The following is a 144,179-nucleotide window of genomic DNA, read 5'->3' on the forward strand; positions in this document are numbered from 1 at the left end:
AATGTTTGACCAGTTGTAAAAATTGGATTTGAATTTTTATGGCTTTGTGATGGGTTTTAGTGGCTTTAATCATTTTGCTCATCTGCTAGTAGTAAAAGTCTTTTGAATATAACAAAAAAAAAAGAAAAAAGAATTTGTTGTAGAGTTCTTTAAATTTTTAATATAAAAGTTTTTAGAAAGGATTTGAGAACCCTTACAAACTTACCATCAAATTTTCATCATTTAAAAGACAGTGAGAATAATGAAAAATTACCTTTTTGAATATCTTATCATAAAGCACATTGGACTTTTCACATGTTGCTGAAGAGAAATCCAAAGGCTGTCAGTACAGCCATCAAGACTGAGTCTCCTCTTTCAACAGAAGCTGGTTGATTTGAGTTGGAGGCAGGCTGACCTTCTCTATACGTTATATTTGCACACTGCCATCTAGTGAGGGAAGAAAAGAATTTTCTGTGAAGACATCTTACAGGGAAACCAGCAGGGTGTTATTATCTGCAGAGGTAATTGGGTTGGGTGCAGAGGAAAAATGCTATGACATTACAATGTGCATCTGTCATCAAAACAATTGTGCATCTGAAGCACAATAAATCTGCTGAAGTTATAACAAAGATGATGATTAATACAGTGCACATCGACTATAAGAGTTATTAGTCTTGGGACTAATGACTTGCTTCTTACTGCAGCAATAATTCAAGCCAGTTATTCTAAGTATGAATTTGGTATTTCAAATATGCAGAATTATTAAAGACTATAGAAATATCAAAACATGAAGCAATTATAAACTTAAAAAGGTGTTAAAATGTTGTACAGTGATGTTTTTCCTTTGGGAAATTATTGTACATTAATGCAAAAAACTTTCAACAATGCTTGTAACACAACAGCAGGGTTTGCTTATGGAGATGATCGGTCTTTGTTGTTTTGCCAAGATAATTATCTGTAGTCTACCTGTGATATAATACCACAGATGTAATCGGAAAAGAAATGATCAATTGATCAGAGGGTAAACTGTGACTATGGAGAGTTGAAACAAGGTGCAAATGTTTTCTTAAACTGATAAATATACAGTTGTGTTCAAAAGTTTAGCAACCTCCTGGCAAATCACATATTTGGTTAATGTTTGAAGCTTGTGTTTCTGCAAGTATTTCACGGTGGATTTTGAAGTCTGCTTTGTATCATAGTCCTGTTAGGAGCCAGCCTCCTCTCAGTTTCATTTCTCTGACTACATGGCATCTGCATCCAGATATTTAATGGCATCCATTCTTCCCTCTATCTGTGCAATATTCCCCGTACCACTGGCTGCCATCCAGAGCAGAATATCTCCACCCCCACGCTTAACAGTTGGCGAAGTGCTCTTTTCATCAAGTGCTGCTCCATCTTTCTTCAAACACACCACACCTTTGGGTGGGTTTGGTGTTCAATTCCAGCGCTCAGGGGTAGATTCTGGGGGAAGTGAAGTCTGTTTCCTTGTTGAAATGTATTTCACCTGAACCTGATGCTAACCAGTTAACTTCATCTGTCCACAGCACTTTCCAAAACGACTCTGGTTTATGCAGATGTTACTTTGCAGACTTCAGAGCTTTCAGGTGAGGTCACCTACTGATGACTCATCCATGTGGACCCTGTTTGTGCATCAAGGCTGCACAGTGAAACAATGATCCACCACTGCTGTATCAGCTCAGCCTTCCTGCAGCTTCTCTCCAGTCATATGGGGGCTCAGCTTTGCCTCTCTCCCAGCACATGTGCAGCGTTATCTGACAGTTTTCTTGTTCCAGATCTTGTCTTGACTTCCACAGGTCTCCTTAACTGTCATTCTTAATGACGCTTCGGACAGTGGAAACCTCAAGCTAGGAGCGCTTTGATATCTTTTTATAGGCTCCACTGATTTTTAAGCATCAATTAGTTTCATTTTCAGATCCTGTCAGTTGCTTAGAGATTGTTGAGAGTCACCGCAAGTTCTGAAGAGTCAGAGAATTTATCAGGCTCGGAACTGAGATCAGCTGACATTTCCAAATGATAAGTCTTGACCTGCCTTACAATTCCTAACAAGTCAATTAAGGCCTAACGAGTTAATGTCCCGAGTGAGTGTTTAACAGGTAGAAGGGTGCTGAAACCTTTTGTAATTACTATTTTTTTATGTTTAAAATTATGAAATAAAAAGTAACAGTGCATGAACATTTGAAGAATCATTTTCAGTATCTCTTTGCTTCATCGGTTGTTTTTACCTCTTTTCACCTCAGAAATCATCAGAATATGTAATTTGCTGGGGATGCCAAAACTTTTGCATACAATTCAATCCGACAAAAGTATTTAGTTATTTCCACATCAGGGCCTGAAGGACTGCATCCTCTGTGCATCGGCCTGCTCCAGTATATTTGCTGTAATACTGATTTATTGTGTACAACAGCTGAATAAACACAGATCAGAGGACGGTTCCCCTAATAAGACTGGTGCTGCCAAGTTATTTTAGGCTTTGAAATGAAAATCCTTTAAATAACTTGAAGCTCTTACAGAGTGAAAGGGAGAAAACACATTTTGAATACTAGATGCTGGAACGGCCTGAAAACAAACAAACAAACATAAAACAGTTTGGGAGGTCCTGGTTGTACCAGACACACTAAAGAAACAAACACATTTAAATCAGGGGTCATGACTATATTATAGTGGGGGATCAGCCTTCCTTACTTTTTATGTCTTGTTCTTGGTGTTAGCCAGTTGCTTCTTTCTTAAAACAAAACAAAACAAAACATCAATCATCACTTCATTCAAACTAATTTTCAACATTTTAAATGGGCTATTTGTACGTTTTGCTATTGGTACACAGGCCTAGCCAGCGTTAGCATTAACAGCTGTTTACTTACCAGTCTTGGCATGAGCTTCAGCCACAGGAGGTTTAACACTCCTTCAGGTCTGCTGCTTCTTCAGGGTAGAGTGGATACTAAAGTGGCAGGGAAAGACTGACGAAAGGAGTAACAAGACAGTCAGACTGGACCAGAGCTAGCTGGTTAGCATGCTAACTTCAGTAGAAGCAAGTAATAGAAATAGAAGCTAAATAGGAAGGTTTGTTTCCACCTCTGGAGACAGCTGTTGGTGAGTAAAGGAAGAAGTTTGATGCTGAACTCACAACGTTTTTTCAAGACTGGTGAGTAAACAACTGCTAATGCTAACGTTAGCTACGTAGCAATAGCAAAACTTACAAACAGCTCCTTTACTACTAACAAGCAATCATTTTGCAGTTAGCCCCGTTAGCTTTTTGTAATGTACATCCCACTCAACACACATTGTTTCCAGCGGCAGCAGGTGGTAGTTTAACAAAAACAGTCGGCTATCCTGTCTGTGTGCTACCAAACTGCAAATCCACAAAGGTAGCAGCCAAGCTAGCTAGCTAGCTAGCTGGTGAAACGAGTCGAACACAGCAGCTGAGTGTATCGTCAGGACATGGTGGAGACCAAACCTGAGCTAAAAGGTATGTTATTATTGGACCTACGTTCAACAGGTGGCTAGACACATGATTCAGAATTAAAGTTGCTCTGCTCTGTGCATCTACTTATGTACCTGCTCAGCCAAACAGATAATGAGTTAGTCAAAACAAAGTTAAACTGGCTTGTAGAGTCTATCTACTTATTCTCCTGCCCCCAAGTGGCCAAAATATTATATTACAACTTCAATATCAGATCTGACCATGTGACAAAACTGAAGAACAGTAATAGAAAATCATTTGTTTAAGAATGTCTTTTAATGTTTTCCAGTTCAGATACACAACATACAGTGTGTAATAGCCTCTATTTGAAATAGAAATATTAACTTTAATTCTTTCAACCCCTTCTGGTCATTTATGCTCTCTCACAGTATCTTGAGCTTCAAGCAGGTTACTGAATCAGACTAAATGAAACAGACAAACAGGTGCAAGCCTTCGCGTTACCATTCCAGCGTTTAATGTCGTAATAAGAAGATATCTGGATTCTTGTAATGCTTTTTTTCCTCTTCTGTCCCTTTCTTTAAGCCAACATCAAAACTGTAGTGTAAACATGTAAACTTGGTGAGTGTGCTTCCATTATCTGTTGGCTGTCCAAAACCTTTATTTCCAAAAAAGAAAAAAAAATTGTATTTGTAATACTGCTTTTGTAAGTGAGGGCAAGTCAAACTCATATAATAGCTCAAATCGCTGGGTCAATATTCCCATAAACAGAATGTGCAGAAAGAAGAGCTAAACAAGGCAGCAAAACGACCACCATGATTAGAGTCTGAAATAAGACCAAAAGAGTACAAAGGATTTCACAACCTCCCAGTCACAGGTTATACTGCATGACGATGGTCAAGACGATGTGAGACACTAACAATTAAATCCAACATCATCACAATTAAAATTTCTTGATTTATGGTTTGTTTGCAGCACATTTCAACATCTGCCCTGTCTTGTTTTTCTGCCTCATTCCTTGAATAAGCCCTACTCCCTCTTCCTTCATCTGTTCTCTGAAGCTGTTCTCTGCCTTTTTAACCAATAAAAGGACTCATTTCCCTCCAAAGCTTCCATCATGATTGATGGAATAGTGCCAGGTGTGTACGGTATGCTTTAGACAGCCACATATGCAGTAAGAGCATTATTTTAATCACAACAATATCTAGGCTAACCTGAGCCGTAAGCATTCCTTTTCGTGTTTATGTTGACCTCAACCATGCTGTGGTTTTTAAAATTTTTTTTATTATTCATGTATGATAACAGATGTATTCATGTGCCCACAACCTATTGGAATTTGCCCCTCGAATATCTAGGAAATAAAGGAGAATCAAACATACGCATGAGTGCTAAAATCATGTAAGTCATCTAAACTTGCACCTGTTGTCACAAAGAAAAGATCCGGCCAATCACTCAAACCAAACGACAAACATAATATTTACAAATTCCAGTTTGTTCTCTTACACTTAAAAAATGTACAGTTAGTTTCATGTGTTGGTTTTTGTTCTTTTGTCCTCGCAGCTCGCTCCAGTCCAGTGTGAGGGATGGCAGTCTGGCTCCAGAGTGTCGTTATCCTAAGCAGACAGGATACAGAACATTACAAGGAGGGGGAATTAATCCCGCTTGCTTTTGTGGTATATGGTGTATGAGTAATGTCTGTCATTAAAGATTTTTTTCTTTTTAAATCAGGTTTTTAGAATGCATCCTGTGTGCATTGACAGATCATACTGTAGCTGACGAGCTATTTCGTTGTCACCATTGAATCACGGTCGGCATTTGTCCAGTGTTGTCCTAATGTCACCAGGGTTTTTTTTTCAGAATTGTCCAGAGTGTGACCCGTCTCTTTGTTCAATTGTGCGAAAGATGTGAAACGCGCATACAAGGCTTTCTCACCTTTTGACCATCATAAATATATCTCATCCTTTCTCCCGCCTTGCAGAGGGGAGAATCATAAAACAACAAAAGAGCAGACGAAAAGATAACTGTCAGGCAGTCTTCAAACACTTGAAGCATGTGGTTTATGTCAGTCACAGACAAAAACCTTATTTAGACTATTCATGTAAAGTTTCTTTTTTTCGTAACTTAAAAAAGTGCTATCTTCAGGTGAGATTGAGAGACAGTGACTGTGCAAACTTGACAGAGAAACAGAGCAAAAAAAGGGGGAGGGAAAGAAAAAAGGCTTTCATCAGTCTTTCTGGTAGAGTTGCAGCACAGCCTCAGTGTTAGGAAATGAAAAAAATAAAGAGGAAATATTTACTCTTTTTGTTATAATCATAGTTTTACACAATATTCATCTCTTAATACTTTAATACCTTTTGAAGTGCCACAAAGTGCAGTTGATATTAAAATAGAAAATGAAAATGATTTTCAAAAAAAAAAAAAAAAAAAAAAATCAATGAAGAACAAGGCAAATCATCAAAATGACAAACAAACTTCTCTGTCCACACTTTTAGGAGAAAAAAAAACATCATGCAAATATCCCAGACAGCAAAGTAGTTAATAAAACTTTATATTCTTCTTTTTTAAACGAGGATATATTGATTTGATCTGATTTCCCTTTAAAGAAGAGACCAGCCACAGTGCAACATTGAGTGTAATTAAAAAACCAAAAAAAAAGTGTGTGGATCAAAAAGAAAGATGAAGGGGGTTGGCACTTTTTATGATGGTAATTCCTTTTTGTAAGATACAGTCAGGATGGACCTCTCCAGGCGGTCCACTGGACGCCAGTGAAAGAGGAATTTTATCACAGTACTTGGCACCAAGAATGCTGGTAAAAACGAGATATCAGAATATCTTTTTTTTTTCATTCATATCCTTACAATTTATTAATAATACATCATTTACATTTGTGTTTTTGTATAAAAGACTCCAAAAGGAAAAAAGAGTCTAGAAGTGATTGTGAGAAAGAGGAAAGAAGTGGAGATGGAAATGGATTATGTCAATGGTTTAATAAAAACAGCTACAAGGGAGGATGCAGAGAGAGAGAGGGAGAGAGGGAGAGGGAGGGTGAGGCAGCGAAAAGAGAGGAGCAGTTAAATGAGCTGAGATGGGGATACAGACAGAGAGATAATGAGTGAGAAACAAATAAAGTAATGGACATGATTAGAGCCTGTGTGGCGGAGATGCAGCGAGTTCTAATGGGCAGCCTGGATTCCAGGTTGCGTCCCACAGACTGAGTATGATTCAGTTATTTCCTGTACCGCCCATCAGTTGAAGCCCCAATCTGGAAATTCTTTCAAAAGCATCAGTTCTGAGTATACAGATTTTTAAAAAGCAGAACTTTTGATGGCGTCTAGGCCGCATCATAACTGAAAACAGGTACATACATTTGTAAATAGAAGTAAATTAGGTTTTGAAATAAATGAAAAACTCATGCTCAGCTGTCAAATAGTGTTCATCCTTGTTCTCCTGGCCCTGTCAATACATTTCACTCTAAACAAAATTCTCCAAAATCAGAACGCGGAGACAGCTGTTGGGACATAGTGTTCAACACAGTGTGCCAAACGTCACTTCCAGATTGGGCCTTTAAAGCTGCAATTTGTAAGTTTCAAGAAATCACCGCTTTATGACAGACAGCTTGTGGAGCATATGTCGCCTCACACAAAGCTGCTCGCTACTGTAATATCTTTTCACTAAATGAACGAAAATGGATATTTGTATTCTATGTTAAACTTAGTTTTACACTGACACAACACATGCGCAAAACAACCAAGCTACACATAAGATGCCTGACTGATTGTGATTAGCTCGATACCTCTGTGAGAGAGAGCTACAAGCTTACAGCTGCATTTTTTGGCGGCTCACCTAAGCACCAGATATCGAGAGAGCTTTAACGGGGCAGAAGAGTATGAAGCCACGATGACAGGCTTTTGGCAAAGGAGCTTCTTTAATCAACTCCTTGATTTATGATTACGTTTTAGAGGTATTTCACTGCTTAAAATCTTACAAACTGCAGCTTTATTTGAGGGCTTTAATGAGAAAAGACAGATATAGTAAAGAAGAATAGAGGGCGGTGAGAGTGAAGGTTGTATGGAGCAGTTTGTGTGGTGTGTCTCTGTGAGCCCAGAGTGGGGTAGCAGAGGTTGTGCCTGGTCCTATACACGGGTGGTGGAGTGTTGGTGTGGCAGGGCATTGTTGCTGTGGCTGGGGACAGGTGTGGTGGAGGGGGCCGGGACGGGGGGATAAGTGTTGAAGGGGTGGAGGGGCTGCATGCTGCTGATGGTGCTGGGGATCATGGTGATGGTATTGGCTGTCATCAGTGGCACGTCCTCCGGTGCTCGCCGCAGGGCCAACGTGTAGTCAGGCGGGCACACGGGAGGCCGCAGAGGCTCCAGGTCGCCATGGACGCCGCGGGACGGGAGGGGTGTGCCGTGCTCCAGCTCCACTCTCTGCTGCTTCATCTGCAGCGACATTAGCTCCTCCTCCTGGCTCAGTGCCAGGTCATTGTGCGGCGGGGCCCCTACGACTCCCATGCCTACACCCATGCCCATCGTCGTGCCTCGTTGCGGGGAGAGTCGGCGGTGGCGTCTCTGCATGAGTTCGTGGCGCTTATCCCGTTTGTAGTAAAGCGCAGCAAAGGCCAGCACATTCAGGAAGAGAAGCGAGGCGCCCACGGCTACCGTCACACTCAGCTCGGTGGAGTAGTCCCGCGTCTCATCGGGGAAGGGAGAGTAGCGGGGTCTCTCTGAACCGTCAGGCTCAGGATCAGGAGGATAGGTGGAGATTACAGGGTGTCGTGTGGAGCGGGTACCGGGGTTGTGGGGGCCCTTCCAGCGGTTGGGGCCTCCGGGCGGCAGTCGAGTTGTGAAGGAGCTAATGATTTCCTCGTGGAGGCTGTGGAGGTGTGGCACCAGCTCCAGCCAGAAGGCCACCTTGTTGGCCCGGTAGTTGTCTCTGACTCGAGGCTTCAGGCCGATGTGCAGGTACTGCTTGTCTTTGGAGCTGAACTTGGTCCAGATCACCTCCTCAAAGCGGTTGGGCTTGGTGTGGATGAAGGTGGTGTCCTGAGGAACTGGTAGGTTCGGATCCCTGGAGGAGAGAAACCATTTGTTTTTTATGTTAACAACGATGAATCACTGCTAAGTTAGTAATTTAGCATTAGTATTAGCATTAGCATAATCTATGTTACTACAATAATCTAATAAACCAAAACACAGGGGCTGGTGCAGTATCAGAGGTGAAAAGAAATCAGCTGCGGTGTTTAGAAGGAACAGGTTCTGTGTGTCACTGTTTGTTCCCTGTCCGACTTCACTCATGGGCTAAAGTGCTAAAGGGATAATGGAAAATCACCTGAACGCACTAGATTTTTGAATAAGATAAATCCACACATCTGAAAGTAACTTATATATTTGGTATTAACTAACCCAGTCTTGGCAAAGTTGGTCCAGTAGGTCATGACTACAGCGCTGAGCATCACATCGTTCTTGGAGAAGTTACAGGGGAACAGGTCGGTGGCTCCCACCATGGGAATCCCAAACACATAGGGTATCTCATCTCCGTGTGCTGCGTCTGCCCAGTCTGGCCTGGCCTCGGTCTGACAGTGGTGGTGGAAGGTGTAGAAGTAGACAGGCGACTGGAACTCGGCGTGCAGCTTGGCAGTGGCGACGGCCGGGGCCACCCACTGGTGGTCCGTAAACAGAGCCAGGAGGGTCTTCCTACGCATGTCACTGTTGTCCCTGTCAGCCCAGTCTGTGTACATGAACTTTATGGTTTCCCTCAGGATGTCTTTTCCTGGGAAGAAACAAAAAAGAGATGTGAGTATGTCCCGTACGCAGTGCTGGAGTGTGTGGTTATCTGCAACATTATCTTCACGGTGGTGTGTTGGTAGATGGTTTTTATACTTCCTGTCTCTGTACTGCCAGTCAGCGTCACTGTTTGGACTGCACCAATAAAATCAGACCAGAGCCACTGCACAGGAAGCATCGTAAACAGATTTTACTGGGAACACAGTAAACTTTATGGCAAAATCCATGTTATCCTTTGTCCCTTTAGTGTGTGGCTTCATCACAGCAAATAAATGATCAAAGAAGTTACTTGATCAATCCATCACTTCCGCTAAAGCTGTTCACAGAGATGAAACAATGTCACAGCAGGAGACACGGGGGACTGCTACGAGACCAGCAGGCTAGATCAGCCTGTTAGCATGTCTCCACTTACAGCAGTGACGACGTCTGTCCCTAAAAAATAAACCTACTCCGTGTCAAAGGGAAAAATGCAGCAAAGCGAACTAATCAACCCGCCACATTTCTTTATTCAGTCACCTCTATTTATTTTTGACAAAGCGGTTTAACTGTAATCAGTGGAAAAATGTTGAGAAGGTCTCTGGTTTGCTACAGACCAAAGACTTGGAGAAAGCCAACCTTGTTCCAGAATACATAGCCTTCATGAATATTTATGCAAATGAAACTTTTAATTAATCAGAATTTCAAAGCTTTTCTTTATTACAGCTCAATTATCACAGAATCTTCCCTCAGATTCTTTAATTCTTTTGTTCAGATTCTTTGGATGAAGAAGCATCAGACGGTGAAGAGGAAACACTTGTATTGTAGCAGAAAGACAAAAAAATCCTACAGACATTCTTTACCAGATAAAAAGTTCAGTATAGAGTGGGCTGTGCTACCCTGACCCTCGCCTCGCAGGTCGCAGGGACTCATAGAGACTCTTCTTGATTTTAATGACTTCTCGGAGCCAGAGGTCAACAACAGGTGGAAAATGACAGATTTCAGCTTTAAATGAGTGAATAACTTTAAAGGAAAAATCAGATCTGACCATCAGGGTATCCATACAGATTGTCCACAAAGTTGGAGATGGTGTAGTCAAACGAAGCTGCTGATATTCCATCTTCTCCTTCACTGTCATCCACAAACTTCAGGCCCTCTCCCTGGTTGACCCCCAGCAGTATGTCGTAGTTGAGGAACTCGCCCTGGTGTCATGGCAAACACACACAGCATGACGAAGCAGAATGCTACAGTGATCAGCTCTAATTAGTAATTGTTAACAAAGTACTGTATTCACATACAAAGGAAGGGAAATGATTAACAGACAAAAGGCAGTTATTCACTGGATGACGCCCAGAGAAAGCAGCTCTGACCTGCTGCATGAGGATCTCAGGGTCGTCCGGCACCACGTCCCCGTCCACCACCGGTCCGAAGGCGATGTGATAGCGCGCAGGCTGGATGTCTTGGTCCACCAGCTCCCGGAAACTCTTTCTCCGCAGGCAGTCCACCAACTCAGCCATGTCCCCCAGAGTGCAACCGACCTTCCGCGCCAGGATCTTGGTGTACATGAGCGGTCGGTAGTTGACCGACCAGCTGGAGATGGCTGAGCCACTCTGAGCGATGGCCCTCTGGAACAGGCCTACGCAGAGCACAAGCAGCACATACACAGCAGATAGAGCTTCAACAGGAAACATACAGTCACTTGTTCTCTCTCAGTTGAGCTCTGCTTTCTTCCCTCTGACACACTTTTGCTAGCAGCTGATGGGGCCTTCAAGGCTTTACAATGTGAGTGCTTTCAATAATGCATATGTTGGAGGAGGAGCAATTGTGGAGTATTACATACGAGGCAAGATGAAGCAGATATCCTGCTGCTTTTCATAGCTGGAGAAAATCTTTATGAACATTAGCGTAGGAAAATGAAGTGTTTCCATTACAGAGACAGCAGCAAGAAAAATGGTGACAACTCAGCACAGAGCAGCGGGTCTGACGGCCGCCGTGGAAACAGTCAGAAAGACAGAAAGAGCGACAGAGAGAGAAAGAAAACTGCTCGCACTGTTGCACCGCTGCACTGTTATGTAAAGTGGCTTGCTGTCCCTCTGTTTTATCTGCAGATTCTGTCATTAATAATTAAGCCCCCCCATATTCTGCATGTGCCCCACCCCCGCTCCTCTCCCTGTGAAATCAATTAAGAAGCCTCTCAGCTGCAGCTCCAGCTCTACTGCTCATCTCATCTCTCCTCTGAGCGCGCGCACACACACACACACACACACACACTCACACGCTCACACGCACACACACACTCACACGCTCACACACACACACACACACACACAGTACCTTTAAAAACTCTTCACCCTCCAACTTTTTCTGCGCTTTGCGGTGTTACAGCCTGCCTTCAAAATGGAGCAGAGGAGGATTTTTTGCCATAAATCTATGCAGAACAACCCGTCATGATAATGTGGATGTTGAGTTTTCAGTTTTTAACATGAGAAAAAACTTACCATGATTTTCACCAGAATAACATTAACCAAAAAAAAAAAACTGAAGCGAACTAGAGCTGCACAATTAATGGCAACATGGCCAAGTGCAATATCCTCATCCCAGGAGCTGCTTCTTTTGATTAATAAAATGTGTCACATTGTGGCGCATCGTTAGCAACATTAGCGTTGTGGTGCTACGGAGACGTCTCCGACTACAAATCATATTCCCCAGACATGAAGGAACATGTTTGTTTGGTACAAGACCAACAAAAATCACATGAAAATCAAATTCAAAAATGACCGTTGCAACTGAAATTAAAAATTGCATATTGCAATATGATTTTTTTTTGCATATTGTGCGGCTGTAAACCAAACCCACCAAATTCTTGTTAAAGGAACTTTGAAGTAACACAACTAATTAGCAAACGAGTACATTTTGATATAATATATAAAATGTGTTTTTAATATAATGCTATATAAAGCAGCACAGCAGTGTGGACCACAGCGCTGACGTAATGTATTTGAATATGAATGTGATAGTTTATTGTGTGGTACTGTTTTATGTACGAGCTCATGTGGAAGGTTTAGGTGTGAGTGTTCGACCTAGTCTGTGGACAGCATGTAATCTAGCCAACACCTACAACCTGGTCACTACTCAATGAAAAGTAACTATTGAAATTCTGTTCCATGTCGTCCTGAATATTTTATGATTCATGACAAAAAGACACATTTCCTCAGCACGCTGAGAATCTGCTTCATACAGCGCAGATAGAAGATGTTATTTCATCTGTCCAAGGTCAGTCTGTCAGTGTGAAGGTTAACAGTTCAGTAATAACATAATCTGAGCTCTTGGTAAAGTATAACGTGCCATTCGCCTTCTGAGCGCAGGAATCACAGGATTAGAGATCAAACATCTGCTGCGTATTTTAGATTTCTGTTCCTCAAAAACAAACGAATCAGTAAATACACTCCTTAATCAGAAGTATCGGCGACTGTTCTGGTTCCCACAGTGACGCCTCAAGGACAGACCAATGATACTGCCGGATTTGTTTTACTGTACTGTACTGTAAATAACATGTCCTTAAAAATAAAATGATGAGACATTTACATTAAGTACATTTCAAATTATGCTTTACAATGTATGGAAATGGAGGGATAAACATCTAAATCACTGTAAAAAAAAAAAAAAAAAAAAAAAACCTGTTAAATGTGCTGGTATGACACAGCTGTTGGGTCATCTCACAGTTGCCAGCTGTCATAGTAACACAACATGTTTTCCATCTGTACGTGCAGATGCACAGCGTCACAGCGGTGACTAAAAGATGTAAACTCACGCTGTGTGGTTGGCTCACTGCGCTCACAGCTACTGGTGGGTTGGGGGAAACTAGTAGTCTCACACCTGAATCCTTTCTCTGCAGTTACAAACTGGTGCCAATGGACAAACAGACAAACAGACAAACAGACTAAACCCTCTCTTCATCAGCTACAGATACAGAAACATCAATGGAGAGACGGACAAGAGACACAGACTCAGTGGATGATTTCACAGGTGTTCTTCTTTTTTACATCCGAACAGAATGAAAGAAATTAATCTAACCAACCAGCATATTTAATTTGATTATTCATTATTTAGTTTAAGCTCAATATTTACCACAAATCTGCACAGAAACACTTTATTTGGAGTGACTGTGAATATTAAATCAGTCGTGAAGTAATTATTAATTTCTCATTTTAACCTTTATTTTGGATGGAAGATTTAGAGGGAAAAAATATTAGGTAATACTATGGTGGTTGGGAACCACTGGCAGCTCACTCCTTAGTTTTGTGATGGTGAGTGTTTTCAAAAAACGAACTAATTTGACAGCAGTGGCGCCTGCTGGTGACATTAGTGAAACATCCGACGTGAACTGAAGACTGTAATTTAGCTTTTGGGCCAAATTGCAAGATTACTGAGTAAAAGAGGCGTTTTTAACCGTCCATCAATTAAAGGGATGGAATGATTTTAAAACACGACCTCAGCCCTCACTGAGAGGACTCACTGTATTTTCCTCAGGGCCTGTTCAGACAGGCTTAGTTTCATTGGAGAAATGCAACTGTCAGTGATCTTTGTCCCATGTAGGGTGACGTTATTTGGGATTATTACAGAGCTTGTGTCCCGAGGTGAGTGATGGTTTTATTGCAAGTAACCTACTGTTTTCACCCATCTGTCCACTAGATTGACAATCTGGTTTCCTTTCAGATTACTGAAAAAAATACTACATTCTTTCATATAGTAGATGACTCATTTCTGAATATTGAATCCCATCCCTCAATATTACCACACATCTTTTATCTGATTTAGGCTGTTCATTGAAATTATGAACAAGCTCCGTGCAGAAACACACAGAGCATGTTAATTCCCTTTGCGCGGGGTATATGACTTGTGAAGTGACAATGACAGGGGCAGAACCTCACCCTCAGAGTGGTGGGAGAGGATGAGAAGGTTCACACAGGCGGCACCGGCTCCGGAGCCAAAGATGGTGATTCTCTCTGGGTCTCCTCCAAAGTGGCCAATGTTTTCATTGAGCCAGCGCAGGGCTTGGATCTGGTCCAACAAGCCATAGTTCCCTTTAGCAGACTGGTCCCCTGTGCTCAGAAACCCTGCAGGGTAAATTAGAACAAACACAGAGAGGAAGAGAGAGAGGAAATACAGATTCATGTGTGAATGGAGGAGCGGGGCAGAAATTCAGGGGCACAGGAATAACAATCCTGTGCTTTTAAATGCCTTTTTAAAAGTATCCCACATAAACAGAAGATGGCATCCTGTCATTGTCAGGAACTTCTCAGCCTCCAACTCTTTGCAAGTCTGAGGAGATTTCACACAGAGAGCTTGCCAAATTACTCATTTTTAATACCCACGCTAGAAATACAACACAGTTAAGAGAACTTGTCAGCAGAGAGAGGAGGAGAGCAACAGAAGGCATGTTTCACCTACTTCCAGGACACACATTTACACAGTAGGTGCACACCCACAACAAGATAAAATAAACTGAACAAAATGTCACACAAACACACACACACACACACAAAGAATGCTTTGTTCTTATGAGAGTGAATTACAGTAAATTACTATTTCAACCTGCAACACACATAGCTGTTTAAATGTTGACTGGATGACTTTAATTCCCAAGAAAGATATAAAATGATTTCAGTAAATTACACTCTCACAGATCAGTGGCTGCAGGGAGGAGGATGTGATGAAGAACATGTGTCTTTGTGTACCAGAGTCACACAAAGACACACTTTGACTATAGCTTAGATGTAACTAATAGACTTCAGATAGATGTCTAAATTTATCTGTTGCACAAAGCTGTCTACTTCTTGACGATATTAAGTGGGACTAATTTGCTGTGAATTCTGGGAAAGAGAAGAGTTTTTATTCAAACTAAAAAGCATGGCTGACCAAGGATAGTTTCCTTGGACACGTCTCGCGGCTCTATACTTCCTGCTGGACACTGCGCTCTCTATAAACTCTTTTCTTTCTCACTGTTTGCTGCACAACAAACCACAAAGTATGAGCCATGTTTCCTTGTTTTTGTCATTTGTTGCCACTGAGTGTTACCATGGAAACGTGGCTCTTACTTTAGAATTAGCATAGGGGCGAGGTGAATAACTTTTTAGGCTTAAAATAAGTCTGTACCTATTTTTGTAAAAGTGTGTAATTTGTATTCGCAAAATTAAAACAGACCTGACACACCGGCCTGAACTATCTCACCCATTACTTCACTTCGTCTCAGTTACACTGGCAACAGCTGATTTTCATGTCATGGAAAACAACAGCTGTAACCAACATTGACATATAATCACCTGTTAAGTTTACATGATGAATCTAACAAACATGTCATGTATTTACACTTCACTTACATTTCTTCTGCGCACACGTCTAGTCAGTGTGTCTGGCGCTCGGTGCGGGGACGGTGGCGTCAGCGGCGTACAGTGGGTTTATCAGAGCTCTTTCAGTGTAAACACATTTCTGATGCTGATGATTGAGACTGTGAAGCTCTGTAGAGCTGACAGGAAGAGCAAAGTTGAGGGAAAATTCTCTGTGGGTTCATCACAACAAGTGAACTCTGTCACATACAAGTCCCCATGTATTCCATTGGAAATATGAAAGTATTGACTGTAGCAGCTTTAAGGAAGATGGAGCTGTCTCGTTATCTCCAGCCATAATTTGTTCCTTCCGTGGACAAGATGGCTGGATAATATTTTCATCTTTTCTTGTGCAGATTTAGCGGCTACCACACAATGTTTGTCATGCCAGCAAACCCATCCAATGACCTGTCAGATAGCTGCTTTCTATGCTGCAACAGAAACGGAATATTTTCATATTCAGTAATAATTCAAAACATGGACCGCAGACACACAGCTCGACACAATGCAACCATGCTCACCATGTCACACACATGAGCTGAGCTGATGAATAGTAGATGTTTTCCTTTGCAGGGACATGTACAGCAAAACTGAGAATATACAGTGTACACAACTATACACGAGGTCCTGGTGTCATGGTCAGTGCGTCTGCATAATCTTTGTTAGTTACGGTGTGACTCTATACGGCATAAACACACATTAATGCTTTTGGTGAATGAAGTGATCGTCGTTCACAGTTTGTTTCCTTGCGTGGGAATAGAAAAAGAAATAGGAATAATCAAGCAGTGTATTCTAAAGGACGGCCCGTAAGTACAGTATAGGGGGTACACAGAGACAGATGGTTGCCGACAGCAGTCAGCGCGTTTCCAAGCAAATGAAGTTTTATTGTTAATGATTAGAATGTGACAGTGGCGATGATGATGGTAGCAGCAGTGGCGATGATGACAACCTGCCAAATTGACCTTTCTACAACCATCAGGGTGACACACACACACACACACACACACACACAAGTCTCATGCCGCACTCTTCACTGTGCTTCAACGACTGTTAACAGCCTGAAGTCTTTTTGTTGGGGTGACCTGGATCAATCATGATTCATATGACAGAGTGTCCAAATGCTTTGCTGAATGTATTATATCATAGTGATATTAGATTTTCATATAACTTCTAATTATTTAGTTTACATTGTATTTAATTGTATTTATTTATGATTTGTATTTACTTTGACTCATCATGGGGGTGCAGTAAGGTGCCAGGTGTCTTATTGAGATTATTTTGGATAGGCTCACCCCTGGCCAATACTTTTAGCCAAGTAAATTTTTTAAAATATTTAATTTTCTAATCATTTCTCATATTTAATGAACACATTAAGGATAAAAGGGAAGCTTATTGGCTGTCAAAAAAAAAAAAAAAAAAGAAAGTAACATTAATGCTATGAGCTTTGGTTCTGAGCCTAGTTTCCATAGAAATCTTGTTAGTTTAAATCACATCAATGTTGCAGCAGAAATTACCTTAAAAGGATTACTCCCAGTAATCAAGACACAGTTTGCATGTTACTGTGTAATTGTACTATCCTTGGATCATCCCAGCAATGACCGGCTCTTAGCCTGATGTGACTCTGACCTGGTAATGTATCAGCGCTGACCTCTTATCAAAACCATAGGCATGTGGAAGTGTCTGCTCCGTGGCTGCCCAGCCAGTGCTGAGCTGCCTGCCACAGTTGCCTGGCAACTGTCCAGAGCTTCAGGCAAAATGATATGGACAGACACTCACAAAAGCACTTCCATACACACATTCAAGCACTTCCATATTCAAGTACACAAACAGCTGCATGCACGCGCACAGCAACACAAAAAAAAAACAAAACAAACGCAGATGAGCGCGTGAACTAGCATGCTAGCTCGAGCTAGCACCTCCCTTCGCTGCCTTTACAAGGGCAACATGAAGAGATGAAATTTATCTTCCACCATTGAAGATAAGTCAAACAACTTCCCTCTTCTCCTCTCTTTCTCTTTCAGTAAGTTTTCTTTCTGATTCCCCCCATCTGCTGAGTTGGGCTTCCTACTGACTTTAGCGCTGAGAGCAGCAGTTTATGAGGCTGAACTCATGCATATTCAACACTTGCTTTAGGTAACGGCCAAGGAACTGTGAGGAGAGTCATCAACCTCTGAGTAAAGACACAGGCTGGAGACAGGGGAAGGAATGGCTGGGATACAACAGAGAGCAACTGATGGAGGGAAATTTAAAACTTACAGAATATTGTGTCACGCTAAAAAAAAAAAACATCTGATAATAACTGCAACCTTCGATGTCATGATTCAAGAACATCTTTCAAAAAGAAATCATGAAAGCTTAATATTACCACTGAATGGAAAAAAAGGAGGGGCAGCACTTAGTCTTTCTCTATTATACACTGATGAGATGAGTTATGGTAAGAGCCCATTATCTCTTATTGATATGGTACTCCATCCATAACAAGGACTTATATTAGTATAGAGATGTGTCAGAAGGATTTTCACTTCATAAGAGATGCATTATACATAAAGGGACAACAGCCCAACACTAAATGGACGTTTTCAGTTTTTAGAAGAGGATATTTAGTGCACTATAATGAGCAGCTTTATTCACTAGCTCTTCTGCTGTCAACCATCTCTGCCAGAGACTGCACTATTCACAAATCCACAGTCCAGAACTGAAGTGTGGTCAGTCATCTGACTGTTTGACTACTGAGACGGGAACACGCATCTGCAGAGTAATTTTTAGGACTGAACAGAATGACTGCAGTGGGTCACTGAACATGTTTCTGTGAACAGAGAAGAGCCAGGGGAGGGGGAGGCGTGTGTGTGTGTGTGTGTGTGTGTGGGGGGGGGGGGGGGTGAAAGGAGTGAAAGGGATAAAAAAAAAAAAAAATCCAGAGACATAAAACAGGTATTAAACTGAATATTGCCCAAAGCTACTGTCAGATCCTAAATGACAAGAGAGGTGAAAGGAATATACTGCAGGACATATTATATAATTTCACTGTGACATCACACAAGAGATGATGAGAGATGTCAAAAATCAGAGGGAAGATATTTCCTTTTTAATACACACAGAACATGTGACTGAGTCACTGTTAAAAAAAGGAAAGAAAAAACTTAGCAGATGGTGACTGTCTCCTGCACACTGAAGACTAAAGAATATGTTTTGATGATTGGAATAAAGTGGATTTGATCATTCAGTGTTATGCAGCAACCCTGGGGATTATCTGCAGTGTATGAATATAACGGTGGATAAATATGACGTGATCTTTCACTGTATCGTGTGAAAGTTCTTTCATTAAGAAGCTCTGAGGTGCAGTATACAGCTCACTTGTTCCTCTGAATCTATTTGAAGAAGCATGTAGTTTCATTATAAAGACTTTATAAAGTGATAGCAACATTGTTTTGGTAACATTTTTCTGTCTAGCTTGAGACTTGAAGTCTACGGCGCTGCGGGCGCCCCCTAGAGGCTGCTGTTTCCATGGTGTTACAGTGTTGTATGATCTTTTTTATTCTCTTATTCAAAGAACTTGCTCCTTCCTGTTGGAATATCACGTTTTTTACAGGAATCTGTTGAGTCTCCTCGTTGGCAGTGGAAGTTCAATCTTAAGACCTGCTGCTCAGTCTAAATCGCTCTTTATATCAAGTATGCCCAGAAATGAAATTACATTGTAATTGGGCTCCCTCCCATGGAACTACTGTGATTTCAGCACACCGTCCACATGCCTCCAATGTCACTGTATTCATTACCTCACTTATCTCGTTCAGTTTCCAGCCTCACACGTCCGTTCAAATGGTCCCACGCTGGGCGATAAAACCGGGCTGTCGAGCAAATCTGAAACGCTTTGCTGAACGCTTCAAATGTCACTGACACAAAGATGTTTCAAAGCTCTTTGAAAGAAAAAGTTCCATTTCAGAAACATCTGATGAAAATCAAATCAATTAAAAACTGATCAAATTAACAGATCTATCGTCACATGTATCCTTTGGTTATTATGTAACTGTCCACTGATTGCACTACGTTAAAATGTGGATATTACATCAGAGTTCCCTATTGACTGGCTACACTAAAGGTTATTGTTGAGTCACCCTGAGGTATCTGCAGTGTGGGGCTTTGTCTACTCAATGTTAGCCTGAATGATGGAACAGTATGTTAGTATTTATAGTATTCGAGTGAACCTCCCTCTCCTTCAGTCACTGGGCTGGTTATGTGGAAGTAGAAATCAAATCACAGTTTTACAGAATAAATGGTGCTAATTAATGCCATGAGGACGGTTTACACATCTTTATAAATCAGTGTCATCAACCGAGAAATCATCAACTGTGCCTCAACTCCCCATGTTGCCATGGAGACACTGGTGAACTGTGGGCTACAACTTGAAGTGTTTTGTTGCCTCTTAGTTTATATTTTAGCAAATCGGATCATTAAAAACCTGTCAAATTAGCATTTCCTGTAACGTACCCATGGATGTACGGACACTGGATTACTGTGATATAATTTGACTATGACGATGATTCCTGGTGGATTCAAACTCAGCAGAAGTTGCAAGGACACAATCTATACATGCATATAGGTGAGGAAAGTAATACTGATGTTTTCTAGACACTTTGATCATTTGAGTTTGATGTGACACTTTATGTGGTGGATAAGATGTCGAGCAGAAGTGCGACTAGCTGCATTAATTATCTTCCTTGTATCTGCCTGGTCCAGCTGTGCATCTGGCTGCCAGCCTGGCGTGCAGACTGGTGTCAGCTCCAGTCAATATACCTATAAGTCATTAGTGTTCAGTGTGAACTTTGCCTGTAAGAGAGAAGCTGTCCTTGGATCTGTTTTTTTTTTTTGTCAAGAACCTGAAACCTCAAACACAATCACAATAAGAGCCAGATCGCAGATTAAGTATTAAACATACTGTAGCCAAAGGGAAGAAATCGTGTCTAATATTTTAATATTTCATTTTTAAGCTCAACATCTTGATTTGCACATGAATCTAGTCACAATCGTAACATAACTGCAGAGAAATGACTTTAGTTTTCTCTACCGTCATGGCAGTCAGTGCACTATAGGAGAAATATGGGGAGAGAAGTGTTCATGATCGCTCGCAGAGTGGGAAGATTGTGGCTCTGTGCAGGGAGTGGGAGGTGTGTGTCATTTGTATTTAGGGACATCTGAGTTGTGAGAAGGCAGCAGGCTGAAATTAATTGAGAGCAAAATCTGTGCTGGCTAAAAATACTGTTTATGTCACATTTAAAGGGATGTTTTTGAGAACAACGGGTCGTACAATTTGAACTGATTCCCGAGGCTAACTGAGCTCAGTAGTATTCATGGATGCACTAACATTGTTTGACTGGACTTATGCTCAAAATGTTTTCATGTTCATGTTGTTCGTGTTCATGGGCTTCTACCTATGAAGAAACATTTTGACCAGTCCGTAATAATAATAATAATAATAATAATAATAATGATAAAATAATTGTGATGTTTTCAAGAATAAACGCCAGTAATTGGCTTTAAAATAAAGTATTGAGTGAATGTGAAGAATATTAATCGTGGTTAAATTTTGTCAGGTTTAATAAAAACTTAATATAAAACTGTTGAAGATAACAGATGATAAGAGGTGACGTTGACTTCATCAAATCAATTATTTGGTCATTTATTCTATGTGGCATATCTGATAGCTTGAGATGTAACATGATCTCACGGTGTCTCGACTCATTTCAAACAAGGACATGTGAATTAGACATTTCTCTTTGACTGCGCCTCTTGTAATTTTAGTTGCTTACACTTATAGTGTGGTGTAAAAGTGTTGGACTACATGTTCTCTGACACCAGTTTGGTGGTAAAGCTACATAATGAAGCCAATACACAAAGCTTCAAGCTGCTCTAATCTGAAAATGACTGTGTAACTCCCGAAGAAATACCACCTGACTCTTCTACAGAGCCATTTCAGCTCAGTGTTTCGACTCTGCAACTTTAATGTTTCTGTTCATCCTTTCTGCTCTCATCAACCTTGCTCCAGCTGTGGCGTGCAGATGTTTTCAACAAAGCTGTTCTGATGAATTCCCTGCACCCTTGCTGCCCTGCACCAAGTGGCAGACAAACAAAGTTACTAGCTGGTGAACATGGAGGCGCATTTAGCAGCTAAAGAGCCAGATATTTCCTTCAGGAGTTGGTGGAGACCAAACACTGAGATGAAAAGAGACTAAAGCCGTAATCCTGCACGCACTGTGTGTACATTTGTTTTTAAATGGTTCTGTTTGTTTCGCTAAGTAAGGCTGTGACAGCAGGAGATCCTGTCTTATTTTATAGCTGCATCCACTCACTAACACTGTGAGATTCAGGAGGAGAAATGGAGATTAAGTATGATGGTGCTTTGATGCCCAGTGTTGACACTGCAGATGTGGAGCACTGATGAACATCCATCACGAAATTGGAATTGATGCAGAGGTCGTTCTGCAAGAGTCTGATGTAACGTTCAGACGCAGAATGAACTTCAAACCGGCAGGAATACCATTTGTTTTATTGTCTCGTGGCTTTTTGACTGTTTATTGTAGCAGCTTGGTTTGATCTTGATGTTGTGTATTATTATTACTATCTTTAGTAGTTAGTTAGGCAACTAATCTGTCGCTTCCTGTGACTTTTACAGCACGTTTCTGTGGGATATTCAACATGTTATAGAACAGCATATTGTAGCCTGTTACTCAGCTGCTGCTGTTGGTTGCACAGTCGGCTAATCAGACTTTTATGGTGTTGTGTCACAACTTCAGCACTAAAAAACATGAATCAATCTCTCTCTCTCTCTTGCTCGCTAACTCGTTCGATGAGTAGACGTGTGTGTGTGTGTGTGTGTGTGTGTGTGTGTGTGTGGGTGGGAATCTTGAAGGTAGCGGAGAGCCGGTTCTTGTTCGTACTATGAAATATAATCCTGTCGGTGCCACTGTGTCATAAACACGACCCTAAATAAATGCTAGTGCTGCTCTGTATCTGCTGGATATGAATATAGGAAAGTGCTAACAGGTTAGCTAAAACAAGTTCAAAAGGTGCTGGGGATGCTGCTAATGTTGCTTGGTGAATGAATGCTAGTGTTACTGTGTAAACAGGCAGCTGTTTGCTAACACGTTCACCACATCAACTTTGTAAGGTGTTAATATGTCAATGTTTTGTTTACAGCTTGTAAAAATGATGATTTTTTACATACATTACATCTCACATCTCTGAGACAAAACTTATGAGTAACTGAGTTATGTTAAAACACAGAGGATCACCCAGAACAACAGTCAATATGAAAAGTAGATTTTGGTAGGAAAATAACAAACAAATATTACATGTATAACAAATTGATAACTCCTTTTATTCAGTGTAGAGGTTGTGGTTATTAAATGTGGTGTATTGCTGCCAAGTAGGCTGCTCTTACTGAACTTACCAGTTAAAGCTGAGATTGGGTAGAAAGTGCAGAGAAACGTTTCCAGAAGAAGCGTTTCATCTCTCTTCCTGAGGTGAAAAATGTTCTCACTCTTAGAGCCCACGATGGTGGGCCTTTCCCCAGAGTTCATTAATTAGTTAATTAGTTAATTAGTCTGAACAGATGGCAATGCTACACAAATCAGAAGGCTCTGTGGGCCTGGAGCAGGAGGAAGGTAGGAGAAGGTGAGCAGAGCAGCAATCTGAAATCTCAACTGTCACCAAACCTCTGAACCGAGCCGTGTGCAGCAGACATTTTCTCCTCATTCACCCATTTTATTGCGCGACAGAGCACATCATAAATTAGTAAGAAAATTGCAGAGAGTATATCATTCGCTGGGAAATGACATGTGTATGTGTCGCACCGGAATCAAAGCGTACGGTGTTGGGCCATATGCGGGGTGCAGTGGTCACAGTGCAGGAGCGTTTATCTGAATGAATACTTTGCATCGCTGCAGATTTTAAAAAGCATTTCTGATGGTTTATTTTTAGACTGTTCCCATCTCCCCCCTTCTGTTTCCTTTTCCCTCTGTCTCTCTATGATTCTCCCTCGCTCATCTGTCTCTATTTCCTGCTCTCTCTCTTCTTCCCTTATTCCTGACTCCCTATCACTCTCTTAAAGGCGCAGGCACTGTATGAAATGAGGTTGGCATGTGTAAGCTCCTGTGTGTGTAAGTACAGGATAATACTAAAGATTAGACATAAAACTATTAAAATACGGTATGCTTTAGTTTCTCACTTTGACTGAAATGCACAGTGTCAGAGTGGAATGCTATTAAAAATTCAGATGGATGGTGCATTATTCATATATATATTTTACGCACGGCACACAACCAAGTGCTGCACACACACACACGCACACACACACTGTCACATGCACCAGAAGATATTGGTGTGCGCGAAGGCAAACATGCATGCTTATGCTACACAAACATACAATCTCTCTCTCTCTCTCACACACACACACACACACACACACACATACAAACAGAGAGAGAGAGAGAGAGAGAGAGAGAGAGAGAGAGAGAGAGAGGGAGAGAGAGAGAGAAGAGAGAGAGAGAGAGAGAGAGAGAGAGAGGGAGAGAGAGAGAGAGAGAGAGAGAGAGAGAGAGAGAGAGAGAGAGAGGGATAATCGCCTTAGTACAGTAACCCATTTAAAGCATATCTGGGAGAGAGAGACAGAGAGAGCACACATTCGCCCACATACCAAAATTTTCAACAATGTTAAAGGAATCGAGGACACTGCGTCATCCCTCATAATCACTCAGCAGGATCGCTCTCCACCTCGATGTATATATATTTTGGATGTATTTTCACCACTGTGCACGGGTGCGCTTCTTCAAACATCTCCAACATGAATCACAGCAACAATGTCAATGTAAAACCGGCCAAATTGAAACAAGGTGGAGCATGTCTTGTGAAGGAAAGCAAAGAGAGATACCACTGAGGGAGCGGTAGGATCAGCGTGTAATTTAATGCCAAATTCAACAAACCTGATTTCAAAATGTGAACTGCACGCTCAATTTGTTAATAGTCACGCTTTGTCTGACAGCTGTGAAAAAGACCGCATAACGAGCTGAAATCGAGGCGGATAAAGCTGCAGGTCCAGGTCCTCATTTCACCAACCCTTAGTTTGTCCTTGTCCCTGTGCCTCTCCACTGGCACGGTCAGTAACGGTCTGGATCATGTTGCCCTCTGCTTATACTCACTGTGACTCTTGGATGGCGTCCTAAACTACTCCCATTTCTCTGTTTATCATTATTCTGATATGTTGAAACAGGCGTGATGCAATAAACAAGATCTGATTACCCAACCTGGCAGCTGCAATGAATGACACAGATAGTCTTTGTGCAAACACCTCCAAAAGATGATGCCAAATGTAAATACTTGACTCCACTGATATCCAGTAGCACAAGGGCTAGGTATACAAACACACACACACACACACACACACACACACACACACACACACACACACACACACACACACACACACACACACAGCTCAGCCCACACTCACAGGCCATGCGAACACTGCAAAGCTCCAACAGAATGGACAAATAGAAAACCCCTTAATCCAAAAATACACTGAAAGCAACACACACACACACACACACACACACACACAGCAGATTTTTCAATGGCTGGATGTACACTGAAGGCACTAAGTGGTTGGTGGTGTCTCTGAAGTCAGTTTCTCAGGAGAAGTGCATGTCAATACAACAATTAATTAATCAAAAAAAATGTAATTTTCAGGCCAAGTGAACACAGTAAATACACCTGTTTGTGCTTTATTATGAAATCCCTGCTGCAGAGAAATAACATTGAGTGAACAGATAATGGTGGAAGTGATGAAGTCAGAGCAACTTCAGCAGCAGAAATGACAATTCAGGATTAACCAGACCTCATTGTGCATGACTTCAAGACTGAAATCACTTTAGAACTGTGCACAAAAGCTGCTATTATACATACACCACTCCAAGTCCCACACCAGTAATATTGTATAGTGCAGTACAGTGTGTGTTATCAGGTGTTCATTAGACTGCAGCTACCTGACCTGAATCTTGATACTTCGTCAGGACCTGTCAGGTTCAGGTTCAGGTTCAGGGTTTGGGTTTTTTTTCTCTCCCTCTCTCTCTAACTGTTCCAGTCGACTATGTCCGCGCCCGTCATGCGTTGCAACGACATACAATATGCAACACCCACTGGGATGAGGAAAAGAGACGGACTATAGCCTCTGCGTTGCATTAGCCTTTCAAGCTAACAGAAATTGATAAAATAAAGCAAAAATAAAGCTTTGGTTCAGCTTCAGGTCCGAAATGCAGCAGTGCCAGGCAGGTTCAGCCAGGTCAAGGCTTTAAGACTCTGGCACAGGTGAGGGCCCCATTTCCCAAAAGCATCTTAAAGAGTAACCTAACAGTAAATCCACTTTTTTGAGTTACAGTGGAGTCACTTTATTACACTATTCCCATTCTACAGTGTTCAGTACATCAGAAGTTATTTTCCTTCTTGTAGAGAAAATCCATAACTCTTTGGAAAGTCTATGAGGCTTCCTGGGACACAACACCCTGAAGTACAAGGCAGTAGAGCTGGAGTTACCTCTGTAACTACAGCTCTATGATTTCTGAAGCTGAATTCAGATGAAATATCTGCTCTTTAAAATGGCTGACAGCAGCTGAAAGGGTGTAGAAAGTCATGGGGAAGGATGGAGGGACACTGGAGCACTGATCTGACACAGCTGTGACAGAGGGGGGGGGGGGGGTCAGTGGTTGTGGGCTCTGGGTTTGAATGCACTTTTTGAATTTGCATGCTGAAGCAAATTCATGCTGAAGCCAAAGTGTTAAGATGCTTTTTACGACTAAGAAATCATCGTGACGTCCATCATGCAAACATTGTGTTACAGTTCACCCTATCACAGGTGTGAACTGACATTCATATGAGCTTTAGAGTCAGTTTAGACCAGGACAGCAGCCTGCAGACGGACCCCTCTGTGCTCAACAGTGATTTATGATTTGAAAGGGACAGAAATCATATTTCCTGTCAATCAGTCGTCTTTGGTTTCACACCATTTCTACACATAATTTCCCAGAATGCAGCTGTTCAGATGTCTGACACACGGACACAAGTAAGTCAAGTTGAGATGACGCATGTCAAACAGATTCTGTGAAAATTTACCAAACTTACCGAGCACACCGAGCCGATAGTTCATGGTGACGACGATGACATTTCCATACGCAGCAAGGACGCTGCCATCAAACATGTTCCCTGAGCCCTCCATGTAGGAGCCTCCGTGGATGAACAGCATGACCGGCTTCTTACGGCGATCCCGAATATCTGCACAACACAGACAAAGGTGTTTGTGACTTTCGTGTTTATTCACCGTTTGGAAAAATTCTTTACCACACATTCATCTTTTAAGAATCCCTGTTAAGCTTAAGCGTCCACAGGCAACAGGTATTCTCCCCATTTTAATCCGACAGCTCTAGATTTATATAACTGCAGCAGTCTTCTTAGTAAAAAGATCTATATGGAGCATTTTCTAATCTCTTACAGCCAGAGATTCACTAGAAAAAAGAAGATGAAGATACTAAGTACGAAACATTTTCAGTAGACTGCCTTTAAGTTGGCAGCAAGTATTTCATGTCTGCCCCACTGGGCTTATCCTCTATATTTTATTCTGTGATGTCTGATCCCCCTCTCCTGTGCAGGGATGGTACCTTCCCAAACTGTTATGCCCCTCCATGTGTGGAGCAAATGGTGCAGCCAGTTCTGAGGCCCTCTCTGTTATTGGTGTCTTTATGCCCATCAGTGTGTTGCTATGGTTCACTCTGTCAGCATGTGTGTGTGCCGCTCTCCTGAACCCCCCCCCCCCCCTCTCTCCCTCTCTCTCTCTCTCAGCGTCTGTGGTACGGTCTGAGTGTCTGAGCGTGGATAAGGCTGAGAGAGCTGCCAGTGCAGCCCAGTTAGGCTGAGCGTCTGCACTGTGCAGGGCCTGTGGATAATTTGTATGAAAGCCAGACCAAGTGGAAACATAAATAACAGCCACAGCATCTGTTTACCCTGATGAGCTTCAGCACTCAGAGATGGGGAGACAGAGAGATAGGAGGAGAGAACAAGAGATAAAGAAGGGGGGGGGTAAGACAGAGGGAGGAAGGAGATGAAAATAGGGCAGCGTGAGAGATCTGACAGGGGTAGAGACAGAGACGGGAGGTTTGTACCAAAAAAAGAGGAGCGATGATGAAAAAATATGAAATGTTACAGAGCAAGTCGTACAGAGAGAGGTACGGTAATGAACACTCAAATTCACACAGGATTCACATCGTATTCATACAGACACACACACACACACACACACACACACACACACTCTCTTGCATAGGCAGCTGCGATGTTGAGTCGCTATGGAAACTGCTTCTCGCTAATAGAACTGCACCAGCCATTCCATTGCACCGACTCACTGAATGCCTGTTGCCGTGGTAACAAATTCTACTCACGTATTTGCACACCCGCCTGCATCACCACCTGAATCTCAGGTTACACATGCACTTGGGTGCGTCACTCACAGTCGAACGTTAACACACACACACACACACACACGCACGCGCGCGCACACAAACACACACACACACACACACACAATACACACACACACACACACACACACACGAGTGAACACAGTAAAATGGCACATATGGCTTCACACACGAAGACATCTTTCATGGATCATACGAACGACACAAGCAGGGTGGCTAAAAATATGAGTTTCCACTCGTACACGCCGACATGCTGCTCTTTTTCTTCTCCTCTCTGGTGTGTTCTGAACCTCGGCTGATTTCCCAGAGGATATGTAAACAAGTTCAATTATCCCGGCATTACCAGGACAGTACAGAGGAGTGACATCAGCAGGCCATCATCAGCCGCACTCACAGCAACACTCACACCATAAATTAAATCCTCAGAGAGAAACAACAGTGACATGTAGCTGCCATTTTAACGGTCCAATCAGTATATTATTCTACTGTAATATTTGTGAACAATGAAGAAACATGTAATACAAAACAACAAAGGCTGTATTTTCTGCACAGCTGAAATATTTTGAATGTTGACAGGCGCCTGATGGAGTCGTTTTACCGATCCATCACAGAATCAGTCCTTCACTTCTCAATGATTTGTTGGTATGGGAATTTAAATGTACGAGACAGGAATCAATTAGGAAACCCTGTCAAGACCGTGAGTAAAATCATTGGTGAGCAGCAGCTCTGTCTGTCAAACACATCACACAAAAAGCTAAATCCATCCTATTTAATCCAGACCATCCTCTCTTCAATCAATCTGACATCTGCCCTCTGGTCAGAGACACAGGTTTCCAAAGATTATGTTCAACTTTTCATTTATCTCATATGTTCTGGTCCATTATACACTGCCTCTTGATTCCCCACACAGCTTAGTTAGCACTTTTTTTTTTTCCTTGTTTTCAGTATACATCCTCCCTGTTTGAACTGCATGTGTCACACTGCGGTATGTTTACATGTGTTTGTGCTTTTATGCAGCAGAAACTATTTCCTCCTGTCGGGCAATAAAGATCTGAACTGATGTGAACTAAAACACCTCCATTCCTCCCACTTGTTAAAACCTGGTGCCTACATTACCCACAATACAACAGGACCGACAGAAGTGACAGGAGGGTTTTAAAAAGTGGTGGGGCAAGTCATTGGTTTACATTTAGACCACAGATTATGTCTTTAATAGGGAGCCCCCCCCCCCCCCCCCCCCCCCCCCCCCTGCTGTTGTACCGGACAGTAATGTTTGAGCAACATCAACAATTATGTTCATTTAACGACAACAGCCCCTTCGAGGTCTTTATATCTCACTCATGACTGAGAATGCTTTTAAGTTGTTTCACCTCAGAGAATACATGGAGGCATACAGAGTTACAGTCCATCATGGCCTTTACTTTGTGAAGCGCACAACAATGAAACTAAACTCAGTCTCTGTTACGTGACTTTTCCAACTGAAATAACTATTTCTTCACTTTCAGTTTTTCAAATTTTCAAACTGTCAATAACAGAATCTTTCACAGAAACCCTGAAAAAATTCAAAGCTTAAACTGAAATATTTGCTAAGCCCAATAAAGGGAAGGGGTTAGCCAAAAAAAAAAGAAGAAAAAAAAAACCCTAAATGGAAATAAAAATCCATTCATTTTGGAATAAAAGATAAAAAGCTCATGCATACCTACAATGCCTTAATGAAAGGTGGATAGGAAAAGGTCCAAGTGGTGTAAAAGAAGAAAACTTCCAGCTCACTATCTCCTCACTTCATTCTGACAACATTTTGGGGCTTTAGACTTTCATCAGGTGAACTCAAAATGAACAATTCTCTAGATTTTACTATTAAAATAAAAGATGCACACTTGTACGGTTTGGGTATTTTGGTGAGAATACAGGCATCTGTCCGGCTGAGCGACCTCTGGTGTTAGTACCAAGCTGGAGATCACATTTGCATAAGATTGACATTTGTGCAACAAGGTTTAACAAAAAAAAAAGAAACCAGATTAAAGAGAAAAGATGTAAACAGAATTGCGTGTGTGTTGAAGTGAGGGGAATGTGCTGTGAGTGAACGGGGCTCAGCACGAGCAGAGAGGTGATGGTGCAGGGTCGCAGGGTGAAAGTGTTTCACTCAGATCAACAAGGAGCTCACTGTCTCTCCTGCCTGCCTCCAAAACACTGGCACATTATTCACTCCCCTCCTTTTCCCTCTCCTTTACCTAACCTGATACTCCCCTCCTCGATATCCAACCCCCCACCCCCACATCCATCCTCAATGTAACGTCTTACCTCCCAATACCAACCGCCTGCTTCCTCCTTTCCCAGTCCTGTGGTCCTCGCTCATTCATTCTCTTATGGAAATCTCGATTGATTTGGGCGTTTAAGTTTTTCGGCCTGACTCAGCACTTCATTTTTTGCACCCAAACCCGAGCGATGCAGGTTCTTGCCACTAACTTTCAAAATGAAGATGCTACTGATGTATTTTTCAACAGTATTTGGGAACCTCTCCAATTCATACCCGAGCCCTCCTGATCCTGTCCAGATCCATCAGGTGTCGGCATAAATGTCAAACTCTACCCGTCTCCTTCTCACCCCCCCCCCCCCCCCACCCACATTTCTCTCACTTTCAAAGCTCCATAAATGTCATTTCATCATGCACTTGTCTTCATTATGACTATTTCCCCCTTTTCTCCCCCTCGTTGCCCTCCCCTATGCTCTCGCCGTGCTCAGCTTTTCCTTTTTCTTTCATCTCTATTCTATCGTTCTGCTCCCCTCCTCGACAATCCTGCGTGAATCCTTCTGTTTTCACCGTTAAGAAACCACACAATTGGATTAGCTACATCTGTCTCTTTTTAAACCATAGCAATTAGAGATGCAAGGGAGAGAATTCAATACCCAAATAGCACAAATAGCACTGTGCTTGAGTAGACACACATGCACAAATGGAGATGTAATGCACTCCATGTGTGCAAAATGCTATGTAATATACAGTACACTTGGTACATCTGGGCATGTATACAGAAACATATGCTCATGCTGTCTGCATACACTCTGGCCGCATCATTACGGAGCAGTGAGAGCGTCTCTTCGACTGCAGTGAACTTGAAAATGTAACAGCAGATACGTGCAGAAATCCTCCTACTTTCTTTGCTACTTAAAAAAGGAAAACTTGGAGAAGGCCCAATAACACTATGAAGGACAATAACATGGCAGACTATTTCTATGAGTATTTTGTGAATTGTGTGCCAATAAAAGCAGTTAACAATGGACAGTGTAATGTGCACACAGAGTGGTGAGTCTGAGATGATTATTAACACAGATACAAACACAACATTTCCCCATGGAGTTCCAAAAATGGAGCACGAGGTAAAAAAAAAAAAAAGAAGCATGCAATTAAAATACCTTCATCCCTTGGTCTGTTCATTGTAGACTCATCATGTTTTTTTGTGAGCGGACCTATGGTTCAGAAAAAGGGGGGAGGAGAGACAAAAGACAAAATTCAAAAAGATTGCATTTGTAGAAAAACAGGAAAAGGGTTACAAGAGAAAAATAGCAAAACTGTAGGATATTACGCTCTGCTGCAACTGTGTGACTGTACAGCTGGAGACAAAATGTTTACAAGGATTACACACTGTTTCCTGAAAAGATAACCCCCAAACTCATCTGTTTTAACTGCTTAGGATCCAGTCACGGACTGCCTCGTAAATAACCCCGGAGGCCGCTTCTCCTCAACCCTTCTCCCAATCAGCCCCGACACACTGCTGCTTTGTAAAGAAAAATCAATGAGCAGAATCAAGCCATCGCTCTTTTTAGTCGCAAAAAGCAGAGGAATGCCAAGGTGCTGTGTATCCAGTGTTGCAGTCCTGAGGCAAAAGTCCCAACACGGACCAGGGAGACTCTTCACACTGAATGTATTTATTTTTTTATGTATTTAATCATTTATTTATTCATTTATTTATGCTTATGTCATTTTGTGTCCTTCATAGACACGTGCAGGCAGGCACAGATACTCATTATGAATACATGTGACCGTGCACACACACACACACGCACACACACACACACAGCGAGCTTGAAATGCGAGTCTTTCCTCCCAATTTCACAGAGGGAGCTGTTCTTGATATTTACACCTCCTGCAAAGGCTTGTGACAGGATTCCCCTCACCAAGGTCAGAGAGGAACCCCACATTACGCTTTAATGGTAACGCCTGTTAAATGCTCCATAGGGCAGAGCCAATAACAAGCATTTATCACAGTGACCAACCAACGCCCTGGCGCGTCAACCTCTGTAAGTCTGAACTGATAAGGATCCCATTCATTTGTTTTTTCTTGGTCTCTGTCAGCGGAGCTTTCCATCGGCCCACAATTAGTGCAGCACCTTGTGTCGTTCTCAGACGCTGTCTACGTGTTTTCGAGAACGCCGTTAAACACACTCATGTTCACACACCTGCAGCTACACAAAGCATGTTAACAGTGTCCTTATCATCTGTTGCTATCCTCCTCGTACCCACCCAGCTCTCCGGTGGGGAGGCGATGCAGTCACTCATTTTGAAGAATACTCTATGTTGGGTTGCCAAGGGGTTTATCACTCTGCCAGTGTGCTGCTGACATGTCAGTTTCTATCATTCTGCTGGAAACCTCACAGTGAAGTGATGGCATACACCCTTCTCCTTTTCACAGCACTTTACGTCTCCTGACAAAAGAGACTCGGAGCATCGCTGCACTCTACAATTATAATACTGCATTTTCACCCATCCCTCTATATGAATATGGTTTCCTGATATAAAATGTTTATCTTCTGTCTAAAAGGAAAAGGATCAATGCTGAATGGATTTGCTGCATCCTTTGAGTACCACTATGCAGGCGCCGGATCCAGAGAGCACTTCCTGCCACAGAGGGAGATGGTACAGTGGTTGGTCCTAGGCTGCAGAACAGACAGGTAGACGGGCCGGTAATGGATAGAAAGGCACATTAGCCCTCCGTCTTGTCAGCACTTCCCCACTACTTAGCACCACTCTAAAACCACACCTCGCCGCTTAATGGAGACTTCTCTGATTTCATTCATTTTCTAATGCTCAATAAAGAATTAACATATGTGAGGATAAGCTCCGGCAAACAGACAGACGCACTTTGTAACGGATCATCAGACTTCATCTGACCTAACACAAAACAGAGGAAGACGGAGAGGTGCTGCTCTGTTCAGGATTATTTTCATTTTCAAATAATCTGTAAATTTTTTGGTTTGTGGTTAATTTATTGCTCAGTCGATAGAATGTCAGAAAAAAGCAGAAAATGTCAGTTTCCCAGACGTGAACACGTGACGTGTTTTGTCAGGTCCAGATTAGCTAGCAGCTCTGAGGCTGCACTTTGAGCTAAATGCTAACATCAGCATGCTAACATGCTCTCAATCACACTGCTAACATATTTACCATCTTAGTTTAGTGTGATAGCATGCTAACAATAACTTCTAAGTACAAAATAAGTACAGCTACTATTATAATAAATTAATTTATTGTACAAAAAAACATTTAAATTCATTCTGAGGGGATGAAGCTAACTTTGTTGAATCCATCTAATATTTATTGACACATTTTGGAAAAACTACAAATATAAAAACATAAAAACATTTACATTTAAGGTTTTCAGTGCAGCAGGAAACCTCGGCATAACCACTGAGTACTACATCCATTCAAAACTCAGGGGTTCACCAAAGTCATGAGGGTTCATCCTTTGGAGACCATGAATGATCACATTTCATTTCATCTTGATCCATCCATTAGTTGTTGAGATATTCAGTCTGAACCAAAGTAGAGGACAGACCAACAGTGTCATCCTGAGCCAAAGAAAACGTAGGTATTCAATCTCCTATGAGATAATACTGAGAAACGCAGTTTTACACGTGAGAAGCTCGATGATTTTTTATTGATTGACTAATGGATAATAAAGATTTGTATTGAAATAAATGATCACGGCCGTATTTAAGTCGTGACTTTTGACAACTGACTTTTCATGAAGAAAAACGATGATGTATTAGTCAAGACAAACAGCAGGAAGCAGCCCACACCACAGCAGAGAGGCCTGCCAGTAGGCTCTGTCACATGATGTAATGGGCCACTGGTCAGTGAAATGCGTTGGCCTACACAGGAGCATTTAGCTTGGGTTTGTCCCAGTACTGTTTGACCTAATGCAGCTCCATCTCTCAGTCAACAGCGTTTCTTTTCGGTTCAGTGAGCCAGTGGCCAGAGCGCAAGCTGTCTCCCGTCCCTTTCCATTTCCTCATTGCAGCAAACGGGATGAAGCTGCGGTATGTCATGTCTGTGGTGGCCTGTCTGCTTGACAAGGTGTCAGACACAGCTTTGGTTCAACCCCCTCTGCATCCAGGCAGCAGCTTCCAGCACATGCAGCCCTATCCTTCTGCTCTCCATCTCCTCTACTGTGCCCCCAGCCTCCAGCTCCATCCCGGCCTCCACTGTCCTGCCTCCTGAAATATGGTTTTTAATAAAGGCACGGTAAATGGCTGCTCTAGCAGCAATAAAAATGAAGGATCTGAGGCTCTTGGCTGAGGAGTGTCTTGAGGAAATAGGAACGCAGTGAGACAGTGCTCTTTCCTCGCAGCCTGGCCACACAGGAGAGTTAGGGCTGAACACTGGAGAAGGAGGCAGGAAGCAAGAGAGAGATAAATGGAGAGTATAAAACTCACTGTTCAGTCCACTACAACATTTGTGTATTTACATTACTCCGAAAAGTTATTTGTATTTCAATTGAGTTGAAGAAGTGGCAGGCTACATAGCGGCACAGGGAGGGGAGGGGGAGGAGCTCATTTGCATTCAGAACAGTGACCCCTTCTACCGCCATCTGCATAAAGATGGAGGAGAGAGGAGAGGAGGCAGGGATGGTTTCAGAGAGGAGAAAGAAGGAGGGGTGAACAGATGCAGGAAGAAAAGAAGCACTGAATTTTCTTTTGTCCAAAGAATAACATGGAGAATATGTTCACTCAGAGCATTTCTAGGACAGACAGCAGGAGAGAGGGGGCATAACTTAGAGTGGAATAGGAAGACGAATCCTAACGTCATACTCTGGAGATTTTAAGTATCAAAATCAAGGCGTTGAGGCCAGATCTGGCAACAAAACATTTAGATCCAGGCTGTGTTTGAATCTGTGCTGCCAATTCCTCCTGGCCCACCTACATCCACTGTGAGTGGGAACGCAACTCCTCGCTGCCAAACGCAGCAAAACACAGCATCCACATCCACCTTTTACACTCACTTCCCCATTACTGTCCTGGTACCAAGTTAGTTACTTTCATGTCATGGAGAGATGCTTCCCATCTGAAGCCAAAGCTCATACCTCTGACATTACTGCTTGTTTAACACCATGTAAACAATTCGAGGGATTGTGACAACAGTTATACGTGAAAAGTGTAGTGTTTGATATCAGGGCACTTCACTTTGCCTCAGTCTCTATTTTCCTCTCACACACTAGGCAGAACATCTCCTTGGAGACTGCATCAGCCTTGTGTAAGCAGTGACCCCTGACAATAAGTGACAGATTCTGACAAGCAGACGGGGATACATGTAAAATCTGTCTCCTTCATTTGCACACCTTCTCTCCTGGGAATAACACGGGAGACTCTACATCATCCTCTCGGCGAGCATATGACATATGTAGTGTACAGCATACATATTATATAACTGCTGCACGCGCTCCCGTTCTTCTCACGTACATAAACTGTGCTAGATATTCAGAACAGTTTAAATCACTCGACTGTGTGTTTTTATTCCTCCACGCCGTCGACAGTCAGAGCCGGAGACATACTGTTTTCAGTTTGTCCGTACGTCCGTCTCATCCTCACGGACATGATATCTCAGTAACACCTTAAGGGAACGTCTTCAAATTTAGCACAAACATTCAGTAGGACTCAGGGATGAACTGATTAGATTTTGGGGGTCAAAGGTCAAAGGTCAAGGTCGTTGTGACCTCACAAAACATGGTTCCGGCCTTATGAACACAATATCTCAGAAACATCTTGAGGGAATTTCTTATACTTTGGCACAAACGTTCTCCTGGACTGAAGGACTAACTGATCAGACTTTGGTGTCAGAGGTCAAAGGTCAACCATTATGACAAAATTTCACACCAATGGAAAATATTTTACATGACTCTGGATAAACAGGGATGTAACATGAAACTAGTCTGAGTGGCGGAGGGAAACAACCACGAGGAGGTGATTCCCTCTCACTTTATACTCCAGTGCTACTTGATATTTTCCAGGAGCCTCAATAAAATAATGAATCTGAAACACTGACACAATCTTGCTGAGGGGCGTAAGGCTTCAGCTTTAGTGTTACAAGACAACAATCCTGTGCACCACTCCAGACTAATCCTAAAGTTAGACTCCATACATGAGCAGCAGCACCAATACATAAACATGTGCTCTTGAATACTCTCAGGTGAGCCCATTAATCAGAGGCTTTTTAACATTTCATCATTATCCTTGCTTACTGTCATCAGCAGCGTTCGCCTCACCTCCAAAGATACACTTTGATCCTTGTTCCTTTACCTGCTTCCTGCTTCCTCAAACGCTCTGCAAAGGATCATTAATGTTAGAAACACGCCCATGCAGCCCGTTGCAGAGGTGGAGGTTTGGCCTCATGGTGATCTTCAGTTTTCAGCTAATTTCACCCCGGGAGGCCTTCACCAGGAAGTCTTTGGATGTATATTGTAGTGGTATATTCTACCCTGCTACAACAGCCGTAATTTTCAAGCATAACCACAGAAACCACAGTGCACACTCCATGCAACACAAGCGTGAAGAGTAAGTCAGACCATGAAACTGACACGTGCATCCCAACACAACGGTCACTGAGGTTGAAAACCACATGCTACCAATACTAAAAAAAACTCAGCTCTTTGTCTGAAGCTCAGAACAAACTGTCACACTGCAGATGCAACCTTGATAACATAGTTTGTTAAGGGTTTTTGAATAACAGGCTGTGTGAATGCAATAAATGAAGGTGTGTTTGTTAGTCCTTCAGGTTCCTGCAATGATAAAAACATGCAGGTGAGTCCAGCTCACTGGTCGTCTATTAAAAGTAAACTGTGATTTTTTCGTTTTGAATGGAGCTGCGAGGTGAAGGTCAGCGACAGGAGAAGCGCCCGGCTACCACTACTGATAACGTTACACCTGTTCCAGTGTTGTAAGACCACCCACACCGCATGAGGGGCGGACGATGATGATCTATGAGTTTTTAGTTGATCATCAAAGATGGTGTTTCTTTGCTTTTCACTGAGCGTCGTCCTCTTCAGTCCTCTCACCGCTGGTGAAGAGTTGCTGGGAGTCTCACACTGGGCAACAGAGCCACACTCTGAAGAACTGGAAATGAATTTATACTCAAGGGGATCCTTATATGTACTTTTCAATATCTGATTAAGAAGTTGTGTTTATGAATATTCATGAGGGGTATAATGTCATATTTTAAAGAGCGGTTGTGTTTCTTTGCTTTGTTTCTCTCATTAAGAGTTATCACATCTGTAATTGTGAATCATTCAAATCACAGTGTAAGTTACTGGCGTTTTAACACATTTCTCAAGGACAGTCATGTTACGCACTTCTTCTCTGATGAGTGAACATTCGTATAGTTGAAGCGGACAAAGCTAGCAAGGACTAAAAGCACAAAACAGATGACAGCAAAGAAATTAACAAGAAATGAATCAAGTATAAGAGACAATAGAATAAAGGAAAATACTTTTTTACAGTTCCAGAGAAATGCTCTGAATGCAGGGACGTATGTCGGTGGGAGATTTCCCTCTTCTACTGGCTGAAGTAAGAAAATGTTAGTGGTGTCAGTGAGTCACTGATTTACTACATCACTGGTTCACTTTGTTCAGTCACTCAAAACACATGTGACTTACTGTGCACCGCCCAAGCAAAAGGTTAATGTCAGTAAGCTAATACAATTACTATGATGAAGATAAAATGTTCATGGATGATTTGAAGAAATTAGTGTTAAGTGGAGTTAAAATGCAGCATGTCACAATGTGGATAATTGGAATAAAAATGAACTAGAACATGTTTGAAGTATTTGATAAATGCTGAAAGTAATTAAATACGAGCAATAAAAGTAAAGTGTATATAATTGCTTAACAGAGTATTAGCAGGAGAAAGATTGCATATGTGACTGTGCTGCAGTATAGGCATCCACACAATAACCAGTGGCATCTGAGACTGGCATTAATGCAAACCCAGGGGATTATCAGTGAATATATTCTTTGGTAATCTCCTGAGTGTCTTTCGGCTCACGTTAAGAGCTCTCCTTCCACAGAATATAATCCTAACTAATTTATCAAAATGACACTATTCCTGGAAGAACTGACACAGATATGAAATTTTAAAAATATCTAAAAAGTAGAAGCTTGTTTTTACAGCGAAGCAGAGTAAGTTCATCTCCTCCTGTATCTACTATGAGAGTTCTGTGTCACTCACCGTCTTCGGTGGGTACGTAAATATTGAGGTAAAGGCAGTCCTCGCTCTGGTTCTGAACGTAGGTCGCCGCGGCGTCCAGGTTGTCTGTGAACCACACTGGCAGCATGATCTCAGGTAAAACCCCGTGCACATTCTGGGGACACACGGGCGCAAAATGGGTGGCGTTGCGGATCTCTTGCCAGGAGCCCGGAGCTTCAGGAGGCTGGAAGCGACGCTCGCCGATGGGCGCGGTGGCATACGGCACACCTAGGTACTGTTCCACTGGGCCCAAGATCTCGTTGTTGAGCTCCTTCCTGATACCACGGACCTTTCCATAGCCCGTGGACACTATGGGGTGTTTCAAGTCAACCCGTTGACATGAGGAGAGGGTCAGGTGTAGCACTAGTCCCAAGAGCCACACCAGACAGTGATTAGCAATCTGCTGAGAAGTGTAATGATGCTTCCCACCAAAGCCTTGGTGGCTGGCAACATTGAAAGGAAAAAACAACATGTCCAAAATAAAGGCTCTTTTAGTCATATCAGTCGGACTTCAGCTGGGTGCGGACAGGATCTCAAACTCAGTGGGTTATGGGCGATAACAAAGGCAAAAAGAGGGTGTGTGGAGAGGGACAGGTTAACAGCTTTCCTAGGGTGACATGGTGAGGCGGAGGGTCAGGCAGCATTCTCAGGTAGACTCTGCTGTCTCATCCGTCTTCCTCTCCAGAACTCCTGATGGGTCGAGAGCTGCAGTCAGCGAGCCGGTCACACCTGGAAGACACAGACAGGTCGCAGGTTTGAGTCAGAGTGTGTGAGTGAAGGAAGACGTCAGCGTGTTTAAAAATGCAGAAGAGGGCGAGCTGGTTTAAACAGACATGAAGTGACTGTCAGTAATGACACCTGATACTGCGGGTGACTCCTTTACAGTGCGTTTCTGACACAGCGCCTGTCTATCACAACAGACACCAAGGGTCAAGTCTTGAAGATGATTGATTGAAAGCGTTGTGTTTATGGATTAATGGCATACATTTTCATTGAATAATAAAACACAGGGGCATTTAGTGTATCCACTTTCCAGCTGTCACGTTAGCCAGCTACTTTACTGCTGCTGCCATAGAGACTCGAGCGTATGTAGTTTTTGTGTTTCCTGTGTGCTTATATTTTCTTTTGTGTTACTGCAGTTTCATCTGACCTCAACATCAATCCTGACTTAAACTGAGGGCTGCGTTTACAATTGCTCTTCATGATAAGTAGCTGTGGAGTCCTGAATCAGTGTCTTGTATCCAGATTGTGTATAAAGTTCATTTCACAGTTGAATCCAAATGTGTCTCATTTCTATTCAACCTTTGCTGAATATGAGTTTAACCATGTACAGCACATCTGCAGGAGCAGCTCGTGTCATGTTTCCCAAACACACAGCTGCATTCAGAGCTGCAAAGTAGTGATCACATCACCCCCGGCACAACAGGGGCGCAACTGTGGAGAGAGCCAAACACAGACTATCAGGCCAGTAAATTTAACAAAGTTATGGTCCATTACTATGATTAATACTCTGCCTGCTATCAGAAATATTGGAAACACTGGTTTCGAATTTAGGAGTTGAACTTGGGAGCTCATGGGCTTTGCGATTATTACTTCAGATGAGAAGCTCACAATGAGCATGTGAAGGCAGGGTGAAGTGTCTAAGAATATTTGGTCTGGTTGCAAAAACTTAATTTGCAGTCCAAAGGGAAACTTTTTCAATTACCATGGTGTAATGTGGCCCCTGCTTCATATTTTCATCTTCCAGATAACTACAGTACTTTGAAGTGTAAAACAACACTTGTCGTGTAATTAACTTCAACCCACAGAGAACACAAAATAAATAAAAGCATCATTCTGAGGAGTGAACAAGCCAAACCCCACTGGCCCCCGCACCCTTTCCAGCCATCCACACTGTGTCGGAGTTAGCCTTTCCTTCTCAACTCAGTTCAGTTGGTTCTTGCTTCCACATCATTACAGATGAATGGGCAGTGCTTATCGCACTCTGGCTTTGGGAGACAGAGCCGTTTAGGTGTGATAAAGGCTTTATGTGGCGCTAACAGTTGGTTGAATGCCACCTCATTCCTCCACCCTCAACCCTGCAATATCCACACTCCACTGGCAGCCAGCAGACACAAGGGATGACAGTAAAATAGAGCGCGAAGATGGTGTGCAACATTGCAGGATGTTCAAAGCTAGTGATGTGAGCGGCGCTCTGTTTCATTATAGGACAAAACAGGAACAAGCTGACTGTAAAAATATTCAGCTCATTAAAGCCCTGCATCATGTGACAACTCCACACATCCCGAGGAGGAGGTGAGATGTGTCAGGACACCCTGAGTCCTCATCACAGAAAGTTAGCGTGCATAGAAAGTCAAGCTGAAAATCCAACTTAGAAAAAGATTAATGTGAATTATACACAGTACATGACTTTCTCCACTGTGTGGTAAAGACTCAGTGTGGTGGTGGGGGTGGTGGAGGGGGGGTAAGATTGCGTGATTTAGAGAAGCCACTTGACTTATTTGGAATAAGAGGCAAAGAAATGAGGGAGACGTGTTCATTTACCCAAATTGTTCATCTCATCGTTGCATTACTGTTATTTACCCAGCCAAGTACATTTAAAGGAATAGTTTGTCCTTTTGGGAAATTGGTTTATTCGCTGTCATGCCCAGAGTCAGACGCAGAGGATCGATGCCTCTCTCACATTTGTCTCTTAAGCTACATTTAGGAGACGGTTAGCTTTGCCTCATAAAGACTGGAAACAGGGGAAACAGCTAGTATGTCTCTGTCCAGCTCCTCTGAAGCTCAAGAAATAGACCATGAAATAGCATATATCCCTCATGACACCACAGCTTGTCATTTTTTCACTTTGGTTTGAGGTATGACTTGTTAACAGAGCACTCGTTACCACGTTACGGACTCCTGTAACTCTGCTGAACTTGTAATGGACAGTTTAAAACTGATGCAGCAGAACCACACACACTGTCTTTTTTTATTCCACATGTTCTTCTTTGTCAAATCCAGGCGCCTACATTACCCACAGTGCAACTCACCTGCCCTCACTTCATTTAGATAGTTAGGCGTTGTACACATTTTCTCACATATGTAGTAGTACTACTCCCCAAGACCTCTACAGAGACCTCTAGCTCTGTTCCACTGCTGCTGGCTTTGTCCTTTGATTTCCTCCATTGTTCATGTGTGTGCCTCATTGAAGATGACGTCATGATAGCTTTTTTGTGTTGTTGCTATAGTAATGATGCTGCATTGAGGGGCTACTGTCTGCAGTGGGAAAATAAGAAGCACCTGGTACCAAAAGAGATTCAAGTCGCTGCTGGTACGACAGAGCCAGGCTAGCTGTTCCCAGTCTTTATGCTAAGCCAAGTGAGCCGGCTGTAGCCTGACATTTAACTGTGTCGATCTTCTCCTCTAACTCTTCACAGAATCACAAAATGCTTCTTAAAGGGGAATGAAAGAAAGACATCCATCTTGAAAACCAGGCGTGGAAGTGGTTAAGCATGTGATGTGAACGGTATCATCTCAAATCTGCCAATCCACCCACAAACTACACACATCCAGTATTGGAAGCTGGTGAGATCGAAAGGGAGACAGAAATACTGCAAGAGCAACCGACACACACCCATCAATAACTATACAATACGCTCCGTACAGGAAACCGTGTAAAGCTGTTGATTAGCATTGGATTGCACATCAGCTGCTGCCGCTGCTCATTACTTTACATTTGTCATATTTACTACACATTGTGATTTTTAAAGCAGCTTTCTGTGCTTGTGTTGTAACTGGTCAATGTGAGCGAACATACAGCCCAAGCACAAGGTCAGAGCGCCTTCGCTATGCACAGTACTTCCAGGGTCGCACGCGGCGGTGTGTCCTTACTGAGTGGGATAGCTCTGGTGTCTTCAGCACCGCTCGCCTCCCTACGTGTATGAGCAGCGATCAGACGCGTGAACACACGTGTATAATCCAACGAGGCATCAGATGCTGCATGTGCGTAGGACACAAACTGGACCGTCCTCCACCCCCCACATCTGTTCACGTCAACCATCCGTGAGCTGAGGTGACACGGAGCGTGACATCTTCACACATCAAATGGTTTGAATCGGCACACAAATCACCGTGTAACGTCAGCTGTTTTTTGTTGTGTTTTATATAATAGGTAGTCCTGTCAGCTGGAGCTGTTTGAGGAGGTAATGCCTCTCTGCCACTGGGACATTTTTATGAGTACGTTAAATGGAATGGTCAGAGTGGTTTGAAGAAAATGCTTGTCTTGGGATTTTATATTGCTCTGTTTCCACTTTGAGTGTTAAAACTACATGCGCTACTTCAGCTGTCAAGCTGCTCTCCTCCACTAGTCAACATCTGTGGATGACAAGCAGCTTAGCAAGCCAGAAACAGAGTGCTGAGTTTTTCTGTCTAAACTTGCTTGTCTGCTATCTACTGTCACCACGCTGAGAAAAAGGGAGCTTTCAATTCAAAAATAAAACTAAGCTCTGGTGCTTCTATGTTGTACTCTCTTGCAACCAACAGTGTCGAGATACAGTGATGGGAAGGGATGGTATTTAGGGTTTGTATGCAAAGACTTTGAAAGTAGATCCATCTTAATCTTAGTCCTGTGTCTTGACTGAATTATGGGCACGGCTTCCGGTCATTCTTCTCACCGAAGCGGCGTCTGTGAGAGTCGACGTGTGCTACAGGTGTCTTCTCTTTGCTTAGAGGGAAATAAATTATGGCAACACATGTCGCACCTTAACTGGAATAATCTGATTCATAGCTCTGCCTTCTACAACCAGAGTCTGGAGGAGAACCTGATGAAGTGGCCTACTTTATTGATTCGGTTGCTACCAATGGTGAAGCAATTAACAATCTGAAAAGCTTTGAGATGCTGAGTGCTTCCTTAGTAATAATTTTATTCAAGGACATGGAAAAGAGCCTTGTCTCTAGAGCTATCAGAGCTTCCAAGTGCCACATCAACACATTACTGATGCTAAGCTAACTTAGTTTGTTACTGCTATCCAATGCCACTTTCTCAGGTCATGCGTCCGTTCCTTGGTAGTAGATGACACACACACACACACACACACACACACACACACACACACACGGTCACATTATTCTGCGTAAAGGAAAAGTTTCGACATTTTTGGAAACACAGCTGAGAATTAGATGAGATCATGTGTGTCTGGTAAATATGAACTTAGCTTAGCACAAAGACATATGGAGGAACAGCTAGCCTGGCTCCGACTACACGTGAGTATGGGGCTAGGGATGAGACGGACAGACATGTACAAATGGCCACTCAGCTTGATGTGAGAGTAAGGCACTGCCAATGGGAATCATGTCAAGGAAACAGGGGGAGTCATACCTGCTGTTTTTGCCTGTTTTTTTGAGGGATGAGGGAATGGTTCCTTCAGCAGGTACAACGAGAACTGCTGTTCTGATTAAAACAGATGTTCAGAGACCTTAATGTTCTCTTCGACCTTAAATGGGCCGGGTAAGATGAATAAGTTGTCTAAGATTAGACTTGTCAGGCTGCGTATGTAGACTCAGCCAAAGGGCCTCATCCTCTTTTCACACCAGACATTGAAGCTGTCCAGAATCCGCCCCAATGCCTCCCCACGCTCAGACGGCCAGGGTGCACTGGGTGATACAGGAATAGGAGATGAGGGCAGAAATGGCTGCCACTCCTGCGAAGTGCAGCATTATATCAGAATTCATTTACTCAAAAAGCCACCACTGGAAAAGTCTGACAGTTTCTTTGTAATCTGAAACGCCGGCGTGACGTACACAGGGTGCTGAGGCAACAGGGCGTAGGCATCCTACAGTGCTGGGCAAATTAGTTGATTTTAAAGTGGGGTACTGACGGGGCAGGTTCAGCCTATTCCTGTCAATTACAATCAGGTGTGATTCATTTGCTTTCGAGACTCAAACTAAAGTCATCATTTAATTTTAGGTCTGAATTTATTTGGTAAAAACAATGTCACTAACTGTGTTTTTAATTAGAAAAAAACATTCAGGGCCCTGAAACATTTCTGTGTTCAACTATGTGACGTGTCACATAATGAAGACTGAAGCCTCTGAAGACAAGGGAAGGGCTGCAGATGGTAATAGGCAGAGATCCAGCAGACTTTGTGTCAATCGAGCTTTAAACCATATTAGGATTATTGTAATAGGATTACTGTTGAACCTTCTGAGAAGATACATATTTATTTTGTAATATATTCTTTCAAGCTGTGAAGATGAGAAATCACAGCTGACTTCAACAGTGTCATTAAAGCTGGATCTTCATGTAGCTGATGAGAATGTAACATATGGAGCAGGCAGGTTGAGATTTGCCGCGGACATCGGAGGCAACAGGCTCCTGAGAAAGTGTAAGTCACAACGAAGTGAAACGATCACGTCGCAGTTCGCAGGACTGTCGTGACTCAAGGCAGCTCATGTGCTGCAGCCAGCTACTGTATCATCGACCTCACTTCTTCACTAAAACACACACCGTGCAAAAGCAGACTTCAGATGAATTCAACTGAACGTCTGTTTGCTCACCAGAGGAGTAACTCTCTCCATTTTGGACACTACATGATGTTTACTTTAGCTGCACCCTCAGGCCAAATGACAGCGTTGCAACCATGCTAATGTTGAGCATTGTCATGTTGCCAAGAGGATAAACCCTTTAATTTTAATGGCCTTTCCCCTAGCACTACCCTCAGGACAAATATTGCATTTTTAGCAAATTTGCAAACTGACACCGTTTTGTTTGTTCCATGCTAAATTTTTAAAACCACAGATTTTTAGTATTATTTTTGTCTTAGACTCACAATCCCTAAAAGTAAAGTGTCACTAGGTCTGTGACACACACACACACACACACCACAGTCTGCAAATACTTCCTTTTCCTTGAGCTTTCATATACATTCATTTCTCCTATTTCCCATTCCCAGACGGTCTGTCCTGATTTCTTGTTAAATCTCTGCAGAAAATCAGTTCTCGACGGCAGTATCCAGATAAAGGTTAATCTGTGTGGGAAAATAAACATTTTAGGTTGGAAGTTCTTGTCACAGCGTTAATTCCATGGCGACCCCATAATTGTGGAAAACCGCTGCGTCGTTAGTGCTGAGGAGGAAGGCCGTGAGCTTCATCCCACAATTTATTCTATTTACCATAAGCTCTCCAGACTCCGAGAGCAGCTCAATCAGATACCACAGCAGCTCCATCTGCCACTGTTTTCCCATCCTCATCGCACCGCAGCCAGAAAGATGCAGGAAAATCCACAAGGACATATCACTTTATACTTATTATTAATGCAAGAAATGACTGCAAACACCTCGTCTCTGCCGGACTGAGCTCACTTTAAAACACAGGTCAAAAACAAATGAAATGTCGTTACCGTATTTCCTGATGCCGCTGCTCCATGAATTCACCCCAATAATTAACAACACGAGAACACAAATTCAGATAAAAAACAAAGGTTCGCAAGTGTTCAAGTGGAAGTCAATTAAAGGCGCCTTAATGAAGCATCAATGCCTGTTATTGAAGCGGCAGCAGGGATCATAAAGCAGCAGGCGGTAGGAGCAGATACAAAAGGCGCTCTGTCACTGCTGGACCAGAAAATCAATATGTTGCTGTTGGTCACCACTGTGCTCTCTGCTCAACACCTGTAGATCACATGGAAAACCCTTTATCTAACAACTCCCCACACCAGCACGCTAACAGAGTGAGATATGTTGACAAGCTACTGACCAGACACCTTTAAGATGTGCTGCCTCTGAGGGGCTGCTACCTTTTATTCCTCTGTTTCCTTCGTGTGTTCGGTAACTGTACGCCGCATGTGTCATAATGGAGCCAAGTAAGTGTGCACAATCTGGTGACACACTAATTAGCGATGATCTAGGTGAAATGCTAGCTGTGTTAGCGTGTGTATAGGTGTCTGTAGGCGATACACACAGTTTGAGGGAGCAGTCTGACAGCTGCTTTGCCTCCAGCTAAATGCTAATTTAAGAATAGAATGACCCACTAAGTTGAATAGAGATGGCAGCGTAGCCATTTTGTCATGGCCGCCCGGTCTCCCTGATATTCTGTTAAATGTAAAAAATTCGAATAATAATAATGATGCGGGTGATAATCTTTTTTTTTTTTCAAGCTCGGAAAAACAGGGAAAACAGAAAAGGTGGTTGCAATGATGAAGACAATACATAAAAGTATGTCTGGAGGGGTGCAATTTAAAAGGAGATTTACAGGATAACATTGAATTAACTAGCTTACGGTCCTCGGGCGGGCACGTACAACGCTAAGCCCCCCTAGCAAAACTGCAATCAGCTTTATTCTTGGCTCTAGACTGAAGGAGAGTCAAAAGAGCCCGAGGAGCTCAGGCTGACATGAAACTCAAAAGTCTGACTGTAGCCACGGGCCAGTCGTTTCTTTAGCCTACTTTAAATGTGATCATTGAAAAGTAATGACACCAAGCCGGAGCCCCACAATATCGCACAAGTTTACATCAGGCGTCAGCCTCCTCCAGTCTGAGGGAGACACACCGGCGCATCGGTTGACAACTACCCACTTCAGTGTTTTCCAGTGTATCCCCTTTGTCCAAGGACTCTCGAGCAACACACCGCCAACGTTTGCCTTGTGTTCCTCATGTGGGTGTGTTATGAATATTTTGCGGGCAATGTGAAAGTCTGACTAATTCATGACTGGCCGTGTCAGCCACATCCATCTGACAGGCAAATCCCTCTTCGTTTATCTGGAGAGCATCTGGACAGGACGTAGTTTGGTGGAAGAAAATGCCACAGAAGCAACGGGACTGATATTATAACAGTGGCACAAGAAACATATCCCAGCTCAGTGTTGAGTAAAAGTCACTACAGCCTCAGACCGGTAAAGGAATATTACACACAACTTGAAATGTATTGGCTAGTTGTATTGAAGAATACGCAGAACTGCTGTGTCAACAGTCACATTTCGGTTTATAACGGTATTCTGCAAATTCAATTAATAATAATAAATGATTTCACACAACTTAAACTTTCAGCCACAAATGTACCCCCAGCAGCCAGTGGCAGATTTAGACATGGGCAGCCGGCGAGGGCAGCATCCAGTCGGCACGGGCGCTCTCAAAAAAAATAAAATAAAAATTTACGCAATCGGTTTTCTATCGCTCATTTGAACGTCACTTCAATGACACCATGTCACCGTGTGTAGTTTATGCAGGTTTCTGCTTGCTGAGAAGCAGAATCCTCTCCTCTCCTAACCACTTCTCCTCGACCTCGACGGAAAACGCCGTGAGGTCAAAGAAAGACGTGAAGGAGGATTCATAAGGACTGAGGAAAAGACAACAGTGGTGCGGAGAGAATCCGACTGCACTTACACTAAACCTTTTATTTATAACACATGGAGGAAAAATCTTCCTTTCCTAACCACAACAACAAAACAAACAGGTTTGAAATGTTGAAATACGAGAACATGAAAGGAATTTACGCCCAGGGCACCACACAAGCCGGAACCGCCACTGCCAGCGGCCGCTTCATTTTTATGTTTTCCTTCTGTGTTTATGCACATAACTTCAAAATGATGAGTGTCATGTCAACATACTGTTTGTATTGATCTTTAAAATCTTTGTTCCCTGGACTGATGATATCAGATCTTTACCTAAAGACATATCAGAGCAGTTGATTTTCATTTGTTTCATAAGTTGTTCAAATTTTGTCATATGTTTAAGTTTTATCCAAAAACTTCTACTTGTCACCACAAGTTGGTTCTAATCAATTGATACGAGTCATGATTTCAGTTGGAATGATCGTTTTTTTCTTGACTTTCACAGAAAATAATATAAAAATATAAAAATGATGATGATGTGATTTTTGTCGGCCTTGTACCAAACTGTACAATCTGATCCGTCTCTGTAGCGTCACAACGCTTCATTTCTGCTACTTATTGCCATATTATGATTTTGATGAATTGTGCAGCCCTAGTTCTAATTTAATCTCTTCATGTGTTTTCTCGGTGGTTGTGTGTTCACACTGCTCACAGCCAAACTGAAGTACCGAAGTGTGCGGTTGCAAAGGCGGAGGTAAAGAGCCAGGTGTGAGGTCAAAATAAGGGAGGAAGAAGAGGGTGGCTTAAAAAAGACATGAAGGAGCAGAGGAGCTGTGGCAGAGGGAAAAAACGTCATGGCTAAAATAGAGGCAGGTGAAGGCAACAGGGGTGACATGTGTGGTTAAGTGGTTTGCTGAATGTCAAGTTACAGCTCATCCTCTAATCCCCTCTCTCAAAGCTGCACCATACTGACAGTTGGTGAAGATGTAGCCTGGCAGCTAACGATGAGGCCTGTTGGAAATCTAATGAAATCTATATGTGATTAAACTATAACATGTTGAACTGCATGGAGTTCAACGCTACTATTAATGCTGCTGATTTACTGACATGACTAGAGCGTCCATCAACGACCTTATTCCTACTGCATGACAGCAAAACGCTTTCCTGGTTTTCAGTTCAGTTTTCCAGTTGAGACTGAGGTCTGATGTTTGCTGTTGCCTTTTCTTTACGTTTAGGATCAACATCCTGCTGCAGTGTCCCACAGTTTGGATGTTACATATAAAAATGAGATACGAGCCTCCCCTCCCCTGAAGCTGAAACACAGCACTTAAACCTCACAGCCGCTGCTTCATTTCCCATCAAATGTGCTGCAGCAGAATCACATGTCACTGTCCCAGTACTCTCCAACGGCCTCGTGCATATTTCCAAACAACCTGCCTGAAAGTTTCCCTCGCAACTAATTTCAAACCAATTCAATTTCAGTGGTGTCAAAGGAGAAGCAGCTTGGCTGTTCACTGTGATATATTTGAGATCTGTTTCCAGGAGGCAATACTCTTGACTTATCTGAACAAGTACAGGATGTTCTTTTTATATTTTTTTAATATTCTCTTATTTACTGCAGGGATTTATTGGATTCAGGGAGAAAGCTGCCTTTTGTCAGGTGAAGTAGTTTGTAAAGTTTCAGGTTACAGAACTAATATCAACCTACATTATATATACAGCATAACCCGTCTTGGACTCAGTGTAAAAGCCAATGTCTTGTTCATCACATCTCCTGCCAAGGGTGCGTTACTTAATGAAGCTATTCTCAGTCAATTAATCATCTACATTGATTTTAGGAGCAATTGACAGGCCTACACGGCAGTGGGGACATTTATGTCAGCACTAACAGCCCTGTGTACTGATTAAGACATTAATCTAGTTGTTGCATTTGTCATATGAACGCTGGTGTCTCTGTGTCGACGGGAGGAATGTGAGAGTCACCGGGTTAAAATCCCAGCTCTTCGTTTTCTCCTCTTAAACGAGTTGTGGTGTCAGACGGGCCACAGAGGGGATGTGGTGTGATTGTTTACAAGGATGACAGAAAGGTAAGTGGTAGAAGCAAAAGCCCACACGTCTGCAGTGAATGCTTTATGTCAAACTGTGAACAATGAAGCTTCCATTCAACATTGTCTGTGAGGAGATAAACGCAGAGAAACAACAACGAAAAAATTATTTTCTCAGTGATTTCTGGTGCTAAAATCTTCTCATGCAAACTCCAGTTGAATCAAACTCACCTTTTAATCAAACAATTTGAACTGTGCATTTCAATGGCGGATTTAGATATGGGCAACATATAGTTTGACCACAGGTGGGTGGGGAATCTATCAAATAGTGCACTTCTATCTCATTACAGTACTAATGCAATTAGTAAAATCAGTCACACCAGTAAAAGCTCCTAAATAAACCACAATTCATTGAAAACACTGAACACGACTGCAGTTTCACACACATCAGTTTTCTGGTTGTGAAATCGTCTGCAGACCACCACATGAAGGGTGCAATACTGCAATAATTAGCTTGTCTTCAGACTGTTCATCTATTTGTGGGATGAAGGATTTGTGCAATTTAGCAGCTTGATTAGGTCTGAATTTATGACTTTATTTTGGTCTTTGTGATTGTATATTTTGTTTATTTGTGTGGTTTTAAAATTTATGATCATTTGTTTAATACAGAGTTACAGTTTGTGCAGAACAGTGTGTCAGTAGCTGTGGCTGAGGGGAGATCGCCACTGGTGCATTTGCTTAATTTAACCATTAATCTCTGTTGTCACAGTAACAGGCATGTTGGTAACATATAATCGAAACAACAAAGTCGAGCCAGCCGAGCTGTGCTCTGATACCGACTCTTTTCTATTTCATCCTTTGCATAAATAAACCATGAGCATCCACTTCCATTTGGTTGTTGTCAGAACGTGTTGCGATGAGGTCGTCTTGTTACCTGTTACCCCCACACTCCCTCCCCAGTGAGACAGTGCAATATGTTTTAAGGAGCGTCCTGAGAGAGTGTGGCTGAGAGACACATGTCAGCCACACCTGCTCCATTCTTACATAAGATCATGTGAGCACAGAGAGATGCTCGGCTGGAAAGAGCACACATGGTTGACGTTGCACATTGACACAGTAATACTCGTTGTTACACAAGCGTGCAGTCAGTGGGGGGACAGGGAAGGGCAGCTGCAGTCTGGGTACTGCACCAGTGTGGGCAGATCGGGGCTGTGCTGGAGAAGCAGTGTGAGATTTCAGATGAAGTGACATGAAGTGCAACAGAAAGGTGGGAACACAGAGTCATATTAGTGACACACGTGATATGTATGAAACTGCAGCACACTTATGGATGCAGCTGTTCAGGTGGGGGTAAAGGGGAAAGGTCCGGTCACAGCAGCATTTAAAACAGTAACATTTCACAGGGAAATCGATTGTTGTCATCATGGAATCCACATAATCAGCAGATTCACTCACAGCAGCAAAACAAATCTGCACAATTTCACTCTTTTTTCTTTCTTTTTTTTGCGTCAAGTTAAAACTTGGTGAGCTTGACGTGCTCGCTGGCGCATCGAGTTATAGCGAGCCGTCCTGACAGCGCTGACCTTTGAGGGAGCAGAGAACCGAAGAGTCCAAAATGGAGGAGGCTATCATAGCCTGTTAGCCGTGTCACGTTTGTCTTGTTTTGCTAAACCCCCCGTGTTGGAGTGTAAACGGCTCTACAACAGAGATATAAGGTTTACTGACAGCTGTGAGAACAAATAAGTCTGTGTGAATTTGTTGTCAAGTTAGTGACGGAGCTAACAAGCTCACAAAGCTTTTCAACCTCCAGTGAATCAACGATATAGAATCCAGACAGAGTGTTGTCATCATCCTCTCACCTCCATATGAGCACTTCAATAGTGTTTCACTAAAATGGATCACGAGTTGAAATGATGCTGAGGGTTCTGACTTCACTACAGTTATGACTGCAGCAGCCATCACACTGGTCCCAATCATCATCACCTGATTATCAATACGGCTTTTCCAGTCTGTGTGGAATAATCACTACTTTACATCAGATATGACACTGGTTGTATTGTGCTGAACAGATTAACAACCTGACGGAAGCTACACCTTTTAAATGACTTTGCATGTGACTAATTTCTGGTTTATATAAACTTCATGAATTTCCCCTAGGGGATAAATAAAGTATCTATCTATCTATCTATCTATCTATCTATCTATCTATCTATCTATCTATCTATCTATCTATCTATCTATCTATCCAAATTTAAATTAATATTATATTACAAAAGGACAAGTTGGTAAAATGTTTAAATGTATAATTTTCCCACATAGCATCATATTATTGCTGTTGATTAGGTCTAAAACAGTGATATTTGTTGGGTCGGTACTGCTCAGCACTGTTATTAGGGAAAACCAAAAATGGAGTAAATCACAACAAAGATCAGAACATGAAAAAACTCCATGTAAACTCTGTGTCACTGCCATTTTTTTTTTTGTGAAGTTAAATGTTTAATTGTCTGATATAAAAGATGCCATGCATGAGAGAGTTAAGAGGTACAATGACTGAGCTCCAATGGCTCGAAAAAATTGTGAGGGGAAGTGGAAAGTTGAACGTGATTAACTTTAGCCTTTGGTTTGCAGATGTTTCAAGTTATTTTTAAAATGGTTTCACCAACATGTTTCAGGCTTCATGGTTGTCATTCTTTACGTATGCGGCGTCTATTTGTTTGGCATGCTTTCGTTTGTTTAGCTCGTGTCCTTCACCGCTGCTAAAATCCAACTCCCCCAACTGCGGGTGTAATGCACTGTAGTCCAGCTGTGTTCTGAGTATCCAAACACATGAATAATTGAAGTGTTTTCAGAAAGGCTGGGATAACATGCATAGTGTTTTTCCTCTTTTGCAGCACACCACCCTTTTTCCTCTGAAAATAAACCAGAGAGTTTCTATATGTGTAAATGTACTTATATCGACAGGGGATCCCGAAGAATAACAAATGAACGCATTTGTTTTTCTTGTTTTCTTAGCAGTGTTTGTTTAAAAAAGGGAAAGTGGACCTGTTGCATTATTGTGTGAATACCATGAAGATCCGCTCAGACAAACGGACCCATGATTTTTGGATAGACTTTAGAAAACCCGAGGGAAAGTGAGACAGATGATGAAGATTTGGAGAAGAAAACGTCTGATGAGTAAAATAACATTTGCCATTTTATAAATCGCAGTGACGTAAATGAAGAGTTTTAGTTGCCCAACACTTTCTTAATAAAAAGGGAAATGTTAATTCTCAACTACATTTTTCCTCTAACCTCAAAGTCACAATCAAGATTTTCATAAATCAAAACCCATTTTTGATTCCTTCACGCTGGATTCAGACCGCCAACCGATACACGAGGGATTCACAGGAAATGATGCAGGAAATAATCCAGAGCAATTTGACTTGGTTGATAACAGCCTCACTGTTTACTGTACACTCTTTATACTATTACTGCTTCAAATTAAAAGCGTTCAACGGGCATAACACAGAGTGGCTTTTATTGTGAAGAAGCCACCGGAAACACAAATCATTTCTCACCAGGACGAGCGCGAACATTCATTAAAAGTGACGGCGGATGAGTTTTAAATACTGCAGGAAGTAACGGAGCAGCCACAGTCAGCTGTTGAAAAGCTGCAGGAGGCGGGCTGCACACCTGCACCTTGTCACCGTGGTAACCACCAAACCGCAACTGACTTGACTCAGTTCTTTATTAAAACAATGAAAACATCTTTATTTATTAGGCTGCACTGTGAACAGATGAACCAGTTTCTCTTCTGTTGCATTTCTGACTAAGCAGCTTGTAATACTAAACTGCACTTGCTGTTTCCATGGTAACCATAGGTGTCGCAAAATCAACCAGGACTGAAGTCTTAAGGATAACAACCTTTTTAAAATACACCAATCTAAAAAAAGAGGAAAGATCCTTCGTACCAGATTGAGCTACGAGCTAATTTCCACGTGCAGTCCCTGGGCAGCGCGCACGCACACACACACACACACACACACACACACACACACACACACACACACACACACACTTAAGAAAGTCTGAGCAGGTTTTCAGATTGACAGGAACCTTTTCATTATGTAATATCTTTGGAGAAAAAGTAACTTTACAGTTTATCTGCCATAAACACAATCTGTTCATGTAGTGTAGCTGCCATGTGCTGATACTGTAATGACAATAAAACTGTTGGCATTGGAGGGAAAAACCAGTACATATGCCTCCGCCATCAAGTCTGTTAATTGGTGTGTGAATTCTTGAGACACGGCCAAAAACATCACCTTTGACCTTTGACCACCAAAAGTTAATGTTTGCGCCAGATGTAAAGAAATTGTTTCTGATATATTGCGTCCACAACAACGTGAGGTCACCATGCACTTGACCTTTGACCACCAAAATCTAATCAGTTCATCCTTGACTCCAAGCGAATGTTTCTACCAAATTTGAAGAAATTCCCTCGGGGTGTGACTGAGATATCCCCGTTTGCAAACGTCTTTAACAAATCATTAACACACAGTATGTACGGGATGTGTAATAGAACGCGTGTTATTAATAATGGATTTTAAGGTGTTATTGAAAGCATTGATCAATGGCTATACAAGGCAAATCAATATTATAATAGTTTTTCTTCAGCCATAATAAAGGTCTTTTTAACTTCATGTAGCAGGTGACAGAAAAGGAAGGAAGAAGGAGGAACAGAAGCCTAAACAAATCATACGCTGCATGTGTGGCAGACAGCCGCTGCTCCATGTTTGACCACAGACAGTCACAATAATGGGAAATACAATCATGTCATGCAGCTGGTCCTATAGATACATGCTGCTCCTGTGCTCAGCCCCAGAGTTCAGCCACACATCCTGAAACATAAGCTTCATTGTCTCACACTGACTCCACATCATCACTCATTTGAGTAAATACATACAATTTAGTTTGCCATGCTATTCAAGCTGCCACAACACAAACCAGCTGCTGAAATGTAAACGTCGCTTTAAGAAGACTGTCACGCTCAGTGGAAAGTTTACCTTGACAGATGGGCTGGCTGCACTGATGATGTGTAAGTAAGCTTAAGTAGAGCACTGAGACTCGCTGTATGTGATGTATTCTGCTGAAATGATTTGTATGCCCAAAAGTGTTAAGAGGTTTCCTGTACTTCAAAGGTACTGCTCTGAGGTCAGCTGAATAAAAGATGGGGCTGTAATTTGGGTTTCAGTGCAAGTTCTAACTTTTAAAATGGACAAATCATTCAAAATACAGGTGGTTAAATAGAGGTCTTTGTTTCTTGCTCTACTTTGACTCTATAGATATTGTGATTGTGATTTCAGTTGGAATGGTTGTTTTAGCATTTCATTTCCACTGAAAACAAAAAACGGTGATGTGATTCTTATTGACTTTATTTTTAACGATCATGATCCTTTACGTATGGAGAATAGGATTTGTAGGCCGGGGCGTCTCTGTAGCAACGCAACGCTTATGGTGCTGACAATGCACAACAATACTGTGACACATTTTACTTTGATTCAAAAAAAAAAAAAAAAAAAAGCAGCTCCTGCAATCTGGATATTACACTTGGCCATATTGTGATTTCAATTATATTTTGATTAATTATGCAGATCTAGCATCAGTTGTCTATAGAAGATGACAGCACAGCCTCATTCAACTCAATATAGACACTATCCAAAATACAATACTAGCTAATATATTGCTAATAATTAGCCAGAATGTTAATTGCTACATCTTTGTGTTCAGGTTTTTTTTTTTAATATGGACTCCTGCTCTTATGAAGGAAAATGGAGCACCGTGTTGCTTCAGGTAGGGACCTGGCTTCCCGCATGCCATCACCTGATCAGTATCAGATGACTCTTACAATCACCTATCAGATTGAAACAAGGTAATTAGGAGGTCTGGATAATCTGACAAGCTCACACTCTCACTCCTGTGATTATTCATGTCACTGCTTCTGTTACGGCTCGTACACCACACAGAATCCGCCGTGCTGCTCGGATTCATCTGTTAAACGCCTTCCAATGCCGAGCGCATCTGGACATCTATTTACAGTAAACTGTCCTGAATCCTCTGATGCAGGTGTCTGTCTGAACAACCTGACAAGAACACTGCACAGTGTAGTGGTCTCAGTAGTCCACAGTGTAACCCCTGGGTTGTACTCACATGAACCTGCTCAGACATGAGACTTCACTACAAATAACCTTGGTCTTCATCAAGTTCAAGTCATTTGTTGTTAGATGCCAAAATGGAACTTTGTGGCTCTATGAAGTCATTTACACTGGGTATTACAATACTGCTCCACAGAATACATCCCAGCAGGCGTAACATAAATCCAACTAGATGTGCATTTCCTGAAGAAAATGCAGTGTGATTGCTGACAGCTCTTGCAGCTTCCTTGCAGCTGCTGCATCATGTTTTATTTTTATCAAAAACAGAATTATAATAATGTCCATATCTATTTTTACTCTAGTGCCCCCCATTTGTGGAAGTGCAACTGAGTGCAAACCAATCTTTACTTCTGCTACCGAGGTGCTCCAAATCCAGTATGCAATAATACATAATGTGTAATGCTATCGCAACAAATGACTGTGTGAAACATTTCACCAGCTGTCTGCCAAGGTTCAGTTCTCAAGCCTTTACAGTGGGATAAGGACTCAGAAGTATGTCTACAAAAATTCAAAATGATGGAATAATTTTTATGACACAAATGGGTGTGGCCTCTATCAATCTCTTCAGCATCATCCACTGATTCTTCTCTGCAAACATATTAGCCACAACATTTTGCAGTATTTGTTAGCTCAGTTCTCACCACATGGTGTCGCTCTCACTACCATTACAGCGTAGGTGAAGTATGAGGAAGGTGTTCGCCACGTTTCAGACCTGTAGCCTTTATGGTTTGTTAGATAATCATCATGTTTTACTCATTCTCCAAAGAAAACCATTCAAAAATATCTGAACACAACGATATAGAAAAGAAGAATTACTGTCAGCGATCAGACAATGAAGACTTCAAGTTGTATTCAAGCAACACGAGCCATAACTCATGAGATGACACACTCGGCCCGATGAACTTTCACATGCAAATTTGTGTCATTGACCAACAGCCAGGCGACTTGGCAGTGCTGACCTTTGAAGGACCTGAGAGCCAGAGAGCCCAAAATGGAGAGCGCTACCCTGGGTTAGCTGTGTTGCACCAGTCCCTTTATTTTAACCTTTGCTCCACAAACCAAGAATGGCGTTCAGAGAGTTAGGAGACAGGAGCTGATGGTACGAAAACATCCACGAGCGTTCCCTTCCATTAGCGACCAAGCTCACCACACGACTAGCTGACAGTAACTGACAGTGAGCAAGCTTGGATAGTTTGTAGATCCTAAAGCCACATTTGGAAGGACGTGAGAATGAATGTCACTGTGCACCTTTAGCATGTGTGTACTACAGCGCTATTGCCAGAGGTTCAGAGATGCCTGTTTCGTGGATAATCTATGCGCTCTGTGTAGATCCCCACTGTTTACAAGTTATCAAAGAAATACTGATCTGCAGAAACTCATCTGTTTTAACAATTTGCTTTGTCATAATTACGTTTTAAAATTCTTGATTTTATTTCAATTGGGGAAATTTACTAAGATGAATTGTGTCATGATGTGTCTACTGCAGTGACCTGTCTAATTCTGACTGGTTTTACAATTTCATTTCTGAAATTAAATGTTTCATGCAGTCCGACTGTATTACAGCACAAAATCTCATGCTGCCTCCCTAATATAATAATCTGTAACACATTTCATTTTTAATTATCATTTCTTATGAAAAAGGAAATGGATTTCGTTAAATAGGTCATAGGAAATGTTGTAACTGAGCCAAACTGAAGGTGTAAGAGAAACATTTCTTTATTTTTAAGATGATACGGGATCAGGATTCACCTTTTTTATTATTGTCTGAGGAAATCCGGTTTAATTTGCAGTCAGGCTGTTGGACCTGAATTTCACTCAGCTCCACTTTTGTCCATGTGCACCAGCGTACTGACTTTATAACTGTCTGTGAAACTTGCAGACCAACCTTTTGCACTGATGAAAAACATTAAGGTTTACGGTCTTAAATTGGAGTTGTTGACCTTTAGAGAACGTAGTAACCTGGTACAGCACTGGCATGAACTCAGAGGACGCCTCTTTGTTTGTACAAACACAGGTATTTAGGAATTAACAAGGGCGGACAATAATGGTCTACTTAGATGACTAACCACCAGAATCAGCAGAACTGTTAACATCAACAACAGGATGAAGGGCTGATGAACCACTGATGCTCTGACTTGAACAAAAATGGCCAAATGTCCCAGCACACAAGCAGCAGATCAGCAGCTCACTCAAACCAGCAGATGTAATGTAACACACCACAGACAGAGACACTGTGTGTAAAATGTAAACCATTTAAATTATTCATCTTGTCATTTCATTTTAAAAATAAAAACAGACAAGAGTCTTGTGGGATGACTGTTTTTTTTACAAAGGGCTGAAACAGAGCAGCCCCCTCAATGTTCAGGTAATGAAAGGTCAGGTACAGTCAGTGCACAGTTTCTACTGATTCAACAGATATTCTGATTAAACCAAAGGAACAAAAAAATGTTGCATTTTGTTCACATTTAAACACATTTTACATCTGAGGCTTCTGGTTTGTGCGTTTGCAGCGATGTGTCAGAGCTTGTTGAACAACTGCACTGTTTCCACTCACACGTGTTCAGCCAGGAGCTGACTGTGGCTCTGAGGAGAACCCAGGGTGTAACTGTACTGTCATTACATACTGAGTACCTATATATTCCTCAGTGGCTTGTCTTTGCACCTTCCCAGCGTTGCAATGTTCCTTCAACTGAGCAATACATTACTTCTGTACCACAGGGACGGAGTAGGTGGGGGGGGGGGGCTTGGTTATTAACATTTCCTTGAGCACCATATCTCAAATTTGTTCAGGCATTAAAGTTCCTCACTGTTTCCCACGGCAATGAAAGAAGCATTAGCTAACGTCATACTGCAACATTACCCGGCTATCATATTCCCATCTGAAAATGTAAAAACTATGACATTTAATTCATAGCAAATGGGCTGTCGCTCCAGTACAGTATATCACGCAGGCCACGACTGCCTATGTGTCTTACTCGTGTCAACACTGCCCACACCTTTCTAAAGAGCACCAGCTGCCTAATGCCTGCGCTGTGTCATAAGCAAGGTGAGTTATGATCACCGTGGTCTATGATGCACTGACTGAAAGACTGAAAGAAACAATTCTTTTTTTTATAAGAATACATGCCATGTCTGAATGCCAGCTCCAGCTTCTGCATCACTGCCCAAAAAAAATACCACAGAATCAAATGTTAGAGCTGCTTAATGGATCATGTCTGATGAATTGAAGGGTGGAACTTTGCGATTCAGGAAAGGTCACATGTCCCGTTTTAATGGGCTTGCGCCTCTGCTGCTAATAAAAGACACATTAAATTACCAGATATTTTAATGGGGTTTGGTGTGATATTCTTCCCAGACTGTACAAGACAGAGCGGCACTTATCCTGGCTTATCTCATGGATGACTGTTATGTGATATTGTTCAAAGGAGGTTACACAAGATGGTTACCATGGCATTTGCCCAGGCGTTTCTCCAGCTTTACTTTGCTCACAGATAATGGGTCAGGTCAAGCTATTCTCCTGCTTTTCTCCTCCTTGGTTGTGGCGTGACTAAGAGCTGGGTCGTTTTAACCTCCTTTTTCTCTGACTTGACATCTTCACACAGAAATTAAAATCTCCAAACCTGCATTTCAGCATACCGTAAATGTTTCATGTAAAGATGCAATAGCTTGGTGAGAAACCAGGCTGGTTGTACAGTGAGAGGATGTACGGACAGTTGCAGCTACCATGCCTCCAATCTGCTCAAATATAAGGTAATACTGGACAGAGTTTCATCCTGTTCTGGGCTGAGGATAACACAACATGGTAGTGCTCAAGACTCTGAAGCCACAAGTGATGTCCTATGTTTTTGTGTCTGTTTTTAGGCCACTTCCCAGACAGTGGGAACAGGTGCCGTGCAGCAGTAGCTCTACAGGTTACATCCAATCCTAATGTCCAACCTCTCTACAGAAATCACAGATTTTGAAGGTTCTTGATCCATCTCTGAGGGTTCAGGGCAGTCTCAAGCTATGAAATTGGTAAGTGCATGAGGGCTCTTTTGTACTTTCTGTAAGTGCACAATCCTGCAGATTCTCCTTAAGGGACTGACTCACAATTCACAGTGTTGTGGCATAAAAATAACAGGAACATCAGGAGAACCCCGGAGGCGTCGAGAAAAACACCCAACGATGGTCATTTACCTCTGCTCCGAGTCACGTGATATCACAAAGTGCTAGTCCAGACTTTATATCCTATCCTGCAAAGATAATGTTTGGCAGAAGAGAAGATGTGTCCACCCTCGTCTGTGGGGCGCAGCCTGGATCTGCTCTTCTTACTTTAACTGCATCACATGAGAATATATAATTACATGAGAATATATATTATTCTTTAATGTTGCCTCTTGATGCGATGGCAGCATGATGACACAGTTCAGCTTCAGGTGTATGAGCAGTCTGTAACATATACTTGGATGCATCTTGTTTTAAAGCAGAAAACAAAATTCTCTGGTAACAGCATCATTTGTAATGACTCAGACGTCAGTATCTATACATTCAAAATGGAAAACAGTGACCAAACCACAGAATAAATGTGCAGGTAGAGGTAAACAAGCTGAAGTAAAACGTGTAGGCACAACAGGGGGAAATAAAATGAAATTGCAGCTGGCTTTGATAAATCACTACATATTTACTGTTCTTAATGCATCTTCTCTGTGCAAATGATATTACTTAAACCCAGTAGAGACACATTAATCCTATCATAACCCAAACAAGAGAAGAACAACTTTGTGTTCCTGTTGTTGTTTCTACTCTGATGGCCACAGTTAAATGAAGAAACAAACGACACCTCTGTTTACCATAATTTACCACCTCGATTTCATAAAGCGCATCCTGTGGCTGTAGCAAGCAGCCTATGGCCATACAGCACACAGTGACCTGCAGGTCAGACAGCTAACACACAGTTTGTCTTCATGTCAGCTCAGTCTGCTCGTTGACTCTGCGCAACAGCAACTTCTGTTTTTAAAATGGAAAAATGTAATTCGTCTACACACCAGTGCAGCATCAGAGAGCAGAGTAAAGGGCCGATTCGAACTCACGTGCTTCATGTCACCTGTTGATTTAAAATACACCGTCTACACCTCCATCACACACGCTGCGGCCCGCTCACATCCGTCACGTCACATATCAAAGTCTTAATGTGGATTTCAAGTGTTTCATTTGTTTTACTTGCTTAGACACATAATGAAACAATCAATTCAACATTATGCTTTAACACAAAATTTAACCAAGCAAAAGCCATAATTAGTGAAGGCTGTTGAAGCGCAATACCAAAGAAAAATGATTGACTATCCCTTTTTAAATGCTGGGCCTTGGTGATGGAAATAAGCATTGATATGTGACAAGGTTGTTCTCTCTCAAAAGCAGCTAAACAACACAACAGCTGGACAGCGACCCTGTTTACTGTGTGTGACAGAGAATATCACGCTGAACTCTTCTGGACACTTCACCTTCCTCCCCCACACATCACCCGAACATATACTTCATTAAACATTAAGACTGAACACGTTTTGTTCTGGATTGTAAGTTCACACTTCGCGTTGTCATCCAATCCATTAAGCAGCCGTTCTCTGTTTTTTACTACATTTATCTTTTCTATTTTCTGTCTGGACCAAACGACACTGTGGTCGCCACATTATTAGCTTTATCGGGCCTTTCCTGGCGTTTCTCTGGAAGGCTGGAAAACCAGTTTTATCAGTTAAAATTCATGTGTTAACTGCAGTTTGGTTGGTTTTATTAGATGTTTTATGTCCATCGGTAAAACAAAGAATTGTCCTTAATTTAAATTGGCCACCGAATCCTCCGGGCCCACCTGCTACTGAATACAAGAAATACAACAGAGACAAAAATGGAGCGGAGACAAACAAATTTCAGAAATAGCTGATTTAAAATGATTATCTTAGAGGGAATAAAGGTTTTTAATGTTTTAAATGCTCCCAAGAAACATTTAAATCTGGGTTTCTGGGTATATCTCTGAAATATTTTTGATATATGGTTGCCATTCTTTGCTCTATATACAATGTCTTTTCCATTTTATACAAATTATGACTAAAAAATGGCTTAAAAAATGCAAATGCAGGGCACATCTGAAACCCATATGTGTCCTCCATGTCTTCAGCCATGTTGTAAGTGTCCAAATGCCAGTAGCAGGGTTGACGTGATGCCGGCCTAAGGAAGCAATCAAAGCTATTTCAACCGAACATGAACAAGAGTAATAAGAAATTCTGCAAAAGTCTACAAAACCACATTATTGGTTTTCTGATGGATTTTAAATGTCACTCCTCTGTAGCTACAGGCGCCATATCTGTGGACAAAAACCCACATTTATTCCCTAAAAATGAAAATATACCATTTCTCATCCATGACCTGTCAGAACAGAGGTCCTGTTGTCTGCCATTAACTGAGCACTGCCCAACCACCACTGAATATTAATGGAGCCTTCCCTGGATCATCAGAGTGTGTGCATTTAATTCACAATCCTATCTGCATCTTCTAGGGCACAGGCTTTGTGTGTCTGCGTGTGTGTGTATGTGTGTGTGTGTGTGTGTGTGTGTGTGTGTGTGTGTGTGTGTGTGTGTGTGTGTGTGTGTGTGGTGTGTGTGTGTGTGTGTGTGTGTGTGTGTGTGTGTGTGTGTGTGTCTCAGAGCTGTTGTGGGTTTGTTCATGAGAGAGGACATCTTCTGAGTTCGAGCCCCGTCATACACTCTGGTTGAGATTAGTTATGTTGCAGCATAGCGGCATGTGTGTCTAATTAAGCGGCCGTTAATACGTGTAATAAAAGCATTATGTAAAATGAGCTATACCTCCACAAGCAGAGGAACACAACACAACTGGAGCTCCGTGGAGAAGAGCCGCCGGTCTGACTGACTCCAATTAAATCAGATGAATATCATCTTGTCAGCAGCGTGGTTAAAATGACAGAATACTGATGCTGGATGCACAAAGTGGACCGATCGTGTTAAGATGTGACAGCTTATCAACAGGCAAGGCCAATGGAAGGCTCCCGCTGAAAGGAAGAAAATACGTGCTATAGCAACAAAGTGGTCTGAGAATTTACACTGAAATCTCATTCCCCAATTCTGACAGTGCGTCAAGATGGATAACGTGCGCAATGTGCGAAGTCACCAAAGCGGGCAGATTGCGCACACATAAAACCCATGATGGACAGAATATCTGTAGTCACGTTTGGTAGGTGGTGGAGAACATATGGCTTACCTAAAAGACTCGATGCCAGCACCGGAATTATGATGATGACGATGATGATGGCCCGTCCATCTGAACGCGATTCTTCTCGTCTCTCCTCTGTCGGTGTGTCGATGAGGTTTGAACTAGGCCATTTCTTCCCTCATCGCAATTATTTCTCAGGAGGGCAGCGCGTCGCAGGGTTTCGCATATCACTACACCTTCTCGGTGTCCGTCTTTCTCCGGCTTTTCCAAAAAAAGCACACCTCATAGTGCCCCCCTCCTCCTCTCATCCCTCTCTGACAACACCCTGCTCTGTTCCTTATCCACAGATATTTGACTTTTATAATGTTGAGATGCAGCAGCGAGTACAATTCAAACTGGAGGGGGGTGGGGGGTGGAGGGGGGGGGGGGAGAGAAAAAACACTCACAGTAAAATAAATGCGTAACGCTATAGCGTCAAGACTCTGCGCGTTGCTTCACAAGTCAACGCAGGGATCTGTCCTCTTTCCCCCGTTTGTCCATGCTGATAATAATCCACGGTATGAGCCCGCTGCACCGCGAGGGGCCTTCAGAGAGACACGGACTGTTCCACTTAAAATGTGAAATAGCGCTCTAAAGACACCCCACGAAATCAGGTGTCCAATCTCTTCTTTGCGCGCGTGCGTGGTGCTCTCTCTTGGTTTCACTTGGTATCTGATGCTGTGAACATCAAACAGAGGCTCAGTCTGAGAGACAGCGCGGGATCTTCCGTTTAGCCTCCATGGTTTTAGAACACAGTCATAACTGCTTTAAATGTTGGGATGCAGGGATATTACTTTGAAGCTCGATACATGCGCTGAAGAAGAGCCCACGGCTGGCGCTTCAGCAGCCCCTCTCTCTCTCTCTCTCTCTCTCTCTCTCTCTCTGTCTTTCTCTCTCTTTCAGTGCGGTCTCATCGACTCTCTCTCTCTCTCTTTCGCTTGCTCGCTCTCTCTCTCGCTTGCTCTCTCTCTCTCTCTCTCTCTCTCTCTCTCTCTCTCTCTCTTACAGGACACCACTTGCAATATTTCTATCACAGTTGTCATGACGAGGAGGCGCGACGCATGATTCAGTGAACATGCGCCGGTTCTGCTGAAACCTTCATGTGTGAGAAAAAAAAAAAAAGCATTTGAAACACAGCGTTAGGATTTTAGCTTTGATTGGTTTAAAATGAATCTGCACAAGGCTGACGTCAGACTTTTAGGCTTTTTTTTTTTTTAAGTTTTTGGCGCCAAGACCCAATGCATTTCAAAGCGTTAGAATATAATTCTAGCTGTGGCAGGCTAATGTTAAAGGGCACAGCTAATGATAATGTTAATAATTACAAAAAGATTATTGATAAAATGCTTCCCTTCAACTTCCTACTCAGTGTGTGAATTTACAGGAAGGTTCCTGGAAAGAGCTTTGAAATGTGGTTATAATTTTAAGAACAAACACCTTCACTTAAAGCTGCATTCACTGGTTTGACCACTTGCAGGTTGCTAACAAGACCTGTAAACTGACATGAGGCTCCATGTTGGTAATGTGAACTTGTTAGCAAACAGTTATCATTTACACATCCAGCCCACACAGAGCAGCACCATCAGTCTGTTTTAGAGTCGTGTTTGTGTCCTCTTGATGGATGTAACTCCAATAATTACTCTCTGTTTAGCTCCGGTTTCTTCTCCACCGACTCCTGAGGGAAATATCTGGCTCTTTAGCTGCTAAATGCTCCACTATGTTCAAACTTTGTTTGCCATTTATTGCTGAGCAGGTAGCATGTCGTGGGGATTAGAGCTGTTTCTGCAGAAAACAGCCGCCTGATGCGTCTGGAAACAATGCTGATGAGGGCGAGCCATAAAATCAAAACATTGAGCTGAAAGATGCTGTAGAGCCGGCAGGAACTGCAGAGTCAGCTGATCTTTATCTGTGGGTACATCACTATCAGCGAGCCAGGGAACATTTTGCATTGGGTCATATGATCCATTGTTAATATAAAATATTGATTAAAGCAGCTTTGATAAATTACAACTTACAACTAGTGTAACCTCGACTTCATTCCCCTCCTGTCTGCCCCTTTGTGGTGCCTCTCCAAGTGACCACCTCTTCACTCCTTTCTGAGTGGCCATGGGAGTCTTCATGTGCTTGGTAAACTCTGAGAAGTCGTATGATTGACTCGTAGGAGCGTACCAGCAGCACCAGCAGGTGTCCTGGACCCCCATCTTCATGGTAATTATAATACGAGCAAACCCGACCTTCGTTGTCATGGTAACTATAATAAACACACGGTTAAGATTTTGTTTGGTCAGATTGAGGAACAAAACCTCATCGGTTTGGTTTAGTAAAATATTATGGTTTGGGTTAAAACAAGTTATTTTTTTAAGGTTAGAGACCCTTTGTCGTCATGGCTACAATAACAAACATGCAGTTATGGGTTGTCATGGATAAAACAAATAACACTGACGATTGATTTCATACCGTGAACGAATGAAGCAGTGGCTGGTGTCAAAGTCCCAGGTTTTGTCAACCCTTCCATCCACCACGACCTCTTCATCTACATCATTCAACTTCCTGTTTTGCTCCTGTCATAATTACTATGGCCACTAGAAGTTGCCTAGCAATAAAACATAACTACAGGTTGTAATAAATTGCGTGCAGGTGACGTATGGGCTATATATACTTTAGAACAGGAGGACAGTCTCAGTTCCTGTATTACCACAGTGGGAGCTCTGCAGGAGTCCAGTAAGGAGTGGAGCGTATTCCCAGTGGGAGTTGGTCTTTCCTCAGCCGTACTTTGTCACCAGTTCTTTTGAATGTGTAACTTTCCATTTGATTTTTATGGACTAACTGTCAAGGTGCAGCTGGTTTGGCGACCTCAGGATTGTACCTCTGCTCTTTTGTTGATGATGTTATTCTGTTTCCTTGGTACTGCAAAATGGTGGATTGTCGTCTTTGGGTTGAGAATCCCAAATGAAGAAAATCAAACATCTTAGGGTCTTGTCCGGGAAGGTAAAATTTGTGTATGAGCTCCACAGGCGGATTGATGTGATGCAGGTGTTTGTGGTGGTGAAGAGGATGCTGAAACTGAGGACGACTCAGTCACTGATCTACGTTTCAAAATTGCAGCTCTCACCGATGGTTGTGAGCTCTTTGTAGTAACTGGAAAAAAAAAATTAAATGGAGGATACAAGTGGCAAAACAAGCTCCTTTCACAGAGCCAGTGACTCACAGGAGCAAAGTTAAGAGCTGAGACATACAGAAAAAGCTCAGAGCCTCGACACTAGAGGGATGAAAAATCCCATTTGGCCTGCAAACTCTACAGGATGCCCCAGGAAGTGGAGGATGTGGCTGAGGAGAAGGAAGTCTGAGCTACTTAGTCTGCTGCCCACACAACCCAAACCCACGATATGCAGCAGGAAATGGATGGATGGATGGATGCATAAATAAATGCGTACCAGTCTACTTGTATCATTATAGCCATTAGTTTTGTTGGATCTACACAGCGTCCATTTGTCTGCAGTGTTAACCTATAATCCATTGCCAAATTTCACAATGAATCTTATACATTTTAAGGTTCTTTGAAAAAAAAAGCTCAAATAAATCATATTAATTTAAGTAATAGCTAATATAAGCAGAACTTATTATCATTCCTTTTCTATGCTCAGAGAGGATACTACAACAAAACTATTTAACTGTGAAAAGAAAGTCAAGAACTAATTTTTGTGTAAAACAAAATGAGCATTATTCTCACCTGATTTAGCTGCAGACACATTAAATTATGTATCTGAGTATTCATTTGCACTGTGTCTCACTCCTGGAATTACCATCATAAGTATAATTGTTTACTGTAGAAATTTAAGCTGCTCCTTCTGATAGACTGAATGATTCATCAGTTTTTAAAAAAAATATACCTTTAATTTGATTGTCTGCATTAGTTTTAAGGCTACATTCAAGAACACATTATTTTACCCCGTAAACTTCGTACATGGGTCAGTGCGGAGGGAAACCGTTTCTCAGTAGTCCTTGTGCAGAGGGCAAATCTCAGGTGTCATGTTAAAATGAGAGGGGATATACTGTAGGTGCTACAGTCCCTGAGGCTCTGACCAATTACCATAGGTCAAAGAGGAGATTAAAGAGCCAACAGCTGCAGGAGTATCATCTGCTTACTGAATATTATAACTACAACAAAGCAGAATCTGACCGGACCTGCCCTGGAGTTTATCTGTCAGAAACTGTGAGTGGGAGTGAGTGGGATTTATTTCTTGGATTGCATCACAAGCTTTTCGAAATCACCTGACTCGATGGAAGAGTAGTCAAAGTTTGCACTATTGAATTAAATTGTAGCCTGTAGTTTGACTTGCATTCAGTGGGAAGATATAAGCTCATTGTTTCCTAAATCAAGCTGCTGCATGCTGCTCCTGTGCCCTTGGGTCATAAGAGTTGAAATGCAGTGGGAGGTGGTACATGATTAGAAGAATGGATGAGACAGATGGATTGGATGAACTCCTTCGATGTGTATTCAATCAAGCGTGGTGGGCGTAGGGTTGCAATGTGTTTACCTTGATGTGGTTCTGAAAATCATACAACATAAAAAAAATGATAATAAGTATCTATCTATCTATCTATCTATCTATCTATCTATCTATCTATCTATCTATCTATCTCAGTTACCAGTGAGTGACTGCAAGGAGGGAGAGTACGGCATTATGGGTTTAATATACACTAGTAATATATTGGGGTTCATGCTAACAAATCTATTACTTTACATTATCTGGTATTTAACAAACCTATTTGAACTTGAACTCCAATCATTCTATAAAAAATGACATCATACAAACCTCTGACATGGACACACAGAGCTGAAGGCTACTAAGACTGAGTGTTGACAAAATACATGTATTGTTTACTTAAAAAATCTGCATAAATACAGATATTCACAGACAATCGGGAGACAAGGTTAGTGCTGTTACTGAGAGTAAAGAATGTGTGCATCAGGGCAACACAGCAGAGACTGAGCTGAGCCTCAGGATCCAGTTCACAGATGTATTCATGAGGAGATGACGCGTTTGAAACTGCTCAGTTGTTGGAGAACAGCTCGCTCTGCTGGTTATAAGTCGATATTGCATCTATGGACGTTCAAAGCAGCACTGGTGTTTCAGATTATTGTTTTTAATGTGCTTCGTATTTGTCTGAAGTCAAACATTACAGCTGTGTAACCGAAGTCTCTTAACTAACCTAATACTAAAAGTATAGATGATACAATTCAAGTCAGCATTCCCTGTTTTTTTCTTTTCTATTTTTTAAGTACTTAACCTTTAAAGGTCATCAGTAAGAAGTGAATACGTGATGTCACTGTAATGCGGCCCAAGGTTCAGACTGAGTCTGAGCACAACACAGAGGGATGTTGAGACGAATGAGAGTATAAAACTCACCACAAATCTGCAAGCTTATATCAGTTAACAGTTTTGGAAGTGTTAAAATAGAAAATATAATGAGGAGCATAAATACACTGTGTTTACTCTTATTAACTTAACAGCTGTTCTGCCTGTGGAAAGACCCCGCGATGGAGCTCAGGTCCTCATCCTGACCGAGATTATAGGAGAGAGGAAAATCTGAATTTCCTGAGTCCGAGGGGTCAGTGATCACAGTCTGAATGTTGTATATGGTCGTAGAACACAACAGTGACAGAGGGAAGGTTGAACATCAAGCGTTTCTCCTGCCTCACTTCTTTACCATGGCTGTGTCTTGTTCGGAGCAGATGTGTGATCGCAGCATTGGAGCGTGAAAGTATGTTACGTGGAGTCTGAATGTCTCTGTTGTTGCCAGCCCATCGTTCAGTCTGACGCTGCTCTCTCATTAGTCGTCCTCTTTCCCTTTTGATTTTCTGTAACCAACAGCTAATGACTGATGTCTCCATTTGCTCTGACCTGATTTTCCGTTAACCATGAATGTTGGTCAGTATTGTGAATATAATGTGGTTCATGCAAAGATAATTTGTTAGTTACACAGGCGATAACGCAGGATGAGCTCTTCAAGGTGAGAACTCCATAACAAAGTGAATCCCCTCAGCCATGGCCACTATTTTCTAATATATTATAGTAATTGGAATTATTACCATAAAACATCAAAAGAAAAAGCTGTTGTTGTCGAGTCCTGTGCATTACTGTTCACATGCTGTTTGTTTTTTTTAGCTTTTGTATCCAAAAGCAAAGCCACAAGAGTAAAAGGGCAAGGACTGAATTTAACTCTGCTCTAACGTAAGCTGGAACGTTAGCATGTGTGGCTACTTAGCTTACTACCTCTAGTAACCCAGAGCAAGGCCAAGGAGCATATCATTAGCTAACAACATTAGTTTGAGGTGTTACCGGCTATGTTATAAAACAACCCAGTGTTCTCCAGCAGAGCAGCTAAAAGTTTCACAGTCTGTGTGACGTCACATCAGCTAGTCTTCATTTTAAACGCCTTTTCTCTTGTAACTGTACGTTCAGACCGAAGGCAGCGAGAACGTCCGAGTGACTGGATCATTCATTTTCTATGTGAACGAGAGTCTCTTGGCAGCAAAGAAAGGCATTCCCGTTGGTGGCGCGTCTTTGGCGGCGTGGGTGTTCAAAAAGTTGTAGAGTCCCAGCAACTTTATGTTAATGAGCTATGACGCGATGCAGCGGCAACCAATCAGAATGTAGTAAAGTGATCTGCTGTTGAGGACACAACTGTGTTCCCATCACATTACAGGGGCAGCTTTCCCCTTCATTTACAGCATGTCGCTGTTTGCCTACAGGGATAAAAAACGATGCATGGACAAAGGTGTCTGACACGGCAGGCGTTCCAGGTGAGGGAATTGCATGCGGAATAACGCCATAGCATGCAAAACAGCATTCGGAAATAAACTTGCTAACTGTCATGTCATCTACATCATCTACATCAGAGCGCCCAGGAACTTCAACAGCGTCCCTAACCGGACAGCTGGAGCCAATTCTTTCACGCTCGCTGCTTTTGGTGTGAACGAACAGTAACACTGTGAAAACATACAACTTGAAATTGCAAAGGTAATACATGTAACACTAGGACTAACTATCCCTACACTGCAATACAAGAACAACATGCTGTTTGTTTATTTCCATGTCCTCTACGTGGATCATTAACCCGTGAGGATGCTAACTTTTTCTGCCTAACTGTGTGACTGCAGCCCTATAGTCTTTCATTACGTCATGTATGTAGCCACCACCTCTTTTGAGGGTTTCTCATTTTAAAACAAGACAGCTGGAAACTTTAAAAAGTCAGCAGGAGACTTTTGAGTTTTCAGACAACTCATGGCGCTAATGTTAGCTTAATTAGCTACTTATACAGCTGATAGAACCTGCTACAGTGGTACAGCGACAGTCATTTCAGCTATCAACTGTCAATTATCACTAGCTAGAAATGTGAAGGACACTTTTGTCTATATTACCATCTGAAATCAAGGAGCCGTTCTATGAGAAACCATTAAGAATTTAATATTGCAACTCTGCCACCTAAAAACCGTAAATCTGCTGTGTGATAACAGAAGGTTTCATAGCAACAGCGACTAAAGGAGGTCAGTATATTTAATATCACACGAGAGGGAGAGATGCTGAATGAATGATACTGAATATCAGCACGGCTGTGATTCAGTCGTAGGTACGAGGCACAACAGCTCTATGAGCGCCATATTAGTTACAGTAATAAGCAACAACAGATTTATCTGGCTGATTGATTTACACAAATACTTCTGCAACTGGACTGGTATTGGACTGTTGCTAAGCAACACATTAACATGTTCCTGATCTGAAGATGTCGTATGAGCACACCTGGACAGATTTAATTCAAATGTTATTTCTGGAAGACAGATAACGACCGTTAATGTGACGTTAATTAACAGTTAATAGAACACCTGTGAAGCGGCGTGATACATGTAGTGAAAAGTCCCAGTGCTGTTATACTCTATAGCAGCACTCATGGAATGACTCCCGTCCAATCAAATTACTTGGTCGGAGCTAACTGTGGTATTATGTATTATACAGTAGTGGGCTGTATTGTACGTCAATATCGGCCTATAATACAATTCTTCTTCTCTATGACAGACATGAAAAGCAAATACTTTAAACACAGCGAGGTGGCCAAGCACTAAAAGCATGAAATGTCTTTGACAATCTTCTCTGAGGGTTGACACTACTTCCTACTTATTTGGTGCCATTATACCTTCCTCTGTAAAGCTTGTGCATCTTCAGTCTCTCCACCCATAAAGGTTGATGTTGCTCTGAATAGTACTTATTTCTGCAGTGAAGAAAAACGCCACAGATGCCTTTCAAAAAATTCTAAAGATAAATCTGACATGCCTAAACCCTAACGCAAGGGAGGAAGCTTTGTGGTGATGTCCATGTGAAGAATAAGGAAGGATGTTGGAGGAGAGCAGCATAATAAAAGGTCGTCCAGCCCAATCTACAGGAGATGATATAGAGAACATTTACAAGCCTGATTGGAGATAGAAATGGGACTGGAATGATTTGCTCCCTATATTTAACAACCATTTAATCTCTCTCCCTCTCGCGTTCCCTTTCTCTCCTTCTCACTCAGTCCCCCTCCCTCCTGTACGTAACACTTTACAGTCTCCCTATCCATAGCTATGTCTTTAATAGGATGAGGGAAATCATGTTAAAGGATTTAAAACCTCTGCAATGAAACGCTGTAGCTTTGCCAAGCTCACTCTCTGTCGTTCAGCTTCTCATTCTGTGTCTCTCCCCAAACACTCGCCTCTCTCTGAATTACTTAGCACTGACTCACACTGTTCACTCCCACAGACTCCCGACTAATAACAGAGGTCCAGCAAGGACAAAGCAATCACAAAAAAAAAAAAGAAAAAGGGAGGAGTAGTACATGTTTGTGTCCATGTGTGTACAGTACATGCCACGTTAAAAGTTCAACAGACCAGCGCTGGCTCTGTGGTGCGAACGCCATTTGTACGATCTCAGAAAGCAATAGGTGTTGGAGCGAAGACTCTGCTGTCTCAATCCCTGGATGAAAAACACTGTCTAACTGTCTAGTTTCGAGGAGCACGACTTGAGGCTGCTGCTGGAATGCGAAATGCGATACAGAGAGGGAACTGCATGTGCTGCCGTGTCCTAGTTTCTTCATTGTATCCAAATTTGCCAAAGACCTTTTAAATCAGTTGAAATCCATTTTGACTGGATTAAATACGGATACTGAAATGATGTTACAGTATGATGCTCTGGGAAAAGCAATGTGTTATATTTAACAGTTGTTTTAATATAACACAGATGGGAGACAGGCCATGTGGGTCATCCATCTAAGTAGATTTGATTAAAATATTTTGCTTTACTCAGTTTAATTCTGTGTTTCCGCATTGAAGGGATTAAGTGGTGGCATGTCATGGTCACCATGTGTCCGCTCCTTTTATGGCAGAAAAAGTTGCAACTAATGATTACTTTTATTATTGATTAATCATTTTGTTTATATTAAAATGGGTCAAGGTGATACATTCAAATGAATTTACAACAATATTGAATCAAGAAAAGAAGGAAATCATCAGATTTAAGAAGCTGATGTCAGAGAATCTTCTGAATTTTTGCTTGAGGAGTGAATCAATTACGGAAAACTGTTTTCAGTCAATTAATCTATCAATTACTCAACTGACCATTTCACCACTAATTACCACTAATGACTCACTTCATTCAGCAGTTTTGTGATAAATAATCTCATATCGTATCAGTAGGAAACAGTTCAAATCAGATGTGGACATTTCATAATTCAGATTACTATCATGAGGTTTATCGTAAAGCAGATGATAAATGTGAACACAGTTTGTTATGCACAAACAAATGAGATGCTCTTCTTCTTTCACATCATCGTTTTCCACATTAGTTCATGCAGTGAATTTACTGAATCTCTTCCACAGTGTAACTGAAGGAAAAAGCCAGAAATGCCCTTGCTGGTGTTTTTCAAGGATGCAGCAGACCTGTGAGTCAGTTGCGTTTCATGTACAGCAGGAGGTGCTGGCTGACTGCGCTCGGCTCTCTCCATCTTTCTCTAATCCTGTAGCGGCTCTGTCAGTGGGAGATAGTCACGGTCTGTGAGTAAGACTATCAAGGAGGAGAGAGAAACCAGGATCGAAAAAGGAAGATGGGAGGATACACGGGGAGCGGCAAGGCAAATGGTGCTTTAGTAAGGTGTTAAGATGAAAAGTGGGGGGATAGGTGGGTATAAGTGTGTGTGTGTGTGTGTGTGTGTGTGTGTGTGTTGGTTGGGTGATCCTTAAGGTTATGGTTTGGTTTGGTTTTAGCAGAACCACTTTTCTCCTGAGTGGCTGCCTCTCTTCTGTCTGTCCTCCTTCTCTGTCTTCCCTGACTGGCTTCAGACCAAACCTCGTTCTAGAGTTACATCCTCTCTCTTGCCCCCTACGTCCATCTTCTCTCCCTCTTTCATCCTTCCCTCTCTCTGTCTCTGTTTTCTTCTTATCACTCTGTGAAATTCTTCCTTATCCTTTTCTCCCCCTAAGGCTTTTGTCTCTTGGAGTTGCAGGTGAAATTAGAGGGTATAATTTCCTACAATCAGCAGAATCTGGTCCACAGCGCACACTACCCTCCCACCCTCACCCCTCCCCTCTCGCCCTTCCACCATCCACCCCCCTTCTCACACGAATCCCCACCATGGCCAGGGGCAGAGGAACACCAGCAGTCTCGGGGAGAAACCTCCCTTCGTTCTGCCGTCTACATGGGGTCACTTTCATCTTGTGATTGCAGGGAAAGAACAAACCGACACAGAGGAGAAGAGGCACTAATGAGGATGAAAAGCAGATGCGCCGATCTTGGACCAGTGTGCGATGAAATGTGGAGAGACTGTACATGGAAGGGCGGAGAAAGTTGGGGTCAGACGCATGGAAGAAAAGGAGGCGAGTGAAGGACAAAGAAGGAGAGGAGTGACGTGAGGGAGGACAAACAAACCTCCCATGCACAAACATATAGCCACACATGGCCTCATGCACGCGCACACGCACACGCACATGCCGTACATCGCACATTGAACCAATCTGCCATGGATAAGAAGATTATGCCTCTGAGTTTCCTGGAATGTTCTCTGCTGTACCCCCTCAACTACCACCACCCATCCCCCCACCCACACAAAACACTGTCTGTCTCTGCCTCTGTCTCTTCCCAGGGCTGTGGTGTGGACTCAGGCTCGGATGCCCCGATCTTCCACAGCTCTGGTTATATAAGCACGGCCCCATCCTCTCCCGTGTCCCCAAAGCTGCACACTGAGCACACACCATGCCGGGCCCCGTCACTCAAACACTGTCTCCACCAGCTCTGACGCTGCCCAGCCTGCAGGACAGCCGGTCTGCAGTCAGTCAGCCTCGTGTAACGTCTCTGACACTGTCTGAGACGCTTCAACAGCCTCACACAAACTGCTTCTCTTAACTGTGAACACACATGCTTTACCTTTTGGCTACTTCTGTTCTTTTCCCTCTAATTTCATGTAGAACGAGGAGGCTTTCAGTTATCCTCCTCTACACTCTCTTCACTCCCCCACGTGACAATAACCTCCACCACTGAGAGGAAGGGACGATGAACTGTAATTATTTGGAGAACAGACGTATGAAGGTGTTTTCACCTCAGAATTCAGTGTTTCCTTTAATGAAATCTATCCATCTTTCAGTCCATCCTCGTTTCTACCCACTCACAAGGTGCTCCACCACCTCCACGCACCCCCCACCCACACCCCCCACCCACACTCATGACGGCTTTTCTTCTGCTCTTCCTCGTCTGTTTGTTGCCCGTGGCCATTAATCTCCATTAACACAGGGAGAGTATTAATAGTTTCTGGGGAGGGAATGAAACGAGGGAGCTGTTGGGGCTTTAGGGGCAGATTACAGTGGTCATTGAATGGTTGATCTACATTCTTCTTCTCTTTCATACGTAGTATGTGTGTGTGTATGTTGTCAGTGTTCATTCCCGTCCTGTTGTGATTATTATTATGTGTATATTAGTAGATATGTTTGCTGCTGCTACTCACGTAAGCCATTAGTATAAAGACAAATGTTCTGCAGCGCAGGTTTATTTATTCACTCAGTTCATTTCAACAAAAACTGATGAAAATATTAACCAACATCTTTTTTCACGATGAAAACAAAACTAAAACTAAATAATTAAAGTCACCTCTGAAAATGAGAAGTGTGACCAACTGTATTTCATTTTTCAAATAAAAACAAAACAATAATGTAAAAGACAGACAATGGACAAATGAACTAATTACCATTTGAATACAAAGTCTAATTCAATCACGCTGTAGCTCCGGATTAGTCAAACAGTATCCTGCTGTTTGGAGGTTGGTTTAGCTGGTTGACCTGTTAGCTCCCGTTAATATGAAGCACCTTGCATTCAGTGATGTTTTGTCTCTTTCAGTAGTGTTACCTAAATTCATCTAAAATCCACTGAGAATTAGACAAGAAGAAGAAACAAAGCAGCTGAGACAAACGACTAAAACATGTGGCCGTAGTGTGTTTCTTAATGTTGCTGAGAAGAAATGAGTCACAGGATTAATGTCGCTGGTCAACCACCTCAACCTTCCTCCAGATGTTTGATCTGACATTTCAGACACTGAACAGTATGTTGGTCTCTCCAGTTCAGTCTGTTGTGTCACTGCAGCACAGCAGGACATGGACAAAGTGTCTTTTCTATACATGACAATGACACCTATAACCATGGTAACAGAGCACAACAAAAATGCCAACAACTGTTAATCTAAAGACATGAAAATGAGACTAAAATGTGTTCAGTTAGACACAAAACAAATACACATTTTTATCAAAAGACTAAAATCAGATGCCAAATTTAACATTGTGTTAAAAGACCATAATGGTTGTTTTGCATATTTCAGCGACTTCACCATCAAATAGAATTGTAAGTATCTGTGGTTTCTGTACAAGCACAGCAATAACATGAATCTTTAAAATGATAATGACAATTCTGTGCAGGGAATTTTTCAGCAAGCTCATCTGCCCACTCTTTACCAGGCTGATGGTGAATGGCACATATTCAGGTTCGCTAGCTAGCTAAAAGATTTATTTTCTGGCTCTGACTTGATATTAATTAGTATTCTCTTTGACTACATTTTTTTTTTCAGTGCGAAAAGAAACTCTTGGATGCAACATAATTGGCCATGGCTCAAAACCTTTGAAGTAAAATTGCCTGGGTGAAGTCGACTATTGTAAACTGGATTAAGAGTCAAGGGGGTAATAAGTAATCAGTTTTTCATTCTCTATCAACTTTCACTCTCTTGCTCCTCTCACACTTCCACTCTCCTTCTCTCCGCTTGCGTCATCTCTCTTACTCTGTTCTGCTTCACCACCAATCCTTCCTGCTTTCTGCTTCATTTTCTGTATTATTCCTACATGAGCAGCTCGAGCAGGAGACTATCACACTCTGTGGTGCAACATTTTCTCCCCACTACATTGTTAATTGCAGGTTTAGATCCCCTTTGTGCGCATTGCTGCAATTTATGATGTCACGAGGAGTTCCATAATGACTGCCGAGAATTAAAGATAAACTGGAGAGGTGAATATGAAATGACAAACGACAATGACACACACACACACACACACACACACACACACACACACACAGTGGATGGTGCACAGACAGATGGAGAGAGAAAGACAGACAGAAGAAAACAGAATCCTAGCGGGATGTGACAAATTATTCCTTAAGCCATGACACACGAGATGGGCTGCAGTCCGAAAACAAGGGCAGTAATTAGAGGAGAAAACCCTCTCAGATCACAATGTTCCCGCACCACCCAACAGAAGCAGCGTGGGACTAGGAGTCAAGAATAAAAACAGTAGTTAGGAAAACAAAAAAACAACTAAATGAGGCTGTATCTGAGAGCACATGTTTAAACTTAAACCAATTAACCACTGTCAGTTTTAATGGAGTCCGGACTTATAAAGTCTACTGTACAAGGCTCGAGTGTATTGCATTTTATGGCTCCTCTTTCCAGCAATCAGCGACTTGAGATTCATCTCAGTTTATAATGCATACTGCCAAAAGCTTATGAGGTCTATTTTAGAGGCAGATTCAGTGGGCTATTAAACCCCCATATTACTAAGATGTAAATTTTTACTGCTCAACTTTAAAACAAGAGCAAACAGCTGTCAGAGTTTCAGCGTAACTTTGCAGCAGTTCTGATGCCACATCTTTCATCTGCTGCAGCAGCTGAATGAAGACCAATAACCACTGAGGACAAATCTCTCAGGAGGCTTTGAGTCATTAGACATTATCATATCAGTGGATATGTTTATTACTATTGGATGGACTGTCATTAAATTTTGGTAAGAAAAACTTTATTTATACAGCACATTTCATTCCAGGTGGAGACACAATGTGCTGCACAAAGTATGAATTAACAAGGAAGTTGCAAACACAAAAACTATGAGGATAGCGTGAAGAGAAAACATTAGACACAAATTAAAACAAACACATAGATGATAGGAATGAATTAAAACCATTAAGAAAATAAAATAATTAAGACTAGCAACCAAAAAGGTATGTCAATTACAAATATTAAAAAATACAGGAATAAAATGTGATTAATGTAATAATAAATAGTCCAATAAAAATAAAACATTAAAAAAACCAATAAAAGGAATAAAAGTAAAATAAAATGGTAAATTAAGAACATTAAGGTAGAGACCTTCAGACAATCAATTTGTCCAGTTCTTTTATTTGTGACCAAAGACCCGGAAAAGTGCTGACTAGCAACTGTTAGCAACACCACAATGCTAAACCAAGATGGTGAACAATCAGCATTGCCACTGTGAGCATAGTGCCATGCAAGTGTTAGCATGTAGCTCAACACTGCTGTGTCTAAGAGCAGACCCTCACAGGAGCACCTAGCATGGCTCAGTGTCACCCCCCCCCCCCACCCTTCTCCTCAGTGTATTGTGTGTGAAAATTGTCCCTCTGATTGTATGAAATGTTAATGATGCTCATCTTAAAATAAAACGACAAAAGACTGCAAGAGCAGGGAGGACTGATATTTACATATTTACACACAGTGCAGTGAAGTGTCAATGAGAAACAATCACATCCGCACTTTGGTCTCTTCTGATTAGCCGACATAAATAACCACTCAGTCTGCATGTGTGTGCGTGTGTGTGTGTGTGTGTGTGTGTGTGTCCTTGTGTGTATGTGTGTGTGTCCAAGTGCAAGAGCACATCTGCACTCTGAGTGCACTCCCCACACACCCACTTGTGTCATTGTGACAGAGAAGCATCTGTGGGGATATTTCTGTGTGTCTAATGGTGAGAGTAAAAGGTATCATATTAATATTTTAATTGCAGGAAATGTCGGGGCTTCTGTTGAGAGACAGGCTTAATGTGGTGACAGATGAGGGTTAGGGGTAAACAAGGATTTGGCTGCGCTCCACGGGAATTGAGAGGACAGAGTTGGTGGATTAAACTGCAGTTTTGGCTGAAAGGCACCTAGCCTGTGGTGGCATGGATGCAAATCCAAGGGCTGATTACCGAGGGCACGAGAATTAGACACCATATACTAGTTCACTACATGATCTCAAATAGCCAAGGTCACATTTCAGCAAAACAATCGCATCCATAAACGTGTGAGAAATTCAGTGTGATTGGAGGGAAAATTCAGTGGTGGCCACAAAACCATAATCACACTCCTTGTGTTTGGCCGCACGGCTCAGGTGTTAATTAAGCTGCATTTTAAACAATTTGAACATCATGGTGGGTCAGTGACTGGCTCTGTTGACTCACAGCGTGAAGGTGCTGCTTCCTCAGAGGTGAGAAGGCGAATGTGAGGGTGTTAATCTGTGTAAGCCTTGTGATGAACTGCCAGGCCGCCTAATGCATGCTGGGATAAGCTTTTGCCCTCTGTGAGGTAAAAAGTAACATGTCATGATTTCATTTTAAACTAATTTTCTGACATGACATGACATGAAGTCAAAAGTAATAATCAAGCACTTGTTTAATTAAACATATTCTAGTTTCTCTTCCTCGGCCTGAGTGTTTTTTTCTGTTACTGGCTTCACCTCCACTTCTCTGCAGACCCGGGACTGATCCATCCATAATGTATTCCCTCAGTTCGACTTAAATAACACAACAGGGGTTGGCACAGGTGCCCTACCCCCCCCCCCCCCACACACACACACACACACACACACACACACACACCACACACACACACACACACACACACACACACACACACAGTCACGTTCAAAATGGGCACTGGCTTATTCCTCAATACACCTAAAGCCGGATTTAAAGTTGGCTCACGTGAGATAAACAGCCTGCTCTGACCACTGAATTAAACTTAACCCACACCGCTCCCGTGCGCTGCAAATCTCTGAGCGCAGCACTCACAGTGGAGCGAGGATGGTGAGCGCCGACAGATATTTTCAACTAAATAAAACCTGGCCTTCATGATCAAAAATATTTCTAACTAATCTGAAACTGTGCAGATTTAAGACCCAGAAGAAAACCCCTTAGCAACACAAGCAAACATAAACACAACCTTCTCCCTCAGATTTACCACTTCGCATTTCAGGGGAGATTCTCAGAGAAGACAACACTTTGCTTCCCTGATTTGTTGTAGCACTTACAAGATTTCCTCTCGCATGTCATTTAATTTTGCGTCACGGGTGGGACAGTGCTTGTTCAGTGACCTGCTAGGCAGACCTGACAGAGCGGAGGAGGAAAGTGGAAACCACTTCTACTGCTGTCTTCATCTGTGTGTGTGTGTGTGTGTGTGTGTGCGTGTGTGTGAGACAGTGCATGTGTGCTTGTCTTCATATCACAGCAGGTAATTAATTATCATATGCCAGCCAATTTGTGTCTGAACATTCATGCGTCCCAGGTGTCACGGTTAGATTTTCAGTTTTCCAAAATGTGGCACCAAAATCAGCGGATGAGCGAAGAGGAGGAAGACTGAGTCTACTGCACCACGGCTGTGATCAGTTCAACTGACAGAACGCCGTCATTTAGTCACAAACTGCTGGTAATCACAATTTACAATGACTGTTACAGTCCGCGTTGCAGCTGCATTGCCCACACGGACTCTGGCAGTTCTCACTGTCATGGAGTCTGAAACATGACTGACTATGTCTTCCTGTTTACAGCTGCTCTGAGCGTGGCCGTGTCATAACAACCTTTCTTTTACATCAGAAAAACAAACAGTGCACACCGCCCGTGGCACCGCCTCTGACTGGGCCATATGTAGGCTATGACTTGTGGTAAGTTGATAATAACAAAGATCTGCATGGTCTGCTCACAATAGCACAAGCAAGCCCCCAGCAAGAGACTCGACTGCAATATCCATTAATCCACTGCAGTTTCCCACTGGTTCAAAGGCTGTCTTGCAGCGGAGCTCGACAACTTCAAAGAGTACTCTCTTGTGAAGGGGAGCAGTGAAATGTGGAACTCTCGGCTCCGATATCTACCAGGCTGCAGAGGAGTCTTTGGGATTCACCAAGAGGTGCAATTAAGAGTGGTTCTAATTGAATTGACCCCTGCACTGACGACCTGCGAGAGGTGAGGAGAAACAGATGCTCCTGCTTCTAATGAAACCTCCGGTCCTCTGAGGGCAGAGCTGCCTGAAGATCACACTATGAGAGCAGGGACAGAGAACCAGAACAGAACCTTGAACCGGACAACTGCACAACAAGCTGAGACTCGCTGTGAAAACAGGGATAAATCTCTTTTCACACTGTCCTCTGATACATTATTCTGATTAAATCCACTTTAAACTGCTGATTCTATTATTAGTTTTCTCTACGGTAAAATCTGTAGCTTCCACTGTGGAATACATATATTTTACACAGTCTTGAATCTTGAATTATTTATCAAATGACGGATGCTCATGATATTTTTTGATGACTCGGTCTGAACAGTTTCATTTCAGACACAGATTTGCTCCAACTCACAGGACGTTGCCTACAGAGAGAATAATTGGGACTTACACCTAAAATAGCTCCTCCCACTTTGAAACTCTATTTCTGATCAGATCAGATGATTTAAATAATATATTTCCCATTAAATTACATGGAAAATAATTCAACATCTATACACTTGATGCTGCTTCTGTCAGCAAGCGCTGGTGTCTGCGTTTGAAATGTCTAAAACTTGAAGATGGTTTAATGGATCTGTTTAAATTGTAAATTATTAACCCACATTTAAGCTTTGCCAGAAAAATAATTACAGATGATGTTTATTCAGACACCTGAGAGCTTTGACGCTGTCGGCCTAATTTAATAAACTGTTCGTGCCATTCATTCTCCAGATGATTATCTTGTCTTTTAAAGGTCAGCCACACTTGTTCTGCTCTTGGTTTTATCTCTATCTTCCATTGGCTCGCCCTCTCCGCTCTCCACATCTGGAAAGGTCATGTTTGTTTCATGCAACTTCTTGAGCTTTCAATCTGTTTACAGAGTCCTGCCAAACCATAATCCTGCATGTGCCGTCTCACTGTGAACGCATTCTGTCTCAAACTGTAATCTGACTAAAAATGTCCATTTCCCTGAACCTCACCACTAATGCTTTTACATAAAGCTCTCAAATATACTTCTAATTAAAAGAAGATATTAAAGCACATTTTGAGGTTATGTTTAAACTGACTGGTGCTGCTTTAAAAGGAAACACTGCACTCACGTTGAAGGAACAAATAATATTAACTTGTCTAGACCAATAGTGTGAATAAGTGTCGCTTTGATCAGTGAAATACATCAGATGGGTTGTAAGTGTGTGTGTGAGCAGGGTGTTCCTGTTTATAGACCCTGAGTACAGGAAGTTTAAAAGCTAAATAACAACAAAAACTGTTTTCACCCTCACCTCCTCTCACTCACCTCCGGCACATCGAAAGTAGCACTACAGATAATTACATGAGTATCTGCGGCTTTAAGTGGATTTGTTCAGCGGCCGCTGTGACCACCTGATATGCGTGACGGATGAGGAGGGCAGCTGGAAGTAGACTCTACAGCAGTGGTCTCCAACATGTGGCTCGGGAGCTACCAGTAGCTCACCCTAAGGTTCAGAGAATATCATTTTTATTCCTCCAGAGTCGGAGACATTCTGTTGTCAGGTTGTCCGTACGTCTGTCACATTCTCGTCAAACGCCTTGACGGAAGTTCTTGAAATATGGCAAAACCATTGGATAAACAGGGATGTAACCTGGAACTAGTCTGAGTGGCGGAGGGATACGACCGTGAGTCGGTGATTCTAGTTTAGTATGTACAGATTTTTTCAGCCCAAGCTCGTTTATATTTTGGAAAATGAAGTGCAGTGAATTATCTATTTGAAATTCCTGTTTGTTATGAACCATTGATGAACTGACAACTATCACTGATCACTGACTGTGGAGCTTCTTCTTCTCTGGTTTCTCATCAGGTTTATGGAGGTTTATTTACAGTGGTGTTTTCATGTCTGTGTTCAGGTGTGACTGAATCATGACTCACATTTTAGTCTGTTTTTAGTTTTGTGGATGTTGATATTTGACGACTTGTTAAATGATCTTATCCATCTGATTTGTTGAGGTCAGTTTGAGTGTTTTGATACGACATGTGAATAAATGTAACATGAGACACGAGGAGCTCTCACAGGGAAAAGGTTGCAGACCTCTGATGTACACTGACCATAAACAGAAAGCCATGTTGGCAGTATCAGTGACACAGAGGAGCTGTGTATCCTGCACAGAGATCAGGATCAGCTCTACAGATACAGATCAAGCTGCTGCAGACTATGGAACGTGGAAGACAATGAGTTAAAATACTGCAGGCTGGTTGAACTGTAGTGAAACTGAAACACACAGAGATGCATCAGCCACAAATCCACCGTTTTTCAGTGACACTGTCCACCAGCACACACACCTCTCTCCTGCTGCGGCAGCTGCCAACGCATTTCATCACATCGGCGTCATACTCAGTCCAGACAGCCCAGATCTCACAGAGCCATTTCACAGTTTTGGACCTATGCTACTGTAACAGTGACTAAGATACATTCACAAAGCTGACAAGGTTAAACAGAAGGTTTACCAAATTCAAGTAGAGTGAGCAGCAGAACACAGACAAGAGTGGACAGTCTACAGCTGTGCTGGGACTCTGAGGCTGTGACAGGGTTTATTTCAGTCTGGACCGAAGTGGTCGTACGGCTGAAAAGGCATTTCGTACAAACATTTGCTCCTTTCACATGTTTAATATTACTTTTATTCTGAGGTGAACATCCTCAGAGAAAAACATAATATAATAAATGTGTCTTCTGCTGACGGATCTCACGGGTTAGGAGAGGGAGGTTGTTGTGCTCCTGTCGGCCTGTTTGTCGTTTCACTGGCTCACTAAGCCACAGAATCTTGTCATGGATTTGGCGTGTGCGCATGAAAGCCTTTATTCAAAAATCACTAATATTAGGCTAATGAGTACAAAGCCTCCGTGATGGAGAAAGGGCTTGTCCCGCCGTGTGAGAGGACTTGAGCGTGGAGTGAGCGAAGCTAAGCTGCCCTCACTGAAAGACTGAATCACAGCCCACTGAGCAGGAGACACAGGAAATGCATCAATGAGACTGTCTGACTCTTTATTGTAACAAGTAACAGTGAGAATTCACAGAAACGGCTCAGTGCTGAGAGCGGAGGGGGGTTGGTGCCAGAAGTTCGTTTTGAGCCTTCTAGAGGTGTTATGATCCTAATTCAGCAGAACATCTGTGATGGGAGGTGCCCATCTGATAACCCCAAGGACATACCAGCTCTCACCTACCACTTCTCTCCTCCATCATCCAACCTGCAATTCTGCATCAGCCTCTCCCCACGAAATGAAATAATCTTGGTTATATCACTGCCCGTGAATAAACACCAGCAGTTGTACTTTTCTTTTTTAATATGTTCACTAATTCTGACATCGGTAGATGTCGTCAGCGCCAGTGGAACGGGAGAAATCTAATTTCTGAAACCATCAAGATTATGTGCAATAAAGTGTTCTGAATCCTAAAAGAGTTCTTCTGGGTGAGTTATTCTTACAGTCTGCACTAAGTGTCAAGTAGTGAAAGGCTAAGAAGACTGATGGAACACTTGAGAGACCTCCAGAAACACAAAATCAATATTTATACTGAATACATAGCCAATCTCAAAACCCACTTATGTGACCTCATTTTTCTGGCATAAAACTATCTTGTTCCTGCGTTCCTGCTTAGCTTTGACTCTCTGTGGATCCTCTTTCTATATGCATGAATACATCATAACAACAACAACAACAAAAAAACTGCAGTGTTACCATACGTTTGTGCACACTGAGCACACACACACTCACGTAGACACACTTTTACTTCTACGTTCCTGCACTGTTTGTGTTTACTGAGAACATACTTGCAGGGATGATGAGATTCGATTCTTGTGAGATTGGTTCATAAATCAGGAGTCATTATTTGCAGCCAAACATTTCATTTCCATTCCTAATCCACGAAATGAAAGGTCATCCTAATCTGACACAGGCCTATTTCTGTTTTCATTCAGCGCGACAGAAACGACGGGGGAAGATTGTGAAGCAGGACAAAAGAGACTGAGGATTGAACAGCAGAGATCCTGGCTCGAATTAATCAGACTAAAATATCACTGTTGCATCTTCCTCTGCAGTTACACTCGTCTTCTACACGCAGCCAGTCACGTCAAAGAAAACAGATGAAAGTATTTGGAAGTTTAGAGGCAGTTTTTTCTTCATGTGACACAGTTAAGTGCTTTGAAAATGGTTATTATCAACTGAATTCAAAAAGCCCTAATGCTTAATGACAGACAATCATTTTTAGAGGATGAATGAATATAACAGTTTAGTCCATTCAGACCAAGCTGAGAACCTCCTTCCTGCTGGTGTTTCTTTAACAGGAAACTTGCCCTAAAGTGTAAAGTCTTGTAATTCTCTGTTTCACTTGATTTTTTAAACCAGATTGGAGTTTGTTGACCATAGTCATTATTTATAACGGTAAGATATGAAAACAAAACTCATTAAAAGTCAAAGAAGAAAAAAAGTTTACGGATACCTGTGAAGACGAGGGTCAAATAACAATGAGTAAAGTCTCCCTTTGGCTTCCTCCATATGAGCAGGTCTATCAGTCATCACAGCAGTAGCTGCCACTGGTGGAGAGGATCACACAGGACAGAGTGAAAGGGGGTTAGTGTGGTGATGGTTGAACCGGCTGGGGTGACTTTGGGCTTTAATAGCACTAACACAGAGGCCTTCCAACATCTGCATTCATCAAGCAAACGCTGCTCACCCTGAGAAAGGCAGGTGTAATCCTGTGGATTTACCTGCTGAGACTTTACCTCAGGCAATGGTGAAGATGAAGGCAATGGGAAAAGAAAATGTCCGACCTGGAATGTGGAAGAGTTGGTTCTGTTTGTTCATTCTTATGGTTTGTTGATACAACAAAAACTTGACAAAAGTCAAAGTTTTAATATAATTTTCTGGTCAAGGTTTATTGTTTTCTTAATGTTTGGTACCTCTTGTCTGTAGCATGCTAGCTGCTGTAGTTTGGATGTAAAAGTATCTTTATAATGTCTGTTAGTCTAGTGCAGCGTGAAACATAAGCGGCAGCTACAGTGACCTAACCAAGTGAAGTCCTGATGACGCTTCACTCTGACACAAACATTCACGAAGCAGAGAAAAGGATTTGAGCGTTTGGCTAATTTAAAAAAAGAAGGTAGCTGTCGTCATTTGAGAAACTTTACAGGCAGATATTTAAAAATACAGCCATAACAGGAGTGATGATATTATTCATGTCAAAATAAAGGCATATAGATGAAACTGCATCGCCTTCGTTGATATGCAGATGATACGCGACCGTAAGTGTCTGCTACTGCTGGACTCTCTGCAAAGACATGAAGGATGTGGAGAAGTAAAGGGTCTATGAAGCTGATGGGATGGAATCTCAACAGGCATGAATCAGAAAGCCTGAAAAATAATGAATATGAAACGAGTTGAAAGCAAATTAAACAGTATCTCCACAGACCTGTCACTCGAGGGATTTAATGCGTACAGGTAAATACAGCACAGCGAAACAGAGCACATCGTCTTTCAATAAATCTCAAAAGACAACGGTAATTTTTGCATGTATACAATGCAGAGCATTGCATTGTGGGATTGTAGGACATGTCTATCTATTCTTTCATCCCACTGTTTGTTTTGTTTTTACGGCATTATATAATAATAGATAAATATTATATATATATATATATATATATGATTTCAGACACTGATCTTGTCTGTGTGACACTCACACCCAGAAATTAAGATGGCAACGAAACAAAACTGACTCATGGCTAACAGATCATTAATATTGTTATGTTTGTGTGATTCATGAGTATAGATGTGATGTGTCAAGGTGTTATTGTTCCTCCCAATATTTTTATTGATCTTGCCATTAAAGCTTCACATTGTGTTACTTGTAAGATTTAGAGTTGCCAGGTTTGAGTGAAAGTCTGGGACTCCACTTTGATCTGGTAATCCTCAGCTTCAGACTGAAGACACATTGTTGACCAGCTGGTCATGAATGTGAAGTATTTGTAGTTTAAACATTTCAAATGTCAAATCATTGAAAACATCTTCGGTGGACAGAACTAACACCAGCTGATATCATATTCACATTGCAGTGGTTAGGGCTCAGCTAATCTGCGATTCTCATTTTATTAATATGTTTTATCACTGTAAGTGAAAATTACTCCTGAAATGAATTAATGAAGAACTGAAGTAACAGTAACAGTTGAGCTTATCTAACAAGAAGGATGTGTAATGAATCCAAACATTTATCTATATTTACTGTTTAATGACATCCTTTCCTCTTTCCCAGAGTGGACCAAGAGCTGAAGTATTACTGCGTATGGGTCATTAGGAAAGGAACATTAAGGTAAATAAGCCACAGAAAATCCTGTCAGCTGACTGAGCCACAAAGACACACAGACAGGTGAGTTGCAGGCTCTCAGGTGAGCTCTGATGTCACAGTGAAAGATCTTTAAACAAGTTCAGGAGCTGAATGAAAAACAATACAAGACGTATTTGACATGATTTAAAGACGCCGTGTCACTGTCCTGAACCTGCAGCGCTGCGTTAAAGGAACAGCTGCAGGTGTCTCAGGTGAATCCCAGATGGTTCAAACAGTTGCACACTATCTACAGTTTATACTTTTATTTTCTTGTGACATTTTCTTGAAAATCTGTCACATGACAAATTTAAATAGACCTCAGTTTAGTCTCAGATTTATATTATTTTAAAATATCTGTTTAAAATCTGGTTTCAGAGAAGTTATATCAGCTAATACATATTCAATAAAGTAAACCGTTTGCAGTCAGTCTGTGTGTGTGTGTGTGTGTGTGTGTGTGTGTGTGTGTGAGCAAACCAACGCCTTTGGTGTGATGTGTGTAAGTCGAGTAAATATTGTTATAAAATCCTGGTAATACATGAATGTTTGTGATTTACTTTCCCGACTCAGCTGGACGCAGTAAAACACAGAATGTAAAACAACGCTGAATATGTTGAGTCTCGCTTTCATTTAGAAAATTCAGCACAAATGGCATTACTGAAGAGCAAAGCATTTCAGGCGTGTGTTGTAGTAAAAGAAAAAAAAGCCTGACTCACAGTGAGGGAAAATCAGGAGATAATGAAGAGAAAACTGAAAAAAGCAGAATCTGCATGTGTCTCACACAGAGTAATTCTCACGATTAAAAACTAATTACCAGAGACTGATCTGAACAGGGTGAAGTAAAGAATGAAAGTGAGAATGATATGTGCTGCTCAAAGCTAATGAGCAACTCACCCATGGGTCATGGACATTGGGAATATTATTTCCGTGTGCAAGAAGCAGGCCTCAGATTCCACATGGTCACATAATGGAGGGGGATTAACGAAGAATACCTCCTGTCATCTGTGGACAGGATGATGAGCTGAGAGCGGATTGAAGGAGAGAGAGAGTGATAAAAAGAGGAGGGAGAAAGAGACAGAACTAGGCCAATTGTTTTGATGTGTTTAACTCTTTCTGGCTTTGTGTGTGCGTTCGCGTGCGCATCATCTGTGTGTTAATGTAAACACGGCTGCATGTCTGAACTCCAATCATCGTCCTCTGGACCAACACTCCACACACACGCCGCGATCTCACCGCAACTCAGTCTCATCATCACCTGTAGTCAGTGAGTTTGGCGAAGTAGAATAAACAGAGAGATTCTGGTACATTTGTTTTTGTTTCTGTAACTACCGATTATTGTCATTAATCTGTCACTTTTTTTTTTTTTTTTTTTTATTGTATTTGATCTTTTTTTTATAATAATAGTGATCAGGAATCACAGTTCCCCAAAATTGTTTGTCCAGTCCAAAACCTGATAATATTGAATGAAGTGTCATATAAAACAGAGGAGAGCTGAACAGCTGATCCTCTGAGAGGCTCACAGCGGCGCATATTTGGCAGTTTTTGCTAAATAATTGACTTTAATGATTAATTGCTTATAAACGTTGTTGACAGTTTTATTTTCAGTTGATTGGCCATTCAATTACTGGGCAAATGGTTTCAGTACATGCCGATATAAAAAGAATGACACAAAGAGAGTAATCATCACACACAGTAAAGATTGAGTTTATCCAGCAGTGAAGTCGGAGGCTGTCAGGCTGCGCTCCAGCTGTTCTGGTGAAGCACTCAGATCCTGTACTGGAGCAAGTGCCAGTGAAACAATGTAAAATACTCCATTACAAGTAAAAGCCCTGGGCTGTTGTTATAACTGCTCGAGGTGGAGCTGGTTTTAAACAGTCAGGTAGTTTAGTCAAAGGCTCACAAGATAAATCTGAGACAATGAAATTAATTTAAATTTTTGCCTTTGTTTTTTAAAAGATCTGAGAAATTTGATGGGAAAATAAAATCATATACATATACGTATATATATTTGTTATGAATTCGACTTTTTAATTTTATTTATTTTTAAATTTACTCTATATATGTTTATGTAAAATCTTAATCTGAAAAAAAACTAGTAACTATAACTGGGACATAAATATAATAAAGTAAAAAGTACATTACTTAGGAGAGGTATGAAGTAGAATGAAAGTAGAAAGTAAATTAAGTAAGTATCACAAAGCTGTACTTCACTACAGTACTTGAGTAAATGTACTTAGTTACTTTCCACCACTGATACAAATACAGACCAATTATCCCTAAAACAACAATCCCAAATTTCCAACCTTTAACAGAGTATTCATCCCATCTACTGAAGATTATAGGAGTCTTTGTTGGGTAACAGGGAAGGCACTAAAACCTGGGAATCATTATCCTGGGAAAAAACATTGCAACATAAAGCACTTTAAAAAAGAGGATGTGCTGTTAATACCCTCGGCTTCCATGTACATTTGATATGCATGCGGGGATTGTGGCATGTGGCATTTTCAGTAAAACATCTGCATTTAATCCCCTTTTGTGCCTGATGAGAATTCAAATATGGACACGTGACAGAATGCTTATTTTCTATTTTTAATTTTCTTACTTTCATTTTGATTCCTGCTGTGTTGTGTTTTTATTGATGGAGATGTCAGTAATGACAGCTGGGCTTGCACAGTCAATCCAGATGTGAGTTTAAGAACGTGGTTGAACAGTGAGCTCGCTGCGGTGTGCATAAACTGCATTTGAGCAAGACCAAAAAATTGAATTTCTATGGTAATAAATTGGAAATAACTAATGGGAGTAACACAGAGTCCTGACATAGTGGGTGATTAGTTGTTAGTTGGGCTGTGTTTATACAGGTGATAGCTCTTATGAAGAAATGAAATGGTTTTGGTCTTAATGAGTCACTTAGTTTTTGGCAGGAAACACGATTGTAATGATGGAAGCATTTCTTGACCTTGAGACTGTTCAACAATCCCTACTTAGCTTTCTTTTGGTGTAACTTGGTATCATGTGCCTGTGACTGGGGAGATGTGTGTAATGTGCTGTCCGTTAGGAGACTGATTCTCCAACCGGAGAATGAGACGAGTGTGTGGCCAGAGATGGTCGGAGGACGCGGGAGGGGCGATCATTAGAAAAGGAGAAAAATCTCTATTCTGTTTTCCGGTCAATACAAAGTGCATTATCTCATCTGAGGTTCCCTCTCCTCCGCCCCCGCTGTGCCCTCGTCCCTCCACGGTGACCAAACATCCGCTGTCACCTGTCAATCAAGCCCTGAGAGACGGTGACCTTGCTCGGCATTGTTAGAAACGATTTGAATCGACCTTGCATTTTCAAGTTGCTTCCACTGCTGGTTTCCCTGGCAATCGGCTTGTAAAAGACGCGCCATGCCAAATAAAACGGGATTGATCGGCTCTCACATGGTGAAGTGAATTATTGAGTCTGAGGCCAGAGCTGTTTCTGCTGTTTTTATATTCAGTTGTACTAAAGACTCAAGGTGCAAAATGTTGAGCCTTGATTTATGAAGTAAAAGTCTGAGACCGCCCTCAAGCCCGCAGGTCGTATATTTTGTTGCTAGGCGACATCTAGTGGTCGTAGTAATTGCGACAGGAGTAACGGTGAAAGTGTCGGTGATGCAGGATAAAGAGAGGTCCACGTCAGGAGGAGGAGGTGGATGGATGAATGTGACACAGGAGAGTGGCGTTCGATTCCCATGTGAACCAGCCGTTTATCTCGTAACCCTGACAACAAAGATAATGTAATGTTGAGGAAGTACCTTTTTTAACCCAAATCACATTATTGTAGTAACCATGGAGACGAAGGTAGGTACACCGCTGTCGGTACAGCCCGCGTGTTTATTATTGTGACCGAGGTCTGGAAGGCCTGCCGCCACGGGGGCGCTATTTCAGGGGACGCTCGTATGGCTCCAATCAGAGGGTTGAAAACAAACGACCTGTGGTTGTTCAGGGCGGAGGAGGAGGTGACACTTTCACATAGATTAAATATAAGCGGAGCAGAGTAAGCTGATTTCATTTTATAGAAATAAATGTAAAGGTTGGAGCCTCTCGTTCTGTTCCTCCAAACACACAGTTTGTCTCCAGTCTGTCGTTGTTTGTCTTTGTATAAACCTTGTGTTTGTTGCAACTCAACAAGATCAGAAATGCTTGACTGCAGGGCATCTTCGTTTAGCAGCACCCACTATTTTGTAGGAAACTATGTCAGCATGATTTGTGCTCTCTACTGATACTGTGGAAGTTTGTTTTGTACCAAATTATTGGAGCAAATCTCTGATGTCAGCCCTTGAAGTTGTATCTAAATGGAAGTAGAACAAATGAGGGAAGTGCGTGTGCACACTCAGAGCACATGTGTGTCTGTTGTTTTGGGCATTTTGCAGGTGGGGGGCGGGGGTGGGGGGTGCTGAGGGAGAGCGGGTGATACGACTGTGTGCGTGCATGTGTGTGTGTATGTGTGTTGGCAGGGTGAGCTGTCTAACTCAATCTGTCCAAGCTCATGTTTCTGTCAGGGTTAGCGTAAGCCAGCAGTCAGCCATGTCAGACACTAAATGCCAGTTTTGGGGAACAAAGTCTTTTTTTCTTCTTCTTCTTCTATTTCATATGTGGAGCTCAAGGAAACAGATCAGAGGGAGACTGTGGAGGTTACTACTGTCTGAGCGGATGTCAGGGGGGAGACGAAGAAGAACACTGACTGGAGACAAACAATTAGAGCAGGGAAGACTACAGAACATGCTGATGTGTGTGTGTGTGTGTGTGTGTGTCTGACAGGAAGGTAGCACATGGGTGATGCTGTTTCTTTCGAGGAGACAGAGAACTGTCACAATCTGCACCTTAAGCACCCCCCCCCCCCCCCCCCCGGCTCTGTCTCTCTCTCTGTCAAAATGATTGAGGTCTTTTTTTTTTTTTTGAGGGACGTTGCTGTAAAATAAGAAAACTGAAGCCTCTGAAGTGGCTGTTACCCGCCTCTCCCACATTCCCCCCCGTACCCCCACCAAGCTCATTCTCACACATCACAGCCTCTATACCTCCCTCCCTCCTGTCTCCCTCGCTCTTTTTTGCCCCCCCCTCCTCTTCTTCTCTCTCTCTCTCATGAATGTCACCTCTACTGATGGTGGCTGCTGGAATTCACGCACACATACTCTCACAACCACTCGCTGACTTTGGATGGGAGGAGGAGGAGTAGGAGGAGGAGGAGGGGGAGGAGGTGGAGGGAGATGGGGAGGGGGAGGAGGGGGTTCGGTGAGGACTGTGGGAAAGGAGCGTGCCATCGGAGGCAGAAGAGGAATCTCCTTCTGTCTGTGTCCATGTCTCCGCTCCGTTCCCGGCTTCCTTCCGACAAAGACCGTCAACGTCCCGCCTGCTGTTCTACCTCTGGATTTAAGTCGGCTGGATTACCGCCTAGACTCTCAGCTCATTATTCCATGCTGCCACATTTAAATGGGAGGCAAAGTTGGACCTCTGTGGACTGCACAAATGGTGACAAACAGTTTGATTTCTTTTGCGCTTTTAAGAGCTTCTTAGCATTCAAAATGATTTCACTTTTCTTCAGTAAAAGTGTTTTTATATGTAAAGTCATCTGAGCACCTCCTCTTTGGTGCTGTCTATTTAAAGTAGGTTAGTCGTTTTACAATATAATATTTTCAACTTGGCTGTTGAGGCGCATTTTGATGTGAAAGATGAGTGGGGAAGAGGGGTAGAAATCTCTCCATCCTCCCCTTGTTAAAAGTCAGTCCTTCTTCACTGGTTTTTCTGTCAAACTGAAGATGTGACTGTGGCACTTTTTCCGTGCGCTCCGTTAGTGTCAGATTTTTATTTTTGGGCAGAGTGGAGGCTTTACATTGGACTGCAGGTGAACTTGCATCTCCTCCATTTCTCCCCTCTCCCAAGGAACCCTCCAACTAAACTCTTCCCTGTTCGCCCACTTTAGACGGCCTGTCTCCCCCGTGGGGGTTTCTCTAAAACACCCGTCCTACTCTAGTTTTTTGAGGAAAGCAAAAGCCAAACCAGTAAAGGGGGTACTGGGAAGGAAGGCACCCCCCTCCCAAAGGTGAGAGGGGGGGAAGATGGCAGCTCTCGCCAGCTCTCTCATCAGACAGAAACGGGCGGTCAAGGACGACCAAGCCAACCGACCGGTAACCAACAAGCGCAAGCCCTGCCCTAAGAGCAACAAGTCCTTGTGCCAGAAACAGATCCTGGTCCTGATCTCCAAAGTACGACTATGCGGGGGTCGAAAAGGTCGAAACGACAAAAGACCGGGTGAGTCGCTGCTATTGTTTTCATCTTTCTCCGCTTGTTCGTGCTCATGTGTTGGAAATGAAAGCTGAACAAAAGTATGTGACATTTTCAGTAAGTGACTGAAAACCAATGAGTGTTTTCTGTTTGTTTTGTTTTTTAATTAAAAAAATACATTTGTTATAAAATTCAGTAATTCACTGTGTCGTCATCAAGTCAAGATTTCAAATTTAATGCATTTTATTTCAGTTTCTATTTTTCCATTTAAATCAAATTGAATTTGGTTTATTTAGTCGATCAACAGCTTTAGAAATGATTCACTTCCATCAGTAGGAAGGAACCGCACAGCATCACAGCTGGTTTTTAAGCACACATTTGATATCTGTTGCTGTCATAAATCATTAAACCTGATACTTTCACCTTAGCAGTTGTGTTCGGGGCAGCCACCTCTTGCAGCTTCACCTGATACGCTGACCGATAGTACCTGCTGTACTCAGCTTCGTAAAGTGAAAATAAAACAAGTTGTTGAATAAATGCAAAACTGATGAAATGATTTTAGATACAACTGATGGAGCTTTTGTGTTTCTAAACATATAATTATGCAGAGATCTGCAGCAACAATAAACTGTGTAATTAGCTGAGCTCTCTCCACTTTGATGCACATATTCACACAAAATCAACTGCACACTTTTGTCCCATGTAGCAGGATTTGGAATTTCCAGCACACCAGACTTTTCTCATGCATGGAGGGAAATGGTTAGTTAACAAACTTCAAATGTAAAAACTAAAAATCATTTATATGCAGATGTAGAGATTTATCAATTGAATTCATAGAGAAACCAGTGAGTGACACACATTCACAATAAGTGGAAGATTCACTGGTTGAAACTGGTTGGGATTTTGATTTGTAATGGAGATATAGTTTTACATATAATTCAGTGCATGTCGTCTGGACGGACCCACACTCGTGGGTATTACTCTGTCCTTTTTGTTACAATATGTAAAATTTATGACTAAAATAACAACGTTTTTGAACCAATTTAAAAAGTGGAGGGAAATCTTACATGAACACCTGCACCACGAATCATATGTGGGTAAAACCTGTCCTGTGCTGGGTAAGTGTGGCAGGTTCTCTGATGTACGTTCTCTCTGAATGGAGAAGTACGTCATGTGTTGCCCACACTCTGTCTTATCAAAACTTGTCAATGGAAAAGAAAAATGTGCCACAACAAGAATAGCACAACAGACAACCTCCTTGATGTTGTGGTCGCAGGTGCAGTGTGTGTTGTTGTTAAACTGGTTATATACTATTGTTCAGAAATTATACAATGTCTTCCCACGTTTAACATTTAATGGAAAGTAATTTTTTGTTGAACTTCTTGATATTTAAACTCCTGTGGGGTTTTTTTTCTAAATGAACTGTTGCACTAACTCAGGAGACAGAACAACGTTACCTCTCCATTTATTTGTGCAGTATCCTCTCCTCCTTTGGTGTGATTGATACACTTTTAAATTATTAAAGTCATGACTGAGAAATATTTTTCTTTATTCGTGCACAATTTGTAAGTGTAGTATGCTTAAGTTAAATTATGCATATTACAGAAATGCCAGTGAACAAACATCCTTCATAAAGAGGCGACACACTTTCATGGCTGATTGAGGAGGAAACAGTGAATTTAGAGTGTTTTTCCCCCCTGCAGCGAAAGACTGCATCTGAGCAGATTGAACGTGAGGATGATGAGCGATGAGCACAGCTTTGTGCCTGATGAGGACTTTCATTTCATTCTGCACCACCCTCTTCACGTCTGCTTTGCTTTAAACAGCATTGTGATGCAAAAACTTTGAAGTGCACCTTGTGGCTAAAAGACTGATGTGCTGCAGAGATGATACCGTACAGTATTTACAGTGGAAATTGAAGAAAGCGTAACATATGAAAGCCTGATGACCTGAATTTGTTCTGGCAGGGACTGTGGAAGTCCTGACAGCTTGTTGGGTGATATTTTTAGGTAAAAGAAAATATCTTCATATAAAGAGTTATTTGTACTGGTTCAATACATTAAAAGGAAAGTAGCTTCATGCCAATCATCCAATTCAGTGGTTCAGAAACCTCCTCCTCTGTGTTGCTAACAGACTTACAAAATGTGACATAATGAAATAACATACTGTGTCATTACAGCTTTATTTCCTGGAAAAATGTGTGGAGCCATTAATTTGCATCTGTTCTGTATCGTCTGGACGGTTCCTGTGTTTCATGAAAGTTAATTCTATTTTCACATTAAAGAGAGCACAGGAGATCACAGGAGATCACAGGAGATCGACTCCTTTCACGCTGCCAGGAGACGAGTTTGCCTTTCTGTTCCGACTGACACAGTTAGCCATGCTAACAAGCTGCTAGCCACCGTGTCGGTAAATGTCACTTTTAAAAGTTATTTCACGGCTGTACTTTGAGCGAAGCGCACAATCGGTGGGCCTGTACGGCAGCTAGCAGCTAGTTAGCATGGCTAGCATTGTTAGCATAGCTGTGCCGTAATGTGTGTAGCCCACAGACCGCAGCCCATAAAAATAAGGCGCAGCCGCAGTGTTTCTGGTTTACCAGCAGGTGAGCCGGCGAACGTTAGCGAGGTCACCCGTGTGTCACGTTTACATCACTGCTGATCAGAGCTGGAGCGGATGAATACCTGTGACCACTGCAGAGTCATTTGACCTGGGACTGAATGATGATTGTATCTGTTCACACTGAGGACAGAAGCCAGAGTGTTTGTGGTTTTTTGTCCAGTGTGAAAGGGGCTTAAGTTATTTACATAATTATACCAGATGTTGTTCTGGTGTTGCACTGGCAGAGGGGTTGATTATGGACTTGAATGCAAAGGCTCCACGCTCACACACAGCGAGTTATTATCATCATGATTTCATGAGAACGTTATCAGTGACTTGGCTTGTCCCGAGAAATCCTATTTGCCGTCTGAGCTGTAAGGCTCTGTGTGACATTACAATTAAACATGTTAATTAACAACATATCATTATGTTAATAGAAAATCTGGCCATAATCTGGTCGGCGTTATTTTTCCTTCAAAACATATTTGCTGTGGCAAATCAGTTATATATAAATGTAATTTCTATGAGACTGGGCAGAAATAAACGATTCATTTTAAACACCAGCTCACTCACAGATCACAAATCTGCTTATTCACTCTCAGCAGTTCGTCCACAAGGAGAAGTGATTCACTGTCAGCCCTGTTCTACATAAGAAAACTCTCTAGACCCACGAGACCTGTTAATGTTGCCACCTACAGGCAAGTAAACTAACACCGGCTGCAGTTTAAACAGAAAACGTGTCAGAGAAATCTATTCATTTAACATACTGTGAACAGCATGTCTGAAACACTTTGGGATTTTGAGCAGATATATATTAAATACTTTATAAACGTTCGTTGGGTTTGAAGAATGCTTCGAGATTAGACATTAGCATTCAGTCACATCTTTTGTAACGTGCACATCGTAGTTTGTCATTTGCACAAGTTAATACCTTTTAACTGGGAAATACATTCTGTGGTAGATCTGTGGTTTCACAGAGGAGGAGAGTTTCAGTCTTACTAGCATCACAGCAGCACACACAAACTATATTTACTCCTGCCATGAAGCAACAGCTACTGAAATGTTAGCCATGGACATGAACCCTGCTGCATTTACATGTGGCCCAGGACCAACCACAGCATCTGCCTGGTTTTACCTGCCTCGCTCCCTCCATCACGCTGCTGTCTGAGCGCTGCACAGTCCCTTCCCTCACACGAAGCCTCTTCCACAGCAGACCTGACCGATGATGAAAAAAAAAGACTCTCCCACTGTCAGTGATCTGCACTGCTGCCCTCTTTTCCAATCAATTCAGCTCATTAATGTATAGCGATTAATCAATAATCACCCTCTCAGTTTGTTCAAGGTGGAATCTGACTTGAAAAGGGAGAGATATCGAACTGCCTGCCCCTGTGATTCACCTTTAGTATCCTTCTCCAAGTTAGAGCACACACAACATGTGTGTGCATGGAACTGAAGAAACACAAAAATATATATTTATCATTGTAAAAATAATATAATATATAAATTAAAAACAGTAACACTATTACCTGAGTCATTAGAAACTAAGGCATGCAAACACAGTGCAGACATAGTAGCACTGAGTGGGCTGTTTGGCATGGAGGTGCTCTGTAGTATGTTGTGGGAGTAAGGCACCGAGGGGCCAGTCGACAGTCGGAGCACAAATGTGGGCCCCGGCTGGCGGCAGCAGACCGGGTTACAAGGAGAGATCCAGCAGAGGATAGCATTAAGCTGACCCCAAGAGATCAGGGCCACAAACTCGCTTACTCAACAACACCTGATCAGACAATGCAGTGTTAGGTAGCTTCTCATCAGAACTTTACTGACTGTGACAGGGGTCAGAGAGAGAGACAGAGAGAACGAGAGGGAGGGAGGGGCAGTCTGCAGAGGTAAACACAGGCCTACAGAGAACAGTAAAGATATTACTGATGTCAGAGGAAATTGTATCAAAAGGTGGAGGCGGATGGCAACCATGGGGGTGGACACAGATAAAGAGGTAATCAAAAATACAGGAAGAGAAGTAGGGAGAGATACCAGTGGAGATTAAAGAGAAGGTGGGTGGGACTGAAAAGAGCTGTGAATCAGCCTGTCATGGAGGCAGCATGTGGAGAGGAAGATGATGGGGAATCATGGGGCTGGATGTGAAGTGTCACTGTAAAACAGCTTCCTTCAGACATCAAGTTCTTCTCTTGTTTAATAATCTGCCCAGAAAGTAGGTTGGAGGCTGAGAATGTTTCCTCTATTTAAAAAGCGATGTTTTGGTTAATGTTGAGTGAGTGGGTCCAGTCACTGACTGCTGTGCTGCGTGCAGAAGCTTGAATAAACAACCCTGGATATGATGTTCATCTGCTATGAATCTGTTGCTAGATTCAGTTTTCAGCATGCTTTTTCAAGAAAATGAATTGTAATGTTCTCGGAGGGGTGAGGGAAGGTGAAGGACTTTGACACCTGAGACTTGGGTCGGCTTCCTGCTGGAAGAAATGGGAACAAACAACTTCCTGCTGCAGTTGGAACAGTTCTGGTTGCTTCACATTAGGAGATTTCTATGTTTGTGTGCTGATGACTGGTTTGATGTGGGCAGGGCTCAGCTGACAGAAGGTGATGTCACATATTTCAATTCACCAATCACGATTCACCAAATTTCTCTATTATTTTGGGGTTGCCCGTCTGTTTCTCATGAACGTGATATCTCCATATCCCCATAACTTCAAACTCGGCACAAATGTCGACTTGGACTCGAGGATGAACTGATTAGAATTTGGTGTTCAAAGGTCAAAGTTCAACGTGAATGTGGCATCATAATACATAAGATAACACACTTAAAGTTGGTTATTCTAAAGTTTCGGAGTGTTCACTAGAAATCACTTTAAATTCAGCACAGTCTCAAACTGCAGATAAAACAGGATGTTATCCATGTTCACAGTTCCCTCAGAAAACCGTGATAATCACAGTAATGACAGCAACAGATGCTGCTGGTAGTTGTATGTTTCCAAGGTATATGGTAAAACCAGCACATCTCTATTCTAAACTTACTTGTTGTTGCAGAAGTTGTAAGTAACCATAACTTCCGGGGTTGGAATAAATGACATGAGCAATTCACTTGAACACCCCCGCCGTAATAAAGTATAACCGACTAACTGTGTGAGTATGTTAGGAAACACTGTATCCCAGCTGCCTCGTAAGTTAAAATCTCTCTACGAAATGAGTGAAAGTGCAAAAGAACTTAAAGATGACATCAAATTTCTTGTACATATGAGATCTTTTTAAAAAGAAAAACAGGGTTTTGTAGAAAACATCTTTAAATTTTTATCAAAGCAAAATATTGAGAAAGTATCTTTTTGGCATCAGTGCCAAAACTAGGTTATTGAAAAATGTTCAAATGAAATCCAGCCTTAATCAAATGTGAGGGCTCTCCAAACAGCAGCTTCCTGTTTGTCTTCATCTCCACAAGACAAACAAAAGATTAGTGCTTGATTGCTGTTGGGGTCATTCCACCAATGTCTGGGGATTTTCAGCCTTGAACGACCCTTGTTTCATCAGTCAGATCTAAAATATCTGGTACCACATGGTGTCGATGCAGCTGTTCGCGCGTAGAAGTAGGTGATCTAGTTCATTGCTTAAACTCTGTCCAAGATGTGCCCATCAGATTAAACCACAATGAAACAACAAAGTTTTGCCTCTAATCTTTTAGGGTTCCTTATATAAAGCAAAAATCTATCAAAGATTAAAGGATGTACTTATGTACTTATTTTAATTTTGAAGGTTTATATAACTTTATGTTATTGGTTGGACTCTGGACAGGAGGGGGTCAGGGGGATCCATTTTCTTTTTCTGTATTATTGCGGTTAGAGTTTAAAATTGGCTTTTGAGAATACATCCAGCTGTAGAGAGGCTGTTGACAATCGCCTTAAGTCTCATTCCCAGTGAGGCAGCGGAGGTTTGTGTGTACAAAGAACATCCTTTCTGAGGATTCCACCTTAACCTCCCACACATACCTGCTAAATTGAATCTGTGGGTGCTTTGATTAAAGCTGACAAGGACAGATTGAATTTACCTCTAACAAGAGAAAGACAGTGAGGATGGAGGACACCTAGAGAGGTAATGATGAGGAGACAGAGTGTGAGAGGAAGAGGGCGTGAATGGGAGATGTACTGGAAGAGAAGCAGGAGGTTCTCTGAAACCAAAAAGACGTGTCTGTGTGAACATGTACACACAGTGTGCACTCACTATGAAAATTATTACATTTCACTGAAATACCAGATTAAAATCTCAGACAACGAGTAAAAATTTTCTTTTACATTTACCTGTGATGACTTTTAGACATGAGTATCAGAGACTCACCCGCAGCAGGAGGTCGACATCCTGCGGCACACTGGCAGCTGCTGGTCCCGCGCTCTCTGGGGGGACGTACAAAAAAAATTAAAAAAAATCATCCAGCTGCTCGATTCATTTCTGAATCAGAGAACAGAAAGTGACGGTGACTAATCTGGAGGAGAACAGACAGTCTGAATCTGAGCAACCTTTTCATCAAGAGACATTAAAGTAAAGTGTTTGGTCACGCTGCCCCACTGCTGCATGGGAAAAGAAATAACTCGCTACTAGAAATGTTTGGTGATTTTGAAAATACCAACGCTACTTACTGAGAAATGTAATGATATAATTCAAGGTTCTACAAATGATCATCACTGCCACTAGATGTCGCACTACACCACCAGCATCTCAGACCAAAGCAAACGCTTCGCCGTTATCCTTATTGTGGTCGCACACAAATTTCTTAAAGTTATTTTTTGGTCTTTTATAGATGCAGTGAGAGAGAGAGAGGAAAATTGGGGAGAGAGAGAAAGGCGGGAGATGACGTGCAGCAAAGGGCCACGGGTCGCCTCGAACCCGGGCCGCTGCGGTTAGGACTAAGGCCAGGAAGACGCTGGATGCGTCGTGTGTGCGTCACAGCTGCAGAACATCTCAGTTTTCATTTCAGCGCACATGTTAACGGGTTAGAACGACACACTGGCTGCACTGCGTCATCTACAGACTCCGCCTCTTGCCTATTTTCCACACGTGACGCACGTGCGCCCACAGCAAAAAGACCTGTTGATGTCATAGTGACATCATAGCAGCAACATCACATAAAACAGACTCCTTCCACTATTGTTTCAATGTCTGAATATGATACAGACGTGAAAAAATATTTTTTAACCATTTTAGCAGCTGCTCTACCAGGTCAGCCGCCGAGGCGCCCTGGTTGCTAAAAACTTTAAAACTTAAAAAACGGCCGACTGGGATTTGAGCCAGTAGTCTCCATGGTCAGTCCACCTGAGGGTCTCACATGCACTAACATGCACATGCTACCAGACCAGCTTCCAAAACAACAACAGAGAAACTCAGATTACATCACTCACAGAGGGGGCGTGGCTTCGTTCTCTGCTCAGGCCGCCGTTACTCCACTATACTTTTACATAGTTTGCTGCTGTATCAGAGTTTAAAATCTCATTTACAGAACCTTTAACATACTCACCACATAATGTACAGGTTAATGGACAGGTGCACAACAATGCAGCAAAACACACATCACACGCTGTGAACCAGAATTTCACCTTTACACAGAGACAAACTTCACTACAGTGCTTATTCAAACTGCATCATCTCAAGCATTTTATTGTGTTTGATGAAACGTCCAGTTTGTGCTCTGCTCACTGTCATACATATTTGTATAAGAGTACTGTACATTCATTTGTTATTTTCCCACTTCTTTGTGTGAGTGTGTGTATCTGTGTCTGAGCGTCTCTATTCAAATACGAATATCGAAACTGTGTCAGCTGAACTTAATCTCAGACAGTGTTTGGCTGAAACCAACAATGGATTCCCTCCTCTAGTGCCAAGCTGTGTTAAGCGTCTCTACTCTTGGTTTTCTTCTTGTCCGTGTGTGTGGGAGAATCTGTGTGTGTGAGGACTATATCTAAGTTTCAGCAGGGAAAATCAATGCAGGTTTGAATTCTGAATCTTTCCTCGTCCGTCACTGTGCAGTTAAGCTTAGCTGTGTGTTTACTTGTGTGATCATCACACGATCTGACAGAGGTCGGACCCCTTTGGGAGTGCAGAGGAATGTTTGTGTTTGTTTGTTCTGCATATATTAAAGTGCCTATTTGTGTCCTTGCTGGAGGGTCCATGGGAAACGGGATAGTTGAGGTGTGTTGGGGAGCTGCAGGCACAGTGGTCTTGCTCTTGTGCTTCTGTTTTACTTGTTTAACGCGTCGGAAAACACAGTAAAGAACGTACGATTTCAACCTGAAGAATAAAATATGGCAGCACATACAGTAAATAACATGACTGTTGAAAGTGCGAGGCGAAAGGATGCAGTCGCACCACGTCATTGTGAATCTCCTTGGCTGAGCATGTCGTTAACTGTCGCTGATATGTTCCTGTCATAATGCTAATGAGGCACACGTGAATTTTGAATGTGTGTCAGGGAAGCGGCGTGAGTCCTATTTGCTTCTGCTCGTGTTTGACATGCTCCTGTCAGCACCATTAATAAGCAGCAACAACTCCGTCTCACTCATGTGAACGTCTGCCATTGTCACCGAAAGATGATTTATGGAGCCTTGAATGTAAATGAAGAGGCCATTGTTGGAGTTGTGGATTATGTGATACACCTCATTCATTCCTACTCCTTCTTTAACCTGGCTTATTGTCCAGCCATCCTTCTTCTTCCTCCTCTACAACATCCTTTTTCAACCTGTCTCCCCCTATCTCCTCTCCCTCACTCCCTCCCTTCCTCCTACGCTTGTCACACTCTGTATCTTAGTATCGCTCTTTTGCTCCATCATTGCCCTTTTCTTCTGCTCTTGCCATCCCTCTCCCTCTTTTATTTTTGGACAAACCAAGAGCATCCCTCTGTCTTGCCTCCATGTTGTTAACTAGCTTTCATGATTTCATTCCTCCCTTGCTCCTCTCCCCCTCTATCTTCCCACAAGATTGATAATTACTAGCAGCACTGTAGAGCTCATGGCCCAGTTTAGAAAAGGAAAAAAAAAAAAGGAACCATGTTCTCCTTTTATTAGAAGCAGAATCAAACACTACACAAGAGAAAGACTCCCACTTTCTTGTATGTATGCAGCGCACATGCAATATATGTGCTGCATACAGTACACTCAGGGTGAGAGGAGACGTATAGAGAGAGCAGCTGAAACTGATGGAGAGCACGGTGAGGAAGGACGGGAGAGTCAGGGAGTCCTGAAAATATAAGCCGAGGAAAACCCCTGTTGTTTAGTTTGGTCAGACAGGAGAAGAAGAAATGCCCTTGGCTGCTCAGTCATGCAGGCCCCCAGTAATTACCTCCAACATTATCAAGAGCAGCTCAGCTGGAGGCAGATCAGCGAGCGACATACTGAGCTCAAATCAAGCCAGATAAATACATTAGTGTAATGATAACCAACACCGAGCCATACACTACGCTGATTAGAGATAAACCTCAACCACTGCTGATTTTTCAGAGCAATTACATCGCAGAGAAGGGTTTAAGTGTCCTTGATGGCAGCCGTGATGCATACAGTGATTACCTTGGGTTCTTATGTGCACTGACCTCATTTATACAGACACATACATAATTGCTGTGTGAATGGTTTTACTGTAGGACTCGGCTCCAGTCTCCCCCAGGTGATTTTCAAAATGATTATCAGCGCCGAATGTAAATTGATGAGGGGCATCCCTGTGTAGACCGTGCAGCAGCTACTGCTGGGATTACAGACAAATCCAATTTAATAAACAAAATGCTCTTATGGCTATAATCTCTTATGTTTTTACAAAACTTATAACACTTATTTACTCATCTATGTCGCTCTCTGTCTGAACATTTTAATTAAATATTTCTCCCTGATGAAACAGATACACGGGAAAATGTCTGTCAGCCGATAAACTTTTCATGTGCTTCATATTGAATTTTATTATTGACATTTCCGTGAACGCACTTTTCAGCAATTTGCAATTTTCAGAGTCTGATAAAGAAAATGTGACTTTCAGTGCAGCACATATACATTATCTTTTACAGTCACGTCCCTGAAGGCTCTCTCTCTCTCTCTCTCTCTCTCTCTGCTCTCGCTCATGTGTAGAGAGGTCACTTGGAAAAAGGCCTGCTGATGAGTCAACATGTTGTCGGCTGTGCTGACAACACCTGTGTGCTGATGTACATAAACAGACAGGGAGCTCTCTTTGACCCACACTCCACTGACCTGGATCAGCGAATGTTTTCTGTCACTCAAGCCCACACGTGTCCCAGGAGTGGCGAATGTAGTCACACACCTCCCCTCTGCGGGAAATACCCAGGACAGTGGAGGCTGCAGCTCGTGTTTCTGGCATATTCAGTGAAAGTTCTGCAAAGCACATGAAGGCGTGCTCACCCTGAAAGATAATGTGCAGTCCCTGCTGTTCTTTTAACTACAGGACAGGAATGCACCTCACACTAAATGACAGGATACATATGGTCGGATTAATCATGATTATTAACAGTCTCAACTGGCGAGAGAGGAGTTGTGTGTGTAACGAAGTGCTGATCCACTTACTGTACGCTCATGGCTTATTACAGAAAACCTGGGAAATAAATAAATAACTAAATACTTTGTGCACAGAAAAAACATCCCACCCTCCACCCTGAGAACAAGTTACATACTCCACCACACTTTAATCGCCAACCTATTCCCTGTAACTCGATAACTGATTAATAATTTCAGTCATTTTTTAAGCATAAATACCAAAAGTTCTGTTTCCAGATCCTGATAAAGCAAGCAATTTGAATACGTCACACTGGACTCTGACAAATCCTAATGGACATTTTTCACTGTTTTCTGACATTTTATTGACCAAAGGTTAATCCATTAATCAAGACTTAACAACAATGATAAATAGTAGTAGCTCAATTTCACACTTTATGGGACTGTGTTACCAAAGATCAGATAAATGTAATTAAAGTGTCAAGTGGCTTTTAGCTGCCATCATGTGCAGTTGTCTGTTAGATGAAAATATCAACGGTCAAAATGTCCACTGGAAAATAATCCAAATAAATGAATAAATCCTTTAATATCATATTAAATAGTCGAATATTGTGACCTATGAAATATGTCGTCAGGACAACTTAATACAAACTTATATTATACAAAAGTTTGGTTTTGCCTTTGCTGTCATGTGACTAAGCGTGGCACGATGAGTGTTTGGTCATGTGATTAGACTCCACTCTGCGTATTAGCACGACTCCGACATGTCAGAACAGACATCCCTCAGACAGTTTTATAAAAAACCAAGTGATAGTGAACGTGCTGCAGCCAAGGCCAGCGAGACGACCAGGCGTCAAGCGCCTCAGGAAATGGAAGATGCAACAGCCACAAAACAATGTTTTAAACCAGAAGGGCAGGAAAAGTTCAAACGGTTAACACATGAAAATGTGGACGGACCAGACAAAATGTTCAGACCTATTTGTGAGAAGCCAGAACAAATGGCTTAAGCGTAGGTCAATCAACAGCACTGTGTCAACACAAACAAGGAAAGACACACTTATCTCACAGCTGAGTCTTTTTACCACATGGCAGAAAAACTATTACTATTAACTATTATTATTGAACTCTATCAAAAGCCAAGATTTTGAAAGTGACACAAGCTTTTACAGACACAATAAAGCAGGAAACTAAATGGAAATCGACCTGTATGTAGGGCGTTGTACTGCTATTTACAACATATGGAACTGTGAGGGAATTTTCTCTTGTGTACCTAATGAATGACTGACTCAGGGTGAAAGGTCAGTGTGAGGCCCTAGGTCTCTGTGCCCCAGCTACTGCACTAAACCTTATAGGCCTTGAGACGCTGAGGCGGCTCCTCCAGACGCAGCTGTGGTTTTCTGCTGATACTGCTGGTGCCAGGGCTGATAACAGAAGACCTTGGATGGTCAGTTCTAAGAATCAGCACTTGGGAGTATATAGTCTTGTTTCCTTGTTTATGGTTAATGAACCAATACTGTATTCACACATCCCCCTTCTCCCTTTTCTTCTAGATATTTGACCAATTATGGAGTGTAAGCTTTCTATGGTAATCTCTCTAAGTGTATAAAGACTATCCTCAGGGGTTCCTGCTTCAGATTTGAGGTGACATCATGCACAGGAGACTGTATTGATGAATCTTCTTTTCTCCTTGATCAAGCATCAATAAACATCCTGAGCATAAGATCCTGGATTTCAGCGCTCTTTCTTCACCGCTGATGATAAAAATTTTTCCCTAACAGGAAGTGTGGAATATTACCGGCGTGTGACTGTGACTGATATATTATTATGTGTGATTGTTGATACTGATGCAATAATGTGTATTTAGCTTTTTACTGTCTTAGTCCGACCTAAACCAGTCACTACCTTATAGACAGCAACAGGATTGAGGCTGAGGGGTTGTGAGTTGACTAATTCTTTGCTTTATGCTGTAAAATATCAGAGTTTTACTTGTAGGTGCCTTTAACAGTTATTTAAGTAGAACTGCTAACAACTCATAGACATCTGAAATGTGACAATAGACCCCAACTAGACACAAGCTAAAAAGGTTAAGAGCCACTGATGCCATTTTTACTTAGGCATTTTATTTTACAAGCTTATTATGTGTTTTTTAAATGTAAAATGTTGATCTGAAAAGTAACTAGTAAGAACAGCTGCCAGATAAATAAGTACAATATGTCCCTCTGAAATGTTTTGGATTAAAGAAGGAAGTTGTATAAAATACATTAGAAACAAACATTACATTTGTTTGTGGTATGTCTTATAAAACTATGATTGCTTTTGGCCCTCTGCCATATAAAATATGCTCTTACTGTTTGATTACAAGTATGCCCTAACATACCCAAATCAGTACACATGACCTTTGAGTCAGTAGCTTTCCGAGTTATCGTCTTCTGTGTTTACCCCTGTGGAGCAGTGGAGGCTACATGTGCACACTATGCACCCTCATGATACAAACACAGGCTTTTTGCTCATGTAAACAACTCTGTGTGCTTTGCTAATCCAACCTGAGGTAGACTGCTGTCACAGTGTGTCACTATCTGTCAGTGTACTTCTCCAGGGCTTGTGAAGGAAAAAAAGTTGGCTTGCCTCGTAACGTGCGCTCACTCTTCTGTGGCTTGGACACAAAAAAATTATGTTTAAAGAGGCACTGCACCAATTTCACACACAGACTGTAGTTTACTCATTACCAGGACCGCTCAGCCTGCAAACACTTTGTATAAGGTCGTCTGTGGACATTTAGGAGGCAGAGAAGGTCTGATGAAAGACTTTGTCCAACTGCATTAGGGGAAATGTAGGAACAAATGTTTTTGGAGCTTGTGCCATATTAGGCACCAAATGTCTGGAATGTCTCGTCCTCTGCTGCTTCAATTTCGACAATTCTTTTTTAAAATCCGTTACTTGCAAGTTCCCCAAAAGAAAACCTCTGTTACAGTTCAGAGATATACTGTATATATAGTGGTGCTGTCCCCAAATAGTCGACCAAAAGTTAGTCAATGAGAAGAGTTTTAGATTTGTCGGTTGGTCACAGGAAAAAAAAACATCAATCTCAGTCACTCAGTCACAGACATCATTTAAACGGCTGGTCCCTGCAGTTATTAGATAGTAATGTAACCAAGCGTCTTGGGTTCACCTGACTAGACATATTTAGAGACTTAGTACAATGAACAGCAACAATAACTCATACCGGTATATCAGCAGGGAGATCGTTTCAAGACGCTAAAGTACGACCTGTAGAAGGCAACATGCAAACTCTGAAGGCAAACATTCACCTGTCTTCAAGGATTATCATTTGAAACATGTAAGTAGCCTAACATTAGCCACTTAGCATAGCCGCTAACGTTCTCCTTGCTGGTTGAGTCATTACCTCTTTAGCTGATGCGGTTAACAGTCGGTTTTCTTCATGCATGCACTTCTGAAACTGATATTTCTGGTGCCCTCCAAAAATATATATTGAGATAATTAAATAAATCATAAACATGCAATGAATAGTCGACTAATGGTTTCAACTAACACTATCAGTTGACTTGTAAAATCTGCGCCGCCCTAGGATGTAAGCTTGGGCTGATATTTGACAATATAGAATATTGCAATATTTCCCTCCAAATATTAGTCAAAACATGAAACATAAAATACAATAATATTATATTATTAAACCCCACCCCACAGTTTAAAAAAAACACCCAATGCAATAATATTGTATATCAACATATTTGAGCGGGACTGTATCAAGATATTAATTTTGGATATTGCCAAAGGTGATTAATATAACGACATCATAATCCACACACTGTTCAAGTATCATGTATAAAACATTCGACATGTAAATGTAAATCCTTGGACACCTGATTTCACATTAATTTGTGAAGGGAGGGGAAACCCAGGTTCACTGGGTCTTGTTTATAGAAGATATTTGTATTTTCAAACCTTTAACTCCTTCAAAAGACAAATCTGACCTTGGCAGACGTGTGTTTGTTCTGTGTGATGTGTACGCCACTCCACTCTGTATTTGATGATGAATGAATGAAGATGATGAAAGGGTTATGCTACTCAGGCAACAATATGACATGTTTGTTGAAGCCTTGATGTATACACTCCTGATGCCAACATACTGCAACATTAACTACAAAGACAGAAAAAAATGGAGTCTGGTGTGTGTGTGTGTGTGTGTGTGTGTGTGTGTGTACACATTATGCAGACACAGATGCTGTCAAGATAGTGAGAGGGGAGCAGTTGGCAGAATACGCATGGGGATGTAGTGCATCTCTGCTATTTGATGACACCGAGTTGAGTCAGTGTTATGATTATGCACAGTTTTGTTCATTTGCATGTCGTTAAAAGCCTTGTTGCTGCGCTGAATTATTAGAGCCAGAAAACAGCCTCAGAAGTTTACAACAGATGTAAACACATGGACAGAAAGGCAAAAATAACTTTAAAAACTTTACACACATCTCTGGCAGAAAATCATGACCCTACGGACCTGCCTGCCCAAACAAAACCCAATAATGACTTATGATTAAGTCAGTCATACAGTATGATGTCATCATTAATCTCCTCCAGCACATTTGTAAAAATATTCAAGTCAAGAAAGTCAACATGACATGTTCAGTGTTATTGCTGCTGCGTTGGTCACAGTTAGGGCTGCAAATAAGGATTATTCTCAATTTATCTGTGGATAATTTTCCTGATTAATCTAGAATTCCTTTAGTCATGTAGTGTGAGAAATGTTAAAAAACAGTGCTCATCACAACCTCTCAAAATCCAAGGACGTCTTCAAACATGTTGTTTTGTTTAATTTACAATTATACACAAGAAAAGCTTTTCATTTCATTTGAGGACCAGAGAGAATTTGTCACTATTTTTTTTTGAAAAATGACTGAAGAATCAATTTAGGGATGCAACTAACAATTATTTGTTATTTATTTATCAATCATTTAATCAATTAATCAATTAATTGCTCTGTCTAAATAGTATAATTTCCAACAGCCCAAGGTGACATCGTCAAATGTCTTGTTTGGTCCAAAACCCAAAGTGAATTCGATTAATAGACTAGCTGGTTCTGCTCTCATCATAGTGATGACCAGGTCTTCTCTCCCACAACTTCAACAACTCCATAATTTAGTTTCAGTTGTAAAACATGTGTGAGCTTAATGTATAAATTACTAGAGTAATACACACACACCGACACACACTTACACACACACCGACACACACACTGAAACACACACTGAAACACACACTGAAACACACACACCGACACACACACTTACACACACACCGACACACACACTTACACACACACTGAAACACACACCGACACACACACTTACACACACACCGACACACACCGACACACACACCGACACACACACTGGCACACACACTTACACACCGACACACACACTGACACGTGTAATATTTGTATGGTAATAAGGTGGCAACAGTCCACAGAGGAGGAGTTTTTTGTTTTATCATCTATGAATCTGATGCAGCCGCAGTAAAACACGACGGTTTGCTGGGAGCACACTTTCATTATACTGGATCTGAATTTACTGCGTTGGTGTTGGGATGAGGATCTTGAAGTTGGAGCCAGCTCTGCTAAGTGAAACATTAGTTTTAGTGTCTCTGACACCGAGCAAGGGAGTTTTGATTGCAGCCATATTGCAAGAGCTGTCTATTGAATTTCTGGCTGAATGTGTTTTTCTCGAGCACGTACAGCCGTCACTCTTAATGAAATGACAGTGTCATCTCATTCACTGTTCCCTCGCCGTCCCCCTGCTCACTTCTCTCCTCCCTGATCCTCCCATTTCCCTTTCTTTCTCTCTCTCTCATCTCTCTCTTTTGCATCTGTGGGGACAAGTAATGAACGGCTTCCCTGCTCTGATTGGATGATGTATGATGTTATTGGGTGAGATGAAAGCGTACATAACTCAAAGAATATGAAATGGAAAAAGGGAGAAAAGAAAAAGAAACTGCACGGACAGAGATCCTGAAATGTTTTGACAAGCAGCTTTGAAAGAGAGAGGATGGGGAGTGCTGAAGATGCATGTATGTAACAATGGGAGTAGGTCACAGTTTCACTGATGTTTCAACCCTGGCACACTTCCTTTGGGAAATAGTCCTACAGATCTTATTCCTCCATCCTCTGCCACTCTCTTGCTCTTGTGCTAGTCCGAGAAGACAGGCAGATTGCGCAGTGCCCTGGGTCCTTCCCTGAGGTGTGTATGTGAGGGCATGGATGGAGTTTAGCAGAGGAGGAACTCCCGGGTGGCCCTCCCTCCTCCAGAGGCTCTCTTATAAACTGCTCCTTCATCCATGTTTCATTCCCCTTATTAATGCTTTAAGGAGCTGTGTCACTTCACTGGGCCTGACCAGACTAAGTGACTGAGCTTTACACTAAGTCAGGGGACTCGCAGGGTTCTCCTGTAGCCTGGCCGAGGAGGTGGCGAGTTGCAGAGCTCAGGAGAAAACTTCCAACATACTGTATACGCAGGGGTACAGGCTATAGGGTACGGGGGCGGCACCGACAGCTGCTGCAAAGATTCTGTCTGTTTCTCAAATGAACGCAAAGTAGACTGCAGGGACTCCGCTCATGAAACATTCAACCTGTCTCCTCACCCTCCATCCTTTCCTCCACCCCCCGGCCCCCTGATTATATATCTTTTATTTAGCGGGAGACAGACTTACTCTCTCACTTGACTTCATCCTCTGGTGGCCACAGCTAAAAATACTACTGGGTGGCAAGACTGTGGACGGATGCATTTGCTTAAGTGAGAGATGCATTTTATTCATCACTTAATTGTATATTTATGTTATTGTATGTTACACAGCCCAAGGCTTAAATGAATTAGCCCAGAAAAATCTACCTCGGGCAATTCACTAATTAACAAAAAGACCGTTATTGAATACTGAAAACCTAAACTCTCATTTTTGTGCTTAGAATTTTGTATATTTTGCCGCCTCTAGAAAGAAATCTGTAACTTCTAACGAGAAATAAACAACATAAATAGCAAACAGAGATCAATCATCATCTGTTCTGCCAGGCACCTTCCCTCCCGGTAAAACTCCCATAAGCCGCTACACTGATGCCTTTCATGTGACTTTGATTTGTGAGGCAGTTTGTGCTTTTGTTATTTATATCCTTGAGATGAAAGAGCAGCACCTAAAGTAAGGTACTACATATTACCATACCTTACACTGACAGTGTGAGTTCACAACATTTGTGTGTAATGTTTCAAGATCAGTGTAACACTGCCTGATGGTATGATACGTCCACGCTCACTGTACTAAGGCTCTATAAGGTTCTACTCAAGCATTGCACTGCTTTGTGCTAAATGGTAGCATCAGCATGCTAACACACTCACAATGACAATGCTAACATGATGTTTATAGCAGGTATATGTCACTATCTTAGTTTAGAGCATTAGCATGCTAATGTTGGTTAATTGGCTAGTTGATGATGTCATTAGTTTTGTAGCGTAGAGCTGCACAATTAATCCAAAACATAATCGAAATCACAATATGGCCAAGTGCAATATCCAAATAACAGGAGCTGCAATTTCTTTGATAAAAGTAAAAAGTGTCTCAACATTGTTGTTCTATGTCAGCACCATAAGCGCTGAGACGCTACAGAGACGCTCCGGCCTACAAATCATATTCTCCAGATAGAAAGGAACATGATTGTTTGGTACAAAAATCTTTTCAGTGAAAAAGGAAATGAAAACATTTCTAACGAAATTTTCATATCATGTAGCCCTAGTAGCGAATTGGTTAAAATTAAATTTTGTATAAAATTTCTATGCAAACCATCTCATACTCAACCTAAAAAAATATAGTTCAAGTTTTAGATATTTCATATAACTATGTTGTAATTTCAAACACTGCACACACTCCTCTGCGCTTAGTGTCTTTGAACTCTGACATCGTTCACTAACCCATTCCTTTTTCAGGTCCTGTAAATCAGTGAACATGATTTCTGCTCTTGACTTCTCGCCACGGTCCTTGTCAAATACAATGTTGTTCTCCTGTGCTCCCTCGCAGAGCCACAGCTGAAAGGCATCGTTACCCGGCTATACAGCCAACATGGATACTACCTGCAGATGCAGCCTGACGGTACCATGGACAGCACAAGGGATGAAAGCAGCTCATTTTGTGAGTGTGTGTTTTTGTCTAAAGCCTACATGTCTTTGCTCCTGGTCATGTTGTGTAATTTTAGTCAAATTATTCACAGTCTAGTATGTAGCACCAGTCAGAGGAACTGAGTCGAAGAACACCTGCAGTTTTCAGCTAAAGTGTGGAACAGCTGATTCCCTCACTGGGAGCCAAATCTCCAACTCTGGCAAAGTTAATGCTGAACTGTACGCAGTGAGCTAACAGTCCCGCAGTCGGTGTCTCACTGTGCTAAAAGTCCCTGCAGCAGAAATTAGGATTTTGTCTGCTCATCTGTCAAATTTGTTTGGCTTTGATCAGTGATGGGCCGATCAGTCTCATATATCCGATTCTGTATCGCTCAAATTTACACTCATGCGCTGCAATTTCAAGAAGCTAGCAAAGGCTAAAGCAGCCAAAGGTGGCACCACACCGCTGACCTCACCTGATCATGGCCACGACCTCGCTATTGGCCATCGGTAATCATCATCATCCAATGTTGATGAGCAGTGTGAAAAGTAAAGAGTTGCAACCAGAAAGCAGTCAAGAGAGAAGAGAGAAAGAGAGAGAGAGAGAGAGAGAGAGAGAGGGAGACCTTCACCTACATTTATTTCATATTGTCAATGTTTTTATCATGAACATACAATTGAATTGTCCATTAAAGAAAAGTAATAAAATGTTTGTGTAGCTGTCAATTAAAGTTCTGAGAAGGAAAATCAGAATCAGCAGGACAGATGTTTAAAAAAAAATCAGAATTCAGAATCAGTGCATCTGTAATTTAGTCTCTAGTTTATAAACCCAAGAGAAAGGTTTAAACTGCCTCTAAATAGACATGGTGAATGCTCATCCTGACCTTTAACAATCTAAATTTGGTTTTCAGATCAGAAACTATGCAGTGTTCTCTTCCTAGTATCATTTCTTCATGTTGTCTATTTGACCCTCCAGACACAAGCCTTTTCTCAAACTGTAGTTTGAATGTGGCAGAATTTTGAATTTTTATTCATTCAACCACCAACATTATTCTATTATGAGTCCAGTTACTGCATCTACCTGCTCACTTTTAACTGTCTTTGCTCTAAACTCTATTTGGTGTGACAGAACATCTCCATTATTAAGCTGGCTTAGAGGCAGAGTAAAGCACAGTGAAGGTGACATGACATTGTGTTTATATAAACATGAACTCTGAGAGGTCACAGAATCTGGGCTGAAGAGAGCTACAGCATGCAGCAGTGATACTGCAGCTGTTCAGCCTTTGCACCTCTGAAGACATAGACGCTCATTCTGTCAGTATTACAGTTTAATTTCACAATCTTCTCTGACTTTCTCTTTTCTCTCTCTCTCTCTTTGTCACTCTGTCTCCCTCCTTTCTATTTCATTCCCCAATTTAGCACAGTTCAATTTAATTCCAGTGGGACTGCGGATTGTGGCAATCCAGGGGGCAAAGACAGGGTTGTACCTTGCCATGAATAGTGACGGATACCTCTACACCTCGGTATGTATGTGTATTTACTGTACAGAAGAAACCAATTTTCATATTTCAACCAACATCTTATACAATATGTTGCTATGACACCAGATCTCAGTAAAGTTGCACATATGATGCGGTTTTGGTTAATCTAAGTATTCAGGTTGGGATATAGTCCTCATATTTTCCTCTGCTTGGTCCTGATATCTGCACTATTCAGGATCAGCTGTCTGTCAGCTGGACTCCAGTGTACAGTAGTGCCTCTCCTATTTCAAAATAATACGGATGATAGGAGAACAGTGTCAGGAAGAAGTGTCAGTAGCTGCCACACAAAGCAGTATTTCATCAGTTTAACATAAGCTACAGTATGTGTAGGCCTATATACAGAATGTGCTGTGTATATACCTAATTGCTGTAGCATAGACAGTACCAAGGTGAGCAGAGTGAGCAGAGTTAGTTAATGGACTGTTAGGAAGGGTGAAAGGTGCAGCATGTTTTGGTTTTGTGTGCAGGTGTACATGAACGTTTGAGAGAAAGGTGATCCACAGAGAGACGGGGAGCGAAAGCTAGAGTGACATCCTGCCAGACCTGCATGAGTATTCCAATTAGTACTGGAAAGACAAGGAGGGAGGAATGGATACGGAGTGGGTGTAAAACTTGAACACGTCTGGGACTGTCGGAGAATCTTGACTGCAGGAAGTGCTGACAGATTGTGGGTTTTCTCCATCACCTTCTTAATCTGAGTGATGGGAACCTATATGAACACACTGGTTTCTCTCAATGTTTGTCCTCTGTGCTCTTCTCACTGGTGTGAAGTGGTCACGGTTCAATTGGAAAAATGTGATGTCATGTACCTCTGTAGAACAATCAGGATTTAGCAGCATTTGAATAAAAATCAGTTGAACTCAAGTTTTCAGAGGCTTTACTTGAGATGTCCCAATACCAATTTTTACATACCAGATCCTTGTGTATTGATACAGAGTACTGATCCAACACCATTGTATTTAAAAAATCTTCTGTATACTACTCACCCTGTATGGAGGGGATGTGATTACTGTTGTATGGCTAAGGGTAAGCTGTAAAATGCCATAGAATCTTTCATTTATTATCTGGTTTTACTATCAGTCATAAAAAATAAAAAAATGTCTAAATATGTCTCAACACTAGTGCCACCCCTCCATATGAAAGCCTTGCATACTGTAGGCATTGGCTTTTTACTGATGGGACTTTCCAGTGTAACATATTGCCAAATTGCCAATGTTTTGCTAACAGCTAATGTTACGCTATTTAACAGAAATCAATTCTTCTTAGCCACTCTACAACAGGAGTCGCCAATGGCTGCACAGTGCAACTTCCTGTGTAGGCTACTGTTGTAGAGCAGCAAAGAAGAGTTGACTTCCAGAAAAATGGCTGTTTTATCTGGTCCTTTGTGAAAAATAAAGTTTATTGAGTGTCGGATCGATACAGAGACTCGCAGATACCCAATTCATTATTTAAGGCAGTATATCTGACACTAACATCGGTATTGGAAGAACTCTAGGCTTTAATACACATTATGGTGTATTTATGTTGGTTTTGTTTTATGGTTAATGTTTAAGCCTGGTTTAAGTTTTAGTAATTAACTAAAGTATGAGATGTTGAATCACTGGGTCAATGAGCCTCTGATGTGGCAAAAAAATTGAGAAATGGAGCAAATCAGTTGCAGGTTAAAACTGCTCTGATTGATTTATTACATTAGCATAAATTAAACTCCAGTTCCATGTGACTTTCCAATCGAATAGATCATTTTACAAAGGTAGGAAACAGAGATGTGAAGCAGTAGCAGGGGGTGAGACGAGACAGAGAACTCTTTGAAGTGTAATACCCATGAGAGAGTGTTAGTATCACGACTTGTTTTGTCTAATTTATTCAATGCTGCAAAGCACTTCATTAGCTCTTAAGTATAATTTCAATTATGCCTAATAAAGTGTCAGAGGAGTATCAAGCAATTACCCAAAAGAGCTTTATTCAGTAAAGTTGCAAGTTAGACAAAATCTACAATGTAAAATCAGGAGACAGGCGGTAATATTTACCATAGGCATTGTCCTCAAGAGCACTTGTTTACTTCCTGCTAGTTCCAGCGAGCAGTCCATTCAGTACCATGGGCAGAGCAGGTCACAGGTTCAAGGGCTCACAGACAGATCAGTACCTTGGGCAGCGCTTGTAACATTGGGTGGTAACTTTACCATTAACCACAGTGGAAAACCACTAATTTATTTTTGTCAAAGAAGCATTGAAGCTCATCTCAGCAGCTGATGAATCTTTCAGGATGGTCAGTTCAATCAGCGCCGTGGACAGAGTTAGTGTCAGTTTCAGAGTGTGTGGTCTGATCACATCACACTGTTTACACATGATCAGTGTCAGATCACGTTACCATGGCTGCATGGTTAATAATACATGGTTATTATGGGAAGTTTTGACTATTCACACCTCACTGTGGCTGTCATTGTTATGTATCCAGTTCTGTAAAAGATAACAGCACACGGGTAATAAAGTTAAACACATGTTGGTATAAATAACAGTGACCAGGCTCTGAAAGTGGTTCTTCTTTACACCTCAAACCCATCATCTCACCAGAAATCTTTGGGGCCATGCTACCTACAATAAGTTAGATTATGTATATTTGAAAATTCTTCCAGATTTTTCACCCTTTGTTGTCATTATTTCCTTACCTTGTATACAGCATATCTACATGGGATCACTCACACACTCATTTGTGGAGCATAAATGAAAATGAAATATAATAGAGGATGTTATTATTGTGCAGTTTCCTGGACACCTAAAAATCTGTCAGTAATGTGAGATAAATATGTTGTATATTTGTCTCTTTCTTTGTTATTTTTGTGTTGCTTTCAAGAGAACGTATGAAAAAATTATATGCAAAAGCAGCGAATGCACGAGTGGTTTTATGCATATGAGATGTAAAGGAGAGAGCATTGTCTGTATATGAGTTAAATCTTGAATTATGGCAAATACGCCATCTCCTATTATCTTCTGAGCCCCTGATTAGCATGCATTAGACTTTGGTGCCTTGCCTCTGTGAACAGCGAAGAGAAGGGATTTCCTCAGCTGCAGTCAATAGCTGCACTGAATCCCACACTGACCTCTTTCAGAGAGTTTCCTCTCTCTGACACACACACACACACACACACACAGCTGAGGAATGACTCGATATAGGTGGTGCACAACAGCTGTCTACTCGTATATCATGCATGTTTGATTTTATGACCCCATATCATTCTCTATAGTGTCTCTGATGTACTAATTTGCTGGTGTAGGAGGGAGTGCAGGTGGCACGATATGGCCCTTTATACACATCTTTGTGCTCTAAGAGCGTGTTCATATTTGCTTTTACATTTAAAAGCATGCTAAGAGAGTATGTGACACCGACAAGGAATGGTTTCATTTATGATAAATAAGCACATCGCTGTCACTCTCAGAGAAGCTGAGGTGACTGACAGAATGACTAGTCTCTTCCCCCCAGCTATTTTTTCATCTTCTTGCATATTCTACCTCTTCTGCTGCTTCCTGATGGTTATTGTTTTCTCCTGAATAACTCACAGATCTCCTTTGAATCCCTCTCTCACGCCCTCCCTCTACACACACACACACACACACACAGTAATCAAGCTCTGTAAACAAGCAGAGGAAGTCCACTGCTGCCTTGCCACAGACATAAATCTCAGCTTCGGTACCTGTATGTAACAACAGGAAATGGCTGATCCTGATACAAAAATAGAGCTTGGCTCATTCCTGCCCCATTTTATAATCTATGTGTTCTGGAAAACTCATAGACAGAGAGAGAGGGTGTGAGAGGGAGAGAGCATAAAGGGCTTGTGTTGAAGGAGACAGTCATGACTGTTGACAAGGTCACAGGAAAAAAATTTTAGTGCCAATTAAGATTTAGTCCGAAGCTTTCCCTATCATAGTAAATATTGTTGCCTTCATGAAGATGTTTGTGCACATTTTACATTTTACACAAGATTAAAATCTTTGTTACAAGTATCAGAATGAGTCAAAATAAACCAACCAAATTTCAGTTCTTTCTTTCTGTCCAGTGTTTTGTTTGTTCAGCTCAGCTGGCTTCTGTTACAGTGCTGCTCTCCTTTACCACAGCTGGCTCCACACTGCAGAATTACGCTGCATATCCAAGTGAAAATTAGTGTGTGGTGTAAAAATCATTTGGGGAGAGACAGTAACAGAGAGGTAATAAACATAGCCACCAGGAGGTCATATCAGCTGTCACTAATAAAAGGTTACATACCCGATTTTAAACAACAATATATCAGGAAACAACAATTTTCCATGTAAGGATATGGTGGAGTTTCTCTGTTCTTTGTGTAGAAATCAGGGACAGTGATGCGTGTATGTTAGTGCACACTTTTATAAAGACACGGGGACCACCCACACGCGAGATGGCACAGTACAGTACGCAGCGTTCAGGTGAAAGAGACCTTGCTGAATTATTCCCCACTGAAGAACCACATTTTCTGGCAAATACATTACAGACCAGAGCACAGGCGAACACGCCATGGGGACTATTGGCTCAAATCCCGGTCGGCCAGTCGACTGTCAAAACATCTTTACCAGCCCTATCTGTGTTTCTGTCATTCGTGTGGCCGTTTCCAGCAGATCAGTCCCAGGCTGAATTTCTTTCCCAGTCCGACCATGGTCCAAGGTCGAAACTGGTTGCAAGTAACTTGATGGGTTCATAATGTTACATGTCTGTTTTTATTAGTGATCAGCTACAGTAGTGTAATAACAAAAGTTAACTTGCTGTTACTGATATTATGAATTTATTCAGCAAATACTGCTATCACTAATGCCAACATATCACACCAATACTAGCATGGGCTAATGGTTGTGGCTGCATGGTCTTTTTTGGTGGCTCTTGTGCTCACAGGATAACTTTATTCAATTGTGCTTATCATTGTGTGCTTAGTGGCTGCTTCCACTGAGCTTCATAACACCTTGCTAAGAACGCAAGGTGGGGGGAGTGTCTGATTGGAGGAAAGAGGTGTCGCTTATCAAGCATTTGTTTTGATCCAAGATGTTGGTGGTCTAGTGTGACACCTAGTGAATATCATATATATATATATATATATATATATATCTATATATATATAGTGTATAACCTAGTGTTATATATTCAGAGGTTATATGTGAGAGAAGTCCCTCCGTTCAGTACAACTGCAGGAGGACTGAGTGTTTCTGTAGTCTGTGATTTGTCGCTCTAATCTGTGACTGTGTTAATAAATGTTTGTCATTTTTAAACCATGAATGCCAAACATTCCTCAGTTCTAGCTTGTTATTTCAGTGTATTAACTGTATTCTTAGTCTAATTTGATAGTAAATTCAATGTCTTTGGATTTTAGAAACTGTGACAGACAATTTTCACTGTTTCCTTGCCTTGTACATAGCTGAATTATTAATTGAGAAAATAATTGGCAGATTAATAGATAACATTAAAATTAACTGATTAGTTGCAGCCCTACTATAGTTCCAAGAACTCCGACAGAGCAGTACGTCTTCTCTCTAGCTGATCATGTCGCATTACATTCTCCCTGTAAAATTTTTAATTTAAATCAGATCAGTCATTAAAGATTATGAACCACAATACAGATCAAGTAGCTCATGTAAAATAAGGTGTGTCAGCTGTAGGAGGCTACAGCTGTTATTACATTATGAGCTCTAAATTGACAGCTGTGGATGTCTCACAGTGAAAGCTGGGAGCACCTTTTTGGACTGGCCAAAGATTTCGCCATGTTTTTCTCCCAACTGTCAACTCTGGCCTGGGAGAGCACACAATCACAGACTGTATATGGGCCTTTAACGCATTAAATAAATAATATTGTCTGTGATCTGTCTGTGACACTTGTGCGGTAGACAGAGTGATAGACAGACAGACATGAAAGAGATAAAGAAAGAGAGAGAGCATGAGACCTCTTGATGAAAAGCCATGTCCTCTCTATTCTTTTCATTGGAAGATTGCATTGAGATGCAGGACAACACCAGCAGCAAGATAGCATCACTTTTATCACAGGACAGGAGAGAATGTGGACATTAGAAAAAGTAGCAGGGAAAATAATTGGCCAGAACAAGAGAAAAGAGATGAAGTGCAGAAACGTAAAGCTGAAGACATTTTGCCAGGCAGTCAATTAAGAGCACTTAGGGAAGGAAAAACCTATTCTTCCTGATAGACTCATGATCTACTTTTACCAGATTTCTCCTTCCAAATATGTCTGAGGGATATTATAGAGGAGTATAGCTCTTGTGATTTGCAGAGATATGAAATAGCTACAGTGATGATGACACAACCACTTTATTCTGTGTGGCAGAAAATTAAAAGCAGAGGCGGCGTGCAGCTGGTCACCTCAGTCACTGAGGGTCGAAGAGGGGAATGTCAGTTACCACCCCTCCCTCAGCTGCTGTATATTGACAGGAGCCTTCCAGCTGTCAGTCAACACAACAGAGGCATGAGTCCCTGCACATTATCATCCACTCACTTGTCATGCAAGCATCATGCCTCCCTGGGCTATCATAAAGCATCAGAGACAGACCATACATGTGTGGTGTTAGACAGTATTAACTGTCAGTCTCATCCTCTGCAAAGCCCTTTTAATAAGCACGTCTATGCCCTATTGACTTATGTAACGTGGCGTGTCATGGTGCATCTACATCTGGCTCGACAACAACATCAGCAACATGCTCTGTTGGTGGCTTCCTGCACTGCACACATATTATGTGCATGTGAGTCTGTGGAGCAGAGGATTGTTGTGAATGAGCTTTACATTTCAGTGGCTTGATGCAGCAGTAATGTAGTACAATGGGAATATGTTGGGATTACTGCAGCTGGGCAGATTTCACAGTTTGCCATAGATTACCCAGGGAGCTGATGGGACAGTCAATAGATGAAGGAAGCCTGCATGACACTGTGACCCCTGCTGTCTAAACAGGGGACTGCAAATAACTGCACCTCAGAAATGCTAAAAAATGTTCTGAATTCCAGACATAGAGCTACACTTTCAGGGGCATTAGTTCTGATTTCATGCTTGTGCATGCATGGTGAAGTGAAAGTAAACAAGATATTCAATATTATTCATGGGTTCTCCATCTCTTTAGTCATAACTTTCATTCCTGCTCTTATATCCTAATTATATGCAGGGAGAGACATTAGTAGGATTCAGGGAAACTCTGCCCTGTCAGTGCCAGAGTGTGTATTATTAGTACTTCACTGTCCTTATTTAGTAGTAAGTGCAATCCCAGTGTATGTTTGCATGGAGAGTTAAGCCTCCTGAAGCAGGTAGAATAGATGTAATCAGACACAAGGGATGAAGGAGGAGGTGGTGTGTGTTGGATGGGGGGGCGGGGGGCAGTTGGGATGGTGCTCTGCATCATAAAAAGGTTCTTGAGGATTCTCAGCACGGACGCCACATATTACCTTTCTCGTCTGCTTTCATTTAAATTCATTTTTTGGCTTGAGACACGTGGAAGGGACGAGACCCAAGTCGCTCCATAAGTCATGGTTGAGGAAAGAGCTTTTTATTTCATTTCTAGTATGAGCACTCACCATTTAGGTGGAAACATTCTGCCACCACTCTTAGAAATGTGCAACACTCAACACATCTTCAGCAATTATTTAACTTCACAGGTAAATCGAGTGGTTGGAATGAGTTCGCCCTGGGTGGTCTCTGTAGTTCTGCAGAGGTCCGGGGGTTACCTCAAGGTCAGAGATGGAGATAATTACAGTATGATGTCTGTATCAGCTACAGACAGGTATGTTGGCCTTTATCATGAAAACTCACTGTAATATAAGGAGGTTTATTTCATTGTCTTGCCTGCTCTCAGTGTTTTCCTTTCTTCAGACCTTTGGAGATATTGAATGAAACACAGAAGATGTGGGTTTCGTCATTAGGCTAATTTCAGGGGACTGATTATGAAGGGTAATTATAGGATGACTTGGGAGAGGGGTTATCATTGGTGTCATTTCAGAAGTGGAGCTGAAGGGTATTTTACTGGAGTGATGGTTACTCTTTCCAGAGACATGAGTGCCAGATCGTGGCCCTCGTCGCCCCGCGTTTTGGTCCTGGGGGAGATGCAATGAAGCAGGTCTCCCCCTTTCTCTCTCTTACTAATCTCCTTTATTACCCAGCAACCCCTCTGTCCTCTCCGAGTGATCTTCTGCTCTCTCTCTCCCGCCTCTCCTACCTTTCCCCTTCTGTCTCCCGCACTTCCCACCCTCTTGCTCTCTGGCCTGATTAATAATGAATGAAGCGGATCATCTATCGATCTCATCCTCTTTGTGTTAGCACAGCAGAAGATATCAAACCTGTCAGAGGATCTTAAAATAGCTCTGTGATGTGGTGGTGATGGGAGTGGGAGAGTTTGTTGAGTTAAGGGTAGAGGCTTGTTTTTTATGGTGGAAGACAGCTGTTAAACGGGCATAAACTGTGGTGGAGCAGAAGGACAAGAGTGGATGAAGAAAGGGCACAAAGTCCTGAACTGTCATTTCAGCTAAAGATGATGCCTCCCAGTGAAGGGGAAAGGTGATGATCTGTGATAAGTGTGAAACTGGAGGTCTCTTATGCCTTCTCAATCTACTTTTGGCTCTTTATTAAAACTTGCCTATGCCAAGTTGTGATCCTCTGGCCCTCTTCTGTCGTCCTGAGTCTCAGTGAAATTCTCCACTCAGCCATTTCTGCCCTGCTGCTCTCACTTAATCAATCCAGCAGATTGGCTTTGCTCTCTGACAGGGGAAGGACCCTGTCGAGACCCTGATGGAGACTAAGAGAGATGTATATCTGTCGCTCTTGGTTAATATCACCAGTCAACATTATGCAGGGTTCAGTAGTCCTTATGTTGAGGACAGAGAGGCAGGGGAAGTGCTGCAGGAAAGTGATCACTTACAACGACTAGCTGAACGGCTGGACTGAATCCAAGTTCTGATAATTAGATTTTGTAATGTCTATTCAGATTTAGCCAGTTGTGGACGATTGACAGTACATGAGAGCAGTCTATATTAAACGGATAATTCTCTTTTGGTGGAAGGAAGGAGGAAGATTTTTTCTGGTGTTCAACATGACCTGACAGAAAATTGGCTAATTTAGTGGTTCCCAACCTTTTCCTTTGACTTGGGATGTACGATACCAGAAATTCTACATTGCTTGATTCCAATCAATATTCCTATATTTTGACAGACTGAATGGTGATGACGGTCGCAGGCACCCAGCTGACGTTAGGAGCTGTCACTATTTTAGACTAAACAAGCTAACATTGCCACAACAGACACCAGCTTTCACAATTCAAGAACAATAACAGTAACATTTCAGGAACAGCACATTTTGACGTTAATAATGTTAATGTTAATATACAATGAACTGAAACTCAGTCAGCCTGAGTTCTATGAACAGATCCAGATCACTGTCTTTGAGCTGCTTAGATACATTTGAGGTGTTTCCTCCTTTCATTTGAAACGCTCTGTGGCACCGTTTGCATACCGTCTATAACTGGTCCCCGATGATCACCAGCAAAAGTGGAATGTTTCCATACAACAGTCTTGGCGTATATTTTCCATTCCACGTGTTTTTTGTGTTTACTGTGCCTGCCTTTTTCCTCTCTTCAAGTGTAATGTCAGACTAGGACGCCCGTAGAGTCATTATACTGCCCTCGTCAGTCCTGAAAGAATCACATCTCTTGTACCTTTGAAAATTCTGCCGCTACTTTTCTACGGAACCGAAAGTCCCAAAGTATCAGTTCTAGCATATATATACATATATATATAAAGCAGTTTCTATTTACAACCACTGATCACAGGTCTTTGAAGTCTATGAGGCTTGAGCGCTTGCACCAACAGTCACTTTTTTAAAAGCATTACCACCATCTTTCCATCACCTTAACTACAGCTGCACAATATGCCAAGAAATCATATTGCAAATTTGAGATTATTTTGGCAGATATTTCGATTTCAGATGGAATGTCGTATTTTAATTTCACTGAAAATATATAAAAATTATGATGATGGGATTTTTGTTGGTCTTGTAACAAACAAACATGTTTCTTTACGTGTGGAGAAAATGATTTGAAGGCCGGGGCGTCTCTGTAGCACCACATCACTGATGGTGCTAACACTGACACCGGTCCCATAACCTTCACTACAAGGTCATTTTAACCCAAACCACAATGTTTCCCTTAAGCAGGCAATGCTCTTCTACAATACTGAAAGCTTGGCTGTCCATGGTACACAATGTATTCACTAAAGTCACTATACATGTAGCAATAACATATGAAACTCTTACAGGAATAACGACACGATGCCATGATACACACAACAAATAAATATGCAAATAATTCTATTAGTGTTATTTATTGGAATTTTGTTCATAACAAAATCCAACCTACATATTTCCTAAAGACTGAGCCCATCAGCTGATTTTTCATTAAAGACTTGGCAGGTTTATCTTCTGAACTTGTGATGCCTCTGAAGCAGTTTGATGTTAGAATGAGTCATTTATTTGTGCAGTTTATAATGTATGTGTGTAGATTTAATTTGTTATGGTATTGTAGTAGATGTCAGTGTTTCAGTGCTTTTCATCTTTCCCACTCTTTTCCTTTGGGAGTGTGTTATGTTTAGCGGAGATGTTAATGCTGTATCTCATTGTATAGTTTGCATTCTTGTCTTTTTCCCAAAGGAGCAAGATGTTCATGCTTTCAGAGAAACACAAGTCCAGATATAATTCTATCCATCCTTTCCCTAAGGAAACAGTCACCTAATTAATTTAATTAATGTATTTCACTGCTTGTGTCCATGTATTTCCTGTGTACTTACACGTACTGGAGTTCATGTTAACAGTTACAGTTTTCCGATGACGTGGTTTTTCTCTCTCCCTCTGCTTTCCAGGAGCACTTCACTCCAGAGTGTAAGTTCAAGGAGAGTGTGTTTGAGAACTACTACGTTACGTATTCCTCCATGCTGTATCGCCAGACCCAGTCTGGCCGCTCCTGGTATATCGGTATCAATCGTGACGGCCAGGTCATGAAGGGCAACCGGGTAAAGAAGACCAAAGGAGCTGCTCATTTCCTGCCTAAAGTTATTGAGGGTTTGTGTCCTTTATGTCACTTCAGCACAATTCAAACCTGATTATCTTAGTTATTCATCACCTCCTTAATTATTAACAGCTTCTATCTTTGTCTCACAGTTGCGATGTATAAGGAGCCGTCACTGCATGAGCTCGCCAGTGAACCAGTGAGTCCTCCTCGGAAGACAGTGAAAACTTCAGATTCGCCTTCCCTAAAGAATGGACAGAAAGAAGCTCCAAAGGCTGATGCCTCATAGCACAGGAGACTGGGGGTGGGACAAAGGGCAGCAGTGACACTGGGAACACAGACACTAATTATGCACTGAGGGTGGCTGAGGGAACGGCCCTCACTGGCCACCACTTTCCAGAAGTGCACTACGAGATGCTGAGGGATAAAGGGTCAGTAGTCCATCAGCAGCCAGGAAGGCCTGAGAGAGGAGTCCCCCCCTCACCTGTCACCACAGAAAGACAGCACAGCGCCCAAGACAGAACTACTACCACCTCCCCCTCCCACTGTTCTCTGCCCCTTTTGACTTCCTTAATGCACCTCCTTCATTTCTGTCATACTCAAGCTTCTTTGTCCTGCTGACAATTTCATCTTTTCTCCCATACCCACCACCGTCTGCTCTATTGTACCGTATATTCACCACTCGCGCATTTCCACTGCTGACTCGGCACCATAATCCTCACCCATGGGCCCCCCTCTTGAGCCCTAAAGTTGGTGACAGTGTGGCTCAGCCAGCTTTCCACCCACCATCTGCCGACCAGCTAAGCTAATCACCAAGGTCAACTAAAGCGCAAAGTGAGATGAGAGAGCTCAGAGAGGAAAGATATCTGCAGGAAGCCCGGGTCGGGTCGGGTCAGCGGAGCAAGACGAGCGGATGAGAAACTGTGCACACAAAATGATTTAAAGAGAAGTTTATGACATCAACTTTTAAACTTCTAAATTTTCTTTTGTTTTTGTTTTTTTGTTTGAAGGAACTAATATTTGATTTATGACAGCCAGAGGGAAAAAGACATGGATTTGGAAACTCTGACTGTAAAATATGATTAAGATGATAATAGTGCTGAAAACAGAAGATCAAAACAAAAGCACGGTGGTGAAAGTGTTAGAAATGATGGTCCTGATATTGACAAAATCTGGATTTCAGAGTACGATGGAAATTTTATGAAGCTCACAAGAGAGGCGCTGCCTGCAAAAGTACCACATAAAATAAAATAACTATTCTTCCTGGGAAGATGAGCCATAAAATAGATGTGGAATTACTACAGGTTTAATCCAGGCTCTTATTAAAAGGATCAAAAAGCCTGAGCAATATTTTTACCAACAAGCCAGAATAAAAAAAATAATAATAATGAGCATGTGAATGAGTGAGAGAGTGAGCGACACACTCCTCCTCCAGCCTCTCTTCTCTACCAGGTGACCACTTATTATTGCACTAGCTCATTAAAAGCTACAAATGAACAACTGGGTCATGTTTTAAATCCAGGGTGGATCTGAACTGAAGTCACATGAAAAAGGAGCTGTAGTGTATACTTCACTCAGCATCTGCTGTCAGCATAAAGCCAGGTTTGAAGCCAAACATCAAAGCCAGAGGAGCCTCTGAGCTGGAGCACTTGTTATTCTGAGGATGTCTGGCAGCTTATCCACTCACTAGCTTTATCACATCACCTTGTGGAAGAATCACCCTCAGAAATGTAGTTGTCTGGGCGAATGTCTTGGTGTGATTGTGTTTTAACCTGTGTGTGCGGATGTCTTCTACAGTAGAGATGCCCCTTCAGATTCTGTGTGTAAGTGTACAGAGGTTAGATAGAGACGCTGCACGTAACCTTTGACGTGTCCTATGTGTCTTTGATATGTCGGTGTCTGTGAACAGGTGATACGTGGGGGACACATCCGTCTTTTATACCATTTTTACTGACTTTGAAGAGTCAGAAGTTTTCAAACATCAGGGAGGAGGATCTCTGGGCAACCTCCTGAGGACTGAACTGACAGAACGTACTTCCATTAATCTAACATTTAGTTTAGATGCTGTTTCCTATTGTTTTGATTTGCACTTGGTTTACCAATCAGGGAGACTCGTTAAAAAAATAAGCCATGAGCTGATGGAAGTTGAGGCTTCTAAATGGGAGCTGTCAGGTTATTTCAGTGCTGTCTGCTGTTGGGTGCTGTCCGCTCTGGTAAGCTGCTGAGGGGGGAAAAAAATGTCACCGCAATGTTCAGTCAAAGTGAACGTGCATGGATACCACCAACAAACACGGACAGCAGGAAGTCTGTTACTGTGTCAGGAAGAGCAGTGTTGGGAGATGTGGAACTGTAAAAATGCTCATTATGGCAGCTAAAAATCACGTTCAGTGCATTGGGGAGGGCATCTCATTTTAATGGTAACATAATGTGAAGATGGCTTACAGAATGTGAAACAGAGGCTTTGTGAATGTGCTGTGATGAGGGTGAAAGTAAGTCTGAAATTGTGTGTTGAATTGTAAAGAGGTCAGTGCATGGAGGCAGTTATTTAGAGAGAGTGAAGGATTAGCAGGTGTATTCTTGAGGAATGTTGATAAGGACTTTCTGCAGTAAAGTAAGCAAGATTCTTGGCAGGGTTTTATGCAGCATGTGGATATGATAATGAATGTAAGACAAAGAAGCATGTAAGGCACTGTGCGCTATTTCTGACAGGGGGTCTATGGAGGAAATTAGTTGGAGGGCTTTGCATTTTTTTTTTCCATTAAGTTTTTTTAAGTCTTTTAATTTTCTGGGCTTTTCCAGGGGGAATATCATTCAGTTCAATTTTGGATATTTGTCCTTGTAGCGGATTTTGCATTGTACACTTATAAATCTCTATTTTTGCCCTTTTCGCAGGGAATTTGGTTTCATCCCAGTGCGGTTTCTAACTGTGCGTTACTAAGCACAAAGTGTGAGCACAGCAGGTAGTATACAATGATATAGGCTTATTTTAGCTATCAGTGCTCATACACTTTTCAGTGTTTGTGTTCCATCTGGAGCTTCTTCATGCCAGTTCACATTTCAGTGTTGATCCTAAGTCCGTTCTATATAAAGAAAGCACTTGGAGGTGCAAAGCAGTGACTGAGTGACAGCAAGGGACTCTGGCATTCCAAAATAAGACGTTATGGCATTTTCTCTTAGTCCATATGGTAGGGCTGTAACTAACAATTATTTTCACTTTTCTTTAATACGCTTTTTTTTTTTTTTTTTACCATATTTTCTCAATAAATTCTTTTGCCTATAAAATGTCAGAAAGTGGCGGGGAAAAAAAGTGTGCTATAATGTCCCACAGCCCAGAGGGATGTGTTCAGATGTCTTAATTTGTCCAAAGCCCATAGATATTCACCTCACAATGATTTAAAACAGGGCTGCACAATTCATTAGTATAGAATCCACAACGCAGGAGCTGCAATTTTTAAAAGTGAGTCATTGTTGGCACCATAAGTGTTGTGGTGCTTCAGAGACGACAAGACCAACAAAAATCATCATTTTTAAATTTTTTTCAGTGAAAATCTAAAATCAATGAAAGGTAATAAATCACCACATTGCTTGAAAAATAACAAAGATGATTAATCAATAGTCGAAATTGTTGCACATTTATTTTTTATCCATCAATTAATCCCCTAATTGATGCAGCTCTGCTTCACAGTGCATTAAAGCTGATAAAAATTAAGTCAACTTATAGAATCGACCCATCACTGTGACTGACGTCTGCCACTTTATCATATTAAATATAGGAAAGAACTACATTCCTCCAGAGATTTCTTAATCCCAAACAGCGTCCAGTGCTAACTATCATCATGCTAAAAAATGCCACAGTAAGTTGTTGGTAAGGACGGTGACACTGCAAGTAGACAGACGAGAGCAGAGAATGTGGAGTAGACTGATGCTGAATGTTGAGATTGAAGTAGAAGTTGAATGTAAGGCAGGAAGACCTAAATGGAAAAGTAAGTTTTTACAATGCGTGTGAGGTGAGAGGTGAAGAGATGTTAAGTAAGTGCAATGAAAGCGACTGAATGCAGCTGTTGAGTGAAACTATAGTTTTGCTCTTGAATGTAAAAGTTAAGTGAGATGATGGCAGCTGGAGGAGCGTGAAGAGAGAGGAAACCAGAAGACATATTAAGATGATCTTTGTTGTCACCGTTGTTGTTTGAAGAAGTGAGAAAGTGTTTTGAGAATATATTAATGGGACATCAGGGCTTGACAGATCCTGGATAGTGAGGCGGTAACGTGCAATAATAGTTTGTTTGCCCCCGCATGAGAGATTTAGAGTCATAATCCCTTTCCTACACACATCTCCACCCACATCCTACAGTATCTACAGCTTATTAACTTTCTTTTAAATGCTGTGTTGCCTGTGTAGGTGTGTACTTACAGTGTGCTTATAAGGTCTGTGTGTCTGTGTGTGTATCTGTGATTAAGAGTAAGGTAAGACAAGACGGAGAGGCAAGGAGAAAAAGAAAGGGCATGAGATTGAAACAGTAATCGATAGACTCAATAAAACATAAACGAGAGAACAGCCACCCTGTGATGGGTGCAAAAATTTCCCCAAGGTCAGCCGGAGACAGGGAAATCTATTTGTTCATAATGAACTCAGACGGCTGTTGTTTAATTTCTGTGTGTAAACTCAACAAGACGACAGCTGGGCGACAAGAGACGGAAGAGTTTTCTCATTTCCTCGGGGCCTCTACACTGGGCCTGTCAAACAGCCTCCTGTCCACTAAGACACATATCTGTTAGAGGTAGAACAAGTTCATAACATCAACCCCATCCCAAAATAGAAAGAAAAGAGTAAATCATTAGAAAAGTGGAAGCACATTGCACCTTACAAGCACTGGGACTTGCTTAAAACATGTAAAAGTAAACTCACTGTCTTGGGAGGTTTTTTAAAAGGTTATGAAAAACAACCAGGGAATCCCCCTAATTCAGAGTAACTGGGACTAACAGGCAATAATGAGTATTAAACTACAGCTGAGTCATCACCAGTGTTTGAGAATCACAGTGGGGATTTAAAGCTTTTATTGCACTGTACAAAAACTAACCAACATCCAGGGAACATTTTTGGAGCAAATCTTGGAAACGTTTGATTTTAAATGTACTACAAAGAACCAACAACGCATTTTAATCACACTGAGTGCGGTGTTAACAATACTGCACTATAGCATACAATAATGTTTATCTGTGACGTGAGACCATTATGAGCTATGCATCTTTTGATTTTAAGGTTTTACAAAGTCTGTGTGTGGGATTTTGTTTTTGTCTTTTTCTTCACTCAAAGCAGGAAAATGTAGAATTTTGAAATGATCCTTCAGTGAATTATCTAAAAGAACTATGATCCAGCTGAACTGCAGATCCTTGTGATTAAACAGCTCCTGTTCAAAAACACAGTTCACAGCAGCGTTACACTCTAATGTGCTGCAGTCAGTGTCGGTGCATTGTCACAAACACTGCTGTAGTACCAACATGTTCAAACCGTATTTTAAATATGCAGATAGAAATGTGTGCCATGCAGTTTGACAAGTTAAAGGGAAAATCTCATGTATAACTAGCTCCCTCTAATGGAAGCAGCTGGTTGCTAAAGGGTAACACTCTTAATGAGGGGTATAAAAAAAAAAAAAAAAAACAGTTTGAGATGTATCCAGTATGTGGGGTTAGAAACTATGGATCTAATTTTGTGGAACTGTTTGTGACAACTGAATTATGCAAACTCATCAAAAATAAAATATAAATCAGTCCCGAAATTACAGAACAAAACGTGTGTGCAATGCTCACAGTTCCTCAGTATGACATACTGGAAGCATGACACCTCTGCAAGTTTGAGCCTTGGCTGCAACACTGTGTTTGAATATTTCTAATTTAATAAACATTAATTTTAAAAGGGCACAACACAGAAGCTATTTATTTTGTACTTGTAGAGTATTTTTCCTCCTGCAGCCTGATATTTTATTCATGTTTAAGTGAGAGGCTTCATTTTCTGGGAAATGCAACCAATGTGAAGGATGTAAAGTGTTCCCCTTGATCAATATACAAGACAGTATACAGTACTTCAAACAACAAAACCTCTCTGGATGACCTAAATGTACAGAATGCAGCCAGTTTACATGTAAGTTTAGTCAATAATACAAACGGTGTATATCTGAAGTATTATGTCAGTTTTTTTTGTTGTTGTTTTTTGTCAGAAATGTACTTAAATATCAGTGTTGATGTTTTTTATAGTCTTTCAGTCTTTGTTCTACCGTGTCATGTTTCCTGCTCAGAAGGAGACAGAGTAGCTGTTCCTCCCTTTGGTGTGTTTTTGTGTTCGGTCAGCACTGCTGCTGTATCCACACTGATTTGTCTCTTGAGTGAACTTCACCCAAACTGAATCCCACTGTGCGACTGAGCTGTGTGTTTGTGAAAGATGCAATGTATTCAAGTGGAAACAGCAGAACAACAATTCCTAAAGCCAACATGTGTCCTGTCATACCCAGCAATGACCTTGGTGGTCTCCAGAGTTTTAGTCACGCAAGTCTTCCAGAAAGTTCCCACAACCTCTCTCTCCAACTGTTAAAGACTTGGGTTTCTTTCAAGCCAATCTTCTTGTCTTCCGAGAAAAAAAAAACGAGACTTAAAAAAAATAAATAAATAAAAAAAGAACAAAAAAAAGCCATAAATAAAAATGGGCCTTGGCGCTGATTAGCCACGGAGAGAAGGCCTGAATCCTCAGGCACCTCCCGAGTGTTACCAGGGATTTAGACACACGTTGGACTCCTGACAATAAGAGCCAAAGGAAGCAGCAGGAACATCATGGCTTTTTTTGACAACTTTGCAAAGCAGGAAAGAAGACCAGCAATATGCATCGAGAACTAACAGCCTGCACTCAAGGAGGGAAACTCATTCAGCAGGTTAACAAACTACAATCAGGATTTGCAGGCTACAAAGGCAATCACTGCAGTGGTCTGCAACAATGACTGATAATTGTCGAGACTGACATGGAATTTTTTTTTTTTGCAAAGCATGCATACGTCACTGTTCTTTGGCTCATGACTCCCTCTCAGTATCAAGCCCTCAATTCACCCTCGCTCCATGTTTGCCATCAGACCTGTGTACATTTCAACAATAACTCCTACATGAATTGAAAGGAGATGTCTTATTATGGAACATTATTCAATAAAATAACATATATTTGTATGATTGTAAGCTGTGCCCTTCAAGGTTTTGTCTTCTTTGTCTAACTTCTTTTAAAAACCCTTTTAAAATGCTGTATTAGTTCCCCGGTTAAGGGAACATTTTCAAGTAGGGAAAGGTGTTTTGGAATAAGTGACTGGAGGTCCCAGGTGAGCTAAGAGAGAAAGGTGACAGAAGTCGGTGTCTCTGCAGGCTGAACCAGCTGCTTCAACTCTCTCTCTTGTCTCTGTCTTTAATGGACTAGTTTTTCAAGTTTAGCAAAGCTAGTTTCAGATAGTTTTGACTGCAGCAGATTTGGAGAGGTGGTGTGAGGAGGACGCTAACACTCTCACTGGCCACGTTATTACACTTGGTACACCTGTACAGTCTAATGCAATCCAATACAACAGCTCTGCCATGAATTTAGCCTTTACAAAGAATCATGTTCAGTTTGTCTCGACACTGTCAGAAAGGTGATAATCCTATTTTATGTTTATTAGTGAAGCCATGGTGGTTTTGTACTGGAGTCAATCACAATGAAAGGTGTTTCTAATATTTTACCCCCCTCATAAATGGGGTGGGATGAAGTAGAATTCAAGGCCGAGATGTTGCACTGGATTGCATCAGATTGTACAGGTGCTGCCTTTATAAAGTGGCCAGTGATATATCTTTTTTTTCATATCACCTTTTTTATACAGGGTCAGGCATTTCCTAAAACAGCTGGGCACTGTATATTTTGGCAAGCCTTACTCAAACAGGAAGAAATTGTGAATTTGTTAGGACCTATTTTCAGCGGTGAATGAATAAACACAGATTCCTCCACCAGCAGGAGAGTGTATTAGGGACTGACTCTGAGTTACTGTGTATTGGATTGCAGCCGAAGTGATCTGTGAGTGTATGTCCCCAGTGAAATCTAATTGGAAGATATTGCATCAATTACACTTACACTCAGTAAATTAACATGTAGCTCAAAATGTCACGCTTAAATCCAAAAGCAATATTTCATATGTGCCTAAAAACTGGACAGGAGGTTGACTTGCACTCGCTGCCTAAATCATGATTATCATAATTAGTCTGACACTGATGTCCATCCATACAGTCTGTATGTTTCAATCAATCTAATTCACACAGACCCTCTGGACTCACCGTACAACACTGATACTTCAAACTGAGAACTACATCAGACATACACAAACTTCAGCTTTTCTAACGTCCACTTCATCTCTGAGTATAAAAGGTGAGGCTGTGATCAACCACAGATTACAGAGGCTGCGTACCAACACATAGATGTCCTGCAACACATGACACCAGTGGCCTGAATGAAATCCATAGTTTCCCAACAAAAATATATAAATCTATATCTACACTATATTTATTCCCAAAACACATATGGCATAATTAGATGACTGTACTATATATATGTAAAGTGTCACTCATTAACACCCACTGCCTAAATTAAGAATTCAATTAGTATAAATAAATAAATAAATAATTGCGTTTATCATCCAAACCAACCACCTCTGTCAAACCTGAATCACATTAACTGGCATTTGCAAATCATAAGTTACAGTAAACTACTCACAACACTGGTCACACAGCCTGTAGCACTGCTCATACAACATTAACACAAACATTAGCAAACAGCAGCAGAGTAAACTGTCTTACCTTCAACCAGGTGTTTCTTCTTTCCATTCCTCTGAGCGGTAATACACCCAAAACACAAAGTGTAGCAACTAAACTTAACGTAAGATAGCTGCTTTAGCTAACTGCTTCTTCTTCGGGTCTCCTGCGGTGCTAGCTAAAACAAGCTAGTTATTGTCATATTTACGATGAAATAAACTAGTATCAGCTCCAAAATGGAAATCCCTGTGTGACGTCCTTCTGATATTTCCGGGTTGTTGTTTTTTTTTCACTTCCTTCTTCGTTGGTTGATGTTGTAACTGTCTGCATCTTCCTTTGTTTATTTCCTACAAAAAAAAAAAAAAAACGTCTCAGTTGTTGCCTCTGTACACCAATTTGAGTTTGATTAGCCCGCCATCTGAAATCCGTCCTACAATACAACATGTGTGTCGAGCAGTGCCACCGTGCGGCGGAGAGGGAAAGAGCAACCGGATGTGGCCTGTGATTTTAATATGTCTGCAGGTGTGTAAATTATTTACTTCTAAAAACTTACATAACATGCGCTTTATGCTTTAACTATCTGCCAATGTTTTTTTTTGTAAATGAAAGGGTTTTTTTCAGGCATTTTTTCAGGTAAATGGTGTTAGTCTCAATGGTGGCAAGTGCTGGCTTATTGATTATAAAATTCTATTGTTCATCTTGTTTGTTTGTTTGTTTGTTTGTTTGTTTGTTTGTTTGTTTGTCTAATACAAGAGTTTTACTGGTTAAGCTCTGTTCTGTTTTTTTCTGTTCATTATTTGCATCATTTGCATGTGTACTAAAAAAACTGACAAACTGGTTTCAGTAGTTTAATATGTATTTATTTATTTATTATTAGATTTCAATTGGGATATCACTTTGATATTTGTGTTAAGAAACTGCAATTCCCTGCTGTGTTTCTTTCATATTTAATTTCGAAGCCACCTATGGAGCTATAATGAAGACAGCCTATATGGTGGAAGCTTGTGGCTGCTATAAAAAGAATTGACTTGATTAACTCAATAATAAAAGTGTCCTTTGTACCCATAGGAAAAAAAATCCTTGAGAAGTCAGCCTGAAAACCTCAGAGGGTTAGTGTATATAAGGTATATATAATAATATATAGGTTAGGTGTATGCAGGGCTTTCCCCAGGCTTCCCATTTAGAGATGTGAATCTTTTGAGTTACTGTTAATATGTAAAGTGTAGTCATAAGGGTCCTGGTGCGTGTTAACACTAACATGGTTAGAGTAGAGGACTGAGCTGATGTGCGCCAGGCTGCCATGACAGGAAGGAGCATGTAACCTCTCTGTCAGAGATACAGCATCTAATATGTTTGACGTAGGGTCAGGGACCAAGCACATCATTAATGCATCTACACCTCACATCATGAGTGACGACTGCACATCTTTAAACTGCTGGCTAATTATCCACTAGGACACACTTCCTGGTGCTTGCAGAGTTTAGGGAAGTGGCTGGAGGTGGTGAAAACCTGGTATACTATATTTACTAAATGCAAACATTAAAAGGCCAGAATATGAGTCTGAGCTGCTTGTTAGGTGGTCAGATAGCTGGTCATAACTCCCCCACACCTTTTCAACATCAGTGTCAGGGGCTCTGTGCCTGACCTTTTCTGTAACTTTCCAAAACCGACAACATTCGCACCCACTTCACACTGTGAGGAGGTGAGCAGGATGAACTTCTCTCTCCAGCTCTCTCTTTTCATTTGTTAGACAACTCACAATTCATGTGAACAACCAAGTGCAACACTGTGAATATTCTCCTGGAGAGAGTGTCTGAAAACCTGCTCCCTGTATCCCTGTATTTAAACATAGCGCATATGATTTGTGAGGTGGGTCTGAAGTTGACAACACATCGCATGAACCACTTGCTTTCATAGTTAATCTTTATCCTTGAGACTGGGGACTCTCTCCCTCTGTCTCTCTCTCCCCCTCTCTCTCTCTCTCTCTGCCAACTGTCCAATAAAGCCAAAAAATCATGTAAAAAACTGAAACTCTCAGACATTCACTTGTAGCCTAATACTGTAGCCTACATCTCGAGTATATGCCAAAGATATGAAAAGAACTTGGGAAATTTGAGCGCACGGAATAGCCCCAATCCACAGATGCACTTATTCCATTATGTCAGGTTTGAGCAGCTGGCAGTGGTGATGCTGATGCAGCTGTCATTCAGAGGGAGCACGCCTCTTCTTGCTTCACCCCAGACGTAAGAGAGGAGGTCTGGTGAGGCGTGTCACTCAAGCTGCAGAGGGAGGGAGAAACTGTGACCCTGATTTTAATTGCCCCTCATGCACTGGCTGCTGGAGGTGAAGCAGCTCTTCCTCCCAGTTGGCCCCTCCAGTTGAGGAGGGACTTCCTCTCTCAGGAACCTGTGCAGATATTTCACACCCACATAAACCAGCTCACTCTCTGGGCCTGGTCCACGAGAGGTTTCATTTGAAATCTACTGGGCTATCACAGAGTTATTAATATTATTCAAAAGGCTAAAGCATGATCCACCGGGACACGTTATGACTGAATGTTTGACGAACGGTGTGTTAAGGCACAGGATATTCTCCTCTCGAGTTCAGTTGGTGCAATTTTATCCTTTCTTCAAGACTTAATTGACAAAAAAGAAGAGGTCTATCACAGTGTGCTCAGAAGTTATTTCAGCTTGCCATGCCTGTTGTGATGAAGAAACTGCAGACCAGCTTCCTCTGGTTTGTCATTTCATGAAAGGGGCACCGAGACTATTACCTTTCTCCAAGCCAGTTTCACCATGTTGGGCTCTGGCTGTAGTTCTGGAGGCTCTCGCCAGCCATCGCCCTGAGCTGCTGGAACACAATGACTTGAAAATACTATCTCTTAAGGTGGCTTTGCTGTTGTGTGTGATATTCATGCGTCCTGCCTGTGTGTGGTTCAACTCAGGGTGACAGCGTAATCCTGCTTTTATCCTAAAGGTGGCTAATCCATGCTCACCAGTGGACTTTTTTTTGGTCATTTTTTCCTTTATTGGACAGTTGACAGTATAGAGGGAAACAGGAAATGAGGGGAGGGTGGGGGGAATGACTTGCAGTAAAGGTCCCCATCAGTATGACTCGAACTGAGGACATTATAGTTTGTGCTGTAACTATTAGGGAACTCGGGCACCTCTGGACCATGTCGCTTTTCAGCTTCCACTACTTAGAACAGCACTGGCTGCATATGTTGTGCCCTCTTCTTACTTTACTTTATAAGTTACTTTCTTTATAAGAGGGGACCAGTTGTTTGTATTGAGACCCTTTAAACAGGGCCCAGGAGGTTACGAGACCCCTGGGAGAATCTGCCAGTGGAATATAGAAGTATCCAGTGAGTCTCTGTCGTAGTCCATAATGCAAACAACTGGTCCCCTTTTCTGAGGGCCACCACCCTGCAGGACCTGTGTGTCAGGATATAAAGGATCCTCACCACCTCTGTAATGGACGGCTCCACCTTTTACACTCAGGCAAATGTCTGCGTGGTCAGAAGTTCGACACAGAGAGACTCTCTGCTCAAAGCTTCTGTCAGTGGGAATGGACATGCTTTTTAGTTTATAGTTATAAAAACATTAAAATATGCTCTTTAACCTTGACCGATTTACTGTATAGATTTACTGCAAAGATTTACTGTATATTATTTTAGGTGAAAACTCCTGCATCATTGGCATACATTTCCCTGTTGCCTGGACGGCGCAGCGCTGAGCATGGACACAAGTATCCATAATCCTGGATGTCCCGTCCCACATAGAAGTCTCAGTGACATGATCATGAAAAAGCTCTGCTTGGTGAGCTGTCAACACGGAGCCGATGTTACAAGCACTCACCATCAAGCCTGTCGCCCATATGAGCACTTTCAGTCATGGTGGATTGAAAGTGACATATTTAGAAGCAGTGAAGATGTAGATGAGAGAAAAGATAAAAAGGTAGATAAAAGCAGATAAAGTCAGTCACAGTAGAATAAATAAAACTGAAGTGGACCAAAAAAAAAAAACTAAAAAAATCAGTCAGTGCAGGTACAATGCAAAAATAAAATACTAAATTTAAAGATCCCATCCAGACATGTTTGATGACATATAAAAATATAACCAAAAAGAGCTTTAAATATTTACTGAGCAGTAAAACATCTACATCAATAACTGATCGCCATTTAGCGCTCACCGCTCCGCTGTGTTGGAATTAATAAAGCTATTAGGAAATCTTCTCTGATACTCAAAGAGGAATATGAGGCATTTTTAAAGTTCGTCTCCACACGTTTTAAATGTGTGGAGATTAACTTTATGTAAAAATAATGATATTTTGTTTAACATGGTTTTCACACATAAAAGGTGAAAAAAAGAAAAACTGGGTCTGAAGCTCATCTCCTCTGACTTCCTGATTGAGAAATGTGGATCAGGCCTTTAGCCCCGCCCACCACCTGCTGGCTCCAGGTGGACAGGTGAAAGAGCAGAGAGTATCAAGATGGTGAGAGGAGGAAACATCAGAGAGACTCAGCCACATGTTTGAGCCTCAGTCAGACCCAGACTCAGAGGAGGAGTCTGAGACCAGAACCAGAGACTAGCAGACGGATTAGCGCAGTTAGCATCTTTTATTTTTTGTTTGTTAGCTTGTAACTGTCAGTGGCTGACACAGTGTTAGCGGTTGTGCTAATGCTAACTCTCACTATCTCTGTTCTGACAAGGTTTCAGGTGTATTTAGCCCCGCCCCCCGTCCCCACAGGGTGACGGGATTGGTTCCTCAGGTCTGTGACGTATGAAACCCTGAATCTGTGTTTATGAGACTCATTGGTTCACTGCAGTTCAAGGTGGAAACACTCAGTCATGGTGTTGATGATTATTTCACTCATCATATGTCTGTATTATATAAAAACATCATATGGACGTTAACAAGGTTAAACATTGGATTTTTAACAGAAGGGATCTTTAAATATTAAAAAGGTCTTTGACACTGCTGCTCACAATTTGTTATAAAAATAATACATTTAGTATTAGAGGAAGCTACTTGGAGAAAAAGTATCAGCACATTTCAATATAAATTACACGACTCAGAGGCCTGTAGGTAAAGCATCAGCATCTACAGTCAGACACTTAAAATAAAAATCTGTCTGATGGCATCAGTCACATCCGGAGAAGACACAATCTATTCAGCTCTGAGAGCTTCACTCATGTTTGTTTTCTGAAATTAGCCTCCGATTATATCAACAGTCTGGCCCCAGAGCCTCTTTCCAGATGTATCCAAAGACAAGACAGTAACGAGGAGCGTGGTGAATGGCAACCGTAACATACCACATCACAGATCTAAATTTGGACAGTGGGCTCTCTCCATTAGGGGCTGTCAACTCTGGAACACATTACCAACTGAAATCAAATTAATTACAGATATAAAATCCCACACAACAAGGATTAAGGGCAGGCTAGAAGCAAAACAGAGCTGTAGTCATTTTTAGCTAATTGTCCTCTAAATTACAGTTTTTTTTGTCATTGTATTTCCATATCTGTATTGTATTGTGGTTTTATGAGAATGAAAGCTTTATATTTTAATTATACTTTGAATGTAAAAAGAGCTGAAAATGAGCTGTAGCTCTAATTCTTTGTGCAGTGCATCAGCTTCCTGCTCTGTACTGAAACTATAGACAGGTGACGTGGAGAAGGAAAACACTGAAGAAGAGTGAAGAAACAAGTGATGCGAATTATATACTATAGTCTCCACAGTTATCAGATCTCTAACTGAAGACCTATGGGTGAACCTGGACTCAAAATGAGAGGATATCTTTTGGGAGAATGGTGTTCATCCTCTGTTAGAGTTCAGAGACCTGTAGAATAAATGCTAAGGAGCAGTGAAGCTGTTCTGGCAGCACATGGTGGCCGAACACCTTACTGAGACACTTTATGTTGGCTTTTCCTTTTATTTGTCAGTTGTACTTTATGTACTTTTTTTGTGAATGTGAATAAATGAGTAAAGGTTATTATTATTATATCGGTGTGTCAGACTCTGACAGGGCAAATAAAATCAGAACCTCTGAAACCAAACTTCCCTCTTTAAAGACAAACTTTTCTGATGGAGAGCCAAGAGTTCAGCCAGTAACCACACTGATTCCTGCACCATCATATTCACTACATAGTTTTCCTTATCAGAGCTAATTGAGCTAACCATAATCTTATGGATTTTGTCATTAAACTTCAAAAAGTGGACTCAAATTTGGTTCATGACCTTTTACAATTGCCAGTCCATGTTTTTGTCAAACGTGACATTAATCCTTTAATGACAGTAATGAAAATATCTGAACACAAATATATATATATATAGGTCATGTGAAAGTTGAAATGACATATTTCACATTTTTACAAAACATACATGCAGCATGTGAAAGAAAAAGAAAAGCGTCCCAGACGAGATATTTCTGGTCTGAGATTAACAAACTGACGTCTGTCTGATCCACTGAAGAGTCAACTCTCTTTTCACAGAACCGAGATTCTTTAACCAAAATGTATCAGATGCATGAATAGCTGCAATTACTTCTCGTTCACAACCCAGCAGTCAATTAGACATTACAATCTCTCAGTGATAACCATGGTAAATGGATGATGGCTCGTGTCCCACAGACGGGGATAATTAAGCTACAAGTCATAGTCTAGAACAAGCGAAGTTGAGCAGCATCTGATCTGGCAGATTATTGTGCGCTCTGGGCTGTCACTGACTTTAACAACGAGTTCCCCGTATGAGACGTGACCCCAGTCAGGGTCAGACAGCCCTCCCCCCCTCTCTTCCTCTGATCCTCCCTGTGCTGTACTGGGGCATCTCAAATCTCATGGAAGCATGACTTGTGCATTTATATAAGATTATTCTCAGTAAACCCACACAGAGTGGAGCAGTCTGCGCTCAGACTGAATGGAGCTTTATATTTCTTAATGCAGCAAATAAGGATTAAAGCATTAAGCCAAATATAGTTCTCACGATAGCTGGAGGAACCAATTACCCTCAGTGTGCGCATGTTTCCGTTAAAGGCATCTGCACGCTAAATTTGAACAAACGTGGGAAAATCACAACCTTGGAGGTTTTGTGTTCATGTTTTTCGTTTAATTGTGGGTTTCCAAGCTCCGAGTGCCAATGTTCTTTCACCACACGCAATTCAACTGGTCTTTCATTGATTGACACCAGCATCGGATGGATGGAGAATAACCATGAAGTGATTAAGAGGCATCAGGAGAGCAAGTAGGTGAAGAATGAAGCCTCAGTACCAGTCATTTCTACTACTAAACATATCAATGACAAGATATCAAAGTGGAATACAATGAACAAAATTCATTTGTTATTCATTTGACTTTATTTTCCAGTTGATATTTTTCTTAATGAAAAGTGTTCTTATCTTTTCTTTTTTTTTTTTTTTTGCAGGACCATTTCACACCTTTTATTAAGTCATTATAAACACAATGACATTTTAATGAAGGAATGCTGTTGAATACGTCTCAGTCTGGATATAATTCAAACCCTTCTACATTAACTATATGATCATTTTTGATTAGAGCTTGTAGTCTCTCCTGTGTGAATTGATCATTGGTGATTACTGATTAGAGGAAAGTATTTGTTTGTTTTTCACAATATTCAAAGTTTTATCACATTTGATAAACACTGGCAAAAACATGGATTATAATGGTTCACAATAGAACAGAAAACTTATAATCAAGTTTAAGGAACAACCTCTTCTGTTTTTATTACTTATTTTTTATCAGTATATATGGCACCTGTGTTCTGTATGACCTTTTCTTATGGCATGAAAACATCTATAAATAATAATTTGATCTTACTTAATTAATAAAATATATGATTAATGTTTCACTTCTTAAAATTAAATATATACGTTTAACCGTTCAAGGTGGCCCCCAATACAGTGACACAACATTCAGTTAAATCTTTATTTTTAATTGTTTCAAACATTAAATAGCTATGCGCTGTTAATGTAAGAGTAAGTTCACAAACAGCTCAGCTATGAAGCATTTGTGCAGAGGGAGTAAACAGCATGTGCTTTGGTTACACAGAGGAGGAGCTAAAATGGCTGCTTATGGACTGGTTCCATGTTCACAGTCACCCCTAGGTGGCAGCATTGCACTTCAGAGATGTGTGTGTCTCCTCTGGCCTTGTGTAACCTTTCGTCCCATATCCTGTTCCCCAGGATGGTGGTACAACATGCACACTCAGGGTAACAGGATTTCAGTGTGTCATGACGGTAACATCAACACACCAGTGTCGAACCATCAGAGTAAAAAAATCAGTTAACTTCCCAAAATTCATGACTCCAAATATCAAAGGATTTCAAAGAGGCAAGATTTTCAGGTAGTTTGGTGGAACTAACTTTCACTTCCTGTGGGAAAAAGTTATTAGTAGTGTGAATTATCTTACAAAGTTACACACACACACACACACACACACACACACACACACAGCCTTACTTAAGAACAACTTTCCTTCAGTAATAAAGGCCACAGCCTCTGCTCTGGTTCTGGAGGTCCAGTCAGTCCAAACCTTTAAAATCAGTCTGAATGAATTGTTTCATTATTGTTTCTTTGGCTTTGGATTTACCTTTGAGTGTAAATAAACGGTTGAAGAGGACAGAGTGGACACGCCCTGTTCCAGTCAGGCATCTGTTTTGTTTTCACATGAGTCATTTCATTGGTCAAGAAACATGTGACAAGTGAGAAATATTTACTGCTTACTTCCTGTGTATCTATACGATGACTCAGAGAGTGACAGTCAGTATCAATAACAAAATTTTCTATGTTGAGCAAGTATCATAGTATTTTTTTAAACCTGACACTAGCTGTAAACAATTGATCATGCAATCAATAAAGGCATGAATGAGCGATTCACATACTTGTGCTTGTTAGGCTTCCTTGTTTTTGGTGGCATATTTGATGTTTTCTAAGAACTGTTAAGACAGCAGCGGGTGCCAAATATAACCTGTCTGACTGGTGAAATAACTGAATCAACCTGTGGACCACAGAATGCAGCCAGAAACGAAACTGATTCTCACATGTGCCACTGAATAAAGAATATGTAACAAAGATTAAATTAAAAAAAACTCTGAAAACGCTCCAGCAAAAATCAGAGCAAACCCGACCTGGTGCACGAGTGTTTGTCTCTGTCCCACTGAAAACTGACAGTAGATTCTCGGCCTCTCCTGCTCTACTCCCATGTCGTCACAGTGAACTGTTCAGAGCAAACTGTCATGTGATTACAACACTCCCTCAGGGCACAGAGCTCCTGAAAATGAAACTCCCAGTCCGAGCTTGTAGGATTACGCCTGAGATCTTCACCTTTTGACAGAGTGTGAACGGGCAATGTTATTATTGTGGAAGTGGAAGAGGTGGTGCCCACATTCAGTGCCAAAGAAACAGTATGTGAACCATTTGGAAACACTGGATCTGATCTTCAAAATGTAGACGAACACAGTGTCCCTAAACTAATATCACACTAAAAAATAAAATCTTTATTGAACACTCACAGAGCTGGTGGGAAAAATAAGTGAACCCTTGGAAGTGAGCTTCCAGCATCAGCTGATCAGAGCTGCTCAGTGTTCAGGAGGAAGTTTGGCCCGTTCTTCTTTGAATAGATGCTGCAGCTCAGACAGATTCTCAGGATGTCTGGTGTGAACGTTTCTCTACAGCTCAGTACACAGCATCTCTACTGGATTCAGGTCCGGACTCTGACTGGACCCCTCCAACACGTGGATCTCCTTTGTCTGAAGTCATTGTGTAGTAGATTTACTTTGATGTTTAGGATCATTGTCCCGGAGCTTCACCCAGCTTCTCCTGAGCTTCAGCAGGTAACAGACACCCTGACATTATCCTGTAAGAGACCTGGATAAACCTGGGAATTCATTTCCCCCTCGATGACATGGAGCTGTCCAGGTCCAGAGGCAGGAAAGCCCCAGATCATGATGATCCCTCCGCCCTGCTTCACCTGTGGGATGATGTTTTCATGTTGGTATGCAGTTCTCTCTCCACATCGCACATGGAGCTG

General features: G+C 41.7%; 2 protein-coding genes across 2 annotated transcripts; one reads left to right on the plus strand and one right to left on the minus strand.

Moving 5' to 3' along the window:
- Nucleotides 1–3,711: 3,711 nt before the first annotated feature.
- Nucleotides 3,712–64,250, minus strand: nlgn2b (neuroligin 2b). The gene is made up of 9 exons (XM_056397832.1): nucleotides 63,375–64,250; nucleotides 38,570–39,316; nucleotides 31,490–31,543; nucleotides 26,727–26,876; nucleotides 14,106–14,291; nucleotides 10,545–10,810; nucleotides 10,223–10,376; nucleotides 8,818–9,184; nucleotides 3,712–8,482 (listed from the first exon to the last, which is right to left on the minus strand). The coding sequence occupies exons 2-9, from the start codon at nucleotides 39,084–39,086 to the stop codon at nucleotides 7,549–7,551; spliced, it is 2,628 nt and encodes an 875-aa protein (XP_056253807.1). The 5' UTR covers nucleotides 39,087–39,316; nucleotides 63,375–64,250; the 3' UTR covers nucleotides 3,712–7,548.
- A 28,298-nt stretch (nucleotides 64,251–92,548) lies between these two features.
- On the plus strand, nucleotides 92,549–132,544 carry fgf11b (fibroblast growth factor 11b). Its single transcript, XM_056398411.1, has 5 exons — nucleotides 92,549–93,548; nucleotides 112,676–112,786; nucleotides 114,172–114,275; nucleotides 125,185–125,383; nucleotides 125,483–132,544. Exons 1-5 carry the CDS (start codon nucleotides 93,356–93,358, stop codon nucleotides 125,617–125,619), a joined length of 744 nt encoding a protein of 247 aa, XP_056254386.1. The 5' UTR covers nucleotides 92,549–93,355; the 3' UTR covers nucleotides 125,620–132,544.
- Nucleotides 132,545–144,179: the final 11,635 nt, after the last annotated feature.

Source organism: Seriola aureovittata, chromosome 15 (assembly GCF_021018895.1).
Source record: "Seriola aureovittata isolate HTS-2021-v1 ecotype China chromosome 15, ASM2101889v1, whole genome shotgun sequence".
NCBI classification, from domain to species: domain Eukaryota; kingdom Metazoa; phylum Chordata; class Actinopteri; order Carangiformes; family Carangidae; genus Seriola; species Seriola aureovittata.

Bases quoted from the DNA above. Each gene is read 5' to 3' on its own strand.
- nlgn2b (XM_056397832.1), bottom strand. From the start codon at position 39,086: ATGACTAAAAGAGCCTTTATTTTGGACATGTTGTTTTTTCCTTTCAAT. The intron at 26,877-31,489 runs GTATTTTAATTG...TGTGTTGTGCAG, and splicing joins GAACAGACCAAGGGATGAAG to ATATTCGGGATCGCCGTAAG. The intron at 10,811-14,105 runs GTGAGGTTCTGC...TGCTCTGCGTAG, and splicing joins CCTCTCCCACCACTCTGAGG to GCCTGTTCCAGAGGGCCATC.
- fgf11b (XM_056398411.1), top strand. From the start codon at position 93,356: ATGGCAGCTCTCGCCAGCTCTCTCATCAGACAGAAACGGGCGGTCAAG. The intron at 93,549-112,675 runs GTGAGTCGCTGC...GCTCCCTCGCAG, and splicing joins TCGAAACGACAAAAGACCGG to AGCCACAGCTGAAAGGCATC. The intron at 112,787-114,171 runs GTGAGTGTGTGT...TCCCCAATTTAG, and splicing joins GGATGAAAGCAGCTCATTTT to CACAGTTCAATTTAATTCCA.